The following is a 144,179-nucleotide window of genomic DNA, read 5'->3' on the forward strand; positions in this document are numbered from 1 at the left end:
GTGTGTGTGTGTGATCGTGTGTGTGTGTGTGTGTGTTTGTGTCATCATGGCAAAATGATGTCCTGGTAATCCATACCATAGCAGGAATTACCACACAGGCGATCTTGAGTGCTTTGCTAGATGTTTGTACTGTATATCTATCTGACAATCTGCAGTTTGATTTGTCACTATAGCGTTGCAACCGAGAAAGATGCAGTCATGAAAAGGTGAATGTGTGTTGTTGAGATCAAAGCTGACTATTTCCCTGGCGTTGTACACCCTGGCGAGATTGGATGTTGCGACTGGGGTGGTCCAATTGCAAGATGCTCTTCTCTATTTCTATCATTTTATTACCCATGAATTGACTTTTATGGACCAATAAAGTAGCTACATACTGTATGAAACCCGGATGTAACATTAAATTATATCGGCAACTTTCTCAATTAGTTACAATACTATAATATTTAACTAAGCTAGCAACATCTTCTAGCTAACGTGATAGGATTAGCTAGCAAGTTATTTAAAGCTAGCCATCAACTCTGTAGAATTAGGAAAAACAAAACGCAGTGCATTCATGTGAAGATAATGGCAACTAGGCAATATCATGATAGTTAAGGGAAGTATCTTAAGGGTTTCACTGGTTAGCACTGTCGCCTCACAGCAAGAGGGTTGCTGGTTTGAATCCAGACTGTGGCCCTTCTGTGTGGAGTTTGCATGTTCTTTACGTGTCTGTGTGGGTTTTCTCCGGGTTCTCCGGCTTCCTCCCACAGTCCAAAGACGTGCACGTGTTAGGTTGATTGATGACTCTAAAAATTGCCCGTAGGTGTGAATGGTTGTCTGTCTCTGTTTGTCTCTATGTGCCGTGTGATAGACTTGCGTCCTGTCCAGGGTGTACCCCGCCTCACGGCCGATGTCAGCTGGGATCGGCTTCAGCCCCCCCCCCGCGACCCCGTCAGGGACAAGCGGTTAAGGATGGATGGATGGATGTGGTGAGGTGGCTTAGTCTATCTTTTGTTTATTGTTCTGTGTGTGCGCTTGATGTTTCTTCCGATTTAAGTAAGATGAACCACGGCTCTGAATGTCTTTTTTGTCCTTTGGCTTAATTCATGCTGTGGTAGGGTCCATCCCTTCATGACCCTGAAAAGGAGTTAATGGGTAGAGAAAATGTGTAAGAATTGTGGAAGATTTATACAGTTACATTTTCTCCTTTCTTTGGAATCCGTCTCTCATCAGATGTGACTGCAGCCCACGGCAGCCCTGGAGTTTTGACAGAATAATTTAGGCATAGTGACCAAAGTGGGCGTCCTAGCACATTGTCTGTAACTTTAGGCCTGAGTCTTGAGTGGACATGTTTTTGAGTGTGAGAATGAGTAAGCAAGCAGCCCCTTACCCTTTGAAACATCCTCTTGTTGGACAGCCTTATTTTCTTCTACTTGTGCTGATTATGCAGTCATTTTTACCAGAAAAACATGTTGTTATGCCTTCAAAGATGAAAAACAGGTAGCCCAGGATTTATTTCAATAAATAAATAATAATAATAATAATTGCCCAAGCTAAATAGTTGGGCACACAAACTTAGTGATTACTCATCACAATATGTGCTTCCAATGACCAAAACATAAGGACAAGATTTAGGTTTAAGAAGTTCACCCAGAGAGCTGTACTGACAGATGAAATGATTCACACAGCAAAATGAAAACAGAGTTTTTCTTTCTGTAAATAGGTTAAAAACATTGCTGACTTAAGAGATGAGGAGGCTGTGAGATAAAGGTTTGTCCGTGTGAATATTGTACTTACCCATGAAAATAAATACAGATCTGTAGGATTTTCATTACCAATATTGTGAGCACACTCTTATAATGCTGTACTGTGTCAGCTACAACAAAGTTTGTTCAGTTCAGTTCAGTTCAAAGTTCAGTTGAAACCGGCAAACCTCCCAAGTCCATTTTGACATGTAATACTGCATGAATTAACATTTTTTAATTGCTTATTTTGTATGTTAGTAACAATTACCTTGAGTCTGCTTCTGGACAGCTTTCTATGAAACTGATGTAGTATGATCTTTTATTCTGACAACGTAGCGAAGGGAAAATAAATATTTCATGGCAGGCATCCGTTTGTTTTTACACTTGACACTGTAATAACACTTTACTACTACATATACAGCCTGCAATGACGTGTTTATGGAGCTGCTGAGATTCCTAAAGGAGTGTCGATGACATTGTTAATCGAACAATGGTCATAAACATTTAGTAGATGTTTGAGCATGAGAACAAACCTTTGTTTATCGTCAGAGGTTTTCGTATTGTCGTCGTAGTCGTCAAAAGTCAACATCGAAAGACAGGAATATTGTGCTCTGGCTCATTTAGAATATTTCCCTACATTATGCAAACCCTTTAATGAGTAGATCATTTTCCGATCTGCCTCGTTATTCTTTAGTAGCACAATTCTTTTTGTTCCTGATTTCAAAAATGACGGAACATCATCTATTTTATATAATCCATCCCATGTTTTGAACCTCGTCATTATCATGAATTAAATCTTTTCCCTCACACTCACCACTGCTAAAATGACAAACGCCCTGAGAGAAAAGATAATTACTGTCAATTTGCATTTGCTGCAGACTCTTCAACAGTATTACAGACAAAAACAGAGTTATTTTTAAGTCCTCTGCAGTATTTGGATTATGTAGTAAATTAAATTCCATGCAGTATCTGTAAGCGAGTCATTTAACTGTAAATAATAAGTATCAAGAAATCACACACATTTCTATTGTCGGTTTGAATGTGAATAAATGGAGCTGAACTCTCTGGAATGAAGCAGCATGTTGTTTGAAACACATATAATTGGACATGTGCTGTCTCAGAGAAGTGAATATTGGGTGGTTGTTGCACTTTGAAGTGACCTCTGAGTTTTTTTGTGTCATTCTGGGCACTGAAAGGAGTTTCTTTTTGAGACAAGTGTGTTAAAATCCAATTATTCTTCTTATTTTTTTAACAATACTGTGAAGATCTTTTTTGTCTGACATATGGTCTGACTGTATTTTCTACAAAACCAGCGGTGCAGTTAGGAAGCCTTATTAGTCCGGGGAGTGTTGTCATCCAGCTTTGGCACATCCGATCTCAGCATGTATTGTGTGACCATGCATCTTGTCTCACTGGGCTGGTTCTATGAACTCAGTTTTTGCTATAAATATAGGATAATCTGTAAGTGAATGCAAAGGATTGCAGTGTGCATTTGGCAAAGCACCCAATATTTATTTCATTTGTACATAGGTTGTAAACATACTGTAATTACACAGGTCTGAAGTCTATGCTATTATAGATTTAAGCTGAAGAGTTGGAGATGCAAACAGATCTCGATCAAAGTCAAATCGGTGCCAGAGAAAGAAAGTGGAGGAGATCACGGTGCCTGGGCTCAGCGGAATCAATCAAATGAGCCCAAACACTGGGAGCCACTAATCCTTCTAATCCTAAATGATCACGGCCAAGGAAGGTAATATGTGTAAGGCAGCGCAGAATCACAAAAAGAGCGCTAATCATTTCTTCTGTCAGACAGCCAACAATACAATATAGATATCCACCCCGACATTTTTCAGAATCCAGTTTTAATATTTTTGAATGAACAATTTCAAGGCACATGAAAACATTTGTACATTGTTACAAATAAGAAAATTGACAGTGGTTTGTTTTTTTTGTCAATTTTGAAACAATTGGACAAATTTAACTCCACAAAAAAAAAATCTTTGTAAGTTAGCCATCACAAATCATTTTTGAACTGGATCGTGGTTGAAGAGCCACATTTTTAAAAAGCAACTGAGGTACAATATAACATCTGGGGGAAGAAAGTTTGAAAGAATAAGCCCTTTCTTGCAATATTTATATTACTATCTCATTTGATCATGGCTTTATATCCTGATGGGCATACCAACTAGTGTGTCATGGAAAAAGACAAAATGCTTTTAGAGTAATGTGCCAGTTGTGTTAGCTCCCATAACAATCAAATATTGAAAGTTATATTATTTACAAAAGGATAATCTTCTACTTAGAAATTGGAAAGTTTTTAAAATACATATTTCTTAGCAAATTTGTTTTGTTTTTTAACACACATCAAATATATTCATTGGATTTATTTCTATGTCGTTTACCGGGTACTTATTTAAACTCCAAGAGCCGGGGCACATGCAAGATTTTAGAATGGATTCGGAAAAGGAACAATATTGTACACAATAATAATAATAATTACAGTTTTATCAAAAAGCACTTTTTGTAGCACCTTGAGTGTTTTGTGATTCTGCACAAAGCACCTCTGTGGTTGTATTCAGAGCAGCACCTGGAGCATCCAGAGAGGGAGGCGTGGTGGGAGGGGAAGGACAAGGGAGGATTGGGCTTGGGGTGAGTGGATCCTCTCTCTGTTGCTGAAAGTGCGTCACTGTCCGCCACGGCATCAAATGTCCTTTTCCTGATGTCACTCCCACTAGTACATGTAAGTTAAAGTCATGTGATTCTGGCCCTACAAGGGCGAGGAGTAGTTTCCCCTGGTCAGCGCTTTCATGACAGGGCCTAGGGGCACTCTTCTTCTCTGGGCTTGAGTAGATCTTCTCGGCAACAAAAGAAAACACAGGTTTTTTGCTTCGCAGGGAGAGAAGGTAAAGGTTGTCGGATCTCAGCATGTGGGTGTTAATATGTACCCTCTGACCCTGTCCTTCAGCGGGGAGTAGGGGTGTGTCTAGCCGAGGAAACAGACAGGGCCGACCTCGAAGCCAAACCTCTGGTTGGATTCCCCAAAGTCATTCAGCATGACGTCAATGATGGGCAACTGGTCGATGCGGGGAGTGTTGATCTCCATCACCGTCTTTGAATAGCCCTGTTTCAGCTGTGAACACAAAGGGTAGACACTCATTTAGTTAAGGCGGGCCGTGTGGTTCACAAAATATCTTTGGCGACTTTTAAAATAAACATGTTTGTTTCAGATTTTTTTCTGTAAAAACCAAAAAAATCCTAATCACCTTGAAATGGCAGGTAGAGAAAATTGATGAATTGATAGAGAGACATAATATAGTCCTATCTAATCTAAATTAATGAACAGTTAAGCTTGTGAATATCTTGGTGGAATTTTCCCCAAATATACATTTTGAAAACAAGCTACAAAATGTAATATCTCAGAAACTGGTGTTCACTGTTGCTAAATTGATTCATCAACTATGTAATACTGGGCTACACGGTGGTGTGGTGGTTAGCACTGTCGCCTCACAGCAAGAAGGTCCTTTGTTCAAATCCCGGCTGGGGCCTTTCTGTGTGTGCATGTTATCCCCGTGTCTGCGTGGGTTTTCTCCGGGTAAATGCTTGTATTAGGTTAATTGATTACTCTGAAATTGCCCATAGGTGTAAATGATTGTCTGTCTTTGTTCGTCTATATGTGCCCTGCAATAGACTGTGGTCCAGGGTGGACCCCGCCTTACGCCCGATGTCAGCTGGGATCGGTTCCAGCCCCCCGCGACCCCGACAGGGACAAGTGGTTAAAAATGAATGAATGAACTTTTAATACTTTTTAAGGGCCCCACGGACACCCTGCCAAACTAAAAAATGTTCCATTCAATATAATGACAAACTTACAAATCCAGCAAATCTTCACATTAGAAAGGCTGAAACAAGTGAATGTTTAATTTCCCATTTAAAATGTTTAACGTAACCAATTATTTGATAATCAAAAACGTTGTTGATATACTAATCAATCAATCATATAAGCTCTACATTCCAAATGAATTAAATGCCATTAAATACTGTAAGTATAGTGCGTATCAGATTCTACTCTTGAATCCATCAATTCTTCTGGTCTGTAGGCTACCTGCATGAACATTGTTGTATGACATTTTTCTACATATTCTAGTCTACATATTTGTGAAGATTAATGGGATTTCGAAGAAAAAAGCATAATTGCAACTGAAAGTTAGAAAACAAGTGTTTACCGAGCAGCCATCCGTCAAAGGCTTGATGAAGGGATTATTGTCGTAAGACATCTCCTCATCGTTGGAGCCCAGGAAGCGCAGCGCCTTGTCATAGTTGTCAGCCTTGGCGTCGTACCAGGCCACAGACTGATGGCAAACGTAGGTGAAGTTCTGCCGTGCCGAGGAGCTCAGCAGCTTCAGGAAGGTCATCTGCACTGTGTTGATGGTGTTCTCTGCCATGTCATTATAGTTCAACTGGGGACAGAGACATGGAAGGAAAGAAGGAACAGGATGGATAAATAAAAGGATGGAGCGAGGAGGGGCGAGGGATGGTTAGAAAGAAGGAAATATGAGGAGGTAAATAGGAAAAGGAAGGACGAGAAATGTAATGGACGGAGATGTATGAAGGAAGGAAAGAAATAGAGAGATTGTTGAGAAATAGTTACCGTAAATCAGACAAAGTGATAAAGCTGCAAAATTGAAAAACGTATCTAAAAAGGATGTGAACATTTACTGGGAGGTGATATAAAGGACGATAAGCAAATAAAAAGTCATGTGGGTTGACTCACAATTTTTCCTCGTTTAAATTCACTGAACCATGATCCTGGAGCCTCCTTGGGCCAGTTGGATATTCTAACCTATAATAAATAATAAACAGCAGAAGAAATAAAGTTAACCACAATTAGATAACTTTAAAATGTGTCACTATTGCAGCAGCTGCACACAGATCTAGATAGCTGCAGTGAGCTCCTACATAAAGAAAACACCATTTGATTCAGGTCTCATGCTGTATTTAACATGTGCTAACATTTGCTCCTTTGTTACTTACTCCTGTGGATTTCTTATCTGGGTAGATGCACGTTTCTCCGCCTGCTGTGAAATTACAGAACACTTTAATGGCGTCTCCTATGCAGCCTTGGTTTGGATCGATCCAGTATTCACCTGCGAGAGAAACACAGCCATCACACAGAGCCACGTCGGGGGTAAGAAGCACAGATTTGGCCTCCTAGGGAGTGAACACTGTCGCTATTATCTACTGTTTTCATCCCCACAGCCCAACTAGAACAGAAGACAGTGTCAGGTCTTGCGTATTCAAAAGGTGATTGTACTGTATGTTCTTACCATAGGTGTAGATTTAGTCTAGAGCTGCAACATGTAGTCTAATAATCAATAAGTTGATGGAAAAATAGTCATCTTTTAAATACATTTTTAGTCAGTTAGACAGAAACATTGATGGTTCCTGGTTTTAAAATGTGAGAATTTACTTATAATCTTACAGTCTAATAATACATTTGAGCGTATTTAAAAAAAAATACTCTTCTGATGTATTATTTTATAGCTCAAACCATTAATTTAGAAAATAATCAGCAGTCAACATAATCAACAGATGAATGGCAAATAAATAATTGTCTCAAAAGACACAGTAATGTCTTTGGTTAGCCATACACTCTGAAAAGAGAGAATACTTCTTCCTGTATTCATATCAATCAAGCAACTAAATAACAAATCAATATGATGATATTGGTTTCTGTAACAAAAACAATCTAAATGTAAAAAACCTGTGCTATTAAAGCATTATTATTTATTGTGTCAATGTTAATTCGAGTATAAACTCGTTCTCCTTCCTACCATCTGGGTAGTCAGGCTGGCTGAGGTGCAGGTCGTTGCAGGTCCTGGCAGGATTGTCTTGGGTGCCCATGGGGAACTTCATGCGCTCAATATCCTGTTTGAGGTTGTTGAGGGATCCAAAGACATCCTCCATTCCATCCATACCGACGCCACCTACGCCGTAGTCTGCCAACGCCTCGTCTCCCTGCATCTCAGCCTGCCGCCTGGTCTTTCTGGAGTGCTGGATTGGCAGCGGCTGGATGATGTCACCAGGTGGACCCTGCAACACGGAGGTTCATGTTAAGCACATTATTGCTATTGATACATTGTTATCATGGGATGTTTTTCAAAGCGTGTACAGCCTTTTCCCATCCTAGGGTAGAAGAGGCTCCATGCTCAGTACTCTTCATACAATGATTATTAGAACTTCTATTTAATCTGCCACTTATTTCCATGATTGATTGTTAAGTCAAAAATGTGAAACAGGCTTCATGATTTTCCACAGTCAAAGATAACTAGCCTGACATAACCAGACTAATCGCAAATGCGTATTAGTCTTGACCCTCTGAGTTCATTTTTGATTTCCAAGGGGTGTTATCAATGTTGTAGAGCAAAATGCTTCTAGAGGCAATTGGATTGACCTACAACCAATCAGAGCCATGAAACAGCGGTGCATTCTCAAATTACAGCTAAACAGGACATTACAATGTGCCTCTGAAAACATTTCTGTTACGCTACATAATACGGCCCGCTCACTCCCCCCCAGTTACTGGGAGTTACCCAGTAACTACAGGGTAGCGGGATCACGGTTATCCCCTCCTTAGTGTGGTTAAGATTAGCCAGTCTGTATGGGAGACGGGCCAGACATATCTGACAGAACAAATGAAACATGAGTTTTGCAGATTCGGCTGGTTTCCAGGCTACAACAAAACATCTTCAATTCAAAGTGTCTTCAGACTAAAACCCAAAGGACCAAAATACTTTCCTTGAAAAAAAAAATGAAACAATTTATCAATAATTAGAATATTTGCTGATTCATTTTCTGAATTGTTTCAACTCCAGTGACTTTTCTGACTTGTTTCAACTCCAGTGAGTACAGATTTAAACATAGCCACACAGTTCGCAGTTGCACATTTTGAGTACAATTGTATAATGATGCTTGGATTGAACTATTAATTGAATGATAATTAACTGGTAACTTACAGGCGCTCCAGGTGGTCCAATCAGTCCAGTGTCTCCCTTCTGACCGGCTGAACCCTGACAGGAAACAAAGTATCATGGACATAATTAAGATGAAAGCCATTCTCATAAAACACTTGAACACTTGGCAATGAAATTATCATGACACCGAAAAGGATGAAACACAACTTACACTTGAGCCCTTGGAACCTTTCTGTCCGACGGGGCCCTGTTGAAGAGGAAATATATGATATATGAATAACAGCTGTGATGTAAAAAAAGTGGAAACATGAGGGAACATCCATGAGAAATAGAACTTACAGAAATACCAGGGGGACCAGGAGGGCCAAGAGGACCTTGGGGACCACCAGAACCCTTAAAATAGAGCATAGATAATTATTATCAGTCAGACTGCAATTAACAGATGTCTCATTTAGGATTGTACTCTATGCATTTAGGAACAGGAGATTGTGTTTGAAATGTTGCTTTATATATGAATAACTTTCAATATAGACGTATCAGAATAGGGCAAATGCATGCAAAATGTACAATAACATTAAATGCAAAATTCAATTAAATTCAATTTTATTTATAGTGTCGAATCATAACCAAAGTTATCTCAGGACACTTTACAAATGGGTCCTACTGTAATGTATTCAATCACAACCAACTACAAAAAAAATGTAAAAATAATGTGTTAATGTGCAAATGATCTCAGAATCAATGATTTGGACGGCAGAAATGTGTAAAAGTATTTTCTCGTCATCTCTGAATATTTCACTGAACGTCCATGAACAATAACACCCAGCCCCAATTACAGCAATAGCTTATATTTGTGATAAAATAAACTTTAAGCAAGATTAACTTTCCCCCCTATGTATGGTGGACTGGTGGGAATTTAATCTCGAAGTCAGAGAAAGTCACTCTTTAAAAAAAAATATGTCTGTGCAGTGCTATGACTTTATGAGATTCACATTCCTGCGGAGACAATGGAGAAGATGTTTTAATAAAATATACTCTGCCTGACACTTACACCATCACCCTTGCCGCCTGCAGTACCCTGAGGTCCAGGCAGCCCTCGGTCTCCTTTCTCTCCAGGCTCACCAGGAGGTCCAATCAGACCGATAAGACCCGGATGACCCTGGAGCAGCCAGAGAAGAAAATAAAGAACAAAAATGAGACCAAAGCTTGGAAACAAATTTAGAGAGCAAAACAATATTTATACCAATTATGCATTTGACAAAAAGTATTTTTTGTAGCTACTAAAGTTTAATTTCTGTTAATTTATCATCTGTAAAAATGGAAGCAGGGAAACAGAAATGCTAATTCATCTGCAAGTTTATGCACAATGTCTGGCGAGACGACCTCAGAACTGTGTTACTTCTGCTTATAAATAATTAGAGTGTTTATAGTGGTTGTCATATTTAACAATGGTGGTCTGTCGCAGCACCTGCTGCTGGGCAGAGTTATGGTTATCTGCATCTGACTACTGCATGCTGGCATTTAACCAATGACCATTACAGTGATGATATTATTGGACTTATACATATTCATTAACTGCATTAAATCACTGTGTCAAAGCGGAGAGCAGAAGCTTTCTTCATCCTTAGCGGGAGAGGCTGAACAGAAAGATAGAGGCAATAGGCCCAGATGTTTGCTCACTTTGGAAGCTACAGATAAGGTGCATAGGCAGATATGAGGAATACACAATAAAGCAATTTGAGATTAGCATCGTAATAATGTCTTACCTTCTCTCCCTTCCATCCAGAGTCACCTTTCATACCAAGAAGTCCAGGGGGTCCCTGCGGAGGGAAACAATCAGTTAGTGAAGCATAACTCACAGGGAAATGAATACATGATATTTAACAGTGACAGGCTCACAGATCTCTGCCTTCATGGTCACATTTTAGAGGCTGGAAATAACAAATGTTTGCGCTTAAAAAAATGACTAAAGCCATTATTCAGTTATCAAAATGATTGCTAATTAATTTTCTGTCAAATGATTATTCAACTACTAAATAGAGCTCTACAACACTGTTGTTGATCACACCAAAACTGTTTATAGTATATGTATATGTATATTTTATATACAGTTTTTTTTGGCAGATGACCAATGTTCTTTAATGTCTAAAAAGCATGCAGACCTTTTGAACAGGGACTAGGCGGGCAGTGCTGCAGTATCAGCAGTCAGCACATCTTTTCACTTACAATACAATAACTACAGCTAGTTCTTTTAACTGAGTAGGTGGACAAGATGTCTTACTATAGGTCCAGGAGGGCCGTCTTGACCGGAAGCACCAGGCAGTCCTTGCTCACCCTGAAAATAAAGACAAAATAATTATAGTATTTGGCTAATAACATGAGAATAATCGAAATACTAGATTTTATACTACACTGTGTATTTAAAGAAGCAATACATCTTTAAAGGTATCCATTATATTAGAATGTTAGTTTTAATAACTAATAATAGCTTAACTAGCATTCATTTCAACCATGTCATTTCCTTTATAAAAATGAATTCATTTAATTGTAAGATGTGTCACTTCAATCAGGCTATAACGCGAAACCTGTGACTAAAAGTGACATTTTTTTAAGGGCGAATTGTACTCACAACAGGGCCAGGGATTCCACGCAGTCCCTCAGGACCGGTCTTTCCAGCAGGCCCCTGAGGTCCTAGTGGTCCAGTTTTCCCAACAGGCCCCTCGGCTCCAGCTTCTCCCTGTAATATATCAGAACAAAATAACAATAACAATTACTCCCTTTTCACTGTCTGTAGGGCTCATACATGTCTAGGCACTCATAGGTATGCTCCATGGGCAGCTATGATATATATCCGTAGCCTTATTGTCTTAGGGCACGCTCCATTCATCTCAGCTGTTGTACATTCCAAATTTGCTTTTCTATTAAAGGCAACCATCCAGTAACTGCAAAGAGAGACTTGGAGTACACAACATTTGTAAAATTGTCCTTTTTGCAGCTATAAAGCCTGCAAATGATAGCCTGTGTTGATAAAGAGTGAAGGATGAATTTTGTTTTTCTTGGATCACAGCTCAACTCAATCAGAAAAGACAATGTTAAAAACTAGATTTTCCATCGGATGGGGTCTTTAAATGCTGTTGCAATGTGCAAGATCAAATATGCCTCAATTCACCAATGACAACAAGACCTTCTTTATCCAACTTGATAATTAAAGTAATCCTGCATCCGAAAGTCACATTGTTCGATATTTTCCAGTGTTTCCCTTCCACAAAAAACAAACAAAAACAACCCAGATTGGAAGGATTCAAGGATTTGCAACATCCCAACAGATCAAACGTTACCAGATCTCATCTAGCAGGAGCGGCGAGTTGTTATGTATTGAAGTTTTAGAGATGTCATATCGACTAGGATGATAGGAGGGGATTAAATTGCTCTGACAACCAATTAAGCCTGGATTTGACACTCTAAGATCGCCCTGCAAGCTTTGTCTTGTCTCCATCAAATCGATTCTAATCCTTTACCTCAATGTGGACAGAATGTGCACTTTGTATATGAACGTGTCTGTGTAAGGGATGGAGAATGACAGAGAACAAAAGAAAGAGTGTGGCTATGTCTGAGATGTGTCAGGTTTTCTCTCTGTGCGTTTCTTTGAACCTCCTTGGAGACAAACTATTTCTTTCAGGTGTGTAAGATTTTTTTGTCAATTTGATGCTTTTCAACTGTGCAAACTCTGTAAAAAAGAAAAAACGACCAAATCCACTGGTAGCCTCAAGACACCTCACTGCCTCCTCTGTGAGACGAATCCATTGATTTTTACAACTATACAGGATCTGAGGTGAACACATAAATGTCCACCTGAGCAGGACACTACAACAGAGGGTTTAAATTGGTTCTAATTGCCCTTTATAGTGTAATTTAGACATCTATGTTGCCACCACGGCATTTAATTAAATTAGTAGATTGTAATTTATAAAGGTCAAGCTAATAGTTGACAACTTACCTTGGATCCCTTTTCTCCTTGTCTGCCCTCTTGACCTGCTGCTCCAACGGATCCCTTAGAACAACAATACATTGCAATTATAGTTTTAACACTAATAACTTGATTAGTATAGCACTTTAAATACAACAAATGCAGCACAAAGGGAAAGTACATGATATAAAATCAGCATAACAACAGGGAATCAATTTAAAATAAAAAAAATTGAAGAATAGCACAATCCACAATCTGGATGGAATTTTTAATGAAGTGTCCATATTTGTGGCATCAGTGGTGATTTACATGTTTAGGGTGAAAGTAGTACTTTGCCTCAAATGCACTTTCTACCAATGGGCACCCAGGTTTCTGGGGTTACAAATAAACACAACAGAACCTACTTTTCATATATATCATTATAATTAATCAACAAACTTAATAACTACACTCCCTCATGTCAAAACATTTTACATAAAGCTGTTGAAAAGAATACTAAAAGGGGAGTTCCCCAGCATCTGCTGACAAGCAGTAATTTCTTTCATATACCTAATAATCGTTCAGCGGATGTACGCTCTGACCTTGAATCTTTTAAAAGAGAGAGGGTTGTGCGGGGGCCAGGCAACATCAGTACGAGCAAATTGCCCTACATACCAAACATACAGAGCTAAAAGCACATCAGCATTTTCACCAAACAGCCTCTGGTCAAAACTTAGTAAGTGGGCTGTCATTTGCCATTAGAAACCATAATCAAATAGACCAAACAAAAGCCACCGGTCTTCAATGTAGGTTATGAGGCCTGGCAACTGTGTGTGTGCATTAGTGAATGTGTGTGTGTGTGTGTGTATGTGAGGCATGTGTGTGCACTGTGGACCCGTGCTCGCATGTGTGCTAATGTAGTCAAGCAACCACATGCATCAATAAGTACTGAACCTGGGCAAATTTTGAAGAGATATTGGAAAAGATACTCTAAATTACCTTGGTGAAGGATGAATAATAGTAGCTTCTGTCACCTGGATAGTATCCCTTGGAATACAAATCGTGGGTCTAAAGAATTCTCACCATATCAACATTTTTAAAATGTATGATCAACTGTCTGAGCTTTGGCGTTTGAATTCATGCTACACAGAGTTGCAGGAAAACAAAAATAATTTCTGGCATTGAAGCACCATCACGAGTATTTATGTTTGAGGCATTTTATAGTGCTACTGAACTCTATCATTATCTTCGAGGCAGGTCTGTAAAGGTATCTTACCACAGACTGCATGGTCATGACAAGCATGAGAAATGAATATGTTTCAGCCACAAGAGGCAATATTTTGTACTTATTTTAAAATATCCAAGGTCAAGAAATATCAATGTAGATCAATTAAACACATTCCTTTATCCCTTATTCACAGTGGTGGAAAAAAAAATCAGATCATCTACTGAAGTAAAAGCATCAATACAGCAATGTATTGATGCTTTTACGCAAAATCCTAATCAAGCAAAACTACACGTGTTATCAGTAACATTGTATTTTAAAGCACAACCATATGAGCCCTTGACTGTAATATATTATTGTATATGATATTTGATTGACAATACCTATAAATCATTACATATGTAGAGTTTTACTATTGAGGTTGGTTAAGGAGAAGCTAGTTTTATTGACCTTAGATACAGTTGCGTAGTTAAAAAACAGCTGTTGCTAAGCTAGGGGTTGCACACCCTCCAGTGGCTCAATAGTGAGGGATCATATGATGATTAATGGGGCAGGAAAGAGGGAAAGCAAAAATTTGTATTGTCTATTCAATTTTAAACTAATCTTTGTTTTTTCTGGGATAAAATAGGGTTACGTTTATTTATTTCGACCTCAAACAGTTATTTCAGTGAAACAGTTCAGAAGGGAAATCTTTCTTTGGTGGAACTGCTGACAACTAACAGACATCTTAAACATGACAAGGGGTCCCAAGTAGACATTGTTTTGTTTTTTTTGGAGTGTAACAGCTCACAAACCCCAAAGGTTGGGGACCATTATTAAATCTTTAGCAAGTGAATGTAGTGTGCTATACAAGCTTATACTATTTGATAAAGTAAAATTTTGCTTATTTATGATCTCAGGCATATCAACAGTGTTTATCATACCTATATTTTTATGACATACAAGAGCTGCATGGTATGTGTACTGTGCAAGATGTTTGCATTAATATACAGAGATGGCAGCAGAGCTGGTTGATTCTGATGCTCTGAAGGATAAGTTACACTTTACTGACTCTCGTCTGCTTCAGTACACAATACAAAACGAATTCACTTACATTTTCACAGTTTCTATCCTCTCTTGTCAGATTGTACCAGCCTTTAATAAAGTACACTGCAGCGTGCTTTACTGTTAACAGTAAAACATTATTAATTATTATCGGTAAAAAGAAATGCCACGCCTGTGAAATTAAATTTCAGTTAAAGTCTGATGTGACAGAGAGGGCATTGAGTATTGAGAAATTAAAGTGACAAGTTAATTTCCTGACGTTAGCAGCAGCAGCAGCAGCCGCTGTCCAGCTGCTTTCACATCACTATAAGTCAAACTCACAATATGTCCATATTCTCTTCCAGGATGATCTCTGTCTGCAATTACTGTCTTTTCCAGATTCTCAGTTTAACTGATGGGCATCATGTATATAATTTAAATTCCAAACGTATCATAAATGTGTATCACCCCACAGTGGGTAATAGCTGGCTAGCCTGTAAGAGCATTGTGAATGTAAAAATAGAAAACATCTCGAGAGTTTTGCAGAAGTATCATCTAATGCATCGTTTTGGAAATGTACTCACCCTTTTGCCTGGAGGACCTGGTACTCCAGCCTCACCAGATGGACCTGGAGGGCCCTAAAATAGAGTAGATGGAACACTTACTGTAACTGCACTTCACAAAAACTGAAGAGTTTAGTTACATAATAACAGATCTCTACATTTGTAAAAAAAAAAAAGAAAGAAAAAAAAATTGGTATTTTTTCCCCAATTTTACCATATGTTGCTGTCTGCTTCACTTTACACATGATACAGTGCAGTTTAACATGTAACATGGTTTTAAATGGCACCGCTAATGTAAAACTTGCATTTTCCCTACATATTTTCTAGAATTTCAATGTTAAAGACAACCCATAATCACATTACGAGGTTTGCACAATGCTGCTGAATAAAACTATTTTGCATTCAGCTTACTGCACACATTAAGGGATTCATCTTGCTGGATTCTTGCACATCATTGTGAACATGGAAAATTAATTTTAGTGGCAGGGTGTGACTGGCTCTGGCTGGATCATTTTGATTTATTGTCCAGACAAGTATTTACAATTTCAAATCCCCGTTAGACTTACAGGTTGTCCGGCCTCTCCATCGTCTCCTTTGTCACCCGTTGAGCCGTCAAGACCCTTCAAACAATATACACAAATGACAACATTAGTCAGCACATCACAGCTGATTCTATATTAACGACATGAATCATCCTACACACAATGGGAAAATCAAGAATGACACATGTTAAAGGGGGAAAAAAAGAATGTAATTTATTGCTACTTGCTGAATGGTACAACATTCTAAACGTAAGATTGATTGAGGGATAAATGTAGCACTTACAGCAGCACCAGGCTCACCAGGGGGACCAGGGTCTCCTGGGAAGCCGACGGGACCCTGCAGACAGATCGAGACACTGAGAAGACTGAGCTTGACATTGTGTCAACAAAATGTGTGACAGCAGACAGCTCAGCAGAGAAATATGACACGGTGATTCTGCAGCCGACAGCTTTAATAATGCATCAGTCTTGGCTGTGTGTGTGTGTGTGCGTGTGTGTGACAGTGGAGGTGACATACAGGGTTGCCCTTGGGGCCGTCATCTCCAGAGGGTCCGCGGGCACCGGCGGGTCCAGCAGCTCCGGGTGGGCCGGTTTCTCCCTTCTCACCTGTCTCTCCTCTGGGTCCCTGAGGAGAAATGCATCACAGGCTTGTCACCATGAGGATCACATAAGGGCCATCTACGCTTCTTTGACAAAAGCGTGCTTAATAAGGCACACGACATATGTGTTATCAAATCTGTCACTCCAACTGGCATCAAAACCTGCGCCAAACTGGCCCTAAGAACTCAGAGTAAAAAAAAGAAAGCAAAATGAAGCTGCTAGTGAATTCTTCTGCTATAGTTTCATTTTAAAATCACATTCTGATCCATTCAATTATTACACTAAATATACTTATCATTACGCTTTCTGTTTTTTTCTTCTTTTTGCTCTAAATGTTGGACTTGCATGGGGAAGTATATCTGTTCTTTCACTCTGATTAGGTTATTAGACTTGTTTGTTGTGTTTTCAGTGCCTTATGGCGCGTGGCATTTACAGAAATAAATACTGTGACTTATTCTAGTAATAGCAGCAGCAGTGACTTAAAGTGTTGCCTCTGAGAGCAGCAGTTGGAGCATAATTACAAGCCCAGAATCGTTAGTTGGCCCATTAGAGCAGAGCGCTTCTCTAGTTGATGCCACCTTCGAAATTGACCTCGATGTGACGTGCAACGCCGGCTCTATCCGTCACCGTAAACAGAAACACGGCAGCACGTGGATACGTCGATACAAGCTGATGGACTCAGACTTTAAGGAGGGTGACTGGCCAATACCTATAACTAAGGTGAAGCATCCCTGATCTAGACCACCAGTGCTAACCTGGATCAATAGAACTGCTCTAATATGTGAATACTTCATCATGATTTATACCACTGGAAAGTAAAAAGCAGGAGCACTTTTGAAGGCAAACATCTTACACTGCAATATGAAACTAATGTTGTGCATATTATGTGAATTGATGCAGGTGACGCCCTTGTCAATTAATGTTAAATGAGTTATAGAAATGTCCTTTCATTTAACACTAATTTTGGAGACATTAAATGCAATTGTGGAAAAACTCCATGCTATTGTGATGCTTTTGTCACACATAATAACTCCTTTATATCAGTCTCGTATAGGAGGTTAGATTGATGACACCTCCAACAGGGGAGGTGACCAAATCTGGCTGAGCTAATTATCTGCTGAAAAGCCCTCAGGCTGGGTTTCACAGCGTTTCATGTGAATATTACTCGTTGCCAGTCGTTATATAACAAAGACGTAGACAGAGTTCTAGGTAACTAAAATAGTATTTTGTAATCCAGACAGTTAAAGCATTCTACTGTGACATCCCACGCTATGCAGGATCCCAGTTAATAAACATGAAAATAAAATAAATAGTACTTCGGTTATTCCATATATATTCCATTTTTGACATAATTCACTCGTGCATCCCACAGAACAGATACACTTCCATTATATTAAATGCATCAATCCACTGTGACAATGCATCATGAAGATACCCTGTGCTACTTTACGCTTCAAGTCTATTTTTGTCACGTTCAGTGAATCTGCAGACGGCTGTTTAAATCACACAAATATTCCGCTGTATGTGTGTTTTTAACTTATGAACTGCATCTACATTGATTGATCAGCTCCCAGTCTGTCTGAGTGCGTGTCTGTGTCACTACAGAGAGATGAACCTCACTCGCTATGGTGGGCGGGGAAATAAAGTCAATGAATCCGTACATATAACACGATTGTGGTTTGGTACATTTCTGCTGTCAGCCAGTCTGGTGAAGGTTAACCAGCTCCTGTCCACTCAGCTCCCCAGGAGCTGCTGCTAATGAACAGCTAGGACTTTTAAAGAAGACGGAGGTGTGGGATAGATGACAGAACGTTATGCTCTGCTCACTTCTCGCGTCCAATTGGGATTAAAAGTAAACAAAAGAAGAACAAAATATCCTGTTTTCATCAAGAGAGTCCGGCCCATAGATACAGAAACAAAGATCCCTCATTGGCTGCTGTTTGTCTATGTTTGGTCTAGACCCTTTGGGGACGGTTTCTGCTGGCAGCTAGGTTGCCGTGGCAGCTAGGTTGCCATGGTAACGGACGTAAACACAAACGATTCAAGACTAGTTCACTGCCTCCGACAGTGCCAACAAATGTTTATATTAGTCTAGCTGACTAGTTGGTGAAACCCGTAGCCTGCAGTAATATGGATGTAAAATCCAGAACACCTCAAGTGTCAAATATGAAACATACCCTAGCTGCACTGATATTCTACTCACAGACAGAACTTTTAAACAGTCACAATGGCATACTATATGGGATGAATTGTACACAAGGGCGCATACTATTGAATTGTGTGTCGTTCTACTTGTCCACTTGTGTAAACAGCACTTGAATGCATGTTTAAATGATCGGTTATCTTGTTTTTGAAGATAAAAATGCTATCTGAAATGAAATCATAAGTATTTTAGCGTATCACTTTACTTACTCCGATACCAGGCTCTCCAGATGATCCTGGGTTGCCAGCTTCACCAGTTTCTCCCTGTTAGATCACAGGGAAAATGTGGATTATTACACTTGCAGTAAATAATCCAGTGTTAATAGTGATAGATAGTGTAATTGAAATGGTACTATAAAGGCAGCATCCTGCAGGGCCAGAAAGAGAGACGTTCCAAAAAAAATGTCTTATTTTGAGGCAAAACATACCAAAAGAAAGAGAGGAATGTTTTTTCTTTTTTTCCCTTTAAGGAGCTAAAAAGTGCTGCCAATGGTTCTTACCTTCTCACCAACACCTCCCATTGCACCAATACCACCAGGAGGACCTTGAGCACCCTGTGGATAAATCACAATGAGGATGGTAAAGGATTATCCAAGGATGATCCAGAAAGTGAGAATCATAATAAAAGTTGTTGGTTGTTTTGGCAAAACTTTTTTTATTTTTAATTACAAGTTCAACTGAGCCTGATAAAATAAAAACAAACAATCAGACTTACATTGGCTCCGCTGTTACCCTGAGGACCTCTGGGACCAGGAGGACCATGTGGACCCTGTCAGCAGAAATAGAAGTTTTGCTCAGTATAGTAGAAGTGCCAATATGGCTTTCTTCATATGAGCCAGAAGCAAAAATAAACGTATGCTCTACTTAACACTGTCAAAAATAAATCCAAAGGATTACTTGGTGCTATAATGTGGGAACCTGAATCAGAAACAGACTTTATTCACCAGGCACATGTGTTCAAGGAACTTAGGTAAAAGTTAAATACTTACATATATACAAAATATAATATATACACCCAAGTTTACAGGGTAGGTGATTTACTCTGTGATACAGACACACAGAATACTGTTGAAATACGTGGGAAATGGGCCTCTACCAAACCAAATCTGTATATTATACTTGTTTTTTCAACTGAACTCACCATCCTTTAGTGCTGTATTGACAGCTGTTTTTTTATTGTAGTCTAAATGTAGTGGAAAAAATAATAAATGCTAGTAGATAAAAAAAAAAAGTGTTCACCAAAAGAAAAAATTTGTTTGTGTCGATTCATCTTTCAAAGACTTCAAAAAATGTTTGCTGCGTGGCTGCAGGAGGTGCCAAACTCAAACTTAAAGTTCAGAACAATCAGTACAATTTTGCACCTCTCTGGGATTACATGAAAACAACAGCAACAGAGGCTGAATCCAAACGTCCATCCACTTGCCCTGCGGACTGAGCACTCACACACCTAGGTCTAACTGTATTATAATAATACATTTTATTTGTTGCTGCCTTTCAGGACACCCTTGGACACCTTACAAAACACTAATAAAAGCATAAATAAAAGCAACACAACTGTTGCACGTATCATGTTTAGTCTGCAGAGGCAAGAAACTGCAAACGCACTGATAGACGTTTGAGCGTACACGGCGATCGCTGCAGAACCTGCCTGTAGTTTTCTCAGACGTATATGTATTTGACATTACACCACAGCTTTTATAGGGCAGGCTGCAATAATGACATGCATTCTGATGACCTCTGTTCTACTCTTCTACATATTTCTGTACCATGAAGTGAAGCGGACTATCTGGAAGTCTGCAGAAAGTCCACCTGAGGATTGTGGATTTGGACTTTGCGGGTGCATTCCCGGAAAGTCTGCGAGTGCTGCAAGTGTGGTGAAGTCAGGAAATTTGGATTCATCCTGAGTTATACATGCAGACAATGTGAACTGCTGCAACGGAGAAAGATTACAGAAAGAGCTGCACCCACCATTGGTCCAACATCTCCATTCTCTCCCTTCTCACCGGGAGGGCCGGGCAAACCCTGCAAAGAAGACAAATATTCTTCAGAACAAAGAAAAGGGTCACGTGAGGTAGCATCTGAGCCAAAACGGCACATTACAAAACCCACCAACAGGAGCAGAAATACATTATTGCTGCTCATTAACAGGTACTTACAGATGATGTGTATTGAATGGTGAACTTTAGGATGCAATGTGAAGGAGAACGCATTAATACAAGCAGACCCCCTGAGTGTAAACGCACAATTAGTCAAAAAGGACACCTATTGTAATCAAAGCATATGGGAGGCTTGGGGATAATCAGCCTGTGTAAATTACTGAGCAGGAGCTCCATCCATCTATGTCCACAGCAAAGTGGAAACAAAGAGGAAGGCGCAGGCAGTGTGTATTATTCAGTTTTGGGATTCAATCATGTTGGACTAAAACGGTTTGAATACATCTTGCGAAGGTGTACGTGCAACCTAAATGAAGGAGCTCTCACTTGCTATCATAGGTTATTGTCTATCTGCGAAATTGTAGTTATTATGTGTTATGTTGATTAAGCTCTGATGATGGAGCATGCATAATCAATAGGTGGGTGGAAAGCAGCAGTAATGATAAGTTACTGTGAAACCAAAATGACATGGATATCGATCATTGAGATCACATATGTGTAGTTTCAGCCCATTTTGTTGATTTAATGTACCTCTGGAATGGCAGAGAAGGCTAATTTATAACAGATTCTGACTGGGACTTTAGTCAGAGTAATAAAGCATGATGGTAGCCAGAATGGAAAAATAAATAAAGTATCAACTTATTTCATGCTTTGTTTGGATGTGACAGGCTATTGTTCAATGCTCGACTTTTTCGGCTTCGTTGTAAAATATATGATGATTTGAAGGCAGGAAAAAATAGCGTTCTGTGAGCAAAATTAACATACACACATGCACATAAATACGCACACAACTGCTCTTTGGCTCGCACATCAGAGAAAAATAAATTTATTTATGATTTGGCATTTGCCTTTATTTTTTTCTCACTAGCCTTGAACTATAAGGACACTCTGGTGTAATAAAATCTGATATTAACTCTCCTCAACCATCCACAACCTCTCCGCTCAGCAAAGACTCCAATATTGCACAGCAAACACAGCTCTAAATTATGGAAGCCTTTCAGACCGAACTGCCATTCATTCCCCATGGTCAAAAATCATTAATGCTACAGATAATTGAATTGAAGAGCTGAGCTTGCAGTGACTGCTGCCATCTATTGAAGGGCAGCTTAGCCAAACAATTAAAAGAGTGAAGATGGAGTGCATTATGCCCAATTAAAAGCCAATTGCACTTAATAACAACATTATCTGGCTCTATTGACCAGCAGGGCTTCTCTCTAATTTCATCCTCAATGAGTCCTTGGATAATTGACTTTAAGATATTCTAAAATGTGCAGTTTCATTATTCATTGCCACCAAAGCAAGTTTCCTCAACTTCAGCTCATTGACGTAAATGAGCCAACGCTCTGCCCTTTTGCTCTACTTTCAGTCCGTTGGAGTTTTGAGGAAAAGAGACCTGAATCAAGCAAAGTAGAGCGGGAAAGTAGTCACGTGAAGCTCTGTCTTAATCTAAGTATTACATCCTTATTGGACAATTAAAGGAAACATAAAATATACTGTATACTGTTCAGTTTGTTTTTTAGACTATGTAACTTTTGCTGAACAGCAAAAAGAAAGGGCAGAAGAGACAGTTACGCTTTGTTCTAGCGTTCGCTATAATGTCATAACAAAAGAAAAGAGTGATCAAGTCGATAAAATGACTCAGCAATGCAATGTCAATTATAACATTTACCTAGTTAGCAAGCCACCATAGGCGACTGGTTATACCCCACTAACTTAACTAAACCCCTGAGTGTATTGAATAAGGGTACATTTTATTGGCTAATGTTTCTCCTTTTTGCAATTTGCAAGAGTGAAAATGTGTTATTTCTTGCCTCAAGAGTTACATACTGGTAGTATTATTCTAATACCAAAGATGGGTGCTAACGCCATTACAAATAAGATAAATAGCCTCAGATCAATGTGTGTTCAAGTGGAAAATAAAACTGCGGGTCACTCTTCTGCACAGCCTTTTATATGCGTACTCCAGGTTTGCGTAGGCAGGGTGTACTGGTGGCTAGAGATACTATTTGTAGGATCACAGGTTGAGATGAAATGGAAGGAAATAAATGTAAGATCGCATGGATCAACATTATGAAATTCTTATATAATTATCAGTATAATTGCTGTTAAAAATGTTCAAAAATGACTGTTACACACCACATTTTATGTTGAAAAACACAAATACTTTGTAAAACCAGCAGTCATTTTTGTTTACCTAATCATTAAACATAATAGCATCTTTTCACAGTGATTTTTCTCCCCCTGCATGTTTTGCAGACAGGCTGACCTGTGATCAAGGTTCCCTCGGCACTCAGACATAGACTCTCTTTGGAGATTAAAAAATCTCCAGAGCACTGTCACTGCCTTCCACCATGTTTTCATTGACACAAAACAAACCCAAGTTGTTGCACCTGCTTCTAGGACCATTGCTAACTTCGCTAGATGCTGAACGGTATTTACAGAGAGTTTGTCAAAGTCCGGCACCCAAACCTGGGTTCAATGATTCAATATTCAATATTTAAAATTTGAAACAATAATGCTAACCGTTGGGGATTTTTCCGTGGTTTATCATTAAACCTGTAACCGTTTCATCCCTAGTCACAGGCTAATGAAGCAAATGTGTCCATTCTAATGTCAAAAGCATCCTTCTTTAGAGTTGCTGCCTCTTTTCTCTAAACCCTCTAGGAAATAAATACTGCATGTGTATTATAATATGTCTATTGTGAGACATGCAAAAGATAAATTAATTCATGCAATACAAAACATTCAAAACATTAGATTGAATAACACGGCTACCCCAGCAGCCGGTCTCTTATTTGGGCCTGTGAGTGCTGCACAGAAGTGGTTTACTGCATGATAATGATGTAGCCTGGGCTGAAAAACCAACAACAGTCTCCCCTCCACCATTAACGGCACGGCAAAATGCCAAATGCAAAATGTTAGCAAAAGTGATGGATTTTGAGCACTGTCTATGCCATGGAAGGTCCTTGAGGGTGGAAAAGCAATATTTTCCCAGGAGCAATGCAAAGTGTTATTAGGAGCGGAGGTTGCATTAATAAATTATGCTCTGTTTTGATGTAATGTAAATGATGTAAGGAGAGGTGAAATGTTGTAGGTTTAAGGGGTGTGGAAAAACTCATTCTGCTCCAGCCGGCTCTGACAGAGAGAAAGCGATGTGCATACCTACTAGTCTTAGTTCAACCTGATCTGGTTGTCATGTGTTCAGAGGAGAGAAAGGGAATGTATATTAAAGACTTACCTGCAGTCCGATGGGTCCTGGTAGACCGGGGAATCCTCTGGCTCCTTCGTCCCCTTTCTGGCCAAACATACCCTGCTGTCCTCTCGGTCCAGACTCACCATCAGTGCCCTGTGGGAGATCAAAGCTTGTTACATCTAAACATCTTTATTCTGTTCCCATTAGCCAAAGCTTCGGCAAATGCAAGTCCACAAACACTGGTATCTATGAGGAATTTCTCTTAAGGGATTTCTTTGCCCACTTAATCCTTTTCAAGGTTATGGAGTATATCCATGCTCAAATGGTAGAGGGTGGGTCGATGCCTTTATTCAAACACAGATTAGGACAGACAGTTACCTTAATGCCTTTTCTGAAGGTCATTTTATAGCAATGTAATCCAGCCATCAATTCTCTGTACCTATATATTTTTGTTCAGGGTGAGAGGGCAGGAGCTTTTCCCAGCCTGGACAGGTCAGCAGTCTATCTCAGGGCTGACGCATAACCAGACATCTGCTCTCACAGACCATTTAGTGTTTAGAGTCAAATCTTTTAAACAGGGAAGAGTATTTGAACATTTGGAGGAAAACGGAGATTAAATACAAAAGAGGACAAGGGTGAGGCAACTGTTCCAGCCCTGGATCCACTCTCCGTCCTCAGGGGAACGCAGGATACAGGACTATATAGCCAAAGGGCAATGGTAAACAGTGTATGTGAAACGCTGACGCTCACTTCATCTGTGAAGTCAGAGGTTTGCAGGGCTACAGAGGATGGAAAGGGGAGACTACAGGGAAGGAGCGAAGTGCTGACAAACTGGGAGTATTCAGTTCAAACGAATGTCAGCACTTGAAAGTGCTTGTGGAGTTCTTGCTGAGCCCTGGGACATGTAGGCAGCCTCAGGCTCGGGTAGTGAATGCAGAGCAGTTTAGAAGGAAATATTGGGTGATTACAGGTAGTGTGAGCAAAGCTTTGAACTGAAGAGTTGGAGACAAGGTGGACTAAAGTTTGAAAAGACTATTTTAAAAAGTCAAAAATCTGACTGCCCTGACAGCTCCTCAGGGAAATTGGAATCAGGAGGGAGTGTGCCTGTAGAGCGTTTGAACTTTAATGCTACTTTAATGATTTGTCACTCATTGTAATACCGCATGCACAACACACTCCACATTTGTGTTGACGCGGTGGAGCACTTTGTTTAATGGATTTAGATGAAAGCACCAAAACAACATGGAGGAAAGCCTGGAACATTTATCATGACCAAAATGCAACATTTTGATGGCTTGCTAATGATTAGTGGAATGATTCTACAATGGAAAATGTTACGTATATATGGTCAAAGGATTTGCAATTAAAGTTACATTATAATGACCATTATAAAAAAATCAGAAGAAGTTGAAATAGTTTTCTCTTGTCTAAATAATGCCAAAATATTCAATCCGAGATATCCCAGATCCAATGTCCAGCAGATCAAGCTGTCACAAGGGGCCACTAGTCCATTGTCAACCCTCCAGTGGATTCAGTGACTTCTGGTTTCCGTTAACCAGACATTGGGCCTCATGCAAGAACCACTCGTTCGAAAAGATTCCTTCTTAAGTGGCTTGTACGAATGATTTAGAACTGACTCGTATTTTGAATTTTCTCTAAGGTATGTACAGAAATCACAAGTGGTCCAGACCTGTTACAGTAGTTATGAACAGTTAATGTATATTTCATTACTTTCAAGGAAGGACATGATACTGCTCAAAACTGAAATTAATATAATATAATTCTAAATGTATTCCTATTGCCTAATGATATCATCGTTTTTTGAATTGGGCACATTACAATATCAATACGAACAGCTAAAACTGCAAAATGGCTTAAATGATTTGGCCCCCTTCCCCGTCGCCTTGCTGCGAGACGTTTCGTTTAGTATTGTTTTGTTTGTTTCATAAACAGCAATCGTTATTTTACAAGCAGGTCATATTAACTCCGCTGATAACTCCGATGAAAATGATAGACTTTCCTTTATGGATCTCTGAAATCAGGATTTCAATAGGACGCATGGAGCAGGACACAGAGCTTTATTATTGGGGTGTTACTTATCCTAATTTACCTACAATTCTCATGAACGCATGCTCGTTAAAGCACAGATGGCATCATCATGTTTATGCTGGTCATTTACACAATTACCTGATTTAGGAGCGTTGTTGAGTTAAGATAAGAATACAAAAATGTTCTTGAATAAGGCCAAATGTGTGAAGTTGTAAATGCGGTATTAGTCGTAATAAGACAATACTGTGAATGTACAGCAAAAAATACATTCTCCAGAACCGACAAAGCATATTGTGAAACATTGAATTACAGCTGTAAGAGAGCAGAAAGTGCGAGAATCTATGCATTCAACACACATTGAAGTCTCAGCTAGAAAAATGCTTGCGTAGAGGCTTTAATCATCATAAGTCAATGTGTAATTACTTGCACTAAAACTGTGAATGTTTCATTTTTCAGGACTCGGTTGTCATTTTCATATGAATGTATCTGAAATTGGAAGTGTGGCTGATGTAATTGAATGAGATATGATTAGTACCTGTGGGAATAAGTGATGCTTAGGCCTGGAGGCATCACACACAAGCGGAGGAAGGTGTGATTTATGACTCGCTTGAAGTGAATCTTACTTATTAAATGTTTAGATTAATGTCGCTGAAACAAATCTAATTGGTTGTTTGAGAGTTTTTGTTTGATTCATGTTATGTTAGAAATCAGATTTTTTACCACAAGATTTTATGTTCAAAAATCGTTCCTGTACAATATTTATGTCTTTTTATTAGACACTGCTAAATACAAAAACATAATTGATTTGTAAAATGGGATGTTAAAGCACATCCTGATAAAGATCTTGGTGTTTCATACCAACTGTTTGACCTTAGTTGTGTCTTAAAGACAATGTCGGTGAATGAGCTGCTGTAGGCCTCGTTAAGCTCTAGCTGAAAAGAAAATTGGATCATTCATTTTCCCTGCAAACACCAACATATTTCCTGGACTGAGAGGTGGGGTAGATAGTACGTTCGGAATTGATAACAACATTAGGACTTGGAATAATAAAAAGAGGGCATATAATAGTGAAACTCCACAGCACGGGTGAGGTCTCAGTTATGAAGGTATGAATACACATGAGCAGACTGACTCACCAGGACAAACAACTGTTAAATAATTTGTTATTCAGCTTGGGTGCACTACCTGCTCCAGGCAATCCGTCTAACCAGGTCTACTCTAGCCCCCACAGAGCCCCGCAGATGCTGAATATTTGCTAGAATGGTTGTTAAGGCCTGATAATTTACAGGAATGAGCAGCTATTTGCCCTGTGGCCATCAGCTATTGTAGAGACAGGACTTTTCCTGTTGTGATAATGAGACAGATGAGTAGAAGATGTTCTGCAGCATATAAAGCAGTGTTCTCAGCTAAACCGAGGGCCATATGAGGTAATACATGGAAAGGATTGCCACGATGGGGTACCATTGTGATTTGAGGGACTGTATTGCAAAGTAATACAAATTCCAAATTTATAACTGCAATGTAATTGATGACTGGGTGGTAAAAAACCTTCTGAAGGAGAAGCTGTTAACGACTGTGTTAGCAAAACTCTTTGTGGGGTACCCTGCTGCAAGTAATAATCATGATAAAATAACATTTTTTGCAACATTTCAAAAATTAAGAGGACGTGGATTTTTAAATAAATGGGTAATACAGTCAAAGCTTTTTGGACTGCAGAGATTATTGTAAAAACAATACTGCTGGCATAATGTACCCCTGACCTGGCTAGAGTAATTCTTAATTCCTGCCCATCTGGGGAATAAAACATTGTTTTTATTTTTAAACCAGGCTGCCTTGTTGTAACAGAGGTGGGCAGCTATGCACCATTAAGAGCCAAATGTTCCCTTTTTCAAGGTATCTAAACACTGTAACAAGCTCATTTAACTGATTATCACACACAATGGTAAAGTTAAGATAAAAACCTGCATAGAGCACACATTGTTTTCGATGGAATATAATTGGAAACTACCTAATAATGGCGTCTAGTGCTGCAGAACCAGACATGATTCTGTTTACCGTATGATGAAACTACAGGTCTGGAGACAACAAGTTAAAAAAAGCTATGCCCACAGGCAGGCAGGCTGTTTTGTATCACCAATGTCTTCATGGGGCCTTGAATTGGAGTACATATTTTTACACCTGATTTGCAATTTCATTGTTCTGATCCAGAACCCACCAAAACAAGGGATACCATTAGCAGAATAAAATTTACATTTTTAAGGCATCTGAAATGTTGGAAAAAATTAATGTAGAAACCTAAAAATCTGCCAAATAAAGGTTGGAAACCTTGTAAATATTGGTGTGCATGGATTACCAAGATCTCCATTAATAAAAGTGAGGGACATTTTCCCTAAATTTCCATAAGGGAAAAGTTGACATTAGATGAGCAGAGGGAGCGATACTCACAGCTGGACCAGGAGCTCCGACCACACCCTGAAGACCGCTTGGGCCTGGTGGACCCTAAAAACACAAGGAGCAATGAGATATTGTTTATCGTATCGGGATCCCCAATTGTTTGCACTTACACTTCATACAGTAAGCAATATGTTACAACATTAACATTGCATCCAACAATAAATTCACATCAAAACCATACATATGCAAAACATTATAAACAATTAGAATCGATGTTGTAACTGCAGTCTGACTATTGGTATAAACAAGAGAGACCTGTTGTTTCCTCTAGAGAGCAATGATAATGAATGAAAACAACTGCATGCTAAAGCTGTTTATCCTAATACAAACTGTCTACTGAATATGTCATTTATTTGAAGTGATGCTTGTGATTACTAAAAGCAAATTGAAATACACATTAAGGAAAGAGCATACTGATATTTTATTGGAAACCAAATATCTATTAAGGAAACACTTAGGCAAGATAACCTGAGATAGGTCATTGCAAAGAAACCTTTGTTTGTTTATTTTTTTTTATTCAGCTCTTATGAATGATTCAGCAGCTAAAATGTGTGTTCTTTGCTCAGTTAGCATCGGTTATCATCCAAAACATTAGGTCACAAAAACAAAACAAAAACAAATTATCAAAAAAGTAACAGAGAGATAAAGTAGAGACTCACAAGTTCACCCTTGTCTCCTTTGCTTCCCTTCTGTCCAGGTCCGCCAACTTCTCCCTATAGTGCAACACAAAAAAGCAAAACTCTTATCCATCTTAAAAGGCTCTGCCTCTCCTGTTTAGTCAAAGTCCAATATCTTAAAGTGTCACCTTTAACACAAGTGGGTAGTAAATATTTCTCAAGAGATTCTAATTTGATTGGCCAGCAACAACCTTGGGGTGAGTGTTTGCAATTCATTGATTGGCTCCCTGTCTAACCCCATCGGCACTATGATTGACAAAATGGTGTGATGGAAGACGTGACTGTGATTTAAGAGGCATGATGGTTACAATGTATAGATCCAGATCTGTGGTTCACTTGGGATGTGGAATTTGCTTGCCTGACGGTAAACAGGGGGTTATATGACTTGTATAAATGTATATCCATTGTATATATATCATTGTATTCATTTTATTATATTTTTAAGATACTGACAGTTGTACCATGTGTTCTTATTCTTTGATGTTATCATTGTGTTACAGAGAACTTTGTCTACGGTGTTCTTATCTCATTAGTGTGTTACTGCAGTATCTCATCTTTACTCTACCTTGTCACCATCCTCTCCGGGGGGACCCTGAGGACCAGCCGGACCAGGAAGACCAACAGGACCTTGAATGCCATCACGGCCAGCAGGACCCATGGGACCTTTCTCTCCCTAAACACATCACATTTATTAAGAAGTGTCACATTACCAGCATTTTCCTCACACTTTGCAAAGTATAAAGGGATAAAAGGAAATACTCACAGGGCCGCCTTTTTCTCCAGCAGGGCCGGGGGGTCCTTGGGGTCCATTGCGTCCTGTCAGACCAATGGGACCTCCAGGACCAGCAGCACCTCTCTCTCCAGGAGAACCCTGTCACCAAAGAAAAAATTCCCATCAGTCATAGCTGCATCATGTGGTAGCTAAACTAGAGAAGTCCGTTTGCCCCAGAAAAACTATGAAACAACTGAAAGTCACAGAAAGTGTTGATAAGGCTTACACAAGATTACACAACGTAACAAAGTTTCCCTCTCCATAAGGGCACTATTCTCTAAAGTTTAAAGTAAATGCAGTGCTTTTAGAACAAGCACACATTAAAGTCTGTAGAATATAACCTTTTTATTTGATTACTTTTTATTGCATTGCCTTCAGGAGCAATAATAATAATGTAACCTATGCCGGAACAATAAGAAAAGTATATTGGCCCTGCTGTCAGGCTCAGTGCTTCATAAGGTGAAGCTGTGCTGATGAATGAACTATTATCTTACTGAAATGAGTCAGCTGCTCTCATCTGCAAAGGTCTGATGGGAGGTCTTTCCAGACTTTTCCACATACAGTGGCGGTTCTAGACTATTCCAAATGGGAAGGCCAGATTCATTTTAACATACAAAAGTTTCCCTGGTCACAAATCTGTAATAAATATTTTGCTTTGCTTAGGTGATTATTCAAATTAACGTTTACAGTATGTAAGGGCTTAGAACATTATGATGGAAGTATACAATGTCCATTCTCATGCTCTATTATGTATATTATGTTGTTGGTTGATGTTGTTGGGTTTATACCATTTGTTACACAGACTTGGTGTAAAATGTAACCATTTCTGACCACTCCAAAATTGACAAAAATGGTCAGGGAACCCGCCAGAATACCACATTGATACACAAGGACCTTGAGGAACACCACAAATCCATGCTGTAATTTGGTGGCAAAAACCTTTGACATATGGAGATTTCGGCAAGAAGGGCATTTTTCTGCGATAGGATGGCGAGAACCATACATCCTTTGAATTCCTTAGGTCTCTAGCTTGTCATTGCAAAGTTTCATGGGACTGTGATTATTCTAAAGGTCACAACACTTTAGAATACACATTTTATACAGTGATGTCAAGTTTAAAAAAGTGGTCACACTACAATGAAATGGCTACTATGGGGACTAACATCATCACACATGAATATAATTAGGCTCACTGAATCCACAAGAGTCTCAGCTTACCAGTTAGTCCCAAGTTATGAAATTCAAGAGTGTTAACGGACTACCATATGCAGAAGTAGTATTCATATACATACTTTTAGAATAGGCCAAAATAACACATATGTACCAGAGAAAAACCAAGCCTAATATTATAGGGCCAGCTGCTCTTCACTATGCTCAGGTGGATCTAGGAGGCCAAAAATCCCATAAACTTTGATCAGCAGGTCCTTTTGGCATTCTCCTTCCAAGGGAAGGTCTCAGGCTACTTCCAAATACAATAAGCATGTAAACGACAAAGAACACACACACTGGTTCAGCTGCTGTAGTGAGCTGCCACCTGGCCCTCATATGCCTGCTCCATTTCATGAAGGTGACGAACACACAGTCCCAAACTGTCATCTGCAGCACGCCAACCTGCCCGCCAGGAAACGTGTCCACTTGCATGCTCACAATCAGACACGTTTCTCTCACTGCCATAACTTTATGATCATTCTTTCTCCCTCTCATTTCATTTTCTGCGACACACGTGATTCTCTGGCTAGAAATCAAAAATGGCAGCAGAAAAACTTTGTGTCTGTGACTCAACTTATCGCAGTCATCCTTTCTGTTCTGTTTTTTGTCTTCGTAGTTTCTTGGTTTCTTTCACACACACACACACACACACACACACACACACACACACACACACACACACACACACACACACACACACACACACACACACACACACACACACACACACACACACACACACACACACACACACACACACACACACACACCCTTTGAAAGAATATGAAATAGCAACACACAGCAGCTTAATCTCTGGCAGGAAATCGATGGAGGAAAATATCAGATCTCTTGTGTGCGTGGGCATTGCACACCGGCCTCTTTTTCAAGGAGTTTTTTTCCCACACTACCAAAATAGTCTATCACTTGTTTTTCATCCAATTGCTCACTTTCAAACCAATTTAAGGAAACTATCTCATTCCGCCGTGGAAATGGTTTGACTCATTCAGAGAACTCCCCTTTTCTTCGCTTTCATCATCGTTCCACCAATGCTCTGCATATCCACTGTCATCTTATCTGGTGTTGCTCTGTCACTGTTGAGCAGGGGCAATTATCGGGAGCTTGGGTTTAATGCTTGAACAAAATGTCAGACAGTTCAAAGCTGGCTGTCAGTCAGCTTTTTGTACAGATTCACCACTGGAGCTCCCAAGGCTTTTCACTGCATATATCGTTAACTGAGGGGCTCAGAGACACAGGCAGGAAAAAAGTGCCCCACTTATTTATGGGTTGCCCTGCGACTCCTGCTCCTTTTCACAGTCCTAAGTTACAGCAACAGCACAGTGAATGCAGTTATAGTATCTAAGAGGATGACCTTCCTGTGATTCAAGGTAAATCAGTGATGCCTAGGATGCAACATTAGTACCCATAATTACATAGAAGTGACAAAATGTAGTAGTAGAAAAAACATTTCCTCCATCTGCGTCACAACAGTTGCTAAAGTAACTTCTAAATGTGAGAGAAAAACATCTAAGATCAATCAAGTTACTGGGATGAAACTATTGTAGTTGTTCAATTGGGAAATTAAACAATGAAGCCATGCTGTGTGGAAGTGCTTTTGTTGATTTCAGTCCTAAGCCGTATATTGCTTATCTCCAGCCGTAGATCACATGTTCATAGCCCTCTTATTTTAAACTGCTAAAGTAGAATTTTCTGTGCAATATTAGTACAACACAAACACAGCATGTGCAACTCCATTCTCCAAAAGCACAAGTCACTTTTCACTGTAATCTCCGTGGCAAGGGAGTTGAGGTAACCATAGTAACAGGCTACTTACGATGGGGCCGGGGGGACCCTGAGGCCCTTCTCCTCCCTTTAAGCCAGCTGGACCCTGAAAGCAGAAGACAGGAGAGGGTAAGATCTGTTCACTGCAGGCTGCCATTCAAAGAGCGGTAATTACAGCTGTCAAATGGGGCGTTAAATGTTACCGTGTATGTGGGCATGTTAGTGTGGCTATGTGTATACCTTTGTATGTGCATGTGTGTGTGGAGGGCTTAGATCCAGAAAGGCAAACAGTTACTAGAAATGTCTATTATCTATTTAAAGTATTAAACGGGTAGGAAGTCTTTTTAGTAGTAATAGTCATTACAAATTATAGTAGGCTTTCTTTTTGTATATTAATGATGATGGTATCATTACTTAAAGATGCAGTGACAGTTGATGAAAGTTTCTGGTTTTGTCTAAACCTGACTTTCAGTATTCGCTCACAATCCCCATGTTATTAGCTCCCAATTCACTGAGACGGCAGGTCATAATAGGGTCAGTCGACCCAAAATTCAAAAAGTATATTTTCCCCCCTCACGTCTTAGCTTTGCAGAAAGCTTTGGTTTTTATCCGTCCAGGTTTTGTAATACAAGTCTAGAAGATTTCTGCTGTCATCTCAGGGGTTTTGTTTATGGTGCTCATAGCCCAGTACATATTTCTTTAGAATTACTTTACTATATTTTTTCAAAGTCCATGTGACAGCTGTGAGGTCTGTGGATTATCCAAAGGAAACAGGAAAGAGTTTCTTGAGAAACATGTTGCTTTTGTTGTTGCTGTGAGCACAACAAACATAATTCCATCCACATCTTCATGGTCAAATACAACTAGGTGAGTGAAATACAACTTTTTGCTAGGGGTGGGGTGGGGGGGATTGGGTGAATCAACCCTTTAGCAACTGGGTGCATTCTTTCAATGAGCCCAATGAGTAGACAGGAGTTCAGATCTACATCACTCAGAGAAGAACTCAGAGAAGAAATATAATGATAATAATTTTGTCCGACACTGAAATTCTTATTATTGAAATGATGAATGAAGATTTCAAAACATTAACTTAGATTGCAGTTCATCTCCACCTGAGAAAAAATGGCCATTACTTAATAAATTATTATTTAGTCTAATCTATATTTATATTACCTGTGCAAAAGGAGTCATTAAATGAGCTTCAAAGGAAATGAAAAAGAGAAGAAATGACAAAGTTCGGAAGCCTGCGGTGGGCCACAAGTTCAAGTACAGTCCATTCATCTCCTGACCCTGTCATCTCCCTGACATTCAGGTCCTGTAATAGCAATGCGTGTGCTGCTGAATAATAGCACTAGGAGGCTGAGACTGCATTTGGAAAACACTGTTCACCAGAGGCAGCAAAGACTTTCATTATAATAACTAATTTACGGGCTTCGGCAGAGCCAGGGGGTGCAGACGCTGCCAAGCAAGCTTTCAACCTCCCTGGCTTCCACATTTTACCATGGTGCATGGAAGGATCTTTCTTTGCCAGACACACACAAAGAAAATATTTAGTGGCTTGAATATTGCTACTGTGCCATTCCGTAAGAGTGAGATATGGGATTGGAACAGTGTGTGTGTGTGTGTGTGTGTGTGTGTGTGTGTGTGTGTGTGTGTGTGTGTGTGTGTGTCTGTGTGTGTGTGTGTGTGAGTGTGTGTGTGTGTGTGTGTGTGCAAATCAATCCATTTTTCTCTTTTGGATAGGTATAAACTGGTGTGTGGGCTTGCAGAACAGAATGAGATAAGATTTGTACATTCTTGCTCATTTAACAGGTGTACACGTTTATGTATGTTAGTGTCTGAGTGTGATTGGATGGGATCACTTTAAGAGTGTGAGTGTGTGCATGTGTTTGTGTGTTGCCCTCATGAAGAGAAAGTCGGATCTCTGCACACATGGGACAAACATAACGGCAGTAATAAGTCTGGGCTGTGCTGTCGTGTGCTCTCTTAATGGTCAGCCCTGAAATGAGATTCCGCCTCAGTCCCTCAAGCTGATCCTCAGTCAGCCTCTAACATCCATCCCGCTCTCACCTTGAACTTTTTCTCACCCACGCCCACTTATTTTGAGAATTAATTTGGGGTTGCTCAGCAGGCTATAGGGTTCAAAGTTGTGGGTCTGAATCAGAATCGGAGGGCTTTGGCTCATTCTTTGATCGAAAACAAACCAGGAATTCCTTAAAGAAAACGATCTGCAACTAGTGCAACTCTAAATGTGGAATGAAATGTCTCCAAAATGTACAGACTACTGCTAATAATAGACATCTTACTGATTAAAATGCTTTGCCAAAGCCACATTTTTTAACAGACTACAACCTGCTACTACTTCAACCTTGCTGAGATTAAAGATGATGGAATTGGTCAATATTATGTCTGGCTCAGTCCTGCACTTTTCAGTCAGGTCCGCTGCCAAGCCTGCCATTTGGTTTAACAGCAGGTAGTTAGCCTGGTAATTGGGGTTTGGAGCCAGATTCAACCGGGTGTGTGCTCAGAATGTGGGATGAAACACTTTTATGTTTACATGTGTTTGTTTGCATGAGTCTGTGAGTGTGTGTGTGTGTGTGTGTATGTGTGTGTGTGTATGTTTGTGTTTGTTACCATGGCCCCTGGAAGACCTCTTGTCCCCTGGAAGCCCCTCAGGCCGGCAGGTCCTGCCTTGCCACCAGGACCCTGAGAACCTGGATCACCCTACAGAGGGAGAAACAAATAGCATCGACTTATCTGACACCTGATAAACCGTCAGGTAATTGTTAAGCAGAATTGCTTTTGGTGAAAACAATGAGCAGAGTCTGAATCTGGGAGAAAGGCCGGTCATAGGAAAACAATTTAAGTGATTGATTTGTTTGATGAAAGCTTAAATTATACATAATTATGTGGGAACAACAGAAATTGATTAAGCAGGGAAGACCAAAAAGAAGAGATTTGGCAATTTTATAACAAACAACCATCAAGGGATTTTTTTAATAGTTCAAACCCATTAATTTATAACAATAAGAGTGTACTTTTGCCACAGTAGAAAAAACCTCTAGAAAAACACATTCGTATTCTGATGTGAACGGTGAAAAGAACCGTGATTAAGATTACATCTCAGCAAACACAAATACACCGTTCAATAGAACCTTGAATGACTTCAGATGTTATTGTGGAAAGATCTTCAACTACAAGATCATTTGTGCAAATTTGGCAAGAACTTAAAGTAATTTGTCTTTCACTTAATTCTAATATTGGAAAAAACATGTTCCATTAAAATGCAACGGGTAGATAAAGGGTAGGTAATAAAGAGGAAACTAACTAACTACATAACAAATAACCTCCAAGGACAAAATTAGGAAGCCAGGAACTCATTTCCGCAGTGGTCCTCTAACATACAACACTTGGTAAAATAGATGAAACTACTTATGACTGGTGCACTTTGCTTTTACAGCATATAAAATACAACTTATTTACCTTTCCACCCTCTTTTCCAGCAGCACCAGGTAGACCTTGCTCACCAGGTGGACCAGGGGAGCCTGGGTGTCCTCGCTCTCCGCTGGGTCCTGTCTCTCCAGTTGGGCCCTGTCAGGGACAAGGGGGACAGGTAAACGGTGATGTGCTATATAATATGTCTCCATCTTTTTGCCTAAAAGAGATATGATATTCAAACAGTCGTAGTACTTCTGACGATATTGACACTGAAAAACAACTGTTTTTTGTGCCTTTTTTTCCCCATCATAAATGGGAATAGTTTTAATGAGATGGAATAATTTATTTTCAGTCCATGCTTCATTACTTCCTGCCTGTAATAGGGAAGGTTTTCGTTGCTACCGTACTCTACAGGGGAATTGTTGGTTCTATGTAAATCATAAATAAATCATAGAGTGTGGTCTAAACATACTCTGTAAAGTGTCCTGAGATAACTTTTGTTATGATTTGGCACTATAAATAAAATTGAATTGAACTGAATTGAATTGAATTGAATCGCACTAAAGAATGTGATGCATTTTGATAACAATCTCTGCATAGTGTTATTTTTCCGGATTCAGCTGCTTTTATTAGTACATACATACACAAATTTCAATGTCTCATAATTCTCCAACAGGACAAAGAATAAGCGAGGAGGTGTAATATAGCTGTAGAGGTGTACTGTACCTGTGGTCCAACCACCCCTCCGGGTCCTGGAGGTCCTGTCTTTCCTTGGAAGCCCTGAAGGGGAAATTATATTATTGGATTATAATTATTGATGACAAAAGCTCTCAAATAATTGCACTGTGGAGTAATGTATGTATAAATACTTAAGTAAAGTATAAGCACCTCAAAAGTGTACTTTAGTAAATTGACTTTGTTACTTTACATTATAAATTAATGCCTTACTTGGTGGTTTCTACAGTATTCTCACCCTATTGGATAATAATTCATTACAGGGATGAATACTTGACAAAATATCTTTAAAAAAAAAGTAAAATGTTTTGAAACAAGTCATTATAAAGGCACACTAAACATGCACTGCATCACTACACTCAGCTAACCTCTCCCTACCTCAATTAAATTCACTCCAACTGTACTGTCATTGAAATGGAGTACATGTACAATAAAATATGGGATTTGCTTGCTTTGAGAGTGCCGTTTTTGATCAAGTAATTCAAGACAGTGTTGCATAAAACATGTATGGTACTATATGTACTTGTACAGCATCTGCAAATAATAAGACAGTATAGAACTGTATATATGGTGAGTGGATACCATCAAAGGCCTTGATGACTGCTGGTGTTTTAATCATTTATCTTCAAATAATCAATACTCTGAAAGAAGTGACCATGAACTGTTGTGCTGAACGTGCTCAATCAGCTCAGCTGTATCATAGTGACTTTACTCTGTATTCTATTACTGGTGCTTTACTTTCACTCTAAAAACACAATTTGTATGCTAACACAGTTATCTCTGCCTTTCTTTTTTTTTGTACAACCTATCTGAGAAACAGAGAGACAGTGGGGAGTGCGTGGGAGCTTATGCATAATATTCAGGGTCAGATGGCACGACACAATGCATACATGGGCCAAACTACCCACTCACCGTCTCTCCTCGCTGTCCGGGATGACCGGGCAGCCCATCTTTTCCTGGTGGGCCCTGGGGGTGAACAGGTAGACAGTTGATAAAAATCAAGACACAAGGTCATAAGTTGGTATTATTAATTAAAAAGCTAATATGAAAAGTGTCAACATGGACTTGCTGTTGCTAACTCACAATTTGACATCAGCTACTTACATTGGGTCCTTTCGGTCCGGGGAAACCAACAGGTCCCTGTGGTCCTTGAGGTCCCTTAAATGAAGAGATAGAATGAAGATGAACAACTTTAAATAGTTATTGTTATTTTAAGTACATTTTAGTTGGCAAATTCAGCTTTCTTGCCATGATTACTGGGGAATATATTGTACATCTTTGTTTGTCATAGTTCAGCCGTTTGATGTTTAGTATGCACAATTGATCTCTTCAGATGAATTAAACATACCTTTATAATTTGAAGAAATACCTTTTCTATGTTATTTTATTTGACAAATAAAATCATTTGAGTTAAGTCAAGTACAGCGCAACTGGTATACTTTTTCTGTCACAAAACTTCAGGCACTGATCAAAAACATATCTGATACTAACCCTCTCTCCTGGTGGACCCCCTGGTCCATCATTGCCTGAGGTGCCCTGAGGAGAAAAAAATGGCACAGAGAAACGTCAAAGTACGAAGTATGAATAAAATTTAAAGCACTGACACTGAGCTTATAGAGCAAGCCTGTGTGCACATTTACATTTCTACATCATTGGTTCTGAAGAACGTCTACATTATTTGAGCAAAATAACCTGTTCATTGCTTCCAAGTTTGTCTGTTTTTACATAACAGGTAAATGTTAGATTCAGACTAATGAATTTGTTCATGCTCTGTTCACTTTCTTATACGTTCTCTCTATAATCTTAAGCATGCAGACACATTTATTAGCATTTGCCCCATCATTGTACGTTCAAAAATGGCCGTGGTTCTCACCTTTGCACCTGGCTTTCCAGTTGGTCCTCTAGCACCGCGGCCACCACGTGCACCCTACATATATAGCATATGAACCAATACAGTTATTGTACGGAAAATAAATTGCATTTTCAATATATTGTTCAATATTCTTTCACAATGGCTGCCCCTCCCTCTGAAACTCTCTCCCCCAGCTCTTCAGACCCACGTATTTAATATGCTTTTAATCTGTGATCCATTAGCCACCCCCCCCCCCCTTTCTTTTTTATACCAGTATGGCTTTTACTGTTTCTGTTACTATTTTTATTACCATTTAAAGTGCCTTTAAGTACCCTTTAAAGTGCTATACAAATAAAATGAATTACGATTATTAAAGGGCATGTCATCAGTGCCATCACTTCCCTGCTCATCTCTACAATTCCCCACACAGCACATATTTTTCTTTCTTCAAAAGACAAGAAAATAAAGCCCATAAACAACTATACTAAGAAGAAATGTTCATTTGAACACAATAAATCATTTATGTGGAGGACTTGAGCTGACTTGGCAGACAGATGAATTGCCTACCGTTGGGCCACGTTGCCCTCGAGGGCCTGCTTTGCCGGCAATTCCCTGGGAAAGCAAAACAAAAGCTTTGATTTAGGAGAAAAGCCTTCCTTGTACCATCAGCGAATATAAGTACTTTTTCATCTCTTAATAGAAGTTTAAGCTATAGAAACTGCACTCCAATATGAGACAGACACAAATGCTGAAGGTGCTTTGAGTGAGGGATGAAACAGAAACATCTGAGCGTCTATGGACAAAAATAAATAATCAAATTGTTCCGGTAAGTGGTTACCCAAAGGCACTTGACAGCTTGAACTACCTGTCAGTTCTAGCATGCTGGGTCCATGGCTGTCTGCCTCTCAATGTCTGTCTGAGAGCAGAGACGAGCTTGTCTCCTCAATAATGACCCTTCCCGCCACTTTGAAACCCTCCATCTGAAGCGCTTTTCAATGGGACCACTCAATGGTTACACAGCTGAATACAGTCAGTCCTCTTGAGTGATGAATCCTGATTAAGCTAAAAGGCCAAAAGTATGCGGACACCCCTGTTGTGTCACTTTTTTGGTATATGTATTTTTTGTCTTTTTTGTAGTTTGGGCTCGGCTCCTTAGTCCCAATCAAGGGAAAGTCATAAAGAGATGGATTGTCTGATGTTGTTATAAAGATGTTTGATGTCGTTAAAATATCAGTCGCTGATAAAACTTCTACTCTCGCAGCTGAATGGGAACAAACGCCTGCAGCCAGGCTCCACAAAGTTGTGGTAAGCCTTCTCAAAAGAGTGGATGCTGCTAGCAGTATAATAATGCAAATAGTTGTGGACATACTGTGTTTGGCTGTTTGAATACTTTGTAGCGCAGTTCATCAATAGTTGGGCTATAAAAACAGTGAAATACACATTCTACATCCATAGGGACTCATTCCCAAACTTATAGGCGGACACAGTTGATTCTTAAACTATTATTCTGTACACACATCAGTTATTGTCCTTTCCATCCTGGAAGAGGGATCCCTCCTCTCTTGCTCTATTTTTTCCTTCTGTCTAATGATAGAGGGTGTTGTATAGGAATTTGGGATTTGTGTTATTAGCTATATAAATAAAATCAACTTGACTTGACGTTAACAGTATATAATCACAGTAGAATCTATCCAATCCATGCATAAGTTACTATGCAGTTAAGGTGAATGACACTAAGTAGTTTCTAAGTTGAAACAGCAGTCAGACATGAACCAGCAATGGCATAGTTACCTTTACATTTTGACTTTAGACTTTGATTTTCTGAGACACATTGACCAGCATGTGTTTCAGTATTCTACACTATATACTCTTAATCCATAAAGAAAACCCCACAGTGACCAAGTGTGAGGGTCTTAATAATAGCAGAGAGAATAATTAATTTGGTTGCTCACCCTTGCTCCCTTCTCGCCATTCGCCCCGGGGAATCCAGGGAAGCCGTTGGAGCCCTGCAAGACAAGTACAGAAAAAGAAAAAAAGATGTGACAAAGAGGGGAAATACATTAGTTTGACTTTATAAAATAAGAGCTGTCTACCATAGTCTGTGTCCAGTATGTGACAGAGGCTGAAATAGCACTATTCCTTTTATGCTTGACCGAGCAGGTCTAATTAATGGAGAAACTTTGAAGTCCAAACATAAGTACTGCCATACTAGCCAGCAGATCCTTATCATAGAGCTACGGTTTATAGGATGTGAGTTCCCACAGAAGAGCTTAAGAAGAGCCCAAAGGGAAAGTCCCCTGCTCACCACTTAGAGGCTTTCTGACACACAGACAGAGGCGCTGTTAGGTTGTTAGCATTGTTGGAAAGCAAAATAGGAAGATAAAAAAGGCTAGGGAGCAAATAAAGACAGAGGAAGGGGAAACAGCAGATCCCCCTTGATACCCATCAGCAATTCAGTTATTGGGATTTCGCAGGCTGTGCCCTCTGATAGCAGCGATGGTGCCAGTCAAACAAATACTAGGAGGGCAATCACGATCGGATGAATTAAAGGAGTACCAAGCAGCTTACAAATACAGCTTCACTTTATGCATCATTAGGTAGCATAAATATGTATTCAGCCAATTTAAGTTAAATTTGTCTTTGTCTCAAGTGCACTGCAAGGTCATGAGGGTTTTGAGTTTAAAACATACTTTGATGTAATGCACATCTATGGTTCTCAGTGGTGCTTACATGCATATGTATATGAGGCATAATACTGTTCAATATAAGCAAGGGCACCACAACAAGGCAGCGTGGGCAGAATTGCAAGAGGTAAACAGCCCAACATTGTGGAGACAGCAAGAAGGGAGATCTGTGCTGCCTAATTTGTTTTTCACAGAGGTGCAGTTATGGTAAACTGAAAGGAGAGTTGGTACTGGACAAGCATGACTTGCACAACACAGATAAGACTGTTCCCTGAAGCTGTGGCAAACGGAATCCAGAATTACCGGTGTTGGAAAGCTGTTAACAGAGAGAGATGGGGTGCAGCAGCCAAAAACACAGGCAGTGGAAGGATAAAGGCTGCAAACAGGCCAGAACTTTGACCCTGAACCTACACTTGAGGACGATGTGACATTTTAGGACATGATGATACTGTGCAATGGAAACGTGGGTGTTTTTTTTTGGTTTCTATCTCAAACAACAAACAGCATGCAATCTCTTAAATTCTATGAGTCACTGAAGAGGAACAGTTTCGAAAAGTGGAATTAAGTTCTCAACAGATATAGAGGTTATTAAGGATTTGGTTTTTAAATCATCCTCATTATAAGTTGCTGCTTCATACTTTGTTTTAGCTTTGAGTGTGTGCTACAGTTTTTTAAATGCTGAATATGCCTCTCTTCTTCTTTTTTTTAGAAGAAGAAAACTCTTCAAATGCAGACTATAGAGAGGAAACTATGGCACTGTTTACCATGCCAAAGTCAGGATGTCTTTATTGTCTCTCCAGAAACTTTTTTTTGAAGCATAACGAGTCTAAAAAACTAGATCTGATCCATTGTTGGGAACCTTTTAGGACAGCCTTTGTTATGATACAAAAAAGGAATGCCTGTTTTGCCATTATTGTGTAAATTACCCAGTAATTAAAACAATTTACAGAATTGCTTGCAAATTGCTAGAAATAATACTGTATAACAGTAACTCGTATCTGATTTCCTCTGTGTCTCCCAGTTTGTGTAATTTGCTGACATTAACAGACAGGGCAGGAGACTTTCCTATCTGGATGTTGTGAGAGTAGGTGTATCTGACCCATCATATCAGTGCCAAGCTGTCAGTGCTGACAGCAGCAGAGAGGAAGCAGCTGCAGCAGCACATCTTGATAGTGGAGCTGTTGCACAGTGGTCAGTGCTGCAGTGCAAATAATGCCAGACTGTTAGATAATGCCTGGATGAGTTTAAGGAGGGAGGACGGATGATGACCATGCCACTTAGGCTTCCTTTTATAGTTGTGGCGAGAGTACAGTAGGTGTCTCCTTGGGTTTGTGTTTGTGTGATAAAAGGGTTAGTCAGCAAGTCTGCGGAATTTAGAAAGGCGTATGAGAGAGAGTTTAGATGTGAGCAGTGTTGGGGTGAGTCAAAATACTCAGATAATTTGTAGTGCGAGTAACGTAACAAGTTAGTTTTGCAATTCAAGTAATCAGTTATCTAGTTAGGTTGTATTTTGTTGTATGTGGTCCAGTATTTTTAAACTTTCACAGTATTTTCCTGCAAGAACCACTGAACTACCCCTGCCTGTGCCTGTCACCCGAGACAGAGGACAGACGTCTCAATGGACATGGTGAAGTCGCAAAGTATGTCTCTGTCCAGCTCATTGTCAGATCGTTAGCAACCAAAATGTTGCACAGACCTGTCAAGGTTTTCTATTAAGCTGGGAATCCGTCTGCTGTGGCCACGGAGGGAGCCACACACTGCCCACACAGCCATGACAGAGCTGAATTGAAATCAACTAAGTATCTCTTCAATAAAGAGCTGTAAGGTTTGACATTCACTCCTGTAGAGTTACAGATTTTGAGCTGTAGACGAGGCTATGCAATGACAGTAGAGTCGATACATGCAGAGGCAGGCGTAAGGGCGTCCTCTGAACAATATAACCAACATGAGCAAGCAATCGCAAAGGCCCTTTCATTTTTGGTAATGCAAAAGTACTCTAATGAGTTGCTTTTCTTAGTAGGTAATACTGTAAAGTAACCAGTTACTTCTTAATGGCAGTCATTTTGCGATGTTACTTCTTACTTTTAAAAGTAACATTACCCAACACTGGATATGAGTGAATGTTTATCAGACCGACATGGAGAAAAGGTTACATAGTCACTGAGAGAATGAATACACATGCACCATAAACATTCACATATGTATACACATGCATATGTATGTATATATATATATATATATATATATATATATATATATATATATATATATATATATATATATATATATATATACAGTATATGTACACACACACACACACACACACACACACACACACACACACACACACACACACACACACACATGCATTACGTGCAAACATGAGCATGATAGTTTCACACTGAAAAGGTATTATAGTGAGTGAACGCAGAGAGTGCCCTTTTTGTCTCCTCTGTTGATCTGCCCTTGACCAACACACTGAACACTACCAACACTGTCGACCCTTATCTCTGACATTCCAATGGAGCGGAGGCCTGTACAGTCAGAATTCATCTGCATTCATCAGTACGGTGCGTTGTTTCACTCATCACACACCTTGGAGCCTTGTCGACCAGGGTACCCAGGCAATCCAGGGACTCCAAGTTTTCCCTAAAGGAGCGAAGAAAAACAAAACAAAGATGATGAATTCTCATTGTGCCACCGGAGACATCGTTATGGGAGACTGCAGACAAGTTCACAGAAGCGTTGTGAAAAGTAATGCATTTATGAGCAGAACGTTTTACTTCTGGTGTTGGAAATATTTTAAAACCATGTTTACGAACATGACATCATCTGTCCAGAGGCTTCTCTGCCTTTCACCAAAATATGAAGTCACTTTGGTCCATTTTGATCATTATGGTGAATGTGTGGTCATAAAGTGGTACACAGAATATGATGTAACTACCCCTTGTGCTATTAAAACTAAGGTGAAGTATTGGTTTCATTTTCTTTTATTAATACTTCTGATTCTGGTGCTGGTAATCCCTACTTTTACTGCACTGTGGCACTAACTTTAAGCAAATCAGGATGAGGATGTCAGCCGAATGTAAAATGCATTATTGATATAGCAAAAGTCGCATTGCAAAGTAGCTCATCTGTGTAGCAAATGGTTCGTTTATATTAAAATGACTGAAAAATGTCCCATCTATGGTTGCTTAAATCACAATTACTCCTGTCTGAGATCGTTACTTTTATGATGTAATTAAAACCACAAAATGGATTGATCCAAGCTTATTGACTGTATAACAAAACAGCTCAATGATCGAAACCACTAAGCATTCAGAAACTATTATTTCTTGTTTTTCATTTCGAAGTCAGCACTTATAATTGAGTCCTTTCATCTGAACTGTGAGAAAAACATGTTGTTAACTGTATTACTTATTTGTTACATGAAGAAAGATTTAGCAAGATCAAAGCTTCATGGAGAAATATTGGCAATATAAGCCAATTAAATCTGACTGTTGTAGAGCTGAAGGGAGGTGGAGAACATCTAAACTCAAATATGATCAGGACAGCTACAAAACTAGAGTAAACTACTCTCTTCAGACAGCTTTCTTTCCAGATCATTATATGAGATCCCTATGAATGTAAGGAAAGAACAATGTTGACTCTGGTCGGGTTTTTGATCTCACAGCAGCACTGAAAGTGTACAGTAGTGAATCTACTGTATATGAGTATTCAGCATTTGTATATAATGATCCTTTGCAACTTGAACTTGAGCATGTCAATAAAACACATCCAAAGTTTTACAATTGAGACTTTTGCACGTATAGTTTTTTTTACCTTCTCTCCAGCTGATCCCAAGGGACCGGATTCTCCGTTGGGTCCCGACTTGCCCTTGGGGCCCTCTGGGCCATCCTCTCCTCTGGGTCCTAATACGCCGCCCTCACCCTTGATGCAAAGAAAACAAATGTAAACAGTGTTATTCTCTTTACTATCCCATCACTCTGCAACTGCAACCGTCAGTATTCTCTTTAGAGAAGATGATTCACCTTGTCCCCCTTGAGACCCATGTCACCTTTGAAGCCAGGGAATCCATCCTCTCCCTGAGGATGACAGAAATGAGAAGCTGTAAAGAACTCAGTGTTTATCACAGAAACGGAGGAGAAAACGAATGCAGTCCAGTGAGTTCACATGTAGAATACTTTAAATATAAAAAAACAAAAACAAAGACTTCTGACCAACTTAAGTGACAAAACCATAGCTTAAGTTTATCCTGGAAGTCTTATAGTGCTATTGGCAGTCATCAATATGGGTGCTTTAGGATTGTTTAGTCCTGACACCTAGTGGCTACTTAAAGCACTCACAGAAGCAGTTTTGAAGGGACTCATTTTCTTTTTCCCTGTCGTTCTACTGCTATCTAGTGTTTACAATTCAGAATGCAGTCCCAGACACTGCTGTGATAGTTTATGTCAGGTATATTATCTACACATTAAACACTGATGATTATTTCCTGACATATTTTCATACATGAAACCACTAAGAAGATAAATCATACCACAATAAAACATGACGAGCACATAACCTTATGTATGACTTGGGATTGGTAGAATATCTCTCCCGTGGGATTTTATATGAGAGAGAAGTATCAAAGTAGACAGCTTTTAACAACATGTTCAGTGTTTTTTAGGTAAACTCTGAAAAGCTTCAATTTCCTGACAATTGAGTGGAAAATCTACCAAGTGGCACTGAGGTAGCAACAGGCTACGTTCATCCACAGCAATCCAAAAAAACAATGGCGAACAGATCAATCTCCTCTGCTCAACTGCCCCACAAATAGCCTCATTCTAGTTTAATGTTCCACACTCCATTTCAGCTCAGTGGTGTGTGTGGACTTAACTGCCAGCCTAAAGGGCACTAAGGAGTTTTTTTCCCCACTTGCTGGATTGCAAGAAGGAGATTGAATTGCAACTGTCATGGGGTCCATTTTTAGAGGATTTGACATCTGTCAATCATGTAGAGGAAGGAGAGAACTAGAGATGTATTTACCTTTTCTCCTCTGTCACCTTTAAGGCCTCTAATTCCCTCAGCGCCCTGGGGAGAGAGGACAATAGAGTACGGGTAAATTCGGGGGAAATGGAAATGTATGATGCAGGGGTGGTACTGTATGACTAAGATATTGCTTACTTTCACACCGCGAGGCCCAGGGTAGCCGATGGATCCCATAGGACCAGCAAGACCCTAAAAGATTGCAAAAAGTGTCATGTGATTGGTGAAGTAACATTGTATTAGTATGCATCAGCCTTTACTGTAATGTGTTTCTGCAGTACTAGATAACTTGACTAGAGACTGACCTATAGATTATATTTATACCACTGTCTATTTGTACAGTATATAGCATAACAGTGTAAACACCTTCATACCATACCTGCAGCTGTTAGTCTTTTAATCTTTATAATTAATTCATGAATTATTAATTACTTTCTGCACTATTCTTCTATATTTACCTGCACTGCTTAATGGTCTAAACTCCCTGTCACTCTATGTCCCTTTATGATCACTCTGCGCCTCTACTGCTAACTTGCTAAAGCCATAACTATACCCCAAATAAATCTGGAGATGCGGCCTCTTCCACTTATGCTCCCAAATTATGGAACTGCTTAACTCAAACCATCAGAGAGGCAGGCTCGGTCGACACCTTTAAAAAACACATCTTTTTAACCTAGCCTTTTTTAATCCTACCCTTTTAAAAGACATTTTATTCCCTTTAAAGCATTTTTTTTAAATCAAATTTTCTTGTTCTATAATACAATTTACTCAATAATTTCAGCTCATTTTACCACTACTGCTCGCTTGCCCCTTCATTTCTTTTATTTTCAACAATTTAATTGTTTGTTTATTATTTTACATCTCTTATTTTATTTCTCAATGTTATAAGGAATGTTATTCTTGGTTTCCGCCTATTTCCGCCCATGTGTATAATATATGCATGTATGAAAGGTGCTCTATAAATACAGTTAATTATTATTTATCATAATTACCATGTTCTACTTTATATATCTTAAGCATATTCATACCACTGTTCATGCTGTTCACACTGTTCATACTACATTATACTACAGTATATACACTGTGTTTTCTGACCTACTGTTTATTCCACATACTATGTATCCATAGTTTTAGTCTGTAAATGATGTGCATTTCACTGCTCCTTACTGCCTTTTTGCACTTCTGGTCAGATGCTAAACTGCATTTTCTTGTCTTATTAAATGTAACCTCTGCAATGACAATATGATTGAATCTGAATCCAATCTAGACCAGTTTCTGTTGATTTCCAATGATTTCCCAATGTTTATATTCAACAGTGAACCCTCAAGAAGCTACTGGGCAAACGTATGCAATGAAAAAAAAGAAAAAACTAAAGTAAAGTAAATGGACAACATCACCAAAAGCAGTGAAAGCAGTTTTTTGTTGTTGTCAGACTTCTAATCCTGTAGTCTGTCTCTTTTATTTAACATGGTAGGGGAGATTAGATAAACTGCCAGATGGATTACTGTAAACTGAAATCTAATCTCTGGTGAATACAAAGTACCTCATGCTGCCTCTGTAAAAATGGATTCAACCTCTATGCAGCCAACGTGTCGTTAAAAAATAATGATTTTAATGAATGTTTTGGATTTATTTACTAGTGTTGGATTAACTTTATGATCACCATGTCTTTTTCAAATCTCTCTATCTCCACAATGACTCTATAAAATCCATGATTCATGTTGCCCTTTGTTGGTGCCAGCTCAACTGCAGATATAGAACGAACCAATCACAGGAAAGAATGAGTGGGGCAATTTAGTGCATTCTATTTCTGAGACAGTTTACCAGATATTATCTAAACTGTGTGGTTATATTAAACCACACCCTACTGGCACACTATGTAAGTATATAAATGCTAAATTGAATTATTTGCAAAGTCCGCCCAGCCTTTTCCCTCTGCAGTGAACCATTTGATGAATTGTTGAGAACAACAGCAATTATCCACTTTCCTGTAAAATCCAAATTAACAGCTGAACTACATTATACTTACAGCTGCTCCTTTCTCGCCTGCAGGACCTTCTTTTCCTGGGTGACCCTGTAAAGAGATTCTGTTTAACATCACTTAATCATCTCAGTTGGTATTTTGACCGAAATGTGTGAAAATTAAAATAAGAGTGAGGTGTGTTTCTTACAGGAGGACCATCAGCACCAGAAAGGCCAGCCAAACCTTGTTTCCCTTGAGGACCCTATAAATAGAAAGCAGTAAAGGGAAGCTAAATAGACACATATCAGATAGATGAGTGCATACCTCCCCATCCCTAACAGTATAATGAAGACTAAGAATTCAACCACTTGAAATCATATTAAACATTCACAAAACCACAAATTAAATACTTTCAGTTAGGTAAAGTAAGTGCCTATGCAGAAGCAGTCCTACGGTACTACATACCACATGTATGTATATAGTGTGTGTGTGTGTGTGTGTGTGTGTGTGTGTGTGTGTGTGTGTGTGTGTGCCTTCAGAGAAGCCAGTAAAGGCCTATAGCTCAGACAGCAGTCTATCTGCAGAATCACTTATGAGGTCTAGCCTGAAACATTCATTTATCGGGGAAGCACAGTTGTGGTGGGAGGACTGACGGGGTGACTTACTTTTTCGCCAGGAGGCCCGATCGGACCTTGAGGACCAATGAGACCCTGAAAGACAATCGAGACACAGTAGGTCAGCCAGATTTAAGTCTTTTTCCATAACACCACTTACATGATACTGACACACAGAATGAAGAAACACCTGTTTTGTCAATTTGTCATGTCAATACCTAATATTTATGGTGTGCTGTATTTGTAATTTGCTTATTTTGTAATATATTCATATTCTTCCTTCTCCAATGCCAGCCGTTTGTTTTTTTGTCATTTAGCCACTTCCTGCTGCTTATTTGGATTCAGATGTGTCCATTCAGCTGTGCAAAGGGAGGTTCATTCTTTTCTACAGTCATTTTAAATTCACACATCTTGTTGTTGTCTTGAGAATTCAGCCCGTAGACAAAGACAGATAGATTTAATGAACAGCTGAAATAAGCAAGCTGTGTTTCCCTGAGCGGCATCAATCTGCCTCTGGCCAGGTTTAACTAAAAAGAACTTATTTATTCAACCTGTATACCATCAGGATAGGGCCTTACTAATATTTTCCAGGGGAATGACACCATCCTGTCCAGTGTCAGCAGGAATGAAAAGCTTACCTGGCAGTGGTCATTTAGCCTTGGCTACACTATTGGGTGCACTGGTTTTTATTAAAGATGACTCCTAAATGGAATATTTTGCACTGTGCCCCCAACTGGACAATATAATCCTGTTAAGTGCGGTTAAATTATTACAATATGTCTCTTCTCAACAGGACAAATAACATGTTTTTTCTTTTTCTTCATTGCCACAGAGAAACATTGTTAGTGACCACTTGTAAAGTCCTTGTTCTGTTTCGGTGTAAGTTTTACGGATGCTCCATAGAGTGGTCTTAAGGAATGAAGGATGGAGAGAAAGAAGAAAAATAGAAGTAGAGCAAAAGAAAAATACATCTGAGAATGTTTGATTAAGAAAACAGGAGAGCGAGCGATCATCTGAGTTCATGGTACTCTCTGTTGCACAATGAATATGGCAACGAAGATGGAGCATGAAAAGGACAGACTGAGGTAGAGAGCACCGGGAAGAAGAGGAATGAAGAGATTGAGCAAGAGAGGAGAGCATGGACAGACAGGCGTGAGAAAAAAATCGATACAGAGGAAAAAGACAAGAAACTTACATGTGGACCAGGATTACCCTGTTGCCCAGGAGGCCCTGGCTCTCCTTGTGGACCCTGTGCATAACAAAGACAAAGAAGAGGATACAATTTTTTTTCCAAATGCGGAAAAGTGCTTCCATTCGATCTATTCCTTTGAATGTTTTCATCACATCTATTGAAAAGGAAACAATATTTGACAGTTTAATTTATATATACTGTATATATAAGAGCAATGAGGAACAAACCCTCAAAAGTCATGAGGTGCCATGTGTCTTTTGTTGTTTTTCCACATTAAAACTGCGGTACTTGGTTAGTTGGAAACCATTGGTTAAATTGCCTTCATACAATCTATGTCAAGAATGTGAAACAATGAAATATGATACACTGGCTCTGAAGCAGAGCTGTCTGATTTCTGGCCTTATCCAAAGTTATGTTTGGATAAGGCCAGCCCTAAAATCTGGTGGCTGGTCAAAATCTAAGTTTGGCTATGGAATACAGCTTTCTCTAAATGCATGTCGTGGGGCTACATCTGGGCATGGCTTGAGACAAACCGGATTGGTGGGTTGTTTGGTGACCCTGCTCAGAATTAGTGTGTCACAAACTAAACATATACAAAAACAGACAAGACTCTTGTAAAGCAGACTTCTCCAGCTGTTACAACAAACATATAATACAAAAGCTGGATTTAGAGATGTTTAGGTTGCCTGACTGAAATTGTCAGCGGGGCCCTTGAGTGCAAAAGGCAAAGTTGGGGATTTGTCCAAGATCCAAATGTAGAGAGGAAAAAAAATTGGGGTTCTTCACTCGTAAAGGATGTCTTAAAACACCCATATGTTTGGGGCTGGTGTGTGAGCATCATAAGGGTTTATAAACCCTTTGGGACGCTTTACTACCATACAAACTTTCAAGTGCTCTGCTTTGATTCTTTTGAAATATTCAAGATCAATACTAACTTCTGAGACATTAATGAGATGCACACCATATTCCCATTGTCTGTATCCCTTTAGTAACAGCTGTTTATTTCCTCAGCTCAGTGACTCGGTGACAACAGACAACGTGTGGGCTTGTCCAGCTGTCTTGACCAATGATATGTGACCCTAATTCAAACGTCCCACTGAGACCCTCAGGCTCTTCTGTTTCATCCCTTACTAAAGCTTCAGCCCTTTTTAAGACAGCAGGCGTTGTACTATATAGAGTCTGACAACTATGATAAGCCACCCCTTTCTCCATCAACTATCTCTAATCTGCAAATGACCTACGACCCTTTCAAAAAAGGTAAAAGGTCACTGACCTGCAATCAGCCTCAAGCAGGCCAAATTACATCCCGATTGCTTAGCTGGTCTTCACAAATATGTGCAGGAAAACTCCCTTTTTTAAACATCTGATTTTATACTCTTCTCTAAAAAAATAGCTTAACATAAATATTCCTCACCATGTTTCCTTTGGGACCAGCTTGCCCATCAATTCCAGGGAGACCCTAAAGAGATCAGAAATTTGACAATGAAAGTAGCTCTCCCCCTGAGCGAGAACACAAATGAGTAGCAGAATAATTGAGTGATATAGAACGGTGTACTTACACGCTGTCCTCCAGGACCTGGAGACCCTCTGGGGCCAAGCAAACCTCGAGGACCCTGTATATCAAAGCAAACAGGTGTAAGAAATTATGTTAACTAATACTTACACAAACCCATATATGCTATATGTATGCTATAACATATAGTTCATGTTAATATGTCTGAAACTGTACATTATATTTGGCAGGAGATAAAACTGGCGTAATATACTGAACATCTGAAAAAGTGGTTTGACTGAAATGTGTAAAATACCGACCCCTTGTGGTCATATGTGGAAGCTGCAGGTATATTTCAGGGAGTAAGCATTAAAGTTGTTTCATATCTCAGCATCTGATGAGTCATCCGCCATCAGTCACACACTTAAAATCATTGCACTTGCTATGCTCTTTTATCTAAAGGACGGTGTGTGTGATGAAATGCCGTGCAACTATTTCTTTAAGAGAACGAAAGTTGTTAAGATGTACCTTTGGGGTCTGAGAAGGAGCAACCATTTCTACAGCAACTCTATGGTCCATTTGAACTGAACAATGACTATGGCAGTCTCTCATGGGTTATGACAGAACAACACATTTCCCAGTTCTATTTTATGATCTATTATTCAGAGCCGTTCTGTCCCGGCAAGGTCCAGATTACAAAAGCAATGGTCCTTGCAGACAGGAATGTCGGTACAGTTAGGAGAGGAGAGGAGGGCGAGGCTGTGTGCTTAAATTTTTGCCAAAGTACAGGAGGGAATGAGGGGATGTGGTCCGTTGTAGCAAAGGAAAGCAGCAACATGAGGGTCATATATTTGTCATAAATTGACCTTTGTCCTGTTAAATAAGGTGCAGTTTAAAAACCATGTCTGACTGTGTCATCAGATAATAATAAATACACTTACGCTCTCTCCAGCCACACCTCTCTGTCCAACCTGGCCATCTTCACCCTTTGAATAGAAAGAGAAATAGTGTGTTATCATGAAATGAAGAGTATTCTGGTAAGACTTTTGAGAACAAGGGGATGGTCTATGGTGACTGACTACTTACTCTTGGTCCATCCTCTCCTGGAGATCCTGGAGGACCTGTAGAACCATATTCTCCCTAGAGAGAACAGATCACAGACAAAGGTATATCAACCAGGAGCGGGAGGTAACAAGAGAGTCCACAAGCCGGATCCCTGCAGCTAAAAGAAAAAAAAGCTCCTCATTTGTACTGCTTGAAAAAGTAAGATATGGGGGTGTCAAAAATTCATCAAACTATGTTCAAAAGACAGCAACAAAACTGCCTTTAATCGACAGTACACCACAATTGGCATGGACCTATATGGTTTCCACTATTTGTAGTGCTCTATAAGGACTGACCTACCTCAGCGGCCCTGTAATTACTTAGTATAGGATAAGGCATGTCTAGAAATACAACTCTGTGATCTCTGTGATCTCTCTTTAGGCTCTCTACGCAGGCCCAAATTCCACAAACACCAAGCTCAGATCCCCTTATTTGCCTCCAGGACTGCTTAAACGCAGCCAAAGTGGTTCTGGAGTCGGTCCCACCTCTCATAAGTGGGTCAAACGCCATAATAAGTTCCACTAGTTCAGAATGCATATCTGTCAACACTGGAGTGTACATGAAAAGGACGGGAGGTGCCCTTTGAGCTAGCAATCAGCCTGGATGCTGCTGTAAGGACAGGGTACAGAGCAGCAATGACTATGATCAATGAGGATTTTTTTGGGGTCTAGAAATAAGAGACTGTAGGATCTTATTTTTGGAGACAGACGTATTAAATGTTGTTTGTCCTCTGACCTTGTTCATTCACCAAACCCAAAATTATCTCTCCTCATACTTACTCTGTGCCCTTTTTCTCCAGGAAGACCAGGAAGACCGTCGAAACCTCTGTCACCCTGAAACAGCACAGTAACAAATCTCTATCAATCTTTGGCAGGGCAATTTTTCAAATGCATCCTACAGACACTCATTGGTTTATTGGATAACCTGGTGTGTACTTTACCTTGGGCCCTGCCTCCCCTGGCATTCCTCGAGCACCATCGGCTCCATTACGGCCCTGGAGGACACACAAATATCATGTCAGACTGCATGGAAATCACATTAGAACATATTTAGTAATCTTTGAAGGTCCTGGAGATCAGAGAGGGAAGATGCTGTGATTTGTCTAACTCGTTTAGAGTTAGATAAACATGCCGTTATGAATTTATACAAGACACAGAGATGGTTATTGAGTGCAGCTGACTTATTTAAAATAAGACCATGTTTGAAACTAGGCAGACTCTTCTCTTTGGGCACTAAAGCACTGATCCTTGCACTCTTTATGTCAATAAAATATTAGAAATGTGAGTGGGTAAACTTAATCTTCTGTTGCAACGCACTGTTTCCGTAGAGGAGATGAATGAAAAAAATGGATAAAGTATGATGAAAGCATCCTGGTTGAGCCATGTTGGAAAGAACACTTACCCGCTTTCCTAGTTTCCCTGGTGGACCAGTTGAGCCCTGAAGACCTCTGGGTCCCTATGCGGAGAACATGAATTTTTTAAATAAAGCATTAAACATTTAAAACATTATTGGTGTTATGATTTCTATTTATTGAGATGTACAAAAGTGAAAAATTGATAGGTTTCTTGTGTGAAAAAAGAAAACCTGGATACTCATCTTACCTGTGGTCCGGAGTCGCCACTGTCACCTTTAAGTCCAGTATTACCAGGACCTCCCTATTTAAAAACGATAAACATAGACAGATAGATTTAATGAATGAATACTGTATGTCAGCATTGAAGCCAAACATTGTGTCCTCCCATCATTTGGCTAGGAAACCAGAAAAGCTAGGTTGGACTAAAACATAATGCAAATCCTAACGCATATAATGTACAAATTCAAACTTGGATCAACAGAAAGACCGCCTGGAGCATCTTGCACGTGTATAAAATCCCTCTGGTGTCCAAGAGGCACAAGATTGGTGTAACATTCTTGTGTTGTTTGAGAAATGCACAAAGGCACTGCTTGTGTGGAAGACACACAAGGCAAAAGGAAGAGCAATTTCCCCAAAAATATGTGTTTGAGATTAATCTGTATCTGTCACATATAATTTGCCATGTGTAAATAAACAGTTTTTTGGTCATTCAATAATTCAAACCAGATGTCATATGGCTAAAAGATAAATCAAATCTGCTCACAGACAGACAGAGAAGAAGGTGGCATGTGTATGAGTGCATGCATATGCCTATTTGGGTGTGGGTTAGGAAATTGAACTTCACAGGAAGAAACTCTAATCACCTAATGTGTTTTTCATCAAAAGTGAAACGAAGGGGTGCTACAGATGGATGGATGGTATTCAAAAGATACTCACCACAGGACCAGATCTTCCTGCCATGCCCGCTGGCCCTGGAGGACCTCTCATGGTCAGCTGTGGAACAGACAGAAACAAACCATAAACCACTGCTCGGCTAACAATGTCGACAATCTAATTGAATGTATCAACAAACTATATTTCCTCCTCTATCAAAAGGACACAAGATGATGTATTTATTGAAGTGCAGCCATGTCATCATATCATACGACTCTTATTTAACATATGTTATTATGGTAATCATTTTAATGGATAGAAACTTCTGAAATCAAGGGCCTTAACCGCTACTATTGCCTGCAAATTCTTGTTGGTGTATGGGATTATTCTAATATTGCAAGATGAGTGTGGTATAGATGTTGAAATGCGACATGTAGTCCCTGTTATAAAGTAGGAATTTATCATACTGTAATTGACATAACACTCATTCAACTAACTGGGCTTAACACCAAAATGAATAAAGAATAAAGATAACAAAACATTTATAAAAAGTCAATTTAGCCTCTGTATAGCATGTGCAAACTTTACTTTGTTCTCAGGGTTTACCACTCTGGTCTTTGTTCCTGTTCATGGTTTACCGCAGTCTTGTACTGCCAAAAATAAGTTGTCTGGGATTTATTTGCAGCCTGATGACGGAATGAGAAAATTTGCTAATGTAAAGCGGAAAGCAATCTATGCCCTATGCTACACTTAAGATCAACTCACACTTATTAGTTGGCGTATTTATATTGTGGGAGTTGTAAGGTAACATTTCCAAAATGCAAACAGGTCAAGGAGAATCCAAGTTCAACAATGTGTTTTCTCTTTCCTTTTCGGGCCAAACCACTGGCATAAAAGACAAATATAGAACGGTGATTTTGAAGGGCTTTCACAACATTATTAAACTCTGTTTCACCAGTTCTGGCAGTCCTCCAGCTCCATAGAGGGTTGTGAATGTGTGAATATTCAATGTTTTTGCAACATTTAATTATCTCCATGTGGGTCTACTTTAGATCACACCTTGCATACAGCTGCTTAATTCAAGCTGTTTTTCAACAGTGCTTTGGTTATCAGGACCCCTGGGGGAGTGTGAACATCTGGTGTGGCTTTATATACTACCTAAGCTGACACAGGTCCATATTTTGAAATTAAGACAATTTATAGGATGAGTGGGAGTCATGAATAGTGATTCCTCTTCGTTTTTTACTACACTTTCTGGGCCATTAAAATGTTTCTTTTATAACCTTTTTTTTTTTCAAATAACTCTGACCACAGATTTTCTTATTAATTAAAACCTCAATTTTGTGTCTAAACTACATTTGGTGGAAGTTAATGAGAGTATACCCAGACACAGAGAAACATAGTGAAGTGTACTCTAAACTGAGAAAGATGCACTGGGGGTAATGTTTACCCCCCACACTTACCCTAGCCTGAGAAAGGATGGCCTGAGCCTGAGCTTCCTGTGCTGAAACCACAGGCCCCTTGTGTGACTCACCGCCCGCACGGAACTGTCAACCGCAAAACAAAAAGGAAACACAATCAACAAATTGGCTTGTCTGTTTTTACAGAGTGACAACTAATGGTCTCCCCTGGTGAGTGTGTGTTCAGATCTGTTTTTGTTAAACCTGTAAAGCTGTCACCATGCCACACACACACACATACACACACACACACACACACACACACACACACACACACACACACACACACACACACACACACACACACACACACACACACACACACACACACACACACACACACACACACACACACACACACACACACACACACACACACACACACACACACACACACACACACACACACACACACACACACACACACACACACACACACACGAAGCTCACACACGTGACTAATATGTGTCACTGAGCCTTTCAAAGCCTCAGTCACTGGTTCCACTCCATTGTACTGGCTGAAATTTACAAGGTAAGTGTTTTGTAACCCAAAGAAAATAAGGTTGCGATCCTTTGGCCTGCTGGTGATGCTATGAGGTAAGTTTACTAAATGAAGTGAGTTCACAGGCTAGTGCCTGAGATGAAGGGTGCACAGTATGGGAGGGGAATAAGACAGACAGCCCAGTGGGCATGTGGGCAAGTGGGACAGCGGCAGGACTTACTGGAAGCATCAGAATGGTACCTGGAGGTCCAGGGACACCGTCTGAACCAGGAATACCAGGACGCCCTGGAGGACCCTGAAGATTCAGAGGAGGGAGTTGGTTATTCTCTAAGTAGACATATATATCATGTCTCCATGTAAATTTCTAATACAGTTGGAGCTTAGGTCAATAGCCAAACCAAAGTAAATATAAAATCTCTATTAACTGAAACTATGCTATTCAAAAGTATTGTTGTTACTGTAATAAGACATCACACAACACATCCTGAAAGTACTGAATTGGATTCATCCTCTATTATTTTGTTGATTTGTATACCAGTGTGCAACGTTGCTAAGAACAATTTATTTAATGTGGTTAATAACCAAGCCATATATTTATCTATGAGATAGGATTGTTGTGCTATTTCTCTGTAATCCCCTGGCGGTGCTCTGCAAATCGAAAGGAAGAAATAAATATGATATGAACAGTAACAGTACAGACGCTGAACAACTTATCTGTTAACAGCACACCCCTCTACAACAATCATTTCAATGGGAGGGCTCCTTTCTGCAGTCCGCATTGTTGTTGCTCATTCAAAAAAGTGAATTGACTAATCCTACCAAGAATCACAAACAAAAACAATAATAATAAGGTATTTTCATTAAGCTGGCCTCGGGGTATTGCCTGACTTTATAACAAGACCAGAAATCCACATGCCATGGACCTGTGAGGGTATAATGTATATCACATGCTAACAACACTTTAGGGATAGAAAGTGTATAGTGATAGCATCCAATATTAGCATTAAGGTCAAGCTACAGCTGAGGCTTAGGACAATCTTGGAAAAGCATATTTGGCTCTGGGGGCACCGAAGTCTTTAGGTTTATTCTCCTGGAGACCATCAAAGTCTGTACCAAATTTGAGGCCAATCTATCGAAAAGCAAAATAATTGCATAAAGTTGCTCATCCTGAATAATGGTAGTCCAAATAAACAGTTAAATTATACTGGAGAATGGATCTTGATTTAATAAAGACAAAAACATTTCTTAAGGATCAAGTCTAAGCAGTCTCCAGTGTTTTCAGAGACCAGAATCTATTTAGCAGTCTTGTCATGTGCAGCAATCTCAGACGGGTCAAATTATTGCCATGTGTTCCCATCTGCCTCTTCCCAGAGGTGGTAAATACTCTCCATCCATTGCTGTTACAGTAAGCATAGCGGCATCTAGTGTTAATGATGGTCCCACATGGCTGAAATCGTGGTGTTTGGGTGAAAAGGAAGGAGACAGTGATCTTGAGAGAAATTACATCAAACGTTGAGTCCAGGCGGACATTGCGCAACGGAAAACCACAAGACTTCAGAAACGAGTCACTTTTAATGCCCCTGTCAATCCTCAGCAAGACTGTTTCTCAAGGGAGGAAATGAAGGGGGGGGGGGGGGGGGGGGGGGGTTTGACCAACAAAATATTTTCTGATCACTTTCACCCTTTAGAACAATACGCCTTTTGTATAGACTGCTGTTCATACTAGAGGAGGTGTGTCAGGGTATTTTTTTTGTTGGCAATTAAAGGGTTAACCTCAGAGACAGACTAGACTTGCTAAAAGGGTGATGATAGAGGGGTGTGGGCAATCATCACATTTGTGAAAAAAACAAGATGAGATCCAGCCCTCTGGAGGGGACAGGCACTTATTCCATGGCATCCAATCAATCGCATAAATGATTGGAATCTCACGGGGCTGAGAAAAAGGCTTTGAGAAAGTTTCCTTTTACAGCAAACTCCATGAGGTTTTCACAAGTTCTGCACCATCCCAACACAGCTGTTTCTCACTCTTCTTTGTTGGTACGTTGACAGTTTATGGGCATTTCATTTCCATTCCTCCTTACTAATCCCCCCTACTGATGCACTAGTACACTGTATCCACGAGCATTACTTATTCCATGGCATTGACACTTTGCTTCACAGCTTTCGGACGTAGAAGACGACTAATTCATGGGCTTTTATATGTATATATGCTGACTCTCATAATTACACAAGTGAGACGAATGACTAAGGTTAAAGTTAGAATTTCAGTAGATTTTGTATCAATTATAGCCTGACGGTGTTTCAGTTGCAATGCATCTTATATGGAATCTAAATCGTTCTGTGCACGTTTTATTCTTCTTGTAATGAAATATAACTAATTGCTAAATTCTAATGTTCATGGTGAGTAGAGGTTGTGTGACAGAGTTACTCAGAAACATCTGTAATCAGGTAGGAAATGAGGCCAGTCTTCACTCACCCTCTCACCGTGATCTCCGTGGGGACCTGGAGGACCCTGCAATCCTGGGGTACCAGGAAGACCCTGAGACCACACACACAGACACACATACATACTTTAGCATATTATATCCCAAACTGCTGCTAACCAGCATTCCCACCACAGTCATCTAGTACTTAACATGCATAGGCCAACAAAGACAGAGGCAAAGACATGGGTTCAGAAAGAAATAAGCCTCAATACAAAATAGCCCCCAACCCCCCCTTTCCTTTCCCTCTCTTGCACTTACTCACACAGATACACACGTACACACACTCATGCACAAATTCACATTTTGACTGTCTCCCCCAACTCAAGCTTCACTGGCGATCAGGGCTGATGCTCTTTCCATAAAGACATTTTTTCCCTATTTAGCTGTTCTCCATCTGTAGAAGGCAGACAGGAGTGTGGGAGAATGTGATACTCACTGCTTGGCCGGGGGCTCCTTGGGGTCCTTCTATAAGCATCCCCTGAAAAAGGAAAAAGTGGATACAGTAGCATTATAGGGCAGCCTGTAAATCCACAGGCAATGGAGAATGGGGGGAAAATAAGAGCAAGAGGGTGCTTTGGGTTTGAGGTTGAGGAGTTTACTTATAACTAAAAGCTCAAGATGTAACAACACTTCAGCTATCTGATGTTCTCTTCTTTAACGCATGTGTGTGGTCAAAGATTTGGATGGGAGCCTGTCGTGGCACATATGGCATGGGAGGAGAGATGATAACTGCAGCTTCTAATTCAGTCAGTGTTTAGACTACTGTATAGTGGTAAATTGTATGGAATGGCTCTATAAAAAGCGTATGTACTTTGGCATTTTGTGTTGACAGCGGTTGTTTGGTGTTTATCCAAAGATGTGCATTGAAACCATGGTTAAATCTGGTCAGGAGGGACGTCTTGGTTCTAAGTGCTTTCAGGAAATAAACGTGAATCTGCTTTTAAACTAAAATAAATAAACATACAGGTGTTAACCGGATATGAAAGAGATTGCCTATCTGATTTTTTTTATTTGTTCAGCTAAACATATAAAAGAAACCATATATTCCCTAGAAATTATGCAGATCAATTTGATTATAGACTCAAATCAAATCACTGTGTCCAACTGGAAGTTTCAGTTGATAAGATAGATAGTCAACACTAATTTTTAAATATGCCACACATTTGAACATTTTATTGGCTAGAATAACAGACAAACAAAGCAACAGAGAAAAGGAAACTTCTGGCTAGCTAGCTAAATAGCTAGCATAGATAAATAGCTAGATAGCTAGCATAGACAGATAATAGGCTATCAGAGCAAGAGAGCTTTTTAGCAAATAGCTAGGTAGCTTAATAGATAACTATCTTTCTTATCTGTTTGGCAACTTGATAGTGAGAAAGATAGTCTTGGTGTAGTGGTTTCTCTCCATAGCTTATCCAATTAGCTGCCACAGTTATTCACAGGATAAAGGACTGAATAGAAGTTTGGTAGCTAATGATTTAGCAATTAGCCAAATTCTAATATAGCAGGCTAAATATACGGCATTATCTTAAAGCGTGAACACATTTTTTTCTAATACCTTAGATGTTTCTTTTCGTTAGCCATTTAACTTGGTACACAAAGGTGATTTTTATTATGAGAATTAAAACACAGACAGCAGTGTAATACTTCACTTACTGGCTCAATGACGGCAGGTTCACCCTTCTCTCCTTTCTCTCCCAGGTAACTTTGACCCCCAGCCACCTACAGACATAATACAAACCAAGTGAGCTTTTAACACAGTACCATACATTTATATTTAAGGGTTGAGCACCAGTGGTCTGACCTTAAACAGGAAAAAACTGTGCCACCAGTGCTGTTGGGTGTCTCCTCTTTTATAGAGGTTACTTAAAATACCAACAAAACTGCTAAGAAAAGATCAGCTAAGTGCTGACTAATGTTCTGCATGCTTTAAAAGGATTTAGGTAGTTCTCAAGGCAAATGGTTTTTTTCTTTTTTCTTCCTGCTGGAAAAATACCCCTCAAGAACTAATTTGCAAAAAGCTATAATTTAGACTTTGGTCTGGGTCTATTTATTAAACTTCCTCAAAGCCAGGAGATGCAAAAAGACCCCAACTGTGCACAAATGCAGAGGTTGTTACCTGATACTATCCATACAATGACTTCACAAGAGAAGAATTCACAAACCACCTACAGCAGTGTGTCTAAAACCCACTAGATTATGGTTTAGCCTGAAGGGGAGACTCATTGAGAAAGTCATGGACTAGGGTCTGCGGTGTCTTGCGATTGCGGAGTAGAGAGCAATAATAGAGCGATTCAAATGAACCCATGGCAGACAGATCGCAAGCAAACATCCCGACAGGGACTGAGTCACTTCCTGCCTCTGGAAACAAGCCGTGATAGACACTGGCTCAGCAGAGATTTCTGTCTGGTTTAAGATATTGATGTAGATGGCTCTGATGAATAAACATGTGTTAAAAAGCAGTCTGTCATCAGGTCAAACAGATCGATGGTGTGATAACCAGGGACCTTTTATAAACAGCAAAGGTCACTGAAGCCAAAGGGTATGGAGCTTGTATCTGTGTTGACAGCTGGGTTGACATCTGTAGACACGGTGTGTATTTGTGCTTTGTGTATGTGCATGCAGAATTCTCAAAGCTATAACCCGATGCCATTAGAAACAACAAACAAGAAGGGCACTGCAAACACCCCATCAAAACAATTGCCACCAGCAACTTCTCCATCTTTCCACATGCCTGACCACCTCCTCTGTACTCCCCCCTCCCACTATCACTCCTAGCCACTCCAGCACTTACATTGCTCTCTCTGATGTCCGTCTCCGCTGGAACACCAGGACCAAACTCGTCCTCATATGCTGCAGATGTAGGCTTGGCTTCGGTGGGGCCATAATCGCCATAATCACCATATTCATATGGCTTCTCTACAATCTCTTTGTTGTCATATTCCTTCAGGTCGTATTCCTTAAACTCATATACATCAGTGGCAGGATCCGCCTTCTCTTGGGGGTCCACTGGGGCAGCGGTTTCCACAGCAGCGGTGGGGTCCACCCCAACCTGTTCCACCCCGGTGATGTAATCATCCACTATTTCCCCTTCATAGCTCTGGGATCAATCCAGGCATCGTAAAGAGGGGGCAGGGGATGGCAAAATGGCAAGATGAGAGGGAACATGGAGGTTTGGTTAGTGAAAATAAACCATGTGAACAGCTTCAATTATTCACATGTTTGTTTGCTTTTTTATAAAATTATAGAGACCAACTAAGTGAAACCCCTCTCAAGAATTGTCAACTTAGTTGTGCACACATCCATGTATCTAGTTTGGGACAGCATCCAAAACTCAACATATGTGAAACTCCACATATGTTTTGTCAACATGCACTGTTATTAACATTAATATCTATAACCATGTTTTATTTTAGGAATGTTTTCTCTGCAAAGCAATAGGAATATGATATGTCCCAAAACTATTGATACATTGTTTTTAAAAGGTAAACAAGAAAATATAGTACAATATGGGGAATAAATGGTGTATACTGTAAAATATAATCATGCTGTAAAATTACAGTATGGCAGATGAGTGGGGTAATTTTGACAGCACATACTTAAACACTTCAATCTCAGTCAAAAAAGGTTAAATGAAAATGTGTAAAATGAGGCACGGAGGAAACGTTATTGTACAGGAACAGTTGCGCTTTGATTTACAAGCTGTGTCAGTCAGGCTGCGCTCAGCTTGTCGAAAGATGTCGATCAAAGTTACGTACAATCAAATGCATCATTAGACATCAAATATTGACTGCCTTGAGGGGGAATTTAGAGATAATACCTAGGCCTCTCGTGTTAAAACAGTTTTCAGCTTGTGTAATCTCTGTAACACAACTTGCACTCTCATCATAGTCCAAGACTTCTTAAGCAGCATTATTAAAGGTTAAACATTGATATAAACAGTCAATGAATCAGGTTCCGTTTGTGTATACACAGGGCTTAAATCCTCAACTTCAAGTCACTAGCCCCATTTTGCTATATTGTAGCCTACAATCACTGGTAAAAGAATCTTTGATCTATTTATTACACAGAACATTAACATATATCATAACCAAGAAGTAAATTTCCCAACTGGACATTTATCAAACCACAACTAATGGCTAAATCTAGGACCTAAGCAGCAACATACCCAGTGTGAAATATCCCCCCAAAAGGAACAAATTCATGCAGACTGTAGATCAACGTAGTAATTGCCAGGATCAGGGCTTCAGCCATGCACAATACTGCAACACACTTATATTAAAAGCATCCTCCAATAGTATCTTGCATGTTGTGTTAGGTCTATGGACAATATGACCCTATGACATTGTCTGAAAGATATCCAGTGAGTCAAAGTCTTCATTCATCAGACGAGTGTTCCAACATGGGACAGCGTTTCTTAAGTTCCCGTGGTCATCCCTCAGGCCTGTCATTTTAAATGAATGTAATGTCTCAAGCTGATTGAAGTTGTGTTATCCAACTCAAGGTACATCACAATACCATTGGCAGACATTTGGCTGGCAGAGCACACAGCCGTATTGTTTTAGTTTAACCCCCAAATGTTCCTCATTATGTTGTGTTTTATGTGATGGTTTAGCACAAATTAGGACAAGATCTGCCAAATTCAGGATATGGCAGAAACATAGGGGATGCGTCTGTCTACTGATTTTCCATTGGTTACGGTTCATTAAATGACAACATTTCCTTGCATTTGCCTTCATCCAGACTCTGTTTGATGGAAGTCATTTTCTCATAGAAATCAGGGAGTAAAGTGAGCAGTTTGATCTTAGTGAGGCCTCGTTGGGTTTCAACCTCCAAAGAAGATCATAAAAATATGTTGTTTTTGATACCGAAGCAGACTGATTGAAGTTTAGTTTCAAACCAGTAATCAAATGAATAGGAGTCTCGATGTTAATTGGATGGATGGATGATAAAGGTCACTGACGCATACTCATAGAATTTTCCACCATGTGGTGGTTCAAAACCTTCTGATTTGACAAATGTCAAGAATACAAATATGTCTAAATTGTAAAATTAAAAGAAAAGTGAAAAAATATTCATATTTAAAAAGTTACCTGGCCTTGTCCCGTAGTCTCAGTTTTGGTTTCAGGTTCACTTCCCTCCACTGTGGTGTAGTCATACTCACCTGTGTAGTAGTCTCCACCCACATTTGTCTGAAATCAGGCGAGAACAGGGAAAACTTTACATATCTAAGATGTTGGCTCATAATCAAGAGCTTTTATTATTGCAAAGGCATACACTGACACAAACCGGCAGACATCGAGACATGCTGATACAGCAGAATGTGAGGGAAGACAAAAAGGAGAAAGAGGGGGAAAGAGAGAGATTTAAAGATGAAGATGTGAGATAAGAGGTGGACAAGATTGACAACAAGAGATCAAGTGCTTGTATATGTGTTAGTCATGGACACAGCCATGATAACTGTGTTAGTATTAAGTGTTACCTCAGCCTTGGGTCCTTCAGTTGGGGGAGCATCAGTGGTTAACTCTCCTTCACTGTAGTCATAGAACTCACCATATTCATAGTTAGTGTACTGTAAGGAAAAAGGGACGGAGGGCAATCTATTAATTTGAGTAATCATGTAAATAAGGCCGCACAATGTCTCAGACATGTTGCACATTATTTACATGGCATGTTATAGCTTTCCATTTTTTAAACGACAGTTTAAAAAAATGTTTAAACAATGAAATTATTATAATTTTTATTGTCATCATGCTATTTTGGAAATAGCATGTTCAAATGTCGTACGTGAAAGATCACATCCATATAAAAAAACTGAACAATTTTGCATATGGATGATAGCAGCATTTCTTGCTTCCACCCAAACCCTTTGAGCTTCACATGACCATATTGAAAGGTTCATGTCTGTAACCAAGCAAACAGTAATTTGCTTCCAACAGGATATTAGAGGATAATGTGAAGCCAGTGAAAACTCATCTGCCTCTAATTCTGTATGCCAACAATGGCTCTGGGGTTTCATTAACGGGCCCTTTAAAACAGAAAATGTATGCTGTTCTGATTCATTGCATGTTGGTAAATTATGGGGAACTTTCAGAATACAGTAGCGGGGGGTAAAACAACTGTTAAACAAGTCTATGTGTAAACAACATATGTTAAATCTCTTACATGTTTCATTTTGTATCTCCAAAGCATTCCATATTTACATTTGAGAATTAATTCAACCTGCAGTGGCTTACATTAAAACAATAGTTCAACATTAGGGGAAATAGCCTAAATCAGTTTTTAAGGAGAGTTAGATGAGAAGGCCGATATCATTTGCCTAGTAGAAAGACAAGCGGAAGCAGCTAGCCTGCCCTCAAGCATCTTGAAAGCTCACTAATGAACAAATTATTTTCTTTGTTTAACGCCGAAAAACACACCAGACAACTACAAAGTGTCTCTTGCTGCAATAATTGTACTTTTCTGTGGCCGGGCATGTTCATGTGTTTCAAGCGGGAAGACATTCTTTGTCAATATGGGTCAACGCGTCACAGGACTCTGATTGGCTGTTGATTATCTGGCAGCATTTTGACCCTGAAAGTTAAACTATCCCCATGTTCTAGTTTAGCCGCACTTCACCGCAGACCGCAGCTCAATGAACTTGAAGCAGTTGTCCATAGACATAGCATGGCAGCTTACTTCCGGCTGCACTTCAATGCTGCTTGGTGTGTTTTTGGCTTAATCCGTACAAAATGGTAAAGTACGAAAGACACAATTAGATCTTTTTTTTTCACCTGCCTCCGCTCTTTAAGCTAAGCTAAGTTATGACTTTTACTATTTCTTGGTGCATTACCTAATATTATGTCATTTAGCCACTTCAGACAAATGCCAAAAATGTTAGATCTTCCTTTCTTCTCTTCTCTCTCTCTTTTACTCACAGTGAAAAAAAAAGGAAGAGGAAGATTAAGTTAACAGAACAGCCACTGATATGCGTCGCTCTATCAGCACAGGGATAAATATTAGTCCCTGGATGACTGCTGAGCTCATAAAAATAATACAAGATCCACGGCCTGCTGCAATGTTGGCCTGGCCTCCATTCAGTGGCCCAGAGAAAGAAAGAGAGAGGTCACACAAGGGAAAAGCCTTGGCTAGACCAACTAGACTGACTGCGCGGAGAGGAGGAGAGGGTCAGGGAGAACTGTAGAGAGAGGTAGACAACGAATGATTTCTGAAGATTTATGGTGTTGAAGTGCTTGGCTGAGCTGAAGGCCTTCAACACTGGCTTGGATGAAAGGCGTAAATACTGAAGTGGACTCATAAAAAAAAGCTCCCCCCCCCTTCCTCCTCCTGCATCACTCCCTCTTCCTCTCTTAACCCAGCTGCAGACATGTGGCTGATGAGCGCAAAGGCGGCATGCCTCGGGTCAAGGAGCATCTTCAGAGGCTGAGGTCAAAGCTACGTAGAGTGCTGGGAGATAGGAACTTTTTCAACAATAATTTGTCCTCCTGATGAAATATTTTTTCCGTTTTGCGGAGGAAAAACAATTATTTTAAATACTGAGTTGGAATGTAGGAAAAACATTCCTGTTATGACTGTAAAGAAACCAACATTGAGTAAACCAGATTTACAATGTTCTTAAAGCCAAACTGCTCCCCTGCTGTGTATTTAAAATTGAGTTCCTTGTCATGGCGCTGAAGAGTAACTTGATGATGAAGCAATATTTTCCAAGACACGGTACCCACTGTACAGCCAATATTTTCAAAAAGAGAACCAGCTCCTGATTTTTTTTCTTGAAGCTGGGATCTAAAATCTACTTTTCCAGGTACTGGGAGTCTAGCTGGGGAAGGAAAAGCTTGAATTTCCCTGGGAGTCTGGGCAGAGTCTGCAGAACTCGTTAGTGATATAAATCACGGGGCCACTCCAAAGTGGGCTCAGACTTCATGGCAGGGAAAAGGGAAAAGTTTCCAGTGTGAGCTCATCAGTTATTTAGTGAAATACTGAAGGAAAATGTCAGCCGACAAAAAGGCCTGAGCCAGTGGCAATCAAATTTGAATTTCAGAAGATGAGCTCAAACTCAACAATGTAGTTTGATTGGTCGGCATGGTTCAAACAGTAAAACACAGACTAAAGAGAGAGAGAGTTGATATAGAAACCAACAAGTCGGTCTCTCTCAAAGCACTTTTGCCTGGAAGAATGTTTGTAAAAATGTTAAGATCACAAAATTTGCAGAGAATGTTGTGTGCTTTCCTAGCATTTCTGGCAGACTGAAAATGCACTGGAGTAGATAAATGTTATCCACTATTAATCACGGACCAGTGTTTATGTATCTTTTGGGGGGGGCTTGTATTATTTTTATGAGCTCAGCAGTCATTCAGGGATTAATGTGGTGACATAAACTGCACTACTCAATCAAATCTGAATCCATCTCTAAAAGATTTGTTTTCATATTTTGTGAAACTGCCACTATATCCTGAAAGCCCACTGAGACGGACATCTGTGAAGAAGTAATGTCGCTCTACCTCTCTTTGTCTGCTCATGGTCTGCTCCTAATATCATCCGCTAGATCCACTGCGCCTGACGGATGACCAATCAGAGCCGTGCAGTTTCTGTCAAAGTGTCAACTTGGATCAAACTGTGAAACTAGGCAGTGCTGATCAAATAGGAATCAAGGTTCTGATACAATATTGCATATTTCTCACACTTACTGAATTTTAATGTACCATTTAGCTGTAAAATACTTAAGTTTGTCCAGCCAATTGGTCGATGGGTGGGACGTGGTTTTGGCAGTTTCACAGTTTGATCTGAGTTCAGAGCAGTCATTCACGCTGTGTCAGAGACTCCTTGGCTCTGAGTTTTTCTTCAGGCGTGGTGGAAGCTAGCTGATCATGAACCAGATGTCATTAGGAGCAGAGACCCTCACCACGAAACAACAAGGGCTCTAGAATGTCACCGAACCACCGCTATGGGAAACGGCCACCTACAGACTAAAAGCTTAGGCTTTGATTCCACAATTCGAAGACATGGTTTTCGAAGAACAATGAAAAAAGATGCAATTGTAGTATCTATCAGTTGTAGTATCATTTCAGTTCAACATTAGTTGGAAACCACTTCTTTCAAACTGACCGGTTTCGTTTTTATCCATCCAAGCGTCCTCATTTATTTTCTTCACCCATGTTTGAAGACCTCTTTCCAAATTCCTGTTATTATCCTGCCTACATCTCAAACTCCAGCTCCCATATTTTCTCTCTCTGTGTTTTCCTCCTTCCTTTCCTCACACTGCAACTACACCCCCCCCCCCCCCCCGAACTCTTTTCCCTTCTTCCCTCCCTCCAGACAACTACTCCTCCTACCCGAGCTCTTCTCTTAAATCCATCCCGCCCAGTCTGCACCCCCCTCCCTCCAGATACTGACCTCTTCTTCAGGTTGCTGAGCCTGTGGGGTGTCGTGGTGGTTGGGGGTTTCACAGTCAGGGCTGTAGTGTTCACAGTAGTCATAGGCTGCTCTGGGGTCTGCCACTATCAGCAGCTGCTGGATGTCACCCTGGATGAAAAGAAGAAGAAAAGCAGCATGTCAGCAGAAGTAATGTCATCACACTTTCTCCGCTTTAAATTCCCATGTCAGAAATTTCTTTCATCCTCAGCGTCTCTCACATAAAACTGCTATAGGTTTAAGTCATGGCCATCAATTTTATTCACTTGAACTTAGTTTCCAGTGTGGTTTGGAAAATGGCTCCAAATACTACAATACAGAGGAGCCTTAGCCACTGTTGCTATTGAGGAGATGCCAGTCAGAGGCACGGATAAGCAATACAGAACATTTTTTCACTGAGAACAAAACCAGGCACTGCAGTTGATGAATTTTGCTGAAAAACTGATCCAAGAACCCAAAGTGAATGGATTTACACTTCTGAATGTAGTATAGGGTTTCTACAAATGGTAACCTTTTGCTTCCACTTGTTAGCAGCACTCACATGTAACAGGATCTCTGTTGTGTCCTTATAAATTGTAGTTGACCACTCTACTTACATTTTTATATTTATAGGGTTTACATTTAGACTTTTTGATCATAGAAACAGGTATTTTCTGACACACTTGTTAATTTATTGTGCTTAAAAAGAAACTTCCATGTCCATCCAAACATTGGAAGTGCTCCAACTGCCAATCACCTTGGATTATAGGTGCATAAAATGTGACTTTCAGGAGCCTGGCCACCCCAAAAATAACTCACCATTCATATTGTCCAATCCTCTTTTCTTTCATGATTAAAAACCGAAACCAATAAAACAACAAAGCAGATGCTGTACAGAACTAGAGGCTTAAGTCTCTTGACTATTAATTATATATAACTTTATGGAATAAATCAAGGCTTTAGTAGAGACTGTAAGCTTTCAAAAAAGAGCTACAGACCCCCTTCCTAGCCATTAGAGACTGAAAGTCCCCTTACACTGCAGATAAATAACCCAGGTCTATACTTATCTGAGGCTGTCTGTTTTTCATGGGCTTTCAGAAAAGGAAATTAGATCCCCTCTCCCAACCCTTCCAACAGCCAAAGTCTCTTTTTCCATGATCGCTCCTAAGGAATTTCTTAACCAGGAACTGCTATGCCATTGATGTGGAGAATGTTATTTATACCCACGAACCATATGGGCACCTCAGCTGACATTTTGAGCAAGTAACAAAAAGGACAACTGAATAAGGAAAAATAATCTAGGTGCTGTGTAAAGGCGAAAAAAGGATGCAATCAGAGTGGCCCCTCAAGAGGAGGCATATACAGTATGTGCAGAATTGCATTAAATTACAGGAGGCCACATCTGTACAAGCTTACACCTTTTGGAACACATTATATATTCAACGCTCTGTGGTTCCATCATAAGGGACCAGTACATTTTAACAGGGTATTGAAAAACCCAAACAACAACCACTACTGTCATTACCTGTTGTTACATTAATGCTGTGATCAGCTACAACTGGTTATCAAGATCTCCTTTACCATGAGAAACACATACATTATATTTTATATACGTGTCACAATATAACCTCAAGTTTATAGGATCTTGGAATAAAATGTAGCTCAGGTCTCATTAGGGAAGAAAGGATTAATAAAACTACACGCTTGTTTCAAACAGTAACATTTGTGATTTGAACATTTAAAATTTTGTCTGTATCAGGTTTGTAGCTGGCAAGCTATCCAGAACAACAAAATTGTAAATGTGAAAATGAAAAATAGTTTTGAAAGCAAACAGAGAAGTAACATTTGCTTGAGTTCAAACGGTTAGTCTTCCTTTCCTTCACATCCTCAGACACTTAATTAAAGCAACAGTGGGCAGCAGTGGCCTAAAGCAACAGTTTGATCTCCAGACTGCAGACTAAATCTGGGTGGGGAGAGTGGAGATGTTTTTTCCCCCTCCCTTGAGCAAGGCATTTAATGCACAACTGTGGCCAACGCATCAAACTGTGGTTATACTAGGAAACCCTCAGGTGTGGATGTGTTCAGCTGAGTGTGGAGCAGGGCGTTTCTGCAAAAGAGAATTTCTGCTTATTGAACCTACGCTCAGTGAAAAAAGGGGGAAAAAAGCATGCTCACAAGAGTTCACCCTGCACCTTCTGAACCTCTGACTACAAGAAAAACTACAATGACAAGCAAAAGGGCTCACATAAATGACACTTACAGCCACTGCATACTGTCCTTGTTGTAATTCAACACAAATGGATCCAAAGTCAAAGCCAGAAACAGAGAGGATAGATAAAACATAGACACATTGCTTTTGGCAAGATCTCTGTCGGCCTCTTCAGTCTTCTTGTCTATGTCTGTATGCAGTAAGACTTTTTATGCTCATTTACTATATTTTAACTTTGTTGATGTTTGTAAGAAAATAGAGACCACACACACACATCCCATTTGTAGAGCCAGTCAGTGATTCAATCACTTCCATACACCCTGATCGCTTCTCTGTCTCCGTTCCCCCTCTCTTATTTTGCCCTCTGTGTTTTCTTTGTCTGCATCTTTTTGTTGATGTTACTGTGTGGAATGTCTCGCACGTCGCTGGCATCTGTTGAGGTTCTTCCTCAGAATTCCAGAAATGAGCTACAGCGATGCCCTGGCTCTGCTCACAGCTGGCACAGACACAATGGGATAAATCATCTGTCTAGGCCACACTACAATTGATCTATTAATGGAACTGCGTACAAAGAGCATGTGCGTGTAAATACAACACCCCTCGACACATGTTAACCGTCATCGCACACTGTAACAGCAACCATTCGACGTGTAGAAAAGGACATAAAAGGACACGGGATATGGAACTGACAGATCAAAAACAGGAGTAGAGACTTGACTTTGTCATTGAAACCCTCCTTCCATCTAAATTTTACCCATCGGCAGACCATTTTCAAAGCACAACTTTTTTTTTTTTTGCATTGGAAATAAATATAACACTGATTTTTTCCTCATGCACACCCATTTCACATCTGATTTTTTGCTACCAAATGTAAAACAGCAAACAGACACCAACGGATTCTCCCTGGGGTAGTTAGCCTTGAGTAACCCCCTCCGACACACAGCCCACGCCTACTAGGAACAGAAAAAATTTAAGGAAAACAACTGGTAGATGGATATATGCTTAATAGCAGGCAGTACATTATTACAAGCCCTCAGCAGAACATGAATCTCTCCTTGGCATTGTATTCTTAATAGGCCGCTAAGTATGAGCTTCTGAATGCCACTCTGAATGATAGAGATGTGGGGGGATTGTGATCAAGAGAGGAGTTGACATCTGATTATGAGCAAACATTACCTCATCCATGAGCATAAAACACGAGTGACCTCCAAAATCAAGACACAGTGATCAGATGCAGATAGCTCTTACTGGCGCTGGATCAGAGATGACAGGAGGCATGGGGGTTTTCCCATCTTGCATTTGTCGGACTAATTTGAAGGCATAAACAAAGATGTAGTTTGTGTTAGACGCCACAAAATTGAGACCATACTTGATTCCAGAAACTCTATCAACATTTGAGTGTCAATTTCTGGAGAATATCTGAAACCTTCCATGCTCCTACTTTAACCATGGTTCCAACACATTTTCCTTCAACCATGTATAGGTCTAAAAAGCAGTACACATCCTGGGACAAAGTTCTGCCTGAGGGACATATCTGATATCATACCTAATTGTCAACTAGTTACACTCTGTTTTTCTGTTCTCTGGGTCTCTCTCTGGATTTTGGACTGTTAACTTTAACATTAAATGCATTTTAATGCATCATCTTGGGCTCTTGGAAATTATATTATGACTATTTCCTGACATTTTTTGAACAAAACAAAAAATTGAGAAACGAGTTGGCAGATTAATCAATAACAAAAAAGAATCACACTTTGCAGCCCTACTCTACACTATTCAAAAATGATACTTAGTTTCCTGCACTAAAGCTTACAGAACAACATTTAAGTAAGTAGTTAGGTTGTTGTCTGAGGCCAGGTGCTGCAGGTCATTTTTCTTGCATGGAACAGCTGTGGGGTATTAATACACCTGGAGCACACATTTAGAAATATGCCCAAAGCATCTGCAGTCTGACCCAGTAAAACACAAACGCATACAGGCAGAGGACTGGGAGAAAAGTGTGTCTCGATCGCAAATGATACGTTTGTGTGATCCTTTTTTACTTTACAGACATTCTACCATTTAAGACACAGAAACCTCACATGGCATTAGGTTTAAAGGCCAACTTTATGGACTCTCAACATAAATAAAAGAATGAAAGGACAGTCCTTATCACTGAAACTGTGTTTGAGATTGTCCGAGACATTACAGGTGTTCATTTACATCTGGCTTTTACAGAAATAATGTCCAAACCCAGGGTAATCTACGAACCTTGCTGTAAAAACCTTTCACTTGGAACTACTTTCTGTCAAATAAATAGTTAAAATGGGACCTTTACGGGTGTCGCTGTAACCTGCCTGTCACACTGAACCATCATCAGCCAGATGTGGCCAGCTCAGAGGCCACGCAGGACACAGCTGCTCAGATCATCAGTCTCATGCAGATGTTTGCTTTTAAAATGCATACTGTCCAAACTTGCAGCATCTTATGTAGCTATAATTTACTTCTGTATTTTCTTTATTTTATCATTTAAAAAGGGTATCACAGCTTGAAAGTTCGCAGATAGAATTTCAAAACTCTACAAGGACAACAATTGACCAAGAAGCAGAGAAGAGGAAGAATGTATAACACACTCCTTATTGATTTATCAAACGCAGCCTTTGTGGTCAGAATGATACAGTTTCTGTTCAAGCTCTGGGGCTTTACAAAATGCTTTGCAATCAGAATATTAAAACATTTCATCTGCCAGTAGCTCACAAAACTGTTGAACTGTTGGAACCATCTGCTTGCTTGTCTGCCTGTCCTTTCTTAACTTTTCTCTGTCAGTTTCTCCTCCTCCTTTTCATCAGCAGAAGTTTGTCCATTACTTCCTGGCTGTGCCGGGACCAGTTAGTGAGGGCTACAGCACAAGGGACAAGCAGTCCAGCAGACACTTTGATCAAGATACTTTATAGTCTCCTGTTGATATTTTCAACATGTATTTCTCTGAACAAAAACAGTACCACTCATACAAATATGAATTAATTACCGTATTCCTGTGACACAACCCTACCAAAAAAAATGGTAACAAGTACTGGACGGTGAAAAGTGACTGAGGCAGATGAGAAACAGTCAGACCGTTTCTCTTCCTGCCAATAGAACCATAAACAGTGATTCACTTTGAGGCTTAGAGCCCATCAGAGCCTTGTTAGATTACTCTGCCAAAAACTGTCCTGCTTGAGGGACAGCATTTTGGAATGATCTGCTATGCAGTAATGACAGACACATAAACAAACTATCTTTGCCTTCTCACAGACACAGACACACACACACACATTTTTATGCATGCATGCTAACACTCACGTAATCACACACTGACATATGGCACACACAAAAAATCCACCCTATCCTGTAGAGTCTGAGGAATGGATTTGCATAAAAATGAGAGATGATTCAAATATCGTGTGGCTTTTATTTAAAATGAAGAAAAAGCAGAAGAAAAAGGGAAAAAAAGCATTTGGAGGCCCGGTCAGTGAGCATATCTTTTAAACAGCTGTGCAATCTGAGCCAGGACTAAGCACACACTGATCATATTTTCCCCAAGCCTTCACTCTCCCCTGTGCTTCCAACTCTGACACCTGCTCATGCAATCTACTGCAGTAAGGTAGCCATGTGCTCACAGCTCAAAGAAGTTTTAATGAGAAAGCTCACAGCCAACCTCAGTAATTAAACTGTGCAAATGGCTCCAAAGTCAGAAAGCTCAGGCTTAGTATGCTAAATAATCACGATTTCTTAATCAGGTAGGTCTTAGATATTTTCTCGTAGCTGTGCATCTATAATTCTTCAGATAATGAGAAGAAAGATAATCTGCAGCAAACTGTAATGCTTAGGTTAGGGTTGGAGAGGGTCATGGTTAGGTAAGGTTTTTTTTCTAAGAAATGGACTTCCATCTTTGCCTATAGCTACAGTCTGATCTATAAGAACATATCAGATGATTATCAAACAATTTAGGACTTATCCCCTCGGCATTATGTAAAACCAGAAATGTTATGGACCTTCAAAGATATGTTATCAGGGACCACAGTTTTCATCAAGGGACAATTTGACAGACAAAGGTGAGGTATCAACCAGCCTTAATCATTGGGACCCATCCTCTGGGTACTAAAAATATGAATAATAATTGTTCAACAGGCAAAGCTCAATTCCACTGTCATGTTTGTGTGTTGTGGATGTGGTATCCGGATTTGGTTACCTTAGCTTAGCTTAGCATAAAGATTGGCTGGCTTCATCCACCGATCAAAAATACACCTACAAAACCCTCTGAAGCTCAATAGCATGTTGTATCAGAGCTTTATACCAAACTCCTACACAACAAAGCTGGATGGAAATCCTAAATATGCTAGATGAAGCCATAATTTTGTGTGTATCTCAATATGATTTAGCATAACATAAATAAGGTACATACAAGACATTGGAAGAACTGGATTCAATAACCTGATAATTTTTCACATTGTGTTTATCTACAGTGGATATTGCAGCCAGCAGTGTTGTAAAAGTTTCCACAGCCTCCAAGGTACACTGATTGTAGTGTACCTATAACAGCTGTAGAATGGATGCCAAAGTATAATCCCATAAGCAACAAATCCGACCAAAACACATGGCTTTCATCTACTTTACAAACCTGTTTTTATCTAGGCTATAGGAATATATGGTAAATTGCCAAGACCCTTGTGGCCAGTAAGAATTTTTGCCATTAACCATGCAGTGTGTCTACAAGTAGCCAGTTTGCAATCAACAAATTTAGGGTTATCAAACTTGAAGTGGAAATAATTACAACCTGGCCATCACAACATTGATATTGTGCGATACACTGATCAAAACAACCTTGGGACATGCAAACGAACTCAACAATTGGAACAAAATGAACCATTTCCTCTTTTCCAGGTTTTAAAAAGTGATCAAAACAAATTACTTTGTAATTTAACACCATTACTTAGTCTAATATGTGGTCATTAACAAAGAGCACCCCCAAAAGCATAATGTCTGGTCTTAAATCAGCATTAAAATAGAAAAGGCTTGGTGAAAGTGCTGGACTACTTTTACTCTCTCTACTCAAAAGTCAATTACCTTAATTGCAGTCCCAACTCTAATCACTGTGGCTTTCACTTACATTCTTTTCTGTTGGTAATGTTATAAAACTAAATTACTATGGGTCTGACCATACTTTAATACAATAGTAAATGTCAAATGAACAGAAATATTGCTGTAAATTATATTGAGTCTTCTTATCGGCCTAAACTTGTCTGTACGTTTAACATCCATATCCAGCAATGTGATCTGCTTGCCAAAAATCTATCACTGAAGAAGGGTGGGATCCCATTTTCAAGTGTCTTCTCAGTGGAAAGTCATCTCTGACCTGGAGGCAAACATTTTGCAGGCTGTTCTACTTAGCAGGAATTCCATCACATGCAAACATCAAAGAGAGGCTATTGTCTTCGGAGTTAGTATTCAACTCACATTTTCCACTCAGCTCACAGCTACCTGTGCTAAGCTTGCTAGCGACTGTAGCTTTTTTGATCACCACCTCAGTAACTTTTTCGGATTCTGAGCTCTGATGGTCAGTTATTGTAAAATATCATCTCACAAATAATGGAGAAATTTCATGCATCTTAAATAACACATTGCCCAATATAAACACCTATTCAGACGAATTCAATCCGGTTGCACTTTGAACAACTCACTGCAAACAGCCTTTCCAAAGAAAGATTGCCCATGACTCTCGCCAAGTATACAATCATTATTGTTGTTCTGGCCAATAAAATTCACTATTTGCAGAATGCACAAGTTAATGAAGGACTAATCAAAATGTCTGGTGTTAAAGTATTTGGACTTAAAGTACTATGCACTGAAACTCTCCCTTTTTCAACAACGGTAAATGAGATACATTGGAACATCTTGAAGCAGCTGTGAAGTGAATTGTGTTGTAGCTACTGACATTAATAATACTGGAGTCCTCGGCACTTAAGCAACCTAAGGAATGAGTGAAGATTATTGGGAAGCACACTTATTTACTTTCTAGCCAACAGTTAGATTATAAGATTATAACCATTTTCAAATCTCTGCAGTAGGTATGGAGCTGGAACCAGGAGGCGATTAGCTCGGGTTAGCATAAAGAATTAATTCCTGCCAGTACATTTGAGTTGTCATGTTGAATCTAATATGTTTAACCTGTACACAAACAGAACTAGTAATTTCCCCTTCTCAGCTTTATGCTAAACCAAGCTAATCGCCTCCAGGCTCAAGCTTGATAGACAAAAACCACAAACATGACTGTGGCATCCATCTTCTCGTCTAAACTCTCCACAAAAAAGCAAATAAGTGCATTTCCCAAAATGCAAAACGATCCCTTACAACCCATGCGCACCATAATCGTCACAACACAGCTATCTTAAATAGGGATTCAATATGGCCGCCTTACCTCAAAGACTTCCTCATCCAGGATTCTGGTGCCAAAGACAGTAATGCCTTCTGTGTTGATGACGGCCTGCGTGCTTCTGCCGAGGGGCCTGGTCAACTTCTTCTTACAGTCCACGATGATGGTGACACTCTTCTTCTCCACGCTGATAGCTACACGATGCCATCTGTGCAGTAGTGGAGCAAAGTAGGAGATCAGAAATACAACTAGAATGCTTTGGCACTCCCCATCCTTTCAAGAAAACTGCCACAGCCTATGGTTAAAGCAATTCTTACCTTTCTGGCATTTTAATACTATTCTTTTGTAATCATAAAATGCTCCTAATAAGGGGAATAGGGTTGGACTTAGGCGGGAGGCGGAGTTGTTCATGTTCAAATTTTTCTGAAGTGATGTGTGATATGCCAGAAAGGTAAAAATTGCTTCACAGGAATAGTTTAGTTTGTTTGGAAATGCTTATTTCCGTTCTTAAGAGAGTTGAAGATGAGATAATCAATTATATTTGTGTGCTTAATATAAGAAGCTGATTTCTGAAGACTGGAAGCTGCTGAAAATAGCTAGCTTGGCTTTGTTCGATAGTCATAAACTCTGCCTACCAATAACCCTGAAGCTCACTAATTAACACAATATATCTCTTATACACCAACATTTTATTTTATTTTAGACAGAGCCATGTTAGCAGTTTTCCTCTTGTCCAAATTCTATGTTATGCTAATAGGCTGCTGTAGCTTCATATGTAGTACAGACATGAGTGGTATTGACTTTCTGATGCATCACTTTTGCACGGGTTTCTTCATAAATGAAGAGGCAGCTTTGTTAGTATAAATTTAGTTTAAACTGCACACTTCTGTACAAAATTTGTAAATAAATGTAATGATTGTGATGTATATTTACCCTGTAATGTTGTTTTCCCTGATGTAATCTATTGCAGACAACACCCAAGCAAGGAATTATTTCTGTATTTAAGCAAATGATGGATGGCAACTTTTAACAGTGATTTGTACCGGCGTCATTGAGCAGCTATTCCATTTTATGAATATCATGCCCATTATTGCATATCAGTATACAACTGTTGTATTGTAAATTAACTGGAAAAGAAAAGGCTGTCATCAAATTGCTGCCAGCTATTTATTTGCCATTATTGTCTAAATTGTTCCATATGGCGTAAATGACTGAACAAACATAAGATGATAATAAATCTTCAGAGCTGTTAAGAAGGCAAGAAGACTTTACTGTTCTGAGCGCTTGGGAAAATATGTTAGGCATTGATTTTGTTTTGAATAAAATCTAAACTATAAATTCTGATAAAGTGCTCAAAAGTGCTAAAAATGTGTTGCTTTGCTCTTAAGCCAATCACACAAGCTTCACAACAAACTTGACATTATACATTCAACACTGAAAATTGGACACAGACCAGCAAAATCCAGGCACCACATAAAAATCCCCCACCCATTCTGACCCTACATGTTCAAGCCCTCTTGAGAAGCAGTCAGTCACTTACTTGCCGTCAGCAAGGTTGATGGAGCGGAACAGGGGGTACTCCTCTGGAGCGGGCTTGCCATGCTGGTCCTCATACAGAAAGACGGGAGCACGGCCCACCTCCACGCCAAGCTGCTGGATGCCTTGCTGATTGTACACGGACAGCAGGAAGGACTGGAGGCCAGCCTTGGGCTTGATGGTAAACAGGATGGAGAAGTCTTCTGGGAAAACTCCCCCTGAAAGTTGAACAAGCAGCAGGCATGTAGGATGGTATGATAATAAAGACCAACGGATACATAGTTAAAAAATCTGGGTAACGGCACATTTTTGTCAGAGGTTTACAATTTATCTGCTTCAGATTAATGCAACTGCACACATGGGAACTTTCCAGTACAACCACAGTATTTCTAATTGCGTTTAATTAAATAGCTCTTGTGGGGATTCATTTCTGAGGATGTTGGAGGTTTATTGCCTGCTTTAATGTTTTACCTTAAAGGAATAGTTTGACTTGTAGGCTAAATCACACATTCCTGATGAGGTGAGATGAGAAAATTTACTTTCTTACTCGGAATATGAAGCTAGAAGGGATTCTCATTTATTCTTTCCCTGTCTCTCTCTTTTTGTCTTAATCTGTAGACGACAGTGGGTGTTCACTCCTTAGGTCAAATGCCACATTTTTTCTACATTCTCCCGAGTAAGGCTGGGGGATATGGGCAAAATCTTCAGTTTGATATTTCATATTCCTACAATGATTTAAATCACGATATAGCATGTTTTCTGGTAATTCAATAAATAAATTCAACATGGTAAAGCATGTTTCTGTATACTAGTACCGAGTATTTTCTCATTTTACTAAGAACTTGAGTGCAAAATGAACATAAAGTGCAATGATCAGAACGTAAAGCAGTGTCCAAATTACATAAATATTGCCGTAACGCAGTTTGACCACTGTTTTTTTTGACACTTGTCATTTCAGTGTCAAATCAACATGATCCTTCTTCACCCCAGTCACATCCAGCACCCAGGGTTTCTTCTTTCATCAAAAGCCCTGCTCCACATAACACTCATCCAGATATTTGGGCGTTTCCCTTCATCCCTTCACCACTACCAGTGACTCCTTCTCTCCTTCATTAAAACTGCAGTCAGTTACTTTCTGCAAAAAATGTTCTTTTTTCATATTTGCTGAAACTGTCACTATATCCGGATAGCACGATGAGACAGACAAGAGAAACACTCTACCTCCACCATCTGCTCCCTGTCTGCTCCTAATAGCATCTGCTAGATTCCATCGACTGACAACCAATCAGTGGAGGAGTCCCTGACGCAGTGTCAATGACTGCTCTTAACTCTGATCCAACTGTGAAACTAGGCAGCGCTGATCAAATACAAATCCAGATCCTGTTACTACACTGCCTATTTCTCACATAAAGTGTTATAAGAAACACATTTTAGTGTACCGTTTAATGTAACGTTTGTCCTACAGAATGGCTGGTGGGCAGTGCTTGGTTTTGGCTCAACTTCTCATTGTAGAGCTAATGTTTATGTAGGTTTTTATGGTCAGTGACACGGTGTCAGAGTGGTTGGTGTAGGCCGGGATCAGTGGATTCTAGCAGATATCATTGGGAGCAGACATTACTCTTTCACAGATCATCTCGTTCATTGTGCTGTCAGGGTATAGGGAGAGTTTCAGCAAATATGAAGAAAAAAATAGACCAACTTCAGCTTTAAACCCCAATGTCTAGACAACTGGACCTGAAGAAGTGTTTATTAAGTAAGCTGAAAGAGGCCTTGGCATCCCCTGAAAGGACTCAACAGTTGTTATGTAGCCACAACAATTTAACAAGGGCTGTAAATACTCTAATGTCATATTTTTAAAAACCATAAAAGCTGGGTTCAGTGACAAAATAACTAATCTTGATGAAATAAAAGTCCAATTATTCTGACTAAGGACATTTTGACACTTTGTTACCATAGCACCTCCAACGCATCACCTCTCAAGCTTAATTATAATCTCCAGATTTCCGTTACTGAAATTGTAAGGTGTGCTGGCAGCTTATGCCAAAAATGTACTTCTAATGCATCACACTATTTTGAACAGTTTTTTAAATTTTTTTGAAATAAAACCAAACTAAAAAAAAACCCAACACAGACTGGGGCACTTTATTAAATACATTTCTGTTACACTTTCTCGCCAAGTTCTTTTTGAGTAAGTAGGCAGTTAGGGACTCTCTCTACACTTTGCCCCAGTAATAAAAAATGAACAGGCCTCCAGTGGATATGAACTTTATAGTTACATATTATAATGCATTGTATTTGAGCTTAAATACAGAATGTTTCAAATTTCAGCTAAAAAAAAGGCAAGTGGTAAGATTGGAAATTGACAAATAGCAAATTAAGATATGTCACCCGCTCATTGCTTTTCTGCAGCCATCAATAATGTCAAAGGTCTTGTTCCCAACAATTCATTATTTAATTTTCAGATTAGCTGATGAGTAGCAATGAGTGTAAGAAAGTAGCAAACCAAAAGGTTTACATAGTCCAATGGCTTTTTTGTTTCTCTGAGTAGACTCCTTCCTAATAAAATAAATACGGCTTAATTTCTCACAAACAGCCGGGCAGCAGACATTGTGTCAGACAGTGCACAGTGAGTATGAAAACCCTGCTTGATTCCCCTACATCAGCCGAACAGAGCACAGTGGAGTCTGCCAACAATTAAACTTGAGGACAGATAGTTTATCGACAAGATCAGACCACAAAACATCAAAAGAAATATTCCCCTCATTGATTTTCTGTAATAAATTGTGTATTTCCCCAAAATATCAAATAAAAAAAAAAAACAGGCGTTGGTCTTGAATCATGTTTACATGAAATTCCATACACCATGTGCTGAGTGACTCTCATCCCCTATGGGCTCTTGAAGATTACGGAAACACCAATGCATTCAATGCATCTTCTAGAACATAATTGCTGAAAGTCTGCAATGCATTGACAGGTGTTTATAGTGGAGGGTTTCATTACATTTAGTCATCATCATTTTTTGCCGTTTTCTTGTGAGATTGAAATATCTTGAAGATGTTTTTAGTTTGCCATTAAGTGGTTCAAGACAGTAAACAAAAGTCTCTGTTTCGTTTTCATCCCATAAATTATTTGTTTGAGTAGGCATAAAATTTCTAGCTTTAGGGATGTCTGTTTGTCGATCTGCTTCTCGGTCGTTCCACCACTTTGCTTGCTTTAAACATTTCTAGCATTCAAAATTTAAACTTGTCTAGCATGTTGGACTATGACCAGCTTTCTGTAAAACACGAAATTCCCATTAGCCCTAGTTGTACTTGGTGTTTGGTTTTAGTGCTAATCAGAAAATGACTGCATGCCAAAATGCTAAATAGTGATGGTACAACCTGCTTAACATCAGTGTTGTCATTGTGAACATGCCTCACATAGCGGTTGCATGGCTACAGACTTAATCCTGTTTAAAGGCCGGATAACATATAAAATCAATAACATATAATGCAAATTATCTGCATATAACAGCAGTGGGAAAGTGATGCTCCAGAAAATGCTGCACTCACCAACACTATAACTTTAGCATTTTTTCATATCTTTGGTACAACAAACCTAGATGGTAAACACTGTGTGCAGTTTACTTGCATCTAAACTAATTATTTAAGCGAGATCCATTTTCTACTCTCCAAAACAACAGATTGGACAAAGTTGCCTGGTTCCACTTCAGTGTTAATGCTGGTGATCTGTGGGAGGTATGAAGTGAGGTTACCTGGGAAGAGTTGTTTGGTCGGAGCGCTGATCTGAGCCTGTTTTCCCACTCTGTAAGCGATGTCGGGTTTGGATCCTCTCCGAACTTTGCAGAAGCCTGTTGTTTTCTGTACTCCTTCTGGAGAGCTCTGAAAGTCCAGAGCCTTCAGCACATCTACAGGTTCAGCTGAGGAAACAGAACAAATGTTTTTTTTTACCCTTTGGCAGCAAACATTTCATGACATTTGTTTAGCAATAAGCTATATGGGCACTCATATAGCTTTGTTTCCACCTGAAGAAATGTTTTAGGGGTACTGTGTCTTGAATACTTTAAAAGTGAATGTTAAAATGCAACTCAGAGTGCACATTGTTTAAAAGCCGTGCAGTTGTAAAGACAGAAGAAAACATGACTTTCCTAAACATACAGTAAATACACTTGTGAATAAGCAATTCCTAAATGTTGAAGGTTACCCTCAATCTGCTGGAATCACAGGTTGAGTGCATCATGTGCGCAAAACAAAAATGGATATTAAATTGACTGCTAAAGTGAAGCTGTATATATGCTGTAACAATGCATTATATTAATTTATTTGGATAGAAATCTAATAAATTAATCAATACATACAACATCCAAATATGAAGAAATGTAACAATTATAAGATGATTCGATAATAAAGTGCTTTATTATAATGTTTTATTGGTCTATATGTTGTTAAAGCTGCACGTAATTTTACAGTACACTGTAAGCAATTTCAGCAGTTAACACGAAATCTAATAGGAGCTGGCATTTTGATGATAAGTCAACATTTACACTCATTACGCCCCTTGCCTGTGTAGGTACTTCTGGCCAAATCTGTCAGTTTGACTAGTTGTTCATTTATAAGCTACCTTGTCAGAGGGGCAATAAAAATGTTGGTAACCATTCAGCTGACATAATTGTCTACCTCCTCAACTCCAGTGTTACCCCCACAGCCAAGAGCCACAGCATCTATGGGATAATAAAACTCATTGCTGCTGATCACTGGGTCTTTGGAAACAAGGAGAGCACAGAGGGGGGCAGCTTTACAAGCTTCTTAACACTACTAGAATCTTTTCTATCAATGGACTTGGTGCTCTGGACTCAGACTACTGTGCAGCACAGTCATAAACACTGTTTCTCATTTACTCTCCTGCAACTGTCTGACTCTTTACTCTTTGTCTTTCTCTGACCCATTCTGTAAATGTTTTTCTCTTAACCCCTATCTCTCCTGTTGCCCGGGGCGTATCATTAGTTACAGTGTGATTATGGGGAATTTAGGAAGCCTAATAGGGTATGTTTTAAGGCAAGTGTATAAACAGGAGTGCTGACGTACAACACGTCATTCTTGATTTATCGCATGTCTGCCTGAGGCTAAGAGGAGGCTATAAATTCAAGGTTTGAACAAATTGTTTCATTCTGGCTTGTGTTTTGGGACAGTGAGGCTCTTACAGAAAGTTATAACTTGTCTGTATTTTACAGTGTTAAGTGATCTGTTTACTGTAAAATACACACATGCCACATTACTGTCTGTCTCCATGAAAATAGGGGATGTGAAGCATTTATTATGGGCCAACCCAAAGTAGATTTTTGAGGCTGTCACAGAAAAGCGATGTGGATTTTATTTTAACATACTCTGTTTGTTTTTTGGTGATGTGAGCAATATGCATACTGAGCAATCTACTTCATTGCACTGGAAATCAGTTTTTACTTGTAGATATATTCGCCTGGTCAATAATGAAAGTAGTAGTTGTTGAAATGTATTTCAACCCCCAAATATTTTTGCAACACAATTTTGCAACGTTTCCTGATCACCAGCCACTGTGGCCAAATATCACAATTACAGTATACACTATATGCAACTGCTAAAATGTAGTGCAACAGTAATACTTGTGGAGAAGAGATAGAAAGACAAAAAAACTGACTCAGTGATGTCAATTACTCGGAAGTATCCATTTAATGTTTGCTAACATTAGCTAACATTAGTCACCATGGTAACCAGCTTGGTCAGACCATACAAAGCAAGTGTAGTTGCTTATGTAATCAACTTTTGAATGTGTTATTCCTTTTTTTAAAAGTAACCTAGTCTTACTTTAAACTATGATTGATGTTGGTGACGTCTCTGATTTATTTATTTTTTTCATTGCTAATAGAATGCTTGCATTCCCATAAACCATCATAACTGTTGACATATGATGCCCTGTAATTTAATGAGATTTACCATGTCTGTGTCGTTGTACTGTTAATATACTAAAGAAAAAACAAAGCCTGAGACCACACATCAATACTGTAGTATGTATTGACCTGATGCAAATTAAATGTACAAACTGGCCAGAAGCTCTTTTGCCCAACTAGGTCCAATGCAGAGTATAAAATGACAGTTAAATGTCCACTTCAAACCAGACTCAGTGCAACCCGAGTATTAATTATACTTGTTTAAATGTTGAAAAAACCACAGCAGCAAAAATCAGCACAGCTGTGTCTAGACATCACAACCTCATATGTCTTTTCAGGGAGTCAAGAGGCAGGATGTGTCCTCTTCAAAAGGCCCAGCTATTATAAACAATGTCTGAATGGTCAGCTTAAATTCTCACTGGGAAGATAAGGCCTCCAAGGAATGGCAGATACCAGGCTTAATGTGAAATCTCCCTTTCTTGACAAAAAAATGAGATTCATGTGTTTGATACTGCCTTGCAAGCATTGTGGGAAAATCATTTAAAGGGATCAGACAGAATACTTTCTTGAAATCCACATTGCAGGAAATCTCCTCATCCACCTTATACTCCATGAAAGTGAACCAAAATAACATATTGGTGGTGAGAATATTATTTGAAGGAACATATAATAAAGGAATAGAGCCTTATAAGCCCCCCCCATCAATGAAAGAACTATATGTCGCTTATTTTTATGCAAAATGTAGACCCTAGACTGTGTTAGTCTGTACTGTTAACATACTTTTTTAACCTCTTCACTAAACGTTTCAACATCAATCTATTGTAAAATATTATTATAAAAATATATGCCTGTTTACATTCTCCGTCTTTGTAAATCGTGTGGCACGTGAAGCCAGGAAGTGCTGATTATGCAGTTCCTGTTCGCCTTTAGTGATCAGGAGGGAGTCTGATGGGTGGAGCTACAAATCCACATGCTGAACCCATTATGGTACTGGCACCACTCCCTACCCCCCCCCCCCCCCAACTAAAACATACATGAGACTAAATAGCGAAGGCCCCATCCCTGTAGCTACTTCTCCTGTGACCAGAAAAATAACAGCTTTAGTGGTGAATCAACCTCGCTTGATTCGAGCACATGCACAGGGATTGTGTCCTGAGTTTTAGCCCATTTGAAGTTGTACAGATCTGCTCTTTAAGTGCAAAAAGGACTGGAGTCATTTATGCTGATATGGGTTCAGATCATCTGATGCCCCAGCTCATTTTGATTTCTTTTGAATTCAGTTCCACCGGAACTTTGCTCAACTAAGAGAGAGATGGATGAACAAAGGCTCTGTGACTGCAGAATAAATACAAATGTTGGGTACCAAAAGCCAAGTACCAAGCTTAAAACCTCACACCAAATGCCTCATAAAAAAGAAAATAGTCTGTGGCTTTTCTGAATATTGTCCCAAGTACAGAGCTACTGCTACTTCTAGAAAAAAAGGAAAGCTTGGACTAAAGGTCTCTTTGTGAGTTTCAGAATGCCTTTCTGCATTACTGCATACCTCAAGGCCTCATATATTCCAGATGTGCTGAATTGGCCAGGACAGACCCCCCCCCCCCCCCCCCACACACACACACACATATTCGCCCACCCGCACCCCTGAATCTTCAGACCCGCTCCTTCCACAGCCATCACTTCACAGAAGTCCTGAAAAACACACATTATCCTAAAGCCATTAAAGTACCAAAATGAATAGGCATAGCTTTTTTCTAACGCTTTTCAGAAGCCAGCATGCTATAGCCTCCACATATGCTGAAAAACAGATCCCTTCTTCAATCCTTAAAAGGGGAATAAACCATATTCTAATGACAAGGACGAAAAACCACAAGACAGAGAAGACGTTTATCTCATGCTAAAGGTACCAAAGCAACTTCAGACTAGCCACAGTCTTGTCTGAGGGGTAATTTGTCAGTCTCAATGATTTTTATTTCTTCCTGACTGCTGTCGGGGATTTGTGATATACTATCTGCCATGTTAACAAGCTACTGACATGACAAAGAAGTGTGATTTCCCTTGAGGCAGTGACGCATGTAGTGACAGGAGAAACCTGTTAAAATCATTAAAGCAATTTCACCAACAGCAACACTGAAATACCATTTCAGCTGTATAGTCAATGCCCAGCACTCTCCATCTTATAACTCAATAGAGCAGTTGAAGTTAAGACTTTTCAATCTGTGACATTGTGAATTAATGTCTCTGTGGTTGTGCAGCAGCATCTTGAGATGTCTTGTCTTTTTGTGTGTCACTGGCTTACACTAAGAGTTGGCAGCAACAGGCAGTAATTAAAGTGCATTGGAAAGCCTGTAAATGTTTGCTAGCACATCATGCAATTATGGTTAGTTTAAATATCAGTGAGACTGAAGGAAGATGGGTAATGGGCAAACCATGCCTGTGGTATTTTCTCTTATGATCTTCTCATTTTTGGGGCTCTTTCTGCAAATTGCCCTTTGCTGAATGATTTCTTTATGTATCATGAATAAAAACAATGGATGGCCATGATTTTAAACAGGGTAGGACCTAAGACAGAAAATGTCTAGACAGGACACCATACATCAAACAAATCAAATCATCACCACTGCTATATTACCCTTTGATTAACATTTTTTATAAGCCATATAGAAAATATAACCTTTTTGGTTAACTTCATTTATATCAGTATTATGGCTCTGATACTGGAAGGCATTCTTTTGAAAGGTTGCATAATAACTGATCTGATGTCAAAACCACAAATATTAAAATGCAACATGCATCCAATAAACTTTGACACACACAAGTTTAACCCGGCTTAAGCCACAGTACATTATGAATGTCTCTCAGACTTCACAGACAAAGGATGGTAAAATAAGTACTGTAGGTGACCCACATATGTGTCTTTAAAGCAAGGAAATACTCCAGATTTTTTTTTTCTTTTTTCCATCAACGCCCCTTCTTGGACTTAGTCGCAGCCTGGATAATGCGGAAAGATGGTCATACTTCAGGCCAGAATATTAATTCCACTCCCAGAATTCCACAGTGTTGTGCCCAGTGTATTATATAAACTTTATGAGTATTATCATAAAACATATACGTTTAAAGTTACACTTTGCTGCAGTAAACTATGTTGACGGTAAGGCAGATGACCGCCTATTAGACAATATAAAAAACGAAATTATGTGCCAATTTTCTGAATTTGATTTAACTATTAACCACTTACTTCAGTGGTATTGCGGAAAAACGTAACGCACTATATGTGGGCTACCAAACGTCATGCGTAAAAGTTATGCGTAAAACCTTAAGGGTTTCCAGTAGTACTGCCAAGTTGGTGAAAAGGAACACAAACACACGTTGTTGTTTCCCTATTATCATATTATCTTTCAAAATGACCGCGAGGTGTAAATGTCAGTATATTCACCGCGCCACTACTGACATGTCATTTTTCGGCACACTTTTACGCAGACCACCAGAGTATTTATGACAAGACGAAATCAACACTGACAGCCCCTCCTCGCTGACCACACCTGGATGGCAGAAGTTGCCTCATTAGATACGCAGAGGGAACTAAGAGGGAGCAGCGTCTTCGCCAGTTTGTAGAATAAACCTTAAACGAATTAAACAATTCGGACACATCGAAACCATGTAAGACGCTCATATAGTTTACGTTTAAGGTAACAACTTCAAATTCATCAACAGGCTTATTGGCAAAAAAATTATGTGGTGATCTATTTTGAAGTTATTGAAAACGTGGATGCAGGTGCAGGAATAGGATATGGGCTCAGTTTGGAGTGAACTTTTAAAAACAACACAATTCTGTCGTCATCATAACATAAAATACCTTTAATATTCAATAAAAACACATACACACACACATAAATGTATGTTAGTGTGGACAGGTATACTGATATGCTGAAAATGTTTGTAAAATTAGTTATGGTGACATTCCTAGTCAGCGAATGGCAGTCCACTAAAGTTGATGGTCAATTTCTGGTTACCCCCTTAGCCCACTATCACCAATGGGCTGGGCGCCAGCCTATATGACGCTCATGCTTCTTACCTGCTCTGACAGTGGCAGCTTGTAGAACTAAAATTAATGTGACCACAGCCACTAGCGTTGAATCCCATAGCCACCTTTTCGTTTTCCACCTGGTGGTCCACCTTTGCATCTCCATGATTAGTGCCCGCAGCTGTACAGAAAACGGGCGACTTTTGGTAAAATCAGGTCCCTTCCACAATCCACAAAAGTGTGCTTATACTACAACGCCATGTGTAAAAGTACAATGATGTCTCTCACAGCCGTACTGGGCCCTTCAGCTCCGCTCCCCCTTAAGCCCAGCTCTCAAGACTGATGGTGAAGGGCTTTCATGAAAAAAGCGCAAAGCACTCGGTTCCCTGAGCGTTGCGCACCGTCAGGAGGTTGGACAAACGCCGCAACACTGAACCTGAAGCTACAGTAAGATACTGACACTGGAAAATCCTCCGTTCATCAAATCACCAGTCGGCAAAGTTGTCTCGGGACCCGCCCCCTATTCTACAGCATCAAGCGGAGCATCACTACATAATTACAGGACACAGTGCAGAAACCTGTACCAGCCTTTCTACAAGAACACCTAAACAAGTAGACTTTACAATCTTTTGCAAAAAAAATAATAAAAATAAATAAATAAAAAATAAGGGAACTATCATAATAAATTAATGAAATTGCCTCAACTTTCCAATAAAGAAATACCCTCCTAAGAACTGGTATGAAGCAGATACAGCATGAGTGGTAAATGCAATTGAAGTGGTGGGGTAGAGCTGTTACTCTGGGAGGTTTCCTGAAAGTAAAAAGAGCCTGAGTATCATCTACATGAGCCAGTGGCTAATATATAAGCCCTAATGGCCAAAATGAAATGTTTTCCAGACTCTAGGAGTTTCTTCAAGGAGCCTTTAGATTTTTTTTAACAATAGGGCTCTTGGGGCCTGAAAATAATTATTGGTTAAAGATGGCTGAAACAAAGAATGAAGGCACAGGTGGTAGCTATAGAGTCAGCCCCTTGATTTGGCTTTGCCTGTGTACAGATGAAAGATGGATTAAACAGTGCAATAGCAGCTAATGTCACACAAACCACATTTCGGAAATTTGTCAGTGGGCAGAAATAAGTACCATAGGCCTAGCAGATATTTAATATCCTGAGGTCAAGATTTAGTGCAGCACTGTGCAGGTGTGGCTAATTAAATTCTAATAGTTTAGTCAAAGGGATTATGAATGAAAAATACAGATTAATGAATAGATGTCTGGACTTCAGAATGCTGTTATGCATGTGTGGCTTTGATGAGTTGTTTTAGACTCCAGAGTTGTGCAGGTCTGATTTATTAGGGCCATGCACTTTCTAAACATTTGTTTAGCCAATGAAAATTGCTGAGCATTTGTGTAATCAAACACAATCCCATCAGGTTCCAAATTCTAAGACTATTGTTTTCTACTGTTTGCCACTTTGCAGCTCTACTAGACAAGAAAAAACATCAAAATGTTTGATTCTCACTTTTGGAACAAATGCTTTGGAGAAAATGACCCACTTAATGGTATGCACTTTTTTCCAATGATACTCTAAAACATGGGTGTCAAACTGATCCAGTAAAGGGCTGTGTGGCTGCAGGTTTTCATTCCAACCAATCAAAAACACACCCGGTCCAACAAATCAACTGTGTGAAGACAGTTCAGGAGATTGAGTAAGTCGAGTCAGGTGTGTTCATTATGTTGGGTCTCTGTTAATTATGTTGGGTGGGATAGAATGAGGCTAATTGTAGGATGTCAGACTTTCTGAACTGTAGGGCTGTCATGGTGAAGTGATTTCCCCTGCAGTGTTTCAGGATGGCACAAAAGTGATATATGCAGTATCATTGCATCTACATGGTATGTAGATTGATGCACATAATGCGGAACCACATTCTATAAGTGCAAGTTTCGCCTGGAAGCTTTTAGCTGTTGGCTGTTAGCAACAGGGGCAGAGATCACCACAACAAGTAGATTGGCGAGCCAGTCACATTATGGGGAGCACAAATGAAACAGTGAAGGCGGTAGACCCACCTGCATATCCCGGCTGCCTTTAAGCAGCGTTAAGACATAGCGATTAATTTGTTTGTGAAATGCCCCCTTTATTTACCTAGTACTTTGGCCGGTAAATTACACTCTTGTTTTCATTATGAATTAATTTAGCATTGAAAAAAAGGAAAAAATGTGAACATAGCAGTTGTGGTGGTTGCTTGCCACCCCCTTCTGTTGGCTTGTTAATAGTGCAGTAGTGCATTATTGCGATTATCGCAACAGCCCTACTGAACGGTTTACATAATTTATCTATGACCTGATGTGATGACCTTGTGCTTGCTCAGCAGTAAAAAGCAGCCTGGCTACGCTTATTGTCTTCTGGCAGATGGTTGGCTTTTTTGTCATTTGGTTTCAAATTGTTTGGCAGAAAATGTCAGAACCTCTTGTTCATGTTGCTTCCTGGGACTGTGGCCCAAAATGTTTGGTTTAATTTGACGAGCCCTTCTGTGTTGGCAGAGATAAAATCTGAACAACCGAAGCTAAAGTTTTCAGTTTGTCTTTCAAACAGGACTCTGACAGCCGACAAAATATTCTGACAGAGGTCCAGCGGCTTCTTATAGATACTTGTCTCCTGGGACAGTCTACAATTTTCAGGAAGACTACACTTTGGAGCTGCCCTCTTTGTAGTTGGAAGCATATGATTACAACTGATGCATTTACTGCCAGTGTGTGCCAAGATGACATTGTATAATTATTCTATAATAAGTCTCTACTCTCTGTATGGTTCAGCCCAGAGCAGCTATAAAAACAAAAATGTCTAGAAAAGGTTGCCCAGTGGCGGTTTTTCACTTACAGGCAGCTTTTAATCTGAGTGCTTTCAAGTTTCAGAAGAAAATTATTCTTGTTGCTTTCCAGAAACAGTAGACTCACACACCTCTGCACATGCGTATACAGTTGCTTGAGTTCAGGGGTTTAAGGACAAAAGTTTTCTAAAATGCAGGACAGACAAATGTCCTGTATGTCAGTACATTTAGTGGGATTTGTGATGCTTCCTCGACACTATAAAGTGGCCAGGAAATACATTTCTATTAAATGCACAGCAGAATTTCCTCATGGCACTACTTACGGCACCTCATTGATGAGTCTTATCCATTTGCTTCCACCACATGGCAGTCAGCAACTGCAACACATAGAAAAGTTATTTAGAAGCCATGCCCCGAGTTGAATGATGGTTGCCTTCATCAATGTGCCAAAACAGCTGCAGTAAGAACAAAGTTTCAACTGGGTCTTCTGATCTCAGACATTCTCTACCAGATCACAAGTAGATGTAACCTCAAGAGCTCGTCCTTACTATGAATTATCCAGCTAGAAGGCAGTGTGTGGCTTGGGGGTAGAAAGGGATGCATACTAGACACTGCAGACCGCATAACCACATAACCACAGAGTGGAATTTATGTTTGTCTGGGCATGCTTATTATAGGTGCATGTGGTACCCAGACAGCCTCACCTAGTTTGGGGTTTGACATGAGAAGGTGTGCTTTCACTTTAAAATGTCTTAAGGTCATCTGGTTTTATATTGCAAAGTCATCTCTTGCTGTTCTACACAATGACATAGGCAAGTACACAGTGGAGAAAGGAAACAGTCCATACAACACCAGAGGCGACAGTGTGTCAATCAATAATATTGCAGAACAAACCAAACAACGCAATCTTTCGAACACAAAAGGCATAATTCAACAACCATGCAACTTAGACAAATTAATTTCACAATAAAGATCTATTTTTAACATAGTATACAGTCTTTCACATCCAGTTTATCCATCTAGTCTCTGTCTGAGTTGTGTCACTGGGTTTGAGTGTATTTCAAACCCAGTAACAAACTCAGACAGAGACTAGTACATCCCAAGGACAGAACACCACACACCCACAAAAGCAATCTGGTTTATGCTGTCCAATGCAAGGAGGAATGCAAATATCTTTACACTGGAGAAACAAAACACCCACTGCATAAACGCATGGCCCAACACATGAGAGCTAACTCCTCAGGCCTGGACTCTGCTGTCCACTTTCATCTCAAGGAGTAATCCCACACCTTTGATGACAACAATGTCCACATCCTGGACAGAGAGGACAGATGGTTTGAAAGAGGAGTAAAAGAAGCCATCTATGCAAAAGTAGAGAAACCATCCCTAAACAGAGGAGGTCTAAGACACCACAATTTACAATGCTGCCCTTTCATCCCTTCCCAGGAGATTCAACAATCTAACCTCAGCAAACAACTGTTTATTAATGGCCTCCTGTGACTCCAACTATGGTCGTTATGACCCAATATAGCACTAACGAAGTCGAAAGCAACTTCCCCCCAACGACTGTCACTCCAAAGACTGTCGTTGGGTTTCAGTGACATCATCAGCCTTGTGTACGCCTTCACTAGAAGGTAAATACCTGGATCTCCACACCAGACATTTGGACCAGTCCCAGCCTGGTCAGATGTGTAAATGAACTGATGTAGCCTCTTGGATAAGAGGTGAAGCGTCTTCCAAGACAAACAACCAAGTCCAGTTGCTTTTGACTTAAACTTCTTTGGGGCTATTCCCAATATAATAGGCTATTTATAATCTAATTCCAGTGTAGAAAAGACTTTCTTGCCTCACTATCTACAAATGGCACCTTACATGAAACACTGGCCCTAGTTGCATGCGCATGTTGTGTGTGCACCATCAAAATCTGAGAGCCCAAGTACTTAAGAAAACCCCATTTATGATATTGAACATATTATTGAGTTTAAGTTGTTCAACCTTAAGCTTTATAAGCAGAAACTCCACCCTGACTCCAATGCTGACCTAATGTTGCTAGACGGCAAAGTCCATTCATTTATACTCAACCTGAGGGGCACATGAATAAATGTACCAAATTGCATGGCATTCCTTCCAACATGTCAATATGGTGACATTAGAGGAAAATACAGGAAATCACCAAGGTAGTGAGATTCATCATCTGGGTATCATGTCTTTCCATTTAGTTGTTGAGATATTTCAGTCAGGACCTAAGTGGTGGACTGACTGACAGACCACCATCCGCATGACACTAGCATTGCAAAAAAAAAAAAAAATCTGAAATCCACACAGATTTAGAGATACTCCACTAGATTTGAGTGTTATGAACACCTAAAGAGCGAACAAACTCTGTAAATAGGAGCTGAAATGGAAAATTAGTGTTGAAAATGAACAATCTTACAAAATAATCTGTTTGACAAGAACAAAACTGCATTATGAAAGTTGCAATTTCTTGATAACAATATAGAGGTACGTAGGTCTGTAGTTACAGAGGAGATCAGATATCACAACAATCAACCTCCAAGTGTATCAGATGAATGACATTGTTGAAGAGAAGCCATCCTATTTTCATGTTTCTTGTTAAGTCTGTGTGATGAATGAGTGTTAAGGAGAGTTAAGTGGAGAGGTCTGTGATAATCTAAACATACCCCATGCATCTCGTATTTCATGAGCCAAAGTCTCCCCTGTCTCCAGCAGTCAGCAGTAAAAACTGATAGCTGAGAGGGACTGGTTGACACTGAATTTGGAGGCTTTCAAACACAGCGAGGCAAAGACAAAACCTATCACTAAGTCATGTCCTGTTATCATACTTTGTGGGGGGGGGGGGTTATACTCAAATAATCCAGTTTCGTTACTGACTTTGGGTAATCTAGAACAGCAAATAAGTGAGATAAGGTCTAAAAGAGACAGGAAATATATTGTAAAAGATGAGAGAAAAGAGCAAAAGACAAAGCTGATAACTTGGCAGGTGAAGACTTAAGGCTTATTCACTGAAATAGCTTGAACTCATAAACCTTGGGTGTAGAGCACTTTGAGATTCTCTGTTTTTATAGGCCATGACTGTTCCTCATTACTCTTGTTTGTTGTTGTCAAACATAAATCTTTGTATCATCTTTGATGCTCTGCATAAAAAACTTTAATTTAGAGAATTTAGTCAGACATTTTGACAATGGCAATTGTTTTGAAAGAGACTATTCTCACAAACAGTGTTGTATGTGGGTCTGGGAATGAGGCAAAGTTTGAGGTGGTTAACAGTAAATCACAAAATCTGTAACTCAGCAACCTTGGGTTTTTTCCTAAAAGCTGCATTAATCTGGATTTTATGAATCAAATAACCACCATGAAAGAACAACCAATCTTGGTCTCTAATAGCTCATTGTGGTTCTGAAGAAATGCTAATTGATTGAATGGATCACTCTCACAGCCATTCTCAGCCAACAGCTTCATGTGAGCACCTGATTCTCCTGACATTGTTCAGAGTTAATATGAGAAAACACTTTGGGTTCAGTCTCTGTGTCCTTGTAAAGTTTCAATATTCTTGTAATTACAGACTTGGAACACCCAACCTCTCTCTGATGGCTGAAAGGGTCATCCCTTTGGTATTCATCTGGACAACCTGCCGTTGCAGGGTTTCAGTCACCTTAGAGTGGCTTGCCATCTTGCAAAGTAACCAGGAGAGCTGCCAGATAAACAGGGTATGTCCAATAATTAATTCAATTGCCACCAGGTGCCAGATTAACACCAATAACTGGGAGGTATCTGAAAGTGTTCACTAATTGTGCTCACTGTTTTTTTTTCACAAAATAAAGGTTTTTGTTGAAGTGCCTGGATTCTTTAAAAAAAGAAACATGCTGGTAAAGCATAATTTTATAACTTGTGTATCTTAAAGAAGCTAAAGTAAAGCTAAACTCTGAATATTGAAAAAAAAATTGGGCTGGGATTGCAGCCTGAAACGCAGACTTGGGGCCAATCATGTGTTCCACACAATTTTGGTCCCTTCAGAATAGGGAATTTAATTTAGTCTTTAAATGTATACATGGTACCAGTTCATACCTACAAAACTGGAACCTGCTTATCAAAACATTGCTCCATAGCACTAGTAGTGGTCAGTGGTCATTAAAAAACACCCTGTAATGTTGTTTAAGGTTGGTGTGAATGTTCTGACATTTAGTCAGAGGGTTATTCTTTCCACTGTTTTTCTAACGGCTGGCCAGATACCCAGGCAGGAGTGAAAGTTTATGCTGGAGTTAAAAGCTATTGCTCACAGTTTAGTGACGCGGCAAATGTCTGCTGCCTAACTTTTTATTGCCACAGGTATATTCCTTCTGACATCTTAATGAGTGGGTATGAAAGCGGGGTTTCCAGTCATAAAAACATTCACTGAGGAGACTCCATTTCCAACCCGCAATGACCCTTTGAAGATAACAGTTTCACACAAATACATATAGGCATATTTACTGAGCCCAGATGTGTGCTAAGCTGCATTTTGGTATTTGGCTAATTTTATCTTGTTTCAAGCAGTCATTGAAGCTGTTTGGACATATACTCTTACAAGCTAGTAACAATGTGAGTTCCAGGTGTCAAACCTGCAAAAAAAACCCTGCCTTGGCTTGTTATTCTCATGAATGGATAGCCATGATATTTATGTTGGGACTAAATAAGAGGAAAGTATAATGCAAATTAATGAAACCAAGAGTACAAACACAGCTTCAACTAATAAATCAACATGTGAATCGTCATCTAAACTGCTATTTATCAAGCATTTGGAGGATATGATACTGTAAATCAACATATGGTATACCCTGTTCCAAATGAACATGAGGACTAGGACTGAAACTAGATGGCAAACAATTAAGATATTATTAATAAGGAACAATCTGTTGTACTGGTCCTGCCTGCCCTGAAAACCTGATCTTGCTCCAGGAATGGCAATCTCACTGGATCACCACTTTGATCCAGATTGAAAATGTCACTTTCAAGACATTTTGTTGTTGTGTGGACTGCACAGTGATATCATACAGTTCACGTGTGCCTGTGTGCACTAGGATGCTATTGTGAACATGCGCAGAATAAATGGTGAGTTCCCAGACCAAAGAGACAATGTAAATCTGTCCTTTTTCTCCCGTGAACATTAGCCTCTAGCAGGTGCTAGCTAACCACTTTAGTGACTGTGATAATTGGAGTGATGGTTATGAGGTGGGTTTAAGTGTGAAAAGTGTGTACAACATGGTGGCTTCCGCGGATGAGATTAGCGTAGCTATCGGGCAAGCCGCTGGCTAAAACTTTTTTCTCTTGGATCCTTCTGTTGGAATATGGACCGGGCACCTGAAATTGTGCCTTTTATCTGTAAATTTGCGTTAAACAAACGGCAAATATCCTTTACCAACATGTTAACTTTCTGAGCTTTGCCCGCGCTCTGTTAGTACCTCATACGCTTCATTGATCTGATTGGTTGGTTAAGGCCTTATGTTGGTGATAGAAAGATGGTAATTAGCAACCAGTATTTTTTTCCCTTCCCAAAAGATCTCCAAAAAAACGTTCCCAGATGAGCAAATGCGAACCAATCCATCTGGCGGAGTCAGGATAGTAATGGCGTCCTGAGCAGAGAATAAAGACAGTCTCCCTCTGTAAGTGTTGTAATCCGAGTTTCTTTGTTGTTTGTTTTGAGAGCCGGTCCGTCCGCTCTGGCATGTTAGTGCATGTGGTTGTGAAAAAAACAGCGGTATTTTAGGTACTGTGGAACGTCTGTTTGTGAGTTTTATGTTTTAAAGTGGTGTTGACATTTTTGTCACACTAACTTCATGTGGAATAAGGATAGAATAGAATATAACAAATATGGGTCAATAATTGGAGCATCTTAATAAGTTAAGTATTAAGAATTCTAATCATGACTTCGATTCAACACCCTAGAATACATGTTTTTTCTGCTTATTCACATCTTGAAGGCTGTTCAACTCTGTGTAAGGAAAATGTTTCAACTCAAGGATCAAATTGCAAAAAGAATACTTTTTACAATTCTGGTTCAAAGCTGTTATACTAATCTTGCCGTTGCTGTAATGACTTAATAATTGCACATTTCATCTTTGCTTAATTGTATGTAGTGTACATGGATATGGTGAATAAAGGCTATTGAATATACTTATGGAAAGAACATAATGTACAATCAAAGCAAAAATATTCGGATTTGCTGCACAGAGAGAGATTTGTGGCAAACAGGCAATGCCACCATACCTCAAAGAAAAAAGTGGCCAAAATACAAACCACATTAAGTCTTAAGTCATGATTACACTTGTGTGTGCTCCCATGGAAGACCAAAGACACAACTGTGGCTGGAGATATGGAAAACAGATGAAGTAGATTATAGAGTAGGCCTACTGCACTCGTATCACCCCATGAACACTAAGAATATGAATGGGCCATTTTGTTCCACTTGCAATAAGATCCTGACTATGTCTTCTATTGATGGCACTGTAACAATGCTTTGAGTACCATAAAATTTGGTCAGTGAGTAATACTTGTACATACCCTGAGACTACATTTGACTGAGTCATCTCTGTGGCCAGGATTTTTATATATATTTCCCACTAGATTGGTACCCGTATTTAAACTGACAGTTACAGTGGAAAAGGTAAAAGCAGTAGCAGCTCGCTAGTTTCCATGTTCATCACCTCCTACAGTGAATGGATTGGGTGTTTTCCAACATTGTGGTTTGGGTTACTGTAACCACCAGCTGGATGGTGCGTTGTTTCCACGGTGACTGTAAGCTGTGGGGCCAAAGGGTCCCTCCACAAGCTTCTGCAACAAGCCAATCAGAAGTCATTATTCTTAAACACAAGACTGGGTCGGAGGAGTAGATATGGAGGAAACATGAGTTTCTGTTTAATATATTCATACTTCTTTCCTCTGTATATTGATCTCAGTTGCTAAGACCTTATTATTAGACCATGGAATCAGAATATCTTTAACAATATCAGGCTACATGGCTACAAATGTACATGAACCCATCTCCTTTAGCAAACCGCACCATAAAAACAAGTATTGCAGTTCTGTTAGCCGTTGCCGTAACCGTTACAGCTAAGTAAATATGAAAGTTAGCTTACCAATCAAGGAGAAACGTAGCAATTTCAGCATGTGTTTTTATGCCCATTAACTCCTTTATCTCAGTCCATCGAGTGAATGCTTGGCCTGTATTGAATCCCGTTTTTGCCCGTCTTCGGTCACTCAGCTGCTGGGACAAATAAGGCCCCCCTTGCTTCACCCAGTGTCAGCCTACAGTAGCTGCGCCGAACAACAGACAAACCATTGGCTGGTAGGATGTAAACACCCGTAAAAAAAAGATTTAAATATTAATTTAGACTAAATTTATTTTTCAATGGAAAAGCAATACTTCATTCTGTACCTCTCAAAACGCCCTGTGAGTGTTTATTATTATTATTATATTATTATTATTTATATAGCTTTTAATAAAGATTCTACATATTCAACCTTTTACTTAAACATGTACTGACTGAATCGAGCAGTGAACAACACATTGATATGACTGACTAGTTAACAAAGAACTTCCTATTTACATATGCAGACACACACAGGCCAACACTAGCACACATTTTGTAATGTTTTTGGCCACTTGATGAAGACCAAGATTCACTCATCTTTTATCTCTGTTAATATTAAAATGAATATTTTTTTTTTATTTCGTTAACTTATTTGTAGATCATTTATTGATAAACATGCTTTCAGTTTTGGAACTACAGTTCCCATAATTTAGGGACTTTTGGGGGCTGTAAACAGGAAGTATAATGGTGACATTGAGCCAATCAGCTGAAGAATGTGCCCACCTCACGCACACTTCAGACCTGGCATAGCCTACACATTGTTTTGGCTGAGATAGCTGCAGGTTATATGATGGAGATATCGAATATAGCCTTGAGAGACGGGAAAATATTGTTTTTTAGGTTGTCAGTGTCAGTGGCACATCTTTAATCTTCAGTTAAAGTTATTTATGAGTGATGAATTTCATCATTCTTTTCATTTATATTTGAGCATCATCTCCCTGTTAATTGTTTAATTTGATCCTGAATTGTGAAGCACTTTGAACACTGCCATCATCAGTAGAACAAAATAACCCAAACAGGTTAACAAACTTTACACACACAAATCCCCCCTCTTCTTTATGTTTTCATGATGAAAACCTGACGATCAGTACTTTGTCACTCCATTTTTATATATAGCTAAATTAAAAAAACACAAAAGGCAAACAGCAGCGGATCAAAAAAAGACTTTCTCCTAAAATAAAGTAGTGACAGCCCACATTTCCAATCATGCCTAGTGCTAGACTGAGCAGTAGTAGTTTGTTAACTTTAAGTTAAGTAGGCCTACATTGATTGATTTGAGTGTTTGTAATATGTCTGTCCAGATAATGGTAGTTTTGGTAATTGTCATTTTTGTGCTTGTTTACAGTTGTAGCCATTAATGAGGTGGCTGTATATTTTTGGAATCCAGCTGCAATACATTGGGTCAGTGGGGGCTCCTACTGAATGTGGGTTCTGGGGTAGCCACCCCCTCTATAAGCCCCACTTATGCATCTCATGCAATGTGTCTCTTATTTGTGCTGCCCCTTTAACTCTCCCACGCCCCTCTGGGAAGTGCACCACGTAGTTTGGAAACCTTTGCTCTACACCAAATCCTGGGGGGGGGGGTATCTGGCTCTTTAGCTCCTAGCCCACTTTTGATCACCAGCTAGTCACTGACTTTGTGTGACTTAGTAGGCAGGTAGTGTAGCTACAGTTGATCTACCAGCTGTTAAACAGGTTGACAACAAAGCTGGTAAGAGTAAACCAAAACAATGAGCTTAAAGATAATTTTTTAACTGCTTTCATGTACTCAAAACTCTTATTTTAACCCATCTCAGCTATTGTACCTTCTTAAATTCTGCTCTTAATAAGAGATGTTGGCACCACCCAGAAGACTTTCTTCTAGTTCTAACATCTGGCAGTCAAAGAATGCCTAATCTTGGCTGTAAGGAAAGGAAGCTGCTGGGTGGACCTGCAATAACATAAAAGACCATTATGGACATTTTTGAGTGACGTTGATCTATTGCCTTTTCAGTGGAGGTCCTTACACTTCTTTGGGTAAGACTTCAAGACGGAGATGGCAGAGCAGCTGGGTTTACATCGTAATGACCTTTGTTTGGTCTCATAATGCCATAACAAGTCACTGACAAGTGATGCTGCAGCAAAACCTCATGGGTGCTGCAGATTAGTGGAGCCCCGACTACTAAGATATTCAAGTGTTAAGTGTGTCATTGTGTATGTATGGGTGGAAGGTGCAGGGGAGTGTGTAGGCATTTTGTATGTGTGCATGTGGTATGTGTGCATTTTTTTGCTTATACTCAGGCTTGCTGCCCGTGCACCCGCATAAAGCCGATAGGGAGAGCAGCATGTCTGGAATCATTTAAACAGAGTGAGAACACATTCCCGCATGTGGAATCATTCCTCCCAATAGGAGTGTCATTGTTTCCAAAGACAGCTTTGCTTTCGCCATGAATCAGGTAGCATTTTTTTGAAATATAATTTATTTTTCCTGTCATCTATACAGGTCTTTACAAAAATGCTGGGAATGAATCCATGCATGAGGAAGTTATGACTGTTCTGATCTAAGAATTGGGATTGATGCAGTTTGGGAAGGATGAGAAAGACATATACAATAATGTAATATATAAGCTTTATACATTATGGAGAGCATGCAGAGTGAGGGATGTACTGTATAAGAAACAGAACAACAGCGCTGTACTTAATCAACAAAGCAGATGAGAATAGTGTTGTTTAATTTTTTTTATTGTCAACAATATGAAAACCCCAAAAACAATAATGTGTCATTCAATTTCTCTCTGTGACATTTTCCCAAACTCACTGGTCCCAAGTGAGTCTTTAAAAACAGGTCACAAATGTATTGTTTCATCCTTTTTTAAATAGGCTCAGTAAGGAATTATTGCATATGTTGGGGACTATTTTCCACAAAGGATGAACACATTTTGTGCTCTACTGGGGATTTACAGTGGCAGGATTGTGTATGTGGGCATGGACTCAAAATAAATTACAGTGCCCAAGTTCATCATAATAACATGTTGACCAGAGCAAGAGTGTGGCTAACCGATGTGTTTAATGGTTTTTGCACAACAAAGTAGCTCTATGGCAGAGATCAATAAGCCTAAATAGGTTTTGGTAACACAGAATATACTTGTCAGACATTTTAGTTTTCATCTCTTCATGAGATGCGTCGACAATAACTAAAAATATAGAATATCACCATCATTATGCTTTAAGGTACACCATCACCCATGGGGCGATTTGAGGGGTACAGTATGAAAGTATTGCTTTTCCTTAAAAAATATATATATTTAGTCTGAATTAGTATTTACATTTTTTTTTACGGGTTTGACAATGGCTTTCTGTCACATTCTGTTTACATTGTACCAGTCAATAGCATTGGGCATTGCAGGGTTGCCAGGGTTGTCTGTTGTGAGACAGGAGACGGGCAAAAACAAGAGTCAATATAGGCCAAGCATTCACTCGATGGACTGAGATAAAGGAGTTCAACGGTATTAAAATGCACGCCAAAATGGCTACGTTTCTGCTTGATCAGTAAGCTAACTTTCATGTTTACTTAGCTGTAACAGTTGACTCTAATGGCTAACGGTAACTGTCAGTCAAACTCCTCTACAATACTTGGTTTTTATGGTACGATTTGCCAGAGGGGATGGGTTCAAACAGACTCGAACAGACTCCGGTCTCTGACAAACCTGGCAACCTGAGTGGCGGAATTATTTTCTGTTGTTGCGACTACGATCTTGAGACACTAGATGGTGGTGTTCTACTCATTCTCCATATTCAACCTCTAAGTCAAAGTTCTTGGTTAAAATATGTAGACCTAGCGTTAAAGCAGCATTGTTCCTTTTTAATATCTATAACTATTTTTAAAACATTTTGTTCTTGGAGTTCATCATACTGTGCTGGAATGATCAACTTATACCATCATCACATTATCACTATATTTTTAGGGCTTGGTACTTGGTATAACCTCATGATACGATACGTATCATACTACACAGGTCACAGTATGATATATATCGCAATAACTGTTGATGCTGATAATTGATCATGGCCTACAGAGAATTTACTACATCAGCTGTTATTTATTATTTTCTTTAACGCGACAACGTAAAGAGTTATATTCCTACATTTTTAAACTTTAAATGTCTGTATAAATGTTTGTCTTGAATAAAGACATTCCGCTGTTTGTGTAGTGTGACACTGCCGTGGTTGCCATCTATTGGCTTTATTGTGACTGCACCATGGTAATGATTATTTTTTTCAAATACCGTCACTGCATTTGCTGCTTTATTGATACAGTAGCATCAACACATGGGTCAGCAAGGAGTACATCATGATATATTGCTGTATCAATATTTGAAGTGCTCCTCTTCAAAGCAACTGCCAAATTAAGCCAAAGAGAGTTTGCTTCACCTTGTATGTCTCTGGCACACGAGCAGAAAGTACAAGCTGTAAATTCATTTCAAATATTTAAATTGTTAAACTTTACAATATAGTACCAAATTTACAAGTTTAGGATAACAGAATCCACAAGCCAAACTGTGTATGCTAGCTTGAATCCCATGATGGTCCATCATGTGCAGTCATTCAACAACATTAAAGACTTAATCTAAATTTAAAACTCCCTAAATAATTTCTCTCGATACTCAAAGCTGCTTGATGCACCACTTTGTGGCCCTGTTTGTGAGAGTTGTAGAGAGTAAACGGGCAGTGAGTCACCAGTCAAATGTATGGCTCTCGTTGTGGTGGCACAGGCGGCCAGCCACATAGTTGCCTGTGGTGAAGGCCACTGCACAGGCAGCACTGGAATAGAAGTTTATTACTGGCCACCAAGTTGAGCCCTGCTCACCAAATTGATACCTTGGAACAAATATAACATTGAAAATCACATATACGCATAAACTGTGAAACAAACGCACACCCATGCACGTCTACACTGCAGGGATGGAGATGAACGCACACAACACACGCATACAAAGTTAAATACTATACTTTGTAAGTTCCTGTTTAGGTGTAAGTGGGTGAGAAATGTGGGCACATTGTTCAGTCTCTAAGAAAAGTTACAATAGGTCAGTGAGGAGAGAAGCCTAAAATAAGATGTGAGATTGAAGGTTTTCTTAAAGTTTGAGAGGATTAAGGAAAAGGATAAGAATAAGAGACACAAGTGGTATTCTGTATGTGTGAAGGAATCTTCTACTTTTATGTGTTATATATGACATAATTCACCCTGGAAAAAACATTTATCTGATCTGTTTTTCCAGGGAGAATAAGAATGTCACTGTTTCATAGAAAGCACTCTTTGACAAATGTGACAAGTGGCCCTGTCAGCCATCAAGACATGATATCACATCAATGCCTTATGGCTGCAGCTATGTTACTGAAACCAGTAACCCACATGTCCCAATACTGGGTGGTTTGTCAAACAAGCTCCAGATATGTGCTACACACACTTAATAATGGTCTGGACTTAGGTTTGGCTCCAGACGTTTGGCCGAAGCCCGATCACACTCAATATAGCAAATACAAATGACTGACAGACAGCTTTTATTGCACTGTTCAGCACTTCAGGCAGCACAGTAGTTATGATCATGAGTAATCTTATTTGCGATAGAGAGTCTTTGAAATATAGGGCACATCTCTGAAAGCAACCTCGACTGTAAATATTCGGGCAATGACCTGACTCATAAAAATGTTTCAGTTAAGTTATTTTGGGTTTTTTGTTGCAGTATCTATTACTGAAGTTAATGTACATACGTATTATCAGCAATGTGTACTCAAAATATTAATAGTGCCCTGTTAAGTTAAGTTTCTAAATTATAAAAAATATTATATTATTAACTACTTATATGATAGACTTATTTGTATATTAATTTGGTGATCCCTTGAGATCTCTTCTGGCACCAACATGAGGCTCGCAATTGTGTAAAAAAAGAAGTACAATTTTAATGTCCCCCTATGGCAGTTTGGCTTGCAAACAGCACTGAATAGAAATGAATATATAATATAACACTATAATAAAGGTATACACTCATAGACATTTCAGATTGCCATGAAATTTGGTAGAGATGTCAAACTCTTAGGTTTAAGAGATTATGACCAAATGACTGCAAAACCAATGATGTTCTCATCAGCCTAAGCTGTACATTAGCATCAATGTACTAATTAGAAAATCACCACAGCATGACGTCAGGCTGCGTTTCTCTAATCTAGTTGATACCTTTTGTGTTTTTTGGCATAAAGTTACTGCCCACGTTCTAATGAATTGGTGGACTGGCTTTTTTTTGCCGCAATGCCTGCTCTGGTGTGAATGTAGCCTTAGCCCTATTAGACATCACCATTGCTCTTTTTTTCTTTACTCCCTTTATTTTTTTACTACAGGCTTTGGCAACATATTTCCTTTTTCATGCCAAAGAAGGAAACTGAAATTGAAACTGAAATTGAAACTGAAATTGAAAGTGAGAAAGAGAAAGAGAAATCTCAGTCAAAGGTGCCCTCCTCTGTAAGCTTTAAGATTAAATAAACTTGCTGCCCACTTCTATGTTGCACTGGTGGAGTCAATGGGCACGAAATGACTTACTTGCCCTCCCCCTGCTTGACGAGGTGAGCTTAAATTGGAGCCAAGGGGTTTTCTGATTGCCGGGTTTGTTTGCTAAGCAATTTGTTTTGCATTCAACAAGTCCTTATAGAGACACCTAGTGTTAGAAACTAACCATTGCACCCACACATGCAAAAAGCATGGTGTTAATGGTGTGTGTCCTCTATGAATGCATCATGTTTTGGGATGAGCAGATAATAGACAGAAAATAGACACCATGGGGCAGGTTGAATGGGGTGAATCTCATTCAGCTGCAAACTCTCACAACTCTGTAGGCTTTCATTTTATTTGGCTGGAAGTGCATTTTTCCAGAAGGCCTCATGGAAGTCCTCCAATATTAACTTCCTGGATATTCTTCAGGGCCTCTATGTCTACATTCATTCTCATACCCTAATGGTACTCTGGCCAATTTTACGGTGGTGGTGTGTTTTTGTCAGGGTAGAATAGAATTATAGAAATAAGGTAGAGAAAGGGTGCGTTTAGAGGGAAGAAACACCAGAAAGGTGGAAGAAAATACAAGCGAGAAACACAGTAAGTAAACACAGTGATCACACATGAAGATAACTAGATGACATTAGTGTTAGTGCTAGACAAACAGTGGGAGGAGGAAAACTGTGATTCCCAACATTGGGTGCAGGACCCCCATAAAGGGTCACACGAGGAAAGTAGAGGAAAGAAAACAACTGCTACACAAAGTTTCTTGTTACTTCTCTTTCCCTTTCTTTTAATTTGTCACCAGTTTGAACGTAGTATCAGTATGTCTTTCAGGTATACTTTTTTATCATGAACAACTGGGTTAAATGTGTTACAGTATGGAAAAAAAGAGCTTTATTACTCCACCTCTTTCTCTCATTTTTCTCTCCATCTCTTCCTCCCTCTGTCTTTTCCCATCTCTGTCTCTCTGAGAAAGAGGCCATTGTTTCTCAATTAATACACCATGTGTTTGGAGCGCACATGACTGAGGGAGGCGCAATGCATGAAAGATTAATAGCTAACAGAATCCCCCACATAGGCCATCAATTAGTAGTTACAAGTATCTACACTTTGAAATCTTCCTGTGGTGTTCTTTGTGAAGTCGAATATGAGTTGGTAATATGACGTTTAAAGTTGAGTTCCCAGTTTTGTGACTATAAGACATGGGCTGAAACGGATTGAAGAGGTAAAATATTGAAATATGAAGCAACTTTAAATAAATTAAATTAAATTAAACAAATTAAATTATAATCATTTTTAATTTCCATAATACATCTATTCCAGCAGTAAAAGATTGACTGTAATTCCGTCAAAAGTAATGCGAGACTAACTTTATCTATTGACCCGCCTTCCCCTATTCCACCACATGTGTGTGTGTGTGTGTGTGTGTGTCTATACCAGTGCCTTAGACAGAGGCAGTTTTTGGCTACTGTAATAGCAGTGAGTAGAGCAGTAGAGAAGCAGCCAGTTGAAGACAGGAACTTGGACAGATCTGGCAAACCTTGGGCTAGTTTACGACTGAAAACAAATAAAGTCAGCAGAGAGCAAACAACGGGGGCTCAGCACGTTTATACAAAAGCTCATTAGTGTGAGATCAGGTCAAGGTTTACACTCAACCTCTCCCCTCTCCGTGCCAAATATACAACCTGTGATTATTCCTCCTTAAGTATAAGCTTGAGACCTACAGCACTGCGTCTTCGCTTTTAAAGACTTGTTGCTATTTTTTCTTGAGGGAGAGGATAGGAGTGTTTAAAGAGATGATTTCAGTGCTGTAAAGCTACCTCCTCTGCCACAGACTGACATCTGCCCCGCACATTGTTGCGGTTTAGCAAGGATGTTCATCATCTAGGGAGCGTTTTGGGCTGCCAGTTAAATCCCTTAAATTTCCATTCACCAACATATTTGATACTCGAACAGCAGTTGTCCCTCACGCTCACTTTATGTTTAGTGAACCCTGGTGTCTGTCGAAATGACCAATCTAAAACAAGCTAGAGATAACCAGCAGAGTGAGACTGAGGTGATATTGGAGGATATGTTTGGGCTGATGTGGCCAATGAGTTGAGGCAGGATTACAGCATGTGTTTGATAAAAGCAAGGGTGATATTGTGTTATTTGAAAGATGCCTGCCTGCTCTACCCCCCTCACCAAGCCTTGTCTTATTTTCCCTCCTCCGCGCTCTGGAGGAGCAGAGCACTGCAAAACAAAGGAAACTCTCTGTATCTCAAAGCCAGCAGTGATATCATGGAAAAGGCTGACAGGCAGTCAGGTGTGCGAGAGAGTCAAAGGGATTACTGCTGCTCTCAAGATTCAATGATTTTTTGCAAATGTGATTTATCTGAAGCTTGCATTCATATGGAATTCATTCAGAGCTTTCCACTTTTAAAGCTTGTAGAAATAGTTCCTAAAATCAATAACGTAGTTTCATCATTGCTTCTTGCCCACTGACTGCATTTCTTAAGAATATCGTGAAGTATTGTTAAAGGAAATCCCGGAAAAAGAAACAAAGGTGAATTTAAGTGTTCCCCAAAGCTGCGCACAATTCCCTGTTATTGTAGAACAAAAGGTAACAAATGTCTAAGGAAGACAAACTTTTCAGGAGCAGTCAGTAGTACAAGGGATCTCGGGAATTTTCCTCACAGTAAAACTGTTGCTCAGCTTATGACCATGAAAGCAAAGCTCTCATTTCCCGCTGACTACTGTGAAAGAGGATCATAAAATTGACTCCATCTGTAATTTTATGGTGAACTTTCCAGTCACCAGCAGCACAGCGGCATTCCTTCTATTAGGTTTCACTGAATCCACTTGAAGGCATGTATTGCATATGCATCTTTGGGATAAATTTGGCCTTTGTGGATAGCTGTTTAATATAAGTGTCTCTTTTAAAGTATTGAATTGGGTGAATGTGGCAATATTTGACAGTGAAGAGAGATTATATGCGTCATAACATGAGTTGGATTAGAACCGTTATTCCATTATCATGGGTATAATTTTGACTTATGTTTCTGAACCTTTGAGGCACTTCTTTTTGTGTCCTTTTGATAATAATAAGGATAATTAAGGGGGGATGAATGGGCCTTCACACACCGGTTTGTGTTGGGGAAGCCGGACTCGGCGCAGCCGTGCCTTTACACAACCTCGGGACGTTGCACGGAGGGCGTGGGGCAGTGGGCTATCTATCGCAACTCTTGCAGTGCTTCCCGTGTCCCCTGTGTGGTGCTAGAGAGAGCACTCTTTGTGTTGCTCTGTATCAAGTGTAGAACGCACAACATTTTAATGTAAATTGGATTTTTGTCATATTAGGCTGACTTCCTGTTACCAGTAGGTGGCGCTGTGACTGTTGGTCACTATTGGAACGTGGTCCTCATCAGGCCTGGACTCTCACAATGTCTGAAAAATGTGGTGCTGTTTGGACCCTATATGTTGTATCATCCTGTCAAAAGGGGCGCTATCACTGTCAATCAATATTAAGATGTAGGTGTGTTCAGGCTTTGACTCCTGTCATGCATGAGAAATTTGCAGATTGGACAATATATGCTAAAATTACAGCTACTTCCTGATTCTTAACTATTGCAAAAGGCCTTACTTTGACACCACGACGGTGAAACAAAGCAAAAAATAGAAAAAGTGCCAAGTATTGTTCTGTCAGACTTGTCTTTAGATGATACTGGCTAATTTTGAAGTCAATCGTGTTAATCGTCGAGTTTGTTAAAGTATGACGTGCAAAAGTTGAAGAATGGCCATAAAATTCAAAATAGCTGACTTCCTGTCAAGTTTAGGATATTGCTCTAAGTGGCTTTTTTTGTACATCTGGAAGAGTTCTATATGCCTACCGGTTTTCAGAAATGTACGCCAATCTGGGAGTCGGGCTGTTTTCTAGGGGGGCGCTAGCGAGTCACTTTGCCACGCCCATTGCTGAACACAGTGTAATACCCCTGAATTATTTTTTAAGGTTGCCGAGTATTTGAATATGAGAAAGCCTCCAAAAAGGCGATTCACTTGCCTTCACTTTCCTGACGTTCGTCAGTACTCAGGCCCTAATTATGATTTCCAGAGGGCAAGCTGGACTTGGGCTTTGAGTCAACAAATTAATAACAGAATAGATCTCTTATCAACTGGGGTAAGGGTGTTTAAAAACGTGGTTGTTTACCAGGCAGGGTAACCCCAGCCCCCAATCTCTAGGATGCTGGCCTGACTTGCGTTGTGGCTGGCGTGATCGTGACACACATCCTAACAGTGTGTGATGTGAGTGTCAGAGATAAAAATCACTTTGTTTACATCGTTTTCAATTAGAATGTCCTAACTGTCAGCTTTTTGAGATGAACTTTAGACGGACACCCCGTTTCTATCTGTTCCTTTCACGTGTGTTGAAAGCTTCGGACAAAGAACAACTGATCATGAAGTTAAAATTATGAATTTCTATCATTGTAGTTAACAGGCAAGATAAGGTAGAGCCAGTAGAGTCTCGGAGGAAATGAGTTCTCCCCGTGTCTGTGTGTTTTTTTTCCGGGTTCTCCGGCTTCCTACCACAGTCCAAAGACATGCACGTGTTAGGTTAATTGATTACTCTAAACTGCCCGTAGGTGTGAATGGTTGTCTGTCTCTGTTTGTCTCTATGTGCCCTGTGATAGACTGGCGTCCTTTCCAGGGTGTACCCCGCCTCACACCCTATGTCAGCTGGGATCGGCTCCAGCCCCCCCTCGACCACGCTAGGGACAAGCGGTTGAAGATGGATGGCTGGATGGATGCTTTGGTCAACATCTGTAACTTTGGTTCACAACCACCGATCTATCTAAGCTGCAGCAGGAAGCTGTTTTCAACAAAAAGCTCGAAAAACTTACTGTACACTAGCCACAGCTTGTCTCCACTGCCCCCAGTTGATTAAAAAAAAGGATAGAAGCATGTGTCTCTACAGGAACCTGTGTGTGTGTGTTGATCCAGAACGTGTGTGAGAGAGATGGTGAGTCAGTGTCTTAATCCGTGAATTGCCTAAAAATTTAAAGGCATTTGAGTTTGTGTCTGCAAATGTGTGTGTGTGTGTGTGTGTGTGTGTGTGTGTGTGTGTGTGTGTGTGTGTGTGTGTGTGTATTAGCAAGCTTTAGAGCGAGAACCTCTCCTGGGGGACTTCCGCTGCTGCTGTTATTCTTTGCAGTGAGATGGAAAGCTTTTCCCAACATCTGCATAACATATCATCAAGGCTTGAAAATAGAAAAAAAAGGACTATACTGGGCTGAAACTTTCCTTTGGAAGAGCCTGTGGATTTCACTTTATAGGATTTTTTCCTGTAGGACTTTTTCCTCCCTTGTATGCTTGGTTAAACTGAGAAAACCTGAAAAGTTCCCAAAATTAGGATTATTTATTTTAAAAAATTGAGGGAGAAATGTTGACACACTTCTCATCAGAGCAAGAAACACTTTTTAGTACACTTGATGGCATTAATGGGATTATTAAAAACCCATGCAAAGGTAAGGGCAGTAAATCTCTGCAGTATTAAGTGAAGCGACAAATGGTTTAGATCAGACTGTGGACCATAAATGTGGTGAGAGGTCCATTAGACACCTCTTCATCCAATAAATAGGTTTCCAAAACCAGTGACTGATGTAACTTTGCCCATTGAGTTTTATGTAGTATAATCTTGGTCACTCAACTGAATGGGCTCAGAGGTTGTCAACCCCATAGTTACGGGTTAGAAGAAGTTTAGGTTCAGATGTTATCTTCAATTAACATGGTAAATCGCTGTTAGCCTGGTTAGGTACCCGTGGCATCACTTTGTAATGCTCTGAGAGCCCCATTGTGAATTCAAACAAAACCAACGTTACTTGATTAGGGTTAGGCGGCAAATTAAATTTCACAAATGTCACTACAGTTCTATGAATCCTGGGTGACCGCCAGAGGTATGTCTTCACACTGCATATCTAAGGTCACTTTCACACATGACCTGTTTGGTCCACTTTAAACGAATCCTGGTTCATTTCCAGGGACAGTCTGGATAATTTTGGGTGGTGTGAGAAACAAACAAACTCTGGTGCGGAGCAAACAGGGAAACTCTGGTCTTGTGGGTCTGGATTCGCTTGCAGTTCATTTGAGGTGTGAAAGCAAATCAGACCAAATATGGGAAGTGAACCAAAAAACAGTTGTAATGCGGGCTGGTGTAGGTGAAGGTTATGGCAAGCAATGGTAGCAGAAGCTCTGGTTAGCTGAAGGGCTCGGCAGACAACGTGGGATTTCTGCACAACATTTTTATTATAATAAACATAGACAAGGCACCATCTCTTATAAGTATTTATACAAACAAGTATTTATACAAACAAGACCAGAGGCCAGGGTTCCTACACCAGCACATTACAAAAAGAGAAGAAAGTAAAGGGAGCCGACACTCATGGTGGAGAGTGGAGGTGTGTGTGCTCTTCTTCATGTCCAATTCTACATACTAAATGAAAAATAATGATAATAATTAATATGGCCATTATTTCACCTTTATAGCTTATAAGCATGTTGCTAGGTTACCATACATAAGCGGCTGTTTTGACTATGTGACGTCACAGTGTTTGGTTTGCTTGACATTTTTGGTCCTGTAAAAAAAAAAAAAAGTGCAGTGTGAAAGAAAACCAAACGACCTTAAGGTCAGTGAAGATAAAAAAAAGAACTACGTGGTAAAGTTGTGATTTGAGTTAAAATACTAACATTCCTGGTGTAAGTTAAGAACGTTATGTAAGAAGCAGTACATAAAAAGCTAGCCTACTTCATTTAAACAAAATAAACCCTATAACTGTTTCACACACAGGTCACGAACATCGTTCTCCCAGGTGGAAATCCTGTATTTGTCTGACCCATCCACCACCCAAGTTTTCCTGCTTAAGTGGGTTTTTGGTCTTTTAATATTACGCCATACCCTTGTCGCTCTTTGTAATACATCTTATTGTGCTTGCCTCCCGGGTCAAGCATTTGAGAGTGATGAGTGATCCAACTTATCAAGATGATAATATCCTACTGAACCAACCGAGTAGTGCCAAACGACCTATGGTAGTGATTTACAACTGACAACACTGATTCAGTCGGCTGAATATTTGAACCGGGTGGTTGCTTTGTGTCTGCAGTATCATTTACACTTGTATGACCGTTTTAACTCTGCACACTGTCATTGCTTTTATCCAGCATGCCATGTGCTGTCTGTTCAGCAACAGCTCTTAAACCTGAGCTGTCCGGCTGAAAAAGCAACCTGAGGTGTAAGAAGACGAGGTACATGCAGCTTCTTATCCTTACCCCAACTCTCTTTTTTCCTCTGTGGTTTTAACTCCTCCTTCTCTTTTTCCACTCACTCCCTCTGTGTTTTTCCTCATTAGCCCTGAACGACAGCAGCACCCCCTTCACTATCTCATACACTCTCATTTGTCTTCAACTGACAGCCCACACTCACCTCTCATTCTTGCCTCTCTTCCTGCTGACCCCATTCCTCCCCTTTTCTTTTTATTTCTCTCTCATTCCTCCTCACTTTCTCTCACTCAACCCCCGGGCTTTCCCCATTCGCTATGACTCTTCTACTTTCCCATGACAGAACCAGGGGTGGGAATCAAATGACCAGCCTCTCTCACTTCACCTGGTCTCAAAGCTCAAGCTGTGAAAGAAAGCTTTGTCCCCAAAACCCTTCATCGCCTCCGGAGGTATGTCTTGTGTTGTCCATACAGGAAAGGACTTTGGTCTGGCTGGAACTTTTGGGGCCCATGGGAAAATGTGAGCGAGTCAGGGCCTTAACTCTCCCTGACATCTCCTCCCTCTGAGCTGGATGCGTCATTATGTTGAAAACCTTATACCAGTACTTCTTAAGAAACCTTAAAGTGACTATTGATATTTTTTTGTAACAATATGTCACATGACAGTGTGAACAGGATCGCTCGTAGTGATGAACCTACCGAGCATTATCACCTGAATCTGCAGCTCACCTCGACTTTGCGAAACTTCAGATTTTCAGCTCACTGTTAAGTTTTGTGGACCGCAACTTTACTCATATGGTTCACTCTCACCGCTCTCATAGTGTCATTTTCAGCCGCAGCACACAGCTTTTCACCTGGTGAACATAGTGGAGCATTTAACAGCTAAATATGTCCTGCAGGAGTTCATCCTGACCAACAGCAGATGTATGATATTATTGTAGTGTAACTGCATGGTGTAAGCAACTGTTCGTCATTAAGTCAAACACATCAGCTTAAAAAGTGATGACATGTCAATGTTGTGTTTACAACTTGTCTCTGCTGCCCCCAAGTGGCTAAAAAAATCAGTTATTGTAGGTAAATGGGAAAAAAAGCAAATAAATAATACTGTTCAGATAAAGATTCACACATATTAAATTGTTGTGTACTTGTGTCAGCTTTTGTCTGGACTATAACTAATCAATTCAAATAACACCAGAGAACAGTGCTGTTACTGTGAAAAGGGCGCTTTAAAATTAGATCTTTATCCCTTTAGTCCTTATGTGTCAACACTCACAGTCTGCACAGAGTTGAGTTATTAGTGAGTGTTTCTACCACAAACATGTCTGGGCCCCCTTACTTTTACATGCCTGTGACCCGCAGACTCACTGGGAGGAGTGACCCGGAACGAAACCCAGTAAGGCAGGTCAGATGTCCGTTTGACACACTCTCCGCAGGAGGGAAGGGAGGGGCAGGAGCTGGGTCAGATAGTAAGCAGCTGGGATGAGGCATGATAAGTCACACCAGGCTTTATTTACAGAAGCTTCAACACACACAAACTGTGTAAGTTTCAGGTACTGGACCCTTTTAATGTTGCTTTGCTGCTTTAATTTGGATCCTTATTGAGAAACAATGTGGGGAACAATCACATACAATCAATATTACAGCACAGTTTATGCAGATTTCTTCCTAGTTTATATGATATATTCATAGTTGATTAATATATATATATATATATATATATATATATATATATATATATATATATATATATATATATACAGCAGTTTCCCTCAAAAAACCATTGGGGGAGCTATTGTTATATGAAAGTACACTCCATAACCATTATAATTTACTGCTCAGGCTGGCAGTTATAATGTTATGGCGCATTAGGGTGCAGCAAATACTTCAGGATAGTTAATATGACTGTACATTTGTACAGAATAAGTATCTTTCAACCCTTGTGTTTTGTTGAGTCAAACTTATTCTCACTGCAGAGTCAGATAAAGACAGACAGACAGACGGACAAATGTATACACACACTAACATTAGCTTAAATGTAATTGTCATGCAATTAGGAAAAGTCACGGATCATGTATCAAGGTAATAAAATAGTGTTTTTGAGCTGCTACGAAGGACCACAAGACACACGCAAAGTCTATCTTATCTGAATGAAAAATAATAAATGTGGAAGTCAGGACGTTGTCTTCCAAGCACTGCTGTGTAGACATGGCTACAATTAACATTTTACACAACACATCCGAACAACAGAGTCACAGACAAAAGCATTCGAAAACAATTGATCTGTCTCCCGAAGTATAATTCAGTACTCACCTACAAACATTCATGATAGTGGCATAAATGCAGCTGTAAGGAGGGCCGATGGATATTCAGTAATGCATGGTTTAGTGTACTGTAAAAAACTGTCATAGTAAAAAGGTGGAAAGGAAGTGATGGAAGAAGTATTTAGATTTTACTCAAGTGATAGCAAAATTATACCCCATTATTAGTAAAAGTCCGGCAGCCACTATATTACTCAAGTGAAAGTAGAGTTGCAAGTAAAATGTACTTGAATGAATGATAAATGATTATCTCCTGAAGTTGTTTGGTTTTACAAAAACAACTCCCTTAAAGTAATCAAATTAATTTTGAGGATTAACCTTATGTGCTAAAATACATTTCTGTCCTGAGCTGACACACTTGAAGCATGATCCTAAACATAACAACTAGTAACTAAGCGGAGGGAGCCCCTCATGGGAAAATGCTTGTGTTTTGTCAGGGCTGATTACGTTAACTGGTTTTAGATAACATATTTGACCTCCTGACCTTCTCACTCGAGTGTAGCTTATCTGTATTGGTTTTCCTTGATAAGAAGCGGATAATAACAAAGTCAAGTTGTACAAGGACTTGGGATATTTTTTAACTGATGCACATACAACTTTTGGGTGTGTGATAACATCAGTGATGTAAATGTAAACTGACCCTACTATGGTAATTTTAATCAAATAAGACCAAGGTACCAGGCTTGGAAATATGATGAAACTTGCGCATTTTTGTACTCACTGTGAAATTCATCAGTCATTTGTTAATAAAATACTTTTAAGCAAATATTCCTGAGTAGTTTAAGACTTATTTTAAAGCAGACTCAAAGTTACATTCATATTCAACTCGGAAAGCATCACATCTTTATTCTCCTAAATTTCTCACTTCTCACAAGTGTAACGAGTGTTACAAAAGATGCTTAAAAAGCATTTAAATGCTGTTTTATAAATACTTTTCCTCATGTATTATTGTCTGTCTTATTTGTTTCACTTGTTCAGGGGCCAATACAGTAAAACATAACCCCACTTACATACACACACACACATTGCATGCTTCAGTGTATACTGAGACACGCATTCACACACTTACTTACAAATTGCCCACTCACATTTTTGGTTTTCACATTAACATCCTCATTGTTCTTTCTTATCATTGTTGCACAAACATATTGAGTTAGAAGTTTACCATCACTTCTATTATTTTCAGCAGTTTGAGAATTTTTAAATCTCAATAACTCAAATCAAAATCAAATAAGCCCTCTGGGTTTTTTTCCCCTCTTCCTGCACTCTTTATTATGTCATTTTTGTAAATTCTATGTATGTTTTTAAATTAAGCAACATTTTAAAAATGATAACATAAATTGCTAATTTATTTAATAGCATTACCTTAAAAGAAGAAACCTATGGTTAACTTCAAACTTCCATGCAAAAAGCCAAAATTCCTAATCAGCTTTAAATGGGATTTGGCTATTTCTCTCCTGGACAATAACTCACTGTTATCAATGTTATTCAACATTTATGGATAATGGCCAAATTCATGTCAAGGAAAGTTATATCATTACATAAACTATCACAATTTTGATGAGGTATAAATAAACACACACGCATGTGATGTAAAAAATCATATACAAAAAGCACCTTATACAGAATTTGCCTGCTTCAGTCTTATATACGATTTGCCCCAAACAGATTCTTGTTCCAGGTCAAAGTTTTGTAATTGGGGAAGTGAAACTGTTGCAACATCTTTCTGAACTGCATAAACAAATACTAAAGCAGCATCAGTCTAATCTGTCCTGTTCTGATCGGTAAGAGCTTTAAAATGTATTTTTGGACATCTTTGTAATCAGAGCATGATGAATCTTATAAATCACTTAAAAAGGTCTTGTAGTTAGTTGAAATGTTTTAGTGAGATAATGTTGCTGCTGAATCCTTCAAGTTACTGCCACATGACAAGTGGGATTCTTTTAATTATAAGTTTCGGTTTGTTTTGATCTGCAGATAAAATTCAATGCAGCGGATGGCACTGTCAGCAAATTAATGAGAAATGATTAGGAACGTTTTGCGATCTTTGGCCTTTTTTTAGTCTCTTTAAGTGTTTTTGTTTTTTTTTAATATTATGTAAAGACATTATGCACACCTGACATGTTTCTCAGTTTCCAACCTGTACCCGCCTCCACGTTATTTATCCTTCTACTAGTTTTGAAACAAGGTGGGAAACTATAAGAAAGAAGCACCTGTTTAACTTCTGTGCTGATAGCGGCCTATGTCTCATTGGTCCTGGAGAGAGGGAAGAATAAGTATAAATACCAAGAGTGAGGCAGCAGGTGAGTGTGGTATTCTTCCTCATCCAGGGAAAGCATGAAGTTCTTCATTCTGGTGGCTCTGTTCGGGCTTGGCCTCGCCCAGCACAACCCTCAAACCAAGCACGGCAGGACCGCCATCGTGCACCTGTTTGAGTGGCGGTGGGCAGACATTGCTGCAGAGTGTGAGCGCTTCTTGGCTCCCAATGGCTATGGTGGCGTTCAGGTATGTATGACTGAACACGAGAGCTTCTAATTCTGGAGAAAGTTTTGAAAGAAATGTCTATAAAGTAAAAAAAGTTGCTCAAAAATTGACAATGCCAATATATTGTATTTATCATTATTATTGTTATTCACACTTAATGACATAGAAACGTTGCTTCTTCCTTTCAACTTTAAGTTAAGTTAAGTTTTGTTTCAGAAGTGTCTGTGTACAGTATGAAGGATGGTTAATTTCAAACAAAAAGCCTTTCATTTAAAATAGGAGTATTGATGTCAGTGAGAAGATGATTAGACTTTGTTCAGGCTGATATAAAATACAAATTACTAATCTTAATCTCTAACTGTAAAGGTGTACTCTAATGATTTGGTATTGTACTTGCATAAAGTTGGAGAAGCCACAAGAGTAAAACGGTAAAAATCAAAGCATCAGAAATAGATATATCAAGCTCCAAACACTACATTTCCAATAATGTGTCTCCATAGTGTCTTTTATTTGCCTTCCCTGAAATAACCCTGCTGATGTCATCATGTTTCCACAGGCTGGGTAGTAGATGATTAAGCTGAAGTTCATGTGTAAAATCACTGCCCTTTTGATAACTGTATAGTACTATATTCTATTTAACAGCAGCCGATTCCTGTGTTAAGTGATACTTATTGTCATGTTTTTCCTCTGTGTTGCTCAGATCTCCCCTCCAAATGAGCACATTGTGATAAACAATCCCTGGAGGCCCTGGTGGCAGAGATACCAACCAATCGGCTACAACCTGTGCTCCAGATCCGGCAATGAGAATGAGCTGAGAGACATGATCACCAGATGCAACAATGTCGGGGTAAACTACAGTGATTTAGAGAAAGGCATTAGGAACAATTTTCGTCTTTGTTTGACAGCACCTCGTAAATCCACAGCTTTGTAGAACACCACAAATTCTTACCAGATACATTACATAACACTGGACGCTTTGTTCATTATAACCAATCCATTTTAACAACAGCAGCCAAATCAAATGAATGTGTCTGTATTTAAGAATTCTCACTGACACTTTCATTTGATTTGGCTGCTGCTTTTTTGTTTAGATAGTTTGCTTGATTTCTAACACAATCACAGTAAACCAATGGTGAGCCATGCAGTTTTGACATTTTCCTGTGAACTTAGAATAAGTTAATGTAATGGATTGGATTTATAAATCGCCTTTCTCAGTACTCAAGGCACTTTACAGAGTCCAGGTTCCATTCATTCACACAGACATACATACATGGTGGTACGATAGTAGTTACAGCTGCCCAGGTGAAGACTGACGAAAGCATAGCTGCTAACAAGCAGGGCAGGGCTGGGGTCGAACAGCCGCTGACTCGCTCTACCAACTGAGCCACAGCTGCCCCTAGTGTGCTAAGAAAATAAGTGAGAGTGAGAAAAGATAGAAGGAAAGTGTTGATAAGTTGTGTTGCACCAACAATCCCATATCTACCTACCCCAGGTCAACATTTATGTGGACGTTGTCATCAACCACATGTGTGGCTCCGGCGGTGGAGAGGGAACCCACTCTTCATGTGGAAGCTGGTTCAGTGCTGGCAGGAAGGAATTCCCCTCTGTCCCCTATACCCAGTTGGACTTCAATGACCATAAATGCAGGACTGGAAGTGGCCAAATTGAGAACTATGGTGATGCCAATCAGGTAATGAATGTTATGAAACACTGATTTTTAGCTTATTACCATTTTTAAATTCACAGCACCTTTCTCAGGGATCCATACAAGAAACCGTTTACCCCGAAGCTTAAATTGTGATGTAAATGCTCATTTGCTGCTCTAGGTGCGTGACTGTCGTCTGGTCGGTCTGTTGGATCTCGCCCTGGAGAAAGATTACGTCAGGGGCAAGGTGGCCAACTTCATGAATAAGCTGATTGACATGGGTGTGGCTGGATTCAGAGTGGATGCCTGCAAGCACATGTGGCCCGGTGACCTGTCTGCTGTCTACGGTCGTCTGCACAACCTCAACACCAAGTGGTTCTCTGGTGGCTCCAGACCCTTCATCTTCCAGGAGGCAAGTTTTTCAAAATGTTTTTGGTTTCTTGATTTTCACACCGAACTGGTAAATTATGTCAAAAAGACAGAAAAGGATCGACCAGCACACAACCATCAACTTCCATTTTAATGTAGACGCATGTGTCATGTAGAGTGACTTCAACTTACCTCTGTCTTTGATAGTGGCCTGTTTTACTGGTATATTTTGCATAGTGCCAGCAAACAAACTGCCGCTTATAAAACTAATGGTGCATTCAAGTGCATGCTTGATAGCTGACATCCACTTACCAGGACGTGAATGAAATCAAGATGAAAGCACAAACACATGCACACTGGGTCCAAGAAGATATTACAAGTTGACAAGCACTTGTATAAATACCGGTCCTACTGATACTATAGTATAAACAGATAAAGCTGAAGGTGTTAAACTAAGAAAGGGTGGTAAGCTGCAAAAACAAGAGTAAATGTGTGGTTCTTATTACTGCTGAATCAAACAAAATCCTACTTGTGCAATTAGTTTTTGTCAATCCACAAATCACTGATATACGTAACAACACTGAACAGTATGGATTATGTGTTGATTTCCCTCTAGGTTATTGATCTCGGAGGTGAGCCCATCACATCTAGAGAGTACTTCCATCTGGGAAGGGTGACTGAGTTCAAATATGGAGCCAAACTGGGAAATATCTTCAGGAAGTGGAACGGCGAGAAGCTGTCTTACACCAAGTATGTGTGCTTCTGTTGGTTTGCCTAAATCACATATCAAATTGATATAGTGGAATGTTTATTGAACTACGATAGCTACAATCCTATTTGTAGCATAAATGTCTGTTTTTTTTTACTTGCTAATTGTGTTTTTAGAGACAAAAGTATTCGTACATAATTGACTGAAACTGTTGCATTTAATTTTTTTTAATTAAAGTAAAACTTTATCCGAATATGAATGTTTTAGAAGTGAGTACCTCATTGGTAAAATTGTATTCCTGTGCGCAGGAGCTGGGGAGAGGGATGGGGTTTCATGCCCAACGGCAATGCCCTTGTCTTTGTTGACAACCACGACAACCAGAGAGGCCATGGTGCTGGTGGTGCAGCCATCGTTACCTTCTGGGACGCCAAGCTCCACAAGATGGCTGTCAGCTACATGCTGGCTCACCCTTACGGAGTAACCAGGGTGATGTCTAGCTTCCGTTGGAACCGCCACATTGTCAATGGAAAGGTAGTTCCTTTTTTAACTCACTTTTTTATCCAAGAACTGGGTATTACGTTGAGTACAGTAACCCAGGAAGAAGGCAGTGTATTTGGAACTTTAAGTTGTTTCACTCATGTATCCATCATTATCCTGTAGGATCAGAATGACTGGATGGGCCCTCCCAGCCATGGTGATGGATCCACCAAGTCTGTTCCCATCAACGCTGACCAGACTTGCGGAGACGGATGGGTGTGCGAGCACAGATGGCGTCAGATCAAGTAAGTCCTCTGAAAGCAAAAGACATAGAGCTGTTGCCCCTACATACACAGAATATTATATACTGTGCTGTAGTAACATAACAGTTTTACGTTACGATTGTATTTTGTCATATCTCCTCTTCAGGAACATGGCTATTTTCCGTAATGTGGTCAACGGACAGCCTCACTCCAACTGGTGGGACAACCAGAGCAACCAGATTGCCTTTGGACGTGGTAATCGTGGATTCATCGTCTTCAACAATGATGACTGGTAAGGACTTACTGCTTACTACTCTTACTGGTACTGACAAAATACTTATTTCACCTAATTAAATCAAGTAGTAACCAGATTAAACAAATTTAACAGGACAGGATGCAGATACATTGCAGCATCTAACAGACTCTGTGATATAAAACATAAATAATGATGAACAAGCAGCCACCAATAACAACAATTATTTGCATTTCTATGTCTTTTCATATACGGTTGGCTATAAAATCACATTACTTTGACTGAGTAAATGTAACTGTAAACCTAAATGTAAACTTAAATTTAGTTAATTGTCTGTTAAGTTACTAACCACCAAAGAGTGAGTTAAAACAATGGTGACTGATCATATGATCCACTAAGTAAAGCACTTGTACTTGCCCTTTTGCTGAGTATTCCCTCGCTAGATGTAAATACGCCGCCATGTAAGTGATGCTGCTGACAGTGGTTGGTCTGCCGGCCCAGATAGTCACTAACAGTAATGCTGCGTTCACTTGTAATCGAGAACTTCTGAGTCAAGCTTGTAGTAAGGGCAGAGTGTAATAGGAACATACTGTATGTATGTGTATATATTTAAGAGATTAACATATAGGGGATTGACTGGAGGTAGAGAGGTGAAAGTTTAAAAAAGTTTAAAAAAGAGCATAAACAAAAAAAGTCAACACAGTGACCATGACCATGACAAGAGGGAGGGCTCTGAAAGAACAGTTACAAAATACCGCCACTAGAAACAATGCAATGTACAACTTTACAAATGAGTTGTACACATAATTTCCAACACATAATATAAAGTTTTACTATTTTTCTCATTTGGTTCATATAAAACCTCATCATATAATATAAAACTGATAACTATTGGCTTACACCTCCTGTTTGCATCAGGTTTTAATATAAAATACACCAACTAAGAAGGCAAGGTCCTCCCAGCAGTTTCATTGGGACGTTGTGATGGTCTTAAAAACAATATATACCCTGTCTACACCTTCAGGAACCTGGATGTCACCCTGAACACTGGCATGCCTGGTGGCACCTACTGTGACGTCATTTCTGGCGAGAAAGATGGAGGCAGATGCACCGGGAAACAGATCCATGTTGGCGGTGATGGCCGTGCTCACTTCAAGATCAGCAACAGAGATGAGGACCCCTATGTTGCTATTCACGCTGACTCCAAGCTGTAAAAACATCTTTTACAACTTCAAATAAATATTATTGAAAGATAAACTTGATTTTTTTTTTATTTCCTTGATACAATTTAAAAAAACTAATTCAACTCAAAGTTTCAAATTAGTTTTTTCATTGACTTTAGTTTACTTTAAACTTGCACGTGGAAAGAAACAAAGGCCATACAGTATAATTACGGTTATATACATTTTTTTAGAAAGAATGTGCTCTTTTGCACCTGTAACCTGCCATTGTCACTTCAACATCACTGCATTGAAGTATCTCTTTGAACTGACTGCACTGTCAAGTGTGGAAAACTAAGAAGTTTTGATAATTTACTTTTCTCTTGAGAGTATGCACATCACATCACATCACAGTATGTGGAGATCACCCTTTCTCAGTGAAACATACAAAAATTCAGCATTTGCCATTCACACATTCACATCAAGAAAGGTTGAAAAAACAGAGTTATACAAAAAAATGTAAAGAAATTGTGCAATAAACTGTTGCATCATTGCATCAAGTGTTAAAACCTACCATCTATCTTTGCCAAATTAAAGAAGAACATACATGAATCACCCATTTTGAGAAAATCTGCCCATCTGTTAGTCAAATCTGTTCAGATCAGACGTGGAGATTTATATGATGATACTGTTTGGTCGTCATCTGCTCAAAAATTAGTGTTTCTCAAACTTCAGTATCCTTTAAAGCCCTTGAAATGACAAATGTTCTGCTGTCATCCTGGGATGTTATTCAATATGTAGAAGGCTAAAAGGCTGTCAGAAACTTTGAACACTGAAGGCAAGTGTAAAAACAAAGTTACAGCTTAAACTCTAACAAAGAACAGAACAGTTATTACCAGCTGCGACAGTAGTGCAAGTATTGATTTCACCTTCCAAGTCTTTGTGTGTGTGTATGTGTGTCATCATAGCAAAATGTTGTCCTGGAGACAACCTCTGTAGCGGGAACTTACACAGAGGCATCCCATCTTCATGAAATACAGTCATGAAACAGGTCTATAGTTTGGATCATAATGAAGGTCGAGTTTGAAAATGTATGTGATCCAGGCAGTGGAACCTGGGCCCCTAACTTTAGGCGCCTGGCCTGATAACAATGTAATTTACAATCTCAAAAATTTACAGGCGTGTAGTGGAGATCAAAATGAAGCTCTAGCTCAAAAATGGCTGTCGTCCGAGCAAATTCATGAATGACAAACAAATGGTTTAATAATGGAATTATGAGTTCTTGTTGTTTTGTAAATGCTTTCCAAAAGCTGTTTAATCAGACAGTTAAATGGTCAGTGAGTGTCCTGAACAATACCTGCTATGACTGTGAATGTCCTTCCTGCATAGTGTATTTTTCTCCTCCCCTGGGACGACTCCTTGCCGTCACACTGCAGCCACTTCAGTTTCACCTGAGTGCAAAACTGGCATCTCTCATTAGGGCAGCATTGGGGCCCAAAGGGCCAATGAGCCATCTCTCAATCTTTACTTCCTCCCTCTTTCTGCCCGTCCTCCTGCCCCGTCACCCTCACTTTCTGCCTGTCTCCATCTTCACAGCCCTCATACTGAGTCCCTACCATCGACAGCTCACGACTAGTGACACTAGAGTGCCAGCCACCAGAGGTGAGACAGCAAAGGTGATGCCTACCAGAACATTCTGCTCATCTCCGTTGTCATGGCAACATGGCACATGAGCAGAGATAACCTGGGCATTTCTTAAATGCCTAGCAGAAAGAATAAGAAAAAAGTCATTTGACACAGGTAGGTCATATGGTTTCTAATTTGTTCTTATGATACACAGATAGACGTGCTACACGACCTTAGAGTTTCAATGTAATTTAGATTATATAGAAAGCAATGTCAACATAATGGTGATACTGCTCACTGCATTCTCCTTACTTCTGAAAGTATCTTCTGTGAAGTAAAGTTTAATTACCGACACTACGTGCCAGTGATGAATCTTTGTTCACAAAATGTGCAAGCAAGAAAGTCAAAGTGACAGAGTTGCAGGGGAAGGATGAAAGGAGACCATTGGACTAGCCTCAACATATTGTAACTGATAAATTATTGACCCTCTCTCCATCTCTTGGTCCGGCGGCTGTAAGGGCCTGTACCTTCCGATTAGCTGCAGAGATGTCACTGCAGCAGACCAGGGTCTTTGGTCCTGTCATCCTCACTGATACTTTGTGACATGGCTGTCAACGGTGTCCCCATCCTGTTTCATATTTCATACGGTGCACCAGACCTGCCTGTCACATCACCCAAGGAGAAAGACAGTCATCAACTCACAGACCAAACAAGTGAGTTTCTGGATTTATTCAGCTGTCTCCCACTGTAGGTGAGGTTAATCCCGATAAAGACAAGAACCACATGCTTTTCAACATTTTTTAACTTACAATAATTAATTTTCAATCTTAAATAGTTGCCTTGCTGTTTTGTCGGAACAATGACAAAAGATTGCATTATTTCACTTCTATCTATTTCAGTAATCATGAACCTTTTGCATGCAGTAATCTTCAACGCAACATATCATGATTCCATTGAACAATGTGGTATCTGTGCAACATTCAGCTACATTTCACATGGGGGCAGTATTGAAGCAAGAACTATGAAACAGAAGCTTTTTCCAAACCAGAATTAAAAAGGTCCATGAGAGATTTTTCTCTGTGTGAGATGTATTTCCTAACTGCTTGAAATTCAATGCAGAATTATTCAAGATGCGAAAAGAATGCATGATTGATGTTTAATACTACGAATTGAGCATGAATTATATATATTGTCAATGACAGTATAAAAGAGGTGAATGATGTATGACCGTATTGCTCATACAAACTTAATACATGCAAAACTGCATAATGTTGGGGCTGTCAGGGTTTTGCTACTAGTAGGTACAGACCCTGCCTTCATTGTCCATTAATGTGAGCAGGCCATTGTTTATTTGTATGGAATTAATATCAATTTTTGAAATGAATCATTCTAACAAAGTGCAAAGAGGTATTGATCCCAAGCTCTCAGCAGGAATCTTCATCCATTTTCTGGTCACTGGCGAGTCCTGTCAAGCTTTCAGCCTCCTCACCCTATAGCTGTCACTCCATATCTCTGTGTAGTGGACCCTTCAAAACAGCAACATGCTATGGCACCCTGCAAATTTACAAAAAGCCCTTGTTTATGCATCTTGACTAGATATTTGTCATATTCTTTTATATGATTTGACTGGGTCTTAGACTGTTTATCTTGTTTGTGTTTCATTTATAATGTTTTCATACCACTCTTTTGGCCAGGTCTCTCTTAAAAAAGAGATTTTAATCTGATATTAAAGGAATGACGATGTAATCACTAATTTTGGATGCAAAATTGGGAAATAATGATTGGTCATAATCATCTGTATATAATGCAGCATATTCCTAAAGACCCTGAAGCATCGTACTAGTACACTGAACTGAACCTGAAATGAAATCCACACAAAGGTGCAGTTTAGTAATTTAGTCAAATAAATAGAATGGATTTAGCCAAAATGGAATCATTATCCCCAAAAATCTTTCCAACTTAATCCTTAAAAAGATAAAAGAAAGTTACATGCAATTATGTTGATGCATTAGTGCAATGGTCTGTGTCACAGTTACCCTTTTCCAACACCTTTGCTGTCCTTGCAGTGAGCTTATTCATACCCCCCACCAACAGATTATACAGCAGCACACAGAGCAACGTGAAGGTTGGCCTTTTGTGTCCTCATACATTTTTCTGCTTTAGTCTTTAATGATATCATTGCCTGGCTAAGTCATCCTTTATAGCTGATGCCCCACAGGGTGGCTAATATCTAGTCTATGGTGTGCCTGTGTGTGTGTGGTCTGTTTCTCAGGCATCGCAAATGTACTGTGGAGTCTAACAAGCCCTACTTAGCCTTGAATCTTATACCCAGACTCTAACATGGAGCTAAAATACCACTATGTGAAACGGGCGCCTAGCACAACTTTGAAATTGATAATTGAGACAAACGCATTCAGTCGCGGCTCATTTAATATAATGAGCAAAGTGAGCTGTTCAATTTGCATACTGATAAGATGCCTCCATCAGGATACATAGCCCCTTCTCACAAATATTCACTGTGGATATTACATTAAATCAGAGAATGGATTTACTTTACAAACACACTCAGAGGAGCGCAAACCAAGGCTTTCAATTAGGCCATTGCCAGGTCTTAATCACCTCATAGACAAATTGGGCAGTCGGTCAACAGCTTCCTCAGTAATGTTGGCAATAGAAGTGCCTTACATACAAGGTTTAACACACAAAAAGGTTGAAAACACAAAGCACATTTGGTCTTTGTAAATGTGTTCCCAAAAGAAATCCTGTCTATTTCAGCAGCATTTATATTTCATGTGTTGGCTTTCGTATCTTATGTGAGAACCCCTTTCAGCTGTCGCCCTGGTGCTTTCTTTATTGATCCCTGTTATTGCTGTGGAAGTCCCCTGCTGCTTATGTTTGCTTCCCATTCCGGCAGAATACAATTGCACAGGTGCTCTGCCTGGCTGTTTGTATTGCACATGGTAGTATAGCAGAGACCAAAACAGTTATGGCAGCAGAACTGGCTGCCTTGTCTAAATAACGTTTGTCCAGTGGCTACAAGCACCGCTGGAGGAATTGGACCAGGGCCTGCTTCCCAGAGCCCACAGGCCTGTGGAGCAAGACTGTCTTGAAAGGAAGCAGATGGTGACATGAATAGTGCAGCAGGTCCCGTCCACCCCCGCCCATTGCGTGCAGCACATTACCTCAACAAATGCTTCTCATAAATGATGTGTTGGAATGGCACCATCATCACTGGATTATGCCGAGTAGCAGAATCATCAAGGTCATTACTGCTACTCTGACATACTTACTATACTGTAGTGCAGGGTCGTGGACATCTTGGAACTTGGTCTGTCCCCGTGTGTGTAGCACTGGTGTGGAAGATGGAAGTTATACTGTATGTAGCTTACCTGAATAATTGTAGGCCTAGTTTCATAAATAGGTGCAGTTTCATATCTCATTAGGGCTACACTTTTATAACATTTATATATTACTTTTATCTCTTGTGAGCGATTTAAAAACACTTTTCCCACCTAATTCCCTATCTGTCTACCAGGCGTTGCAGCAGCTTGGGGAGTCCACAGAAACACTTTAATTATACATGGCAGCCCTGGGCAACACATAACATTAAACTTGCATGGCTTGGTTTAGACAGAGTATGTCAAAATCTGTTTTGTGACCCAGCCAGCCCAGTGCTCTGCCACTGTATTCCCACTTTAATTGATGAAAACAGCAGTTTTCCTTTTGGAAATGATGAACCTCAATCAATTCTTATATTTCCTACATCGATTTTTAAAACCTGATTAACAGTCAGTTTATGACTATTGTCTGTGCAGCCCATTCACTACTGATAAAGAAACATTTAATTGTAGTTTGTATTTCCATAAATATTAAAATGTAAAAATGTCTTATCACGTTTTGCAGACGTCAATAACATCAATGTGTCTCGGCTATAAAACAAATAAGCTTATTTTCCAAAACTTGGACTTTTCAAAGATATAATCCGTATCTCACCAGCCACCAGTCACACACCCACACAGACCTGCTACAGAGCAGCGGGCAGAGGCAAGGGAGCAAGCTGCCTCCGACAGTATACCGGCGCTCCGACGTTACGCATCTCTCTGTGATACATGTACAATATAGCTGTACCTGTGTGTGAGTTTGGAATTGATCATATGACCCACTAATGAAAGCACTTGTACTTGCCATTTAATTACTGTACTTGCCAAGTATTACAATATATGTGTCTGTGGCGACATTCCCTCCCTAGATGCAAATACGGTGCCATGTTAGTGACGCTGCTGACAGCGGTTGGTCTGTCGGTGGAGCTCATCACTGCCGGTTATGCTGCGTTAACTTGAACTCAGAAATCTGAAACCTCTAACTTCTGAGTCAGGCTTGTATTAAGAGCAGAAGTGTTATAGGAACATGTGTGTGTATGGATTTAAGAGACCGGACCGGAAGTAGAGAGGTGAATGTGTGTCAACAAAGCTTACAAAAGAGTAAAAAAAATGGTCAACACGCAGTGCGACTGCAAAAGATGAAGGGCTCTGAAAGAACAGGCTCATCTACAATGACATCTTACCGCTAAAGAGGCCGCTAGAAACACGCCTTACTTCGTCTTTTGTCTATAATTCACGCCACCCACCCATGTCCTCCTGAACTTTGTTTTTGCAACCTTTCTACATGCAGTGTGCAGCATGTTGTGTTCATTGCTAACCATATTTATTATGATTACTGTTTACTGTAAGTCTGTCCTTTGTGTACTGTATGGTTGCCATGAAAATTGAATTAGAAAGCTTCCCTGCCAGTGCAGTTTCATTGTAAGTCGTTGATAACTTGTCACTCGCAATACAGCACTCCCAAACAATGACCAAGCCATGGGCTGAAGACATGTAAACCCAAGGGAGGATGTCACATTTCCCAGGGATATTAATGAGCTTCTCTGGATTTAAATCTGCATAGAGGAAAACAACAACAGGCAACCGGCCTCTCCAAGGTGAAACACAAGTGTTATTTTATTTATGCCATACCCATCTCCCACCCTCCCCACTACTCTCCTCCTTCTTTGTCTCCTCTCCCTGGGGAGCCAGGCCGCTGTGCCCCAGAAAGCTGACATGCCCAGGCTGAGGGGAGCCGGAGCAATGGGGGGAGATAGGCAGCTTCGTGGTCACCCAGACAGAGCTGGCACTGAACACATGCAGCAGTTCTCCTCCTCTGCACCAACACACACTTTCTCCAAGCACTAGTTTGACCTTTAGAGACAGCGAGAGGGTTTGGTGGACGAGTACCAACTGAGAAAATAGTCAACTTTTTATTGTAGAGATTAAAGGTGCACTCAGACTTGGCCCAGATGATCCGTGCCGTGCTTTAGCATGAATGCCCCCCCTTCCCCCAATGCCATGGCCCGCTTGCACACACATTACTCGAAATGATCTGGGCCTCGGCTCGAATGCTTCTTGCTTATAGACGTCATCACCATGCAATATCAAGTTTTGAATACTTTCATCCGACCAAATCTGCTGTAAACACTCCACCTCCACGTCAGACCACCGAGAGCCCTTCAGCTGCATCTTTTTAAATGTCCATCAGGAGGATATATAAATTAATAATAATATCAGCCTATAGGCACGGAACAATTGCACGCATTCTGGTAAAACAAACTAGACTTAAGCCGTGAAGTGTGCTTGGGCACAGTATGAATGGACAGTGTTGCGCCCTAAGGCCATGGTAAAAGCTGTGTTAAAGTTCATATACAGTAGTGTATATGTTGATTATGGTTCTTGGTTTTATAAATTGTAAAGGTAAATAAAGTATGTCATTTTTTAATAAAATATATTTTAGAAATATATAATATAGGATAAGTGAGAGGTCTTCTCCTCCCCTCTTTCTGAAAGCTGCTCCCCTTTCTGCCGAAGATTGATTGGCTTAGAACAAGATTGACATGTCAACGACAGCTGCCGGGCAAACTAACCCTGTTAGGTCAATGCACCCTGACAGCTAGCTGACACCCCAATTTCCTGATGAGTTGCCTGCTGTGCGCTGTCTTTTAAGGAAAGCTTAAGACATCTTTTCCACCACCCTTTCCGTTCCTCATGCTTAATTTCTTTCCATCACTTGTCATCTGATTATGCGGTCATTCACTTTGTTGTGTCAGCAGAAGGAGAGAAGGTTAATGACTCAGGGCTGAGAGTGCCTCGGTACACCCCTGCTTCGCAGGACATGTAACTTCAGAGTATCTAATGGATTAAAGGTAGAGTGATGGAGTAAGTGGTATATGTCTGTGCGTGTGTGACTTTAAAAAGACATTTACTGTCTCTTTAACCTGTGTATATAGATGTGTTTCCTTCAGAAAGCTGACCGCACACATTTACATAATTGCAAAGGTATGAAAAATATTTTAAAATTAAAAATGTTAACATATTTGTACTTATTAGAGACATGCATTCATAAAATATTTTCAAATGTTTTTCAAGTGTTTTGAAAATATATTTGAGTCAATGTAACATATTGGAAATATTTTTATAAAAAAAATTAAATAAAAATAATTTTAAAAATTAAAAGAAAAAAAATATAAATATATTATTGATAATATACTTTATCAAATATTCAGCCTCAAATTGAAACTAAAGGTGAATGTTAACATACAATATAGGCAGGACAGGACAGGATGATGCAGGACCTGAATCGCCCTGAAGGGGTTCCATTCCCAAATATAGCCCACTCGCTCTAATTATCCTGCTTATTACAATGCTACTTATTAAAGAAATCAATAATTTGACCCAAAATATAAATTCCAACAAAAAGCAAACATTTTGTTTGGGTACAGATGATATTAAATGTACTGATAGATGGACCTGGTCCTCTAGATCCAAACTGCACTCATAGCAACGGTCTCTTAGGGCTCTGCTATTTAGAGGTAACTGACTATGGAATATGAGTGTTGAATAAAGCTGTATAATAAAAGACAATAAAAACATCTTCTGCCCTCACTCAATTTTTACCATAAAAACACTCACTGCCAAACAGATCAGTAAACATATTAATTGTGGTATAACCTGACAATAGTGACTATGTGGCTCTAGTGTCAGGTAATAGCCCCCCTTTCAAATAAACCATATCATCCCCTTACCAGACATGATTTAATAAGTCAATAACCGGCTTTTTCTACCCCCAGATCTGATTAATAACACCACCCTGAACACGCAAACACTTCTGGGCCATCCTTGTCTTCCTGGGAATAAATTCACTTCATGCTGTATAATGAGAGTCAGTATGGGGTCCATATGGTTACAGCAGGGTTGGGGAGGAGCGGAGATAGGAAGACAGGAAGGGGGTAATGCACGTTTTAATGAGATGTGAGTCTCTGTGGCACACCAGCACTCTAGCAATCTGTGAGGATTGGTCACTAGAGGCTAGCAAGGTATAAGACCTGAGTATAGTGCAATAGGAGAGCTTTAGAGTTTAGAATGCGGCACTGACTTCATCAACTATAATTAAATGAATAAACCTTTGGTGATTACAACAAGCATCCTGATTTGCAGCACTGGTGGATTTTCACTCTGTTGTCAGTGAGTTCAATCAACACAGCAAGGTACTCAGGTATCACTTGAAATTCTTTTTAGCATGTGTTTGATGGTCATTTGGCTCTCGGTAGGTTTCCGTACAGATTGGATATTGCCCCGAGTGGATTGTGACTTACAGCGTCTGTAACTCAGCCTGTTAACTCTCTGTGTAGCAGCTAGTTGGGCATTTGCCCACCACATGGCTGACTCTGAGTGATTCATTCGTGCCATGTGCAGGCAGCTTGGTGTACCTTTGTAGCATCTGTGGCACATGACAATGATGTGATTGTGAGGGTGAGCCAGTAGTGATGATAGTCAGATTTCAGATACTGCAGGGACACACAGGCGACGCTGCACAATGGTTAAGATGAAAGTTTAATATGTCCTGAAAATCTTTATGAAGTCATCTATGTCCAATCAAAGGAAATAATTCATCCAATCAGTAGATACAAGCACACACACAGCACAGCATTGTATCGATAATTGTTTTGACCTTGACAACTTGAAAGAAAAGGTTCAGAGTTCCTATGTGGGAAGGCCAACAGTGCACAATACTGTAGCTGTAGTAACATTTACTGCCATTCCACACAGCTCTATGATTTCCCATTGCAGCCTGACTGGGCTAAATTATCGTGGTTTGACTTGGAAATAGCTGCTCAAGGTCAAACTAAGACAAACAGCATGTTATCCTGAGCCAGAGGGGGACAGACCCGACTGATCTCGTTTGAGAAGACCACACCAAGACCACTGGGGGCCTATTAGGGGCTACAGATTGTAGGGCCTTGTCATGCATTCACTCTATTTATGCCTTTCAGTTGTCTTTTAAATAATGCATCTCTGTTAAAGCAGAGTCCTGCTTTTTAAACGCAGCACCTGGCACGCTTTAGTATTCTGCAGTTTGCTCCCTCCTGGGGCACAGATTTTTATAAGGCTTTATGAGGGGGCTTTGGTTCAGAGATGTGAGGAGAGAATATGACTGAACTGAGAGCTGCTGCATGACAATGATGTTAGTTGGAGGAATGGCTGGTGTACTTTGTGTAGTAGTTGTAACGCACAATGCTTAATGAAATGCAAGAGAGGAGAGAGAAATAAAGACATAACAATCTCACAGTCCTGGTGCAATGAGGGTTTCTGTCATTCTAAATATGATGAACAACTTGTTTTAACAATATTAACACAAAAATGCAAGCTTTAATATTTAGCAATGTGAGTTATCAGTTTCCTTTTAATATACCTTTTCATTCTTTTAGCTGGAGGGTTTTTTTTTCCCGCAGTTTGAATTCCAGGGATATATGTACAAGTGCTGTACGAACTTTTGACAAAAAGCCTGTGTTACAAACTGAGGATGGGGAGTTTAACAGAAGACAGTGTGGGTTAAGGAGTCAGGGATTTTATAACTTGAAACATACTACCATAGGGATTAAAAGAAAGGAAGCTCCTGCCTCATCTGGACCGACTTCATCTCTTCTTCATTTAATCTGTGCTAAATAGCCAGGGTACCTCTTTAAAAGTGTAGCGTAATATGCAACATTTGTGTGTTATAAAATGTCTAAAAACGACTAAAGCCTACTGTTATATGTAATACTGTTATATATATTTTGTTGAATGTTGCATATTATTCCAGGTGTTACAATATGCAAACCCAGAGAAAGTCAGTGGCATCAAATAACCTTTAACCTCTCTTGTTGCTCCAACGTCTGGTGTGACCAAAGATAGTGTATAAAATGGATGTAGCCTGCACGTTGATGTCAGTTATTTCAAGTTGATCCAATCGCCCTGGCCCATGGGAGTCGCCATCTTGTCAGATTTTGACTCCGCCTCATTACCAAAAAAAAGGCATTGATGAGACGTTGGGGGGAATTACGCCATCTAGCTGACGTATAGACCCTTTCAAAGTTGTAAACATAAACTTTCTAAGCGTGTTCAAGTTTGATTCCTGTTGCAGTGTATGTCAATGACATCAGCTGACAGGAAGTTGAAGACGTCAAAAAAGACAACAGCACTGCGGTAAGCTTCATAGCACAGACTTTTTTGTGGCCTGCTTTCAAAAATAAAAATCAACTCCAGCCCTGGAATTAACAGAAAAGGGGGGAAGTGTTGAAGGCATTTTAGTTTACAGGTATCAACACTGACTGCGGATGACAAGAACACTAACAGGTTGTGTTGTTGGGGTTGCTGCCTCTTTCCTTGGATAAATCGTTGGCCGGGGGTAACAATGGATTAAGAGGTCAGCTCACCACCACCAGGGTTCTACTGTACACCTGAACACTCATTTCACCCCAAATAAAGCTGGGTTTGTAATATTGCATTGTAATGGCATTGCCATACCTGATTATTATAACACTTTGCTCATTTAGTTTACTGTACTCAAAATGATTGCCTAGGTTTTGGTATGTTTTGCAGATGATTTTGTTGTGGTTTATATAACTCAAATCTGGCATTGATTGTGTGTGCGCGAGGCCGCTGGCGGTGCATGTGTGTGTGTGCGAACATGTGTGCATTGGAGCTGTGTCGAAGCTTGTTGTCTTTAAAAGCTAATTGTCGACGTTGAAGGCCCAGTGCCAGACCCTCCGGTTTGCTACTGCCATTGATGTGATGTTTCATCCATTTTACTACAATAAGCTAAATGCTAATGCATGATGACTAAATCGTACAGCAATTTCACAACATCAACACATTCATATATTTATATTTAGGATGATTGTTTTGTCCTCAAAGAAAAGTGACGCTACAGTATCTGTAACGCTAGTTTGCTTCCCTATGCTGGAATATTTTGCCATGGAGGAAGCAAACTCAGCTCAGAGACAGAGCTTTGGTGTTAACCTTTGGTTAGCGACAGTACCATCTCCAAATACAGCCGGCACAGACCGATCCGCCGGTTGGCGACAGCATAACTGTTCTAAATTCTGCTGATCCAGAGGGGAGTTGAGGCGGTCTATGATCAAACCCCTGAAGCAGCAGCTTGTGCATGGCTGTATCTGAGGTTCTATCCAAGGCTCTATGGTCTGTCTCATGAGTTGCTATCTCCATGTCTTTATATACAGTCTATTACAGTAACTTTACAACAAATCCCTTTCCCCTGTGCTGAAAAATTCCTGGAGGAGACGCTGACATGAAATATATTGTGATATTGTGGTTTTAATCTAATGTTAGCTTTCTTGGACAAAATGCTAGAAGGTTAAAGTTAGTTAGTTAGTTAGTTAGTTAGTTAGTTATGTTAATGTGCAGAAGAAACTGTGTAGAATAATTAATCAAAAGACATGTTTGATGTGCACATACGCTCAGGGGGTTCTGTGGTTATTTTCACAAGTCTGTTTGCACAAAATATAACCAGTGGATCTGACATGCGTAACTGTTGCTTGACAGTGTGCAACATCACTCCAGTTAGAGACTGCAGATGGAGCAGATTCCTGCTGCCTACAGATGGTTGTAAAGAGAGTCCCTAGGAGCCCACTAAGGCGCACCAGAGAACATGATATTGAACATAATATGATATTTTACATGTTAAAAAGAACCCTTACCAGGCTGCAAGCAATTAGGTCTAAATTGATAACAGCACAAACTCAGCAGTCTCCTCATGACATGTCATTAGACGTTACCAATTTTTTTTGCTCACAAGGTTCAACCTCAGTCAGAGACAGTGTGCACCACTAATCACTATCTCTGAAAGTAACACTGGCATTGAAACAAACAGTGGGGAGTTAATAATTAAAATTCCAAAAGATCTGAAAACCTTAATTTCATGATACTGATTCCAAGAATCAAAAGGAAAATTATCAAACGTTTGTCTTCTCGATCACAGAAGGCTGCACAGTGTGGTGACATCTCACTCTGCAGTGGAACCAAAGTGCTGAGACGGGCCTTGGATGGAAATAGAGACAATTAAACAGGTCCTTCCATTTCACAGTGCTGAAACCTGAGGAACATTTTCCCCCAGACTTCAGACTAATGACAGACTGACACACGAGTTCTGAGGTCAACAGGATAAAGTTCAGCATAAAATATGGACAAGGTACCCTGCAGGGCTTGAGGCTGGTGGAAACAATCTGGCCTGTTGAAATACAAGCCTGGTTGTCTTAAATTGAAAGGACTTCTAATATTGACTGCCAAAATGTATTTTATGTTGTTTTGGATGTGTTCTGCTCAAGGCACTTTGATATGGTATGTATGTCAGGGTGGACAGTTGGGCATAAATCAGTTGGGATTTGGCAGCGACCAAACTTTTGCAAAATGGAATAACCCTCTAACCATCCTTCTTTACCCCTTAAACTAAACTCCGGCAGATGTCACCAAAACCAAGAGTCTTTCTACAGAGGGAACTCGATGAAAAATTAGTTCTAGAGAAGAAACTTGTGTTTAAAAAACTAGATTCAAACTAAACTTCAAACTACATTGCAAGCATGGGCCACATCATTGAAGGATTTCTAGGTTTTAAAGAAAAAGACAGAAATGTGTACATGTGTATATACACACAAGCATACATCAGATTACATGGCTTAGCTGCAAAAGCCATTCTGAAACCTGCCCAGTACATAAGCAAACATTTATAATAAAGGCATTAAGAATTTTAATCTAGGACGTATTTAACATGCTGGTGACAAAAGCAAAGGACCACATGATTAAATACTCGATGACCACAATTCTGCAGCCTTTATTAGTAGTATAATTTTACGTAGTCCCCTGCAGATTCACTCCTGGTATTCTGGGGAGGTAGTTTTCAGAGCACCCCTGTCAGACAAACGTTTAGCATATTCAACATCCCGGGATCAATATGTTGTCCGGGAATAGCGTCTCTCACGCTTTACAATTAATTCACTGATGTCGACCTCTGGCTTGAGTTTTAGTGAAGTCAACATCATCCCCCTGCTGATGGGACAGAGAGGGACATAAAGCAAATGACCCGTTTTAATACTCCTCATCAAAGCCCACAATAAAAGATCAAATGGGGCAGGAACAACCAGGATCTCTCACAATGACCTTAAAGTTACACGCTAAATGTCGTGTAGGTTGTAACAAAGGTCAGCTTGCTATTGATCTTTCCACAGCAAGTCTCAGCAACATTTCCTGTCGTGCTTTGATGGTAGCAATGTAGGCCTTTGGGGGGACTTTTTAATACTATACTATACCATACCCTAGCAAGGGTATATTTGTACAGTATAGCACTAATGGACTGTGTAAAAACACATGGATTTTGTACCACAATGGCCAAAAAGCAGTATAGGCTTTGTGGTCTGCCAAATATATTTAAATTAATTGACATCTTATACAAGTAAAGCAATTGAAGAACAATTCTCTATCAGGTTATCTCAAGAATAAACTGACTACATTTTAAAGAGTTAAAATACAAATTAAACCAGTTGTTTAAGATTAGAAAATCATAAGTCTCATAGATGCTCTAAGGGTCAGTAGCAAAGTAAGGATGACAATGTATTAAAAATCCAGTTTAATCAAGAGTAAAATAAAAACAGCACAGTTTAAATAATTTTCTCCTCATCTCGCCACCATGTAATTTGAATGAGACCAGAGCTCTTCCATCAGTAATGAGGGTAAAAGCAAAGAAGGAACAGTATGTGTACTGTATAACAGAGTAAATATACTGTATATGTCATATAAGATAGAAGATGTACTGAAAGTCATTAGAGCCCATGACCACAAATCTTATCTTGCTTTCATTTACTGCAACATGTTTCGGCACATTTGCAACTATGCAATAAAACAAATCTGATTTACTTTTTACTTTTTTATTAGAAAAACATTTGCCCATCCTGAAACAGCACATTCCTGCAACTTTGATGTCAAATAAAAGTCTGACTCATCCATCATTAAATGCCATCATAATGCTTGCCAGACATGTTCACTCATTTGTTTGTGTTCCATTTGCTCCACAATTTGTCCAGTGCCACTTTGACAGCCGAATACTAAGACACACACTGCAGACATTACAGCAAAGTGATGTTAGCACAAAATCAGACTTGTTGCACTTGATTTTTGCTCGAATGAATGAGTCATTATCAGGTATTGTCAGGTATTTTGCCACCATGGCTGCATGAGTGATTGTTTTGTAATTTCATACTTTTTAGCCTCATGTTAAGTTTCGATTTGTTGTTTTTCCTTGACATCTCTCTTTTGACAGAACTTCAAAACAATCTTTTTGTGTTGTCTTGGCAGCCCGATGCTGCCAATAGCAAGTATATGCACTGAAGCTGAAATCACATTGATAAGATATCTACGATATTTTCTAAGACTTTATATATCTGCTTATTATGATAGCCATTTTTTTTATTTTAGTGTTGTTGTAAGCCTCATTAAAGGCCCTGAAAACATTCATTCAATTCAAAGTGCTTTCTTTGTTAACATTGTGCACTGTTGACTGCTGTCATTTACACACATACAAAACAATCTAAAAATACAAATATGTTAGAAAGACATGCACAGGGATTATTAGGAGCAGTGGCCAGTCTATAGCTGACCAAGATAAACTAACACCACAAAGGCATTATGTCAAAAATGGTAACGATGCATGTGCATTTATCAGTATACTTCCTATTTGTTTGATATACCATACTGGTGAACAAATTCCTGATGTCATCGTGTGAAAGTAGTTGTAGTATAAAAGACATATTTGTGGTCATTGATCATCTTGTATGCTCTTTTGAGGACTTAATTATTTATTATTAAGCTGATCTGACAGTAATTTTAGAGTTCTTGTTAACGACACCTTGCAGTTGATTTGACAAGGGGATGTAAACCAGCAACATCAGAAAAAGGTGTACACACACACACACACACACACACACAGACACACGCACACGCACGCACACACACACACACACACACACACACACCTTTTCCATATTTTAATTTTGGTGGTAGGTCATGAAGTCATATATTCCATGTTATAGATAAATCAAGTTGACCACAACTTTAAGGAAAATTCTAAGGATGCCATGTACTTAAAATGTCTGTATTTAAATAAGCCAGTAAAATCAGTGGTAACCAAATAGAGAAGCGAAACAATAACAAAGTAAATGGTTCAGATTAGATAATAAACTTGGGGTGAGATTATAATACATACGAAAAAAAGAGGGTTAGATTTTATTTATTTTTCCCTTTAGCACTGCAGAATAAGACCCTCCAGTCGTAAACCCATCCCGCCCACCACCTCTAGTCATCAATGATCCGGGGATTAGCCTCTGCTGGTTATCAGAAGCCAAGAATGACAAAGATAGAGAGAACTAGGCAGATTAGATGAGAGTGGTATATTTTTGTACTCTCCGATCGGGTGAAGGAAATGATGGATGGACTAATACCTGACTGCGCCTTCTTCCTCTCCTGGCTTGGGCTTTATTGAGGTCTTTAGATTCACTTATCAGCAGGCCCCCAGGTTATCTCTCTCTACTCCTTCAATGACAACTGCCATCTCAGAGAAGCCCTGCAGACACTCTTTTCCCTAAACAAAGGAATTCACACTCCCGCTTTTTAGTCTTTCAGAGAGCAGATCAAGCATGAATTGGATGCTTTGCTCAGTTTCACAAACAACAGATTCATTGTGTTGCATTAAGGAGAGCAATTATTGATGCCAAATTGCAATGTACCCTGGTTGTTAACACAGAAGTGATTAAACCTTCTACACAGGAATGTTTTGCAAGCAGGAAACTCGCTGCACATTGTGAGAGCCTGCTGAAAACTCCACTCTTTGGTTCTGATCATATGACTGAATAATCATTGTTTTCATTTTTTAGTTTTCTTATCTAATTCTGCACATTGGACCGCAACCAAATAAGCAGCAATACCTTTGCATGGGTTTGAACATCTGTGTTTGATGATTGTCAATATTGTGCCAGTTGTCCTTGTTTTCTGCTGCCAGTGCAAACACACAAATGGTGGAAACTGAGGTGGCAATTCAGTTCCGTTTGATTTGAGTTTATCCTTTTGACCAGGCCGTATTTAAACAAATAGTGTAATCTCACTGACTGGCATCTGTAAGGGGTGACCCAACACAATTACTGGTGCTTACATTCTTGGTGTACTTCAGCTTGAATTAGTGTTATGTTTTTGAGGAGCCCTTTTTGTTGTCTGTTTTGTTGAGTGAGTTCAGAGACACACTTTTTGCCAAATTTGTATAACCGTATTAATTTTAAAGGAAGATAAGAGTGAAGTTTTAGCAGAGATCGGGACACGAGTTTGAGACTCAGACTCGTCGCACACAAATGAGACTTGAACCTAAATAGGACTCGCCCCCCCAAAGACTTAAGACTCGACTCGGACTTGAGATATAAGACTTGTGCACAATATTTTTAATTATGTACCTTCTGGAGCGTAAACGTTTTCCCCCACCATGTGTAACTTTACGCATCTAGTTATCGTCATATTGTTTAGCTTTAATAACTTCTCTTAAAGCTAATACAAAAGAATCACCAAATACAAAGTCTGTGTGTTAAGCTCAGTTGCATAAACTATCAACGTTACCATCGCTTAAAAGATGAGGAGGTCTGAGACACCACTTATCTCCAATTTACAATACTGCCCTTTCATCCCTTCAGGAGATTCAACCATCTAACCTCAAAGAACAACTGTTCACAAATGCCTTCTGTGACTCTAACGACTGTTGTTAAGACTCAATAGAGCACTGACAAAGTCGAAACCTACTTTCCACCAACGACTGTCACTCTAACAACGGTCATTGGCACTTGGAGCAAAAAGGTTCCCAGTGACATCATCGGCCTTGTGAAAGGTTAAATACCTGGACACACCAGTTAGTTGGACCAGTCCCAGCCTGGTCAGATGCGTACATGAACTGATGAAGCCTCTTGGATGAGAGGTGAAACGTCTTCCTAGACAAATAACCAAGTCCAGTTGATTTTGACTAAAATTGCTTTGGGGTTATCTTGCTACTTATGTTAGCTTTGTGAGTGATTAACTTTAAGATTGGCGATCGTTTAGTGTTTGCTTGCTGGTGCTGCCACTATCTGCTAGATAGCTGTTAAACCAAGAGAAATACATGTTCATTATTAATTTTACGTTTACGTTACAGATTTATTGTTGACCATGTAATGCTATCGTTAACAACTGCCTTATTAGCTTACCATTACACTCCAATTGATAGGCAAGAGGAATTATTTATTAATTATAAAGCTTGCTGACATTAACAATCTTAATCTGGCCAAGACAGGCAGCAGCACGACTAACGTTTCTGAGAAACACAATGAGCAGCCAATACAAAATACATGCCAATGAAACAAGTGAGAGCAGTAAATATATAGCAAATTAATCAACCATAATCATGAATATATCTTACAGAATATTTACAGCCTGATGAGTCTGCCTCCAAGTTATTTAAAATGACGTTAAAAGCACCCAATGAGAGCTGGACCTGAAGTTTCAGGCGTGTCTGTAATTAGTTCCAGGTAAAGGAAGCAGCAAACATTGTTTATTTACAGGAGATTATAAGCTGTCATTAGTTGAGACCTTATGTAATTATACATTAACATGCACTCAAACTCTATATTATTATTTATTAAAACCTGAAGAGACTTGATAAGGATTTGCTGCTTCCCTCACAGACTTGAGACTTGACTTGGACTTGCGAAAAGTGACTTTTGATCATCTCTGTGTTTTAGCTCTTAGCTCTTTGCCTTTTCTTCTTTGCATGAATAATATCAATAGTATTAAGGGGTTTAAAAGTCTCTATTTGTATCTTTAAACAACCATAGAAACACCCACAGTTTCCTTGGTCATCCTATTCAGTCAGATGGGAGCCACAGAGAGGATTATCAACCTCCCCGTCCACTGCCCTGAGGGAAAGTAGTCTGCACTTTTCCCCATATGAGGCTGGATGGTGTCATTATCCAGGATCAAGTCCAGATCCCCACCCCCACCCCCACCATCACCACCAGGCATGACTCGATTGAGTATCGACAGCATGGACTGTTGTCTCTTCTTGACGATGATAAACCAACTGGTAGCTGCCATCTGGTGAGAGATCCAAATATGTCCCAGCATGCAAGACACATACAAACCTTAATAGAAGACAAACACTTTGTAATAATTTTGTGGGCATACAGAGAAAGAATGTACTGCTGTGTACAGAGTAAGCGCATAAAGAGAAGTCTTTTTTATGGGCAGATATTATAAAAAGAAACACCGGCACTCACAGATAAACTGTCTTCTTTATTGTGGGCAAAAAAATCATGCTGATGATGGCTTTATGTTTGTTTAATAACAAGACTATTTATTTTTGAGTGCCAGTGTTCCTTTTTTCTTTTTTTCCCTTGCCACTGTTGTGCACCCAATACACTATTCAAGATTTGGAGCAGTGAGCGGTGCTACTTTCCAGATATAAAGCCACAGGTAAGCTCTCATACTAAGAAGTGTTACAACTTCCACTCCAGCGCACTTTGACCTTAGCAGTACCATTTATATAATAATCCATGTCAAGAAGTTGCAGAAAGTTTGCTAGACAGTTGGCAAGTGTGACACTTTGCAAGGAGAAGACAGGAACACCATGATGTCACCTGGCCCGCTTACTTCACATGTCCTGGCTTCTGTGCCTGAGATGGGGAGTTGTTTCAAGGGACGCCCCAGGGCTACGGCACCTCAAAGAACTGCAAGAAATACCCTTGACCGTCTCAAGAGCGTTTTCTCCTCAAAGTGCAAGTGCATTCAAACAAAGAATAATTACATAGGTGACTGTGCAGCGTCCACAATAATGTCAAATATTTATATAGGATTTTTTTTACCCTACAATGACAAATGTGACTTTAAATCTCAAGAGGTGAACTATCTATGTAATCAAATGTATCTTAAATGTGTTTATGTAATAATGTGACATCACATGATTTGTTATGTGACTTAAAGCTGCTGTTATAAATACTTGGATCAAATGACTATGTGTAATGTGAAAGGGGTCATTCTGATGAACCCACAAAGAATTATCAACCCCTGCTTTACTATTTTGGTTATGTTTCATGGCTAGAATCAATGTTTTTTCCACCAACAGTAGGCAGCTATCTTAAGTATACAATCTCTTAAATTCATTGCACAAGATCACCAAACAGCAGTGAGAAAGAGTTAGCAGCTAAACCCTTTTCTAGGGAGTTGATGGAGACCGAGACAGAGCTAAAAGTGGGTATTGGGCTTCTGTTTACAGCTTATTGCGTTGAAATCAGTTAATGCAGTGTGAATTTTTTGTAACTGAAGAATGCAATGCACTGTAATTTGTGTGTATTCCAGGTATTAAAAGCAGCCTGCGGTGGTGGATGGGTCTCAAAACCCGGGACTTTCAGCTGGGCAAGCACGGTTTGTTAGCCCGTTGCAGTTCAGGTGGTTTCCAGAGGTACTTATCCAAACCTTGACATTTCTTTAATCCAAACCGAGTCGTTTTGATGGCTAACCCTGTCAACTTTTGAAGGCTGAAACTGGTCATGTAATGGTAGTTTTGGTGACTTCCATTCACCGCTTTGTAGGATATCATACACAATTTTACGCAGAATTTTTCTTACAATATCATGAAAACCTGTTCATGAGAACAGATAGATATGTACAGTAGTTAGTAGGAACTTGCCTGGTCAACCCAGGTCAAAGGATGGGGCCTCATTCTTTTTTTAAATCACCTTTTGCGAGGAAAGACTAAATAGGGGTTTCACAATTCCCCAAATACATCATTTGGCTTTTTAAGGTCACAATTTAGTCTTGATTCCTAAAGATCAGGATCTCTTTTTTAGAAAATAGGCTACATGGTATCAAGAGTGATATGACACCCATATTTTTTGGGAATGTACCACACTAAGGCTATGTGGTAAAATGTAAATTGCTGATCCTGCTTTAGATTTCAGTTATTGAAATTCAGCAAAGAAGAATCAGCAGATCAACATGACTTTTTAGTCTTGCGGATTAGATTGAATTATGTTCATTATGTGTTCTGAGCGCATTTACATCTGGTATTAACATGCATTTTTTCCCTATTCATATTTCTTAAAAAATACATTTTAATGTGCATTGTGATAGCATCTCTTATACTGCCTTTGTTGTTTTTTGTGTACTACAATCTCTATTACCTCTTACGTAAGACAAAAAACGATTGAGATTGTGATGAAGCAACTTACTGACTGTTCCTACACAACAAATGCATCACAGTAATGAAAAATAAAGCTACTGATGCAATGCTGAAGGTAGAGAGGGGGGAGTTGGAGGTTACACTTTGTAGTTAAAAACATTTTTAAAATAAAATCTTGAAAGGCATCTGGGTGTATGATGGATG

The 144,179-nt window shown here is 39.6% G+C and overlaps 2 protein-coding genes across 2 annotated transcripts; one reads left to right on the plus strand and one right to left on the minus strand.

Annotated features, from left to right (window-relative positions):
* Positions 1–3,232: 3,232 nt before the first annotated feature.
* Positions 3,233–89,761, minus strand: col11a1b (collagen, type XI, alpha 1b). Its single transcript, XM_083928108.1, has 67 exons — positions 89,378–89,761; positions 83,137–83,301; positions 79,387–79,600; positions 77,892–78,054; positions 69,250–69,378; positions 65,342–65,431; positions 64,953–65,051; positions 62,654–62,959; positions 61,516–61,581; positions 60,296–60,337; positions 59,850–59,912; positions 57,594–57,668; positions 56,875–56,958; positions 55,475–55,531; positions 54,786–54,839; positions 54,586–54,639; positions 54,125–54,178; positions 53,964–54,017; positions 53,167–53,220; positions 53,022–53,066; positions 52,148–52,201; positions 52,003–52,047; positions 50,592–50,645; positions 49,448–49,492; positions 48,991–49,044; positions 48,849–48,893; positions 46,958–47,011; positions 46,820–46,864; positions 45,823–45,876; positions 45,614–45,721; positions 44,387–44,440; positions 41,060–41,113; positions 39,675–39,719; positions 39,129–39,182; positions 38,747–38,791; positions 38,360–38,413; positions 38,168–38,221; positions 37,247–37,300; positions 36,566–36,673; positions 35,717–35,806; positions 33,135–33,188; positions 30,086–30,193; positions 29,888–29,995; positions 29,305–29,358; positions 28,637–28,690; positions 24,188–24,295; positions 20,765–20,818; positions 19,512–19,565; positions 19,297–19,350; positions 19,007–19,060; positions 16,512–16,619; positions 16,278–16,331; positions 16,019–16,072; positions 15,474–15,527; positions 12,693–12,746; positions 11,325–11,432; positions 10,977–11,030; positions 10,462–10,515; positions 9,747–9,854; positions 9,035–9,088; positions 8,907–8,942; positions 8,738–8,791; positions 7,556–7,814; positions 6,756–6,868; positions 6,496–6,564; positions 5,948–6,181; positions 3,233–4,854 (listed from the first exon to the last, which is right to left on the minus strand). Exons 1-67 carry the CDS (start codon positions 89,490–89,492, stop codon positions 4,708–4,710), a joined length of 5,469 nt encoding a protein of 1,822 aa, XP_083784234.1. The 5' UTR covers positions 89,493–89,761; the 3' UTR covers positions 3,233–4,707.
* Positions 89,762–117,118: 27,357 nt separating this feature from the next.
* Positions 117,119–122,804, plus strand: LOC310958045 (alpha-amylase; the record flags this gene model as incomplete). Its single annotated transcript, XM_083928843.1, has 10 exons — positions 117,119–117,174; positions 117,721–117,895; positions 118,575–118,721; positions 119,367–119,564; positions 119,701–119,931; positions 120,505–120,638; positions 120,906–121,128; positions 121,258–121,379; positions 121,504–121,629; positions 122,615–122,804. Exons 2-10 carry the CDS (start codon positions 117,728–117,730, stop codon positions 122,802–122,804), a joined length of 1,539 nt encoding a protein of 512 aa, XP_083784969.1. The 5' UTR covers positions 117,119–117,174; positions 117,721–117,727.
* Between the last annotated feature and the right edge of the window lie 21,375 nt (positions 122,805–144,179).

This window comes from Echiichthys vipera (genome assembly GCF_963691815.1).
Source record: "Echiichthys vipera genome assembly, chromosome: 15".
Taxonomy (NCBI): domain Eukaryota; kingdom Metazoa; phylum Chordata; class Actinopteri; order Perciformes; family Trachinidae; genus Echiichthys; species Echiichthys vipera.

Excerpts from the sequence above, each read along its gene's own strand:
- col11a1b (XM_083928108.1), bottom strand. The coding sequence starts at position 89,492 with ATGGAGATGCAAAGGTGGACCACCAGGTGGAAAACGAAAAGGTGGCTA. Across the intron at positions 54,179-54,585 it reads CAGGGAAACTAGGAAAGCGG|GGCCGTAATGGAGCCGATGG; the intron begins GTAAGTGTTCTT and ends TGTGTCCTCCAG. Across the intron at positions 36,674-37,246 it reads GAGGGGTGGTTGGACCACAG|GGCCCAACTGGAGAGACAGG; the intron begins GTACAGTACACC and ends TGTCCCTGACAG.